This window comes from Amphiura filiformis, chromosome 8, assembly GCF_039555335.1.
Source record: "Amphiura filiformis chromosome 8, Afil_fr2py, whole genome shotgun sequence".
Taxonomy (NCBI): domain Eukaryota; kingdom Metazoa; phylum Echinodermata; class Ophiuroidea; order Amphilepidida; family Amphiuridae; genus Amphiura; species Amphiura filiformis.
Window position 1 is genome coordinate 2,598,425 of NC_092635.1, and position 105,484 is coordinate 2,703,908.

General features: G+C 35.8%; 1 protein-coding gene across 1 annotated transcript; it reads right to left on the minus strand.

Moving 5' to 3' along the window:
• Positions 1–12,676: 12,676 nt before the first annotated feature.
• On the minus strand, positions 12,677–62,354 carry LOC140158419 (substance-K receptor-like). The gene is made up of 7 exons (XM_072181510.1): positions 61,918–62,354; positions 19,559–19,636; positions 18,553–18,689; positions 17,778–17,961; positions 15,468–15,680; positions 14,102–14,254; positions 12,677–12,872 (listed from the first exon to the last, which is right to left on the minus strand). Exons 1-7 carry the CDS (start codon positions 62,314–62,316, stop codon positions 12,768–12,770), a joined length of 1,269 nt encoding a protein of 422 aa, XP_072037611.1. The 5' UTR covers positions 62,317–62,354; the 3' UTR covers positions 12,677–12,767.
• Between the last annotated feature and the right edge of the window lie 43,130 nt (positions 62,355–105,484).

The window sequence follows — 105,484 nt, forward strand, 5'->3', positions numbered from 1 at the left end:
AATTAACAGAAAGCCTTCGCGGCAATATTATTACTTAAAATTAGAATTTGGCGGAAATCGTACATTATAGCTTTAACACAGTTTTAGCGCAAGCAATATTTTAAATTACGGAAAAGAAATTCAAAGAATTCAATTTCACAAAAAGATCCCAAAGTATATTCTGGGCACTTGGATAGGCAAAATATATATACATATATATATAGGCAAAATGAGTATAAAGTAAAGTGAATTGAAAATTATTAAAAGAAAATAGTTTTTTAACTAAACCAAACAGTAGCACATGATAGACAAAAACTACTGCAAACAATATAACCGATAAAAAGCAACAAAAATCATTATGAAAACTGTCTGTCAGTAAAAACAATTTTGAAGCCTGTCTGTTACTTAACAATTTCATCGACTTTGGATTAATTTCCTTTGTACGTCATATTCTGTACTTGCACGCATTTAGCAAAATAATAAGAATGAAAAATCTCGCAGCATTTTCGACTAATGTCAGAGCAGGTAGTATTAAGGTTTTTATTTGAAGCTCAACTTGACGTTATATAAGTGTTGCGATATGCCCTGAAGAAAGAAATTTCAAAAGCTTGACCCAGAACCTGATCATCATCAATGTAATGAACATGTGCAAAATAAAAACCTTGATATCAATATATGTGACGTGTCATGTCAAAAGGAGACACTTTTGGGCAGGATCGTAAATGGAGAAATAGCCAAAAATCTGCCCGGTGGTGATTTTTTTTAAATTTGGGTTTGTTGCGAATTTGTGATGTTGTTAATGTTAAAAGTATTGTCTGATAGTTTCAGACCAGAATATAACTGGCATCTTGTATTTTTTGAGACACTTTTCAAGGTAATTCCTATTCTCAACATTGTCAATAATATTTTTACAGGCCGATATCTCAATTTCTAATTTTATAATACCATAACTTACGAACTAAATATCTTCTCTTAGGAATGTCTGATTTCATTGGGGAAAACGGCGTTCTGGAGCAAAATATCTCTATATTTAAGATATGTAAAAACCTCAAAATTGATAACCTGCCCAAAAGTGTCTCCTTTTGACATGACACGTCACATATTTACTATAATAATAATAGTAATAATAATAAAACTAATACGGCTACAAAGTGCAATGACCGCGAAAATGCCGCGAGGTTGGACCCAAATATTATTATTCAGCATCCTAAAAAGTATAAAGTTCAGTCGATATATCCCATCGATATACTATTCTATGGCTCTAGAATGCCAGTGATGAATGCATTAGTATGAGTTTACGACTTTACGAGTAATAAAATAACAGCAAAGACATATTTCTTTATGAACACATGGTGATTTATTGGTAATAGTATAATTAAATTAATACAACGATCTTAATATTTCGAACCGATTAACTTGGTTACAAAAGTCAAGACGGAAAACAGTCAAAACCTTTCACAAATTGTGCTTGTGAACAAAAGCAATTCACTTAAAAATTTAGCTTTTCGATATATATCCCAAAAGCCTGTGCGCATTTAACCCTAATATTGACCGCTGGGTAAGAGTAATAGTTGTCATGTGTTGCTGCCATGTGCTGATGAGTACAACTTTCTATGCGTAAATTGCCAAATGTTCACAGGGCAGCTATTGCACTTACCCACTTCTGGCATTGAGCAGTCGTATGCGAATATCAATGCGAACACAGTCATGCGTACATTGAGTTGTGCGCGAACCAAAAGTAAAGATGTGCGCAACGGCGTTGCGTGTTTAGGGTCAACTCACACAAGCCTTCGGGAACTTGAAAAATGGTCAAAATTATTGAATCTCGCTGTATGTACTCCTTGCATGACTTAAAATACTCAGCCAAGCTTATAAAGAGCATACAAGTGAATCAATCTAAATTGTTTATATTACTGTTCATAGTTATTAGATGGTAGAGAACAGATCTTTATAATGACTGTAGACATATTGTTGGTAGTACAAACGGTAATTAAAAAAGTCTGAATGGTAGATGAATGTCGAATGGCTAATCATTACAGAATCTACAGGGATCAGCCAGACATTCATTTTGCTATCACCCTTGATAGACGATGATGAGGAACAAGGTTTTCTCCGAAATATTTGATATCGAAACCTTCAATTATGTTGATGACTTGCAATTTATTTTGCAATGCCACTTGCAAGTGCCCAAAATGTACTTAAAAATATAAACAAACCCGCATAAAATTGCCTGAATTATGTGTGTCGTTAGCAACAGGTAGTAATTGTTATGTAAAGTGATCTACAGACCCTGAGACAGGATTATAATTTGTGCGGCTCTTGTCCTCGCATTCAATAGGCCCATGGAAGTAGGCCTATACCATTTTCAGTGGCAATAACGTCCTCAGTGCGCATTTCATTGGGCGCAGCCTTAACTCGCTAGCGCTCGCGAAACTGCTGCTTTAACGCGTTGACGCGACGTCACTGCCACATCAGGGTGAAAAATAGTATAGTCCAAAAATAAGGTTCGCCATTCCGAAAAGGTTCCCTAGTCCAAACCATAACAAGCATTCTCTAGTCCGAAAGGTAGGGCAGGGGTTAGGGTTATAAAAGGTAGGGGTTGTGGCGGGGGTTAGGGTAAGGTTTACCATGTTTACAATGGTTTATGGTTGAGTTAGGTAAGATTTAGGTTTAGGTTGCGATACTAGCAAACCTTTCGACTAGAGAACCTAATGACAAGCGGATGTAGACAGGCTATAGTGATTGATTGATTTTCTAAATTATTGTGGTTTACAACCTGTATATACATACGTTTGGGGGTCAGTTTCACAAAGACTTACACAGTCGATGTTAACTTTCATTTCTTGTCCATAAGTCTTTATAAACAACAAAAAGTGGTTTTAGTCTGAGGCCGATCCCGTGTGCCAACCAATTTCAACAAATGAGGTCTTTAATAAGAGCTAAAGAGTACAGGTATTGGCTGCTTGTTTTAATTGTGACATACTTGTCTTTATTTAGGATATACAGGGGTGAACATAACTGGTACCTTAATTCTTTGGCTTACTGTATGTTAATAATTCCGTAAGAGTACTCCCAAGGCACAAACTTGAAACATTAAAAAAATCTGTATATGATTTGAATGCTAGCAGCTTAATTTATGAATTCATTATAAACCTGGGAAACAATGACGTAGTAATTCACACTTTCATGACACCTTCTTTTTCTACGGACGACCAGTATTCAGTTATATCCAGTTATATTTGCAAGACATAATTGTATTATTTTTAGCGAAAAGTAATACAGAATACCACCATAGCAAATAATGTAACGAACCACGTAGAAGAGCTTTGTTTAAAATAATTATTTAATATTAATCGGGCGGCCTGATCCCATAGCAGAATCTTTATCTAACGTAAAATGATACGACAAATACAAAACAACTTACAAAGACTACTATTGAACTGAATAGTAGCATTTATGTTTTCTTGTCGTTAAAGGATATAGGATTGGCAGCTTATACAGGGTGAGTCAAAAAAGTGCAATAGAGAAAAGAATCCATTTTTATTTAAGAACCGAGTTGAACATTTTACGTTTTAAAACATTTCATATATGGTATATCCATCAGTGACCTTGTGTGAAAAAAGTAAGGATTTAGCATTTACCGTTTTGTTTTTATGACATATTTTAAAGCGCTACCCAATTTTAATGTTTGTCCAAGAGACATCTAAATTTTGAATGTCAGTCCACTCTGTGTTAGGTAGGTTTGGAACAACTGCCATTTTCTTAACCTCATTGGCATCAAAATAAAATGCAGCACCCAAAGTGTTATTGCCCTTGGTCTTGTTTAAGGAAAAAAAACATTATTTGTTGTTATTTTCATTTTACCTTTACTTTAAAGATGTTTATTCTCTATCAAAAAGATACAAATTTGTAGGTGGGTTTTTCAAATGTCAAAATGAAATGCGCGCAAATTGAAGTGGAGTGAATTTCAAAATATCCAAAAAGTAGGACGTATTGGGATTTTAAAAAACTGGTGTTGGAGTCGAGTGAGGTATGAAGGACTTAAAGTAATGTCAGAAAGTTTGTTTGAACAGAAAAAAACAACCTTAAAGTCAGTTTCAGATCTGGTGTCTTTACCGTGCACTGTGTGCTATCATTCAAAATACAACAGTTTTAAATTAAACGGTAATCGCGATTCACATCATATTTTCACAGAAGGTAGCCATTGAGTGTAGCATTTATAGAATTTTTCAATATTGGGAAAGTTCGACTTGGTTCTTACATAAATATTGATTCTTTACTCTATTGCAGTTTTTTTGACTCACCCTGTATCTACAAATTAACTTTCCATTCTATAATAAGCTATTTTGCAACAGTTTGATTTAATCGTTCGTCAAATTGCATAAGCATTTTTCTTCACATTAAATCGATTCATCAAATGTTGCAGCTTTATAAAAAAAAACCGCATTCAACATTGTACATGACGGTACGTGTCCCAGGAAAGACAAAAAACCTTCAAAACATTATAAACGTGTTTGGTTTTAGGCAAAACGTTTTAATAACATTTAAATGTCGAGTTATATAAACACCAATAAAACGATTTAAATTAAAAAGCACCATAGCAACTTTTAAAAATATTGTCAAAAGGTTCTTGTAAAATCTTGGCTGCGATGGTTATTTGTAGGCATTTCTTGTAGTTTTAAAATAGTTTTTGACCATTTTCGTCAACATTTGCGTAGGCAAATTACTTTTTACTTGAGGACAACCTTTACCAGATAGTCCGATAGCCTTAAAAATAGAGCGAAGACACGTGCAAAAATGTAACAATCATCTGTAATGGCCAATATAAGTGAACAAGCATAAATATTTTATTACCATAATGATTAACTAACTAGAGAATAATGGAAAAGGTTTTTTCATATTTCATGATTCTTATTTGAACTAGTTTGTTCCCAATTCAAAATGACAAAGATATTTGTATGTTTTGAGAGAACTTTGTTAGTTCAACGTTTACTTATTTCAAGGAGAAGTACGATAATAAAAAATATTCAGTCAATTTTTAGAACATACTTAAACGAACCTTATCCAAAGGCCTAACAATGCTTTTTATTTTTGATGCATTTAGTTTTACATGTATTCTAATAAAGAAATAATAATGTCACTGCACTGCCATGACATCACTATGATACAGATACATATTCGCCGTAGAAGTAGTGATGTAACATGATTAATAACTACAGCAACAGGTGAAAATAATTGTCGAATGCATTGTCCTGCACTAGACGTACGCTGTTACTCTGCATCGCACCATAGCAGGCCCGTAACCAGGGTGCTGGGCGGACGCCCCTATCCCAAAATGTCCAAAAAATCCCCTTTTTTGACCCAATAAGTCTCATTTGCGAGCGAAGCAAGCAAAAAATAAGGTTTTTATGCCATTTTCGACAAAAAAAGATCCATATTTTGGAAAAAATCTATGTTTTTAAAAATCCCCCTAGTCCAAAAAGGTCCAAATTTTGAAAAAAGGTCCACTTTTTCAAAATCAGCCCCCCCCCAAAAAAAAATATCAATAATCAATTGTTATTACAGTATACCGATTCGCTATGGTAGTTATTCCTGTTACATCACTATTTCTACGGCGACGGCGACCTTTTCATTGTAGATTATAGCAAATGTCCGTGTAACCGACTATACAAGTAAATTTCTACCACGATTCGCACCCGTCTACTCGATTGATTTGAGAGGGAGCATCCTGTTATGGTATTACATTAGCCAGTTAACTTCAGTTATGGGGAAATTATTCTTACATAAAATATATTGGCTAACGAAGACATTTTGAATTTGGTTAGAAATTCATTCTCTAGGTCTTTGGATAAAATTGGATTAAAATTTGTTCTTAAAATGACCCGATCATACTCATACTCAAGTGTGTAAAAATATTGGATCCAACACATAATAATGATAAAATTGGATGCTTTACGCCCAATATTTATTGCCTGGCTATGTTTTAAACTCATAGCTCGATCAATAAATTTGTGCTGAATCTATCCAATTTTATATCAACATTTGGTCATCCCTAAAAGGCGATTCGATTTGTTAGTATAAAAAGTACATTATACAATATTACATTTATAAATAAATCACTTCATTGATAGAGTATTTATAAGATCCCTACCTGTTTACACACCGTACACTGCAAAAAAGTTGGTCAAATCTTTCTACCTATTTGGTTGGGCAAACTCTTTTACTTATTTGTTGGTCACGGCTTGCCCAATAATAGTTAAATCTAAATTCTTATTGGGTAACCTCTTATTTTGACCATTTATTTATCTTTATTTTACTACGAGAGGAGTAAAGTTGGTTAAGTTTTTGGCCACGTAATTTATATAAGACTGTTGTGCAAAATAAATCACATCAGTTGGGCAACTTTGTAGTAAATTATGTGAATTACAAGTTGTTGGGCAAAAAGATGTAAAATGTTGAGCAAAGTTTTCGATCATGCGCACTGTTGTCTTTTCATTGAACAACAGTTGGTCAACATTCGCGCAGTTCGGTTCTGGAAAGCACATTTTCGATCTTATCGTAAAATGGCGGATGACATGGGTGCTGGCAGAGTGGGGGCTGGCACAGCTAATTGACACCTTTAAAGGTGAGTTTTCTCTAAATTAATTATAAATACATATATTATGACACAGTGTTACTTGCCTCATTTCATTCTGACCACTGTGTATGAAAAAATACTGAGAAATTTAGTGAAGTTGTTTTACGACATGTACGAGTCAGACACTCGTGATATGCACGCATAGCCATGCATGCATGATGGCAGTCTGTACTGAGCAGTTAATAAGCTTACGTATCAGTTTTTTATTAATCAATCAAGTATTTGAAAATAACTTCACTAAATTTCTCAGTATTTTTCATACACAGTGGTCAGAATGAAATGAGGCAAGTAACACCGTGTAATATTGTATGTATTTATAATTAATTTAGAGAAAACTCACCTCACAATTGAAAAATGTTTGCCCAACTAATTTGGCAAATATTTTGCTTAATAATTAAGCAAAAATAAACCAACATATGAACCAATAATGTGTAAAATGCCCAACAGTTTAATCAAATTTTGTCCAACAATTGGTACAATCAACTATTTGCCCAACAGTTTTATTAAATATTGCCCAACATTTAGTGAAAAATATTTACCCAACTATGTTGGTCAAATATTTTGCTTAACAGTTATGCAAAAATAAACCAACATATGAACCAATACCGTGTAAAAATGCCCAACAGTTTGTTCAAATTTTGAACAATAATTGGTAAAACAAATTGCCCAACTGTGTTGGGTAAATACTTTGCCCAATATTTGAGCAAGTTTTTGTAAACCAACTGTTGGTCATAATTTTTGAACAACTCTTGTTGGTCAAATTTTGACCAACTGTTTCATGTGTTGTATATAGACCAAACTGTTGGTCATTTTTTTGACCAACATTATTTGCAGTGTATGAAATTTGAAATATATACATTATAGGCAAGTTAGTCATGACAAAATGACATAAGAACAAGTGCACAACATAAAGGTTGTTGTCTTTACACATTAATATACCATTCAACATGTTCAAGGAAATTTAGTGCTCACTTTGTACATGTAGAAATATTGATGGAACAAAATACTGCATTTCTGTAAACAACATAACATAAGTTAGTAACAGCTATAAACAACTCGTCCCCGTCAGAAGCAGTTAATTTGGAGAGGGTGGCGAAAGTGAATTCGGGAGGGGGGGGCAAGTTTGGGTATTTACTGGCACATGGGGAAAGAGTTCTGACGGTGGTGTTAATGTTAATACCATTCTTTCAGGAAAACGTGACTTGAGTTTTATTACCAATCGGTCCTTTGCTTTTAAAGTTGATATGGATTTAAAGAATTGATCTCAAATTTGTAGTTATAAAAAACAGCAAGTGGATTCTATGACGTGGCTTGCATAAATCTCTTCACTCACGATAGTGAAATTTTGGCACGTATCCTAAATAAATTATGGACGTAGTTTGATAGAGCTATTCGCATCATAATACAGGGTTCAAAAGAAATAACTCCCCCCTTAAAATTACAAAACATTTCTTTGCATAACTTGACATTTATTTTGTTGAATTAGAAAATTCAAAAAGCTGTGAATAGAGGAATCGTTTGTCAACCCTCCCAATGTTGTTTCATTTGCAAAAACAATATTTTTGGTCAAAAATAATCACATTTTCCAAAAATGATGCTTTCAGAAAAAGTTGCACTTTACCACATTATGTACAAAACATTCTCGATATTAATGTTAAGATTGATTTAATTCTTGGTTTTGTCCTTCACATTTTTGTCTCCGATCCTTCATGCTCCCATGCAACCATCATTCAATGCAAAACAAAGATTTGTTGAACTTAATTTCGGCGTAAAATGAGATTTTCTTTGAAGTTTTTAATCAGCAGTTGTTCAAAAATGAAAAAATCACTAGGAAGGAGAAATAAGTTCTCCACGCATAAATTTGACCAAAAGGGTCAACATTTAGCTGTATTGGGTCAATTGAAGCATCTTGCATTTTGATTTAAGATGATGGCATTCTTGGATAAAGGTGTAACACTCATGATGTGGCGGCAAGAGATTGGCTGCATGCAGTTAATTGGCTGCAAACCTTATTCTACTCCTATAGTGATTTTACCATTTTTGAAACACCAACTGAAAACCCTATTTATGTCAAAATTCATGTCAATGAATCATTGTCTTATACTGAAAGATGATTGCATGGGTGACTGAGTAATCGGTTACATAAATTGTAAGACAAATTAACTATCAATTTACATTGATCCCGTTGATATCGAGAACGTTTTTGTACATTACATGTATAGGATGTTGAAAAGTGCAACTTTTTCTGAAAGCATCATTTTTGGAAAATGTGATAATTTTTGACCAACAAAAATGATTTTCAAAAAGAAGAAAATTGGGAGGGTAGCAAAAACATTCTTCTATTCACAGGTTTTTAAATTTTTCAAATCAACTAAATGTATGTCAAGTTATGGTAAGAAATGTTTTGTAATTTTAGGGGGGGGGGAGTTATTTCTTTTGAACCCTGTATCACTGAATTTGCAATACGTATACAACTTTTCTCCGCCTACCTACCGAAAAAAAAAAAAAAAGGTTACATGTAGATTTTTGAAAATAATCTAAGTTAATGTTAACAAATATAAATATCCTTTTCATGATATAATTTATGTACCCTCTACTAGTACCCCTGTGAATGTCAAGTTCACAACCTACGTACTTAGTCCGCATTCCACGCATTCCTGAGCAAGCTCTTTACGTGACATAATGCAACACGAGGTTCATTATACCGTCACAGTCACCGTATCTTCCTTTTAACCCGAAAAATTTTGCCCGCTACGCGTGCACTGGCCCTATAGCAAATTTCACCTTCACTTTGGGCTGAAATAGTCTGAAATTGAATTTTTTCGCGCGCTTCGCGTGCAAATGTCCTTACAACATCTAAGCTTGACTCCATTTAAATATTGTAATGCTCCCGCCGGTACTGTCGATGTTATACATAAAGTGAAACTTGCCCTCACGGTGAGTTTGGGGCCTCCAAATTTTGGCCTAGCCCAGGGCCTCCAAAAAGGTAAATCCTGCCCTGAGGTCCGTGCATTTGGCTGGGCACTTGAGTAGGCCCAGCCATAGCATGGCAGATGCATATTCTGACAAACAGAGAATAAAACTTGTTTAAACAAGGCCTAAATGCAAAAAGATTGTTATTCATTTCTCTATGTTGTTGACATGAGATACAGCTTGCAGAACTGCTTTCACCAAAAACGTGTTCTTATCAAATGACAATCTTCCTTTATTTGTTACCACCAAGAGTCAATAAGCTCTAAAACTGATGTATTTTCAGTGTACAATATTTAATTTTTCAATATGTTTCTTTTGTGCAATAAGTTGAGCAATGAAAAATAAGAGAAACATAAAAAGTAATTTAAAAAATCTAAAACAAAGGTGTGCGTGTGTTCAACTTTCGTTGTGCGATATTTTGATGGTTAGTCACTCTTGACACCCCTGTCATCTTGCGCTCATAAGTTAAGTTGCTTTTAGGATACGGAATTGAAACTTAGCAATCAGTTACAAGAAGGATGAATAAATAATATCTGAAAAAATGACATTGTTTTGTTGTACCATCACAAAATGCGGTTCATTTTCTACATGTAACCTTTTTATGGGACACCTTGTATGTTCAACAATGTTGACATAGTATGAATTAAAGCGGCTCTATTTTGATTTGACTCTTAAATTGTTTTAATAGTCCAAGTAGAATATAAGGCATTTGCGCCTTATCCAAAAAAGTAAACGTTCGCCGTTACGGTAATAAAAGATAATCAGTAGAACTAACGTAAATTCTATGCATTCTCTAATATGGGTTCTTAGTAAGTGTGCTTCATCTTCACGGCTAGACGCTTAGATATTTTAAGCATGTAAGTGTAGATGTATATCTAAAGTCAGGAAAGTAATTAAACAAATTCAAAACAAAACAAACAAACGCAAAAAAAATATTTAAAAACCCAGACACAAAACCGTTTTTAGAAGGTCAATTTTGTGTTGTGGTGCTACCATTTCGTACTCATCTAACATGAACGAAATAGTACTGTCAAGTCAGTCTTTACTCTGATAATGATTTTCAAAAGTGGAAAGAGGTCACATCTAGTCAAATGTCAGCTGTCATACGACCAATCAATTGGACCACGTGGATTTTAAAAAAATCGAATGATATCAATTGTGAAGCTGGTACTTTCATGCTTTTGGTATTATCCCAGTCATAATCACAGCCCGGGATATCAGTTCTGGTCATAATATGGAAATATTTTAAATTATATATAAGGTGAAGGGTCAGTACATTAGTGTATATTAAAATGATCAGCCAAGACCAAACTTAGCAATCAATAAGTCGCTTTAAATAATTGAAGTTAACAAAATGCAACAGATATATTAAGATGTCATTATCAAGATTAAATTGGTGATGATTAATGTCCGTAAAACATTTGCCACGATTGATTTGAGGTCATGTGCTTTGTAAATAAAAACTCTTTGAACATAGACTGTGCTTTGAACGAAATCGAAATAAAATCAACGAACACATAAAATAGCGCAAAAATAAATAAAAAAGAACGAATTGATGGTCGATTTTGATATATGTCAAAAGATAATTAATGTTTCAAAAAATAAACATTATTTTTGTTACTTGTTACTCTGTGAGAAAATGCAGAAATAATACTTGAACATGTTGGAGGAAAAAGGGTGTAAAAGGAGGACGTAGCTATTTATAGAAGATAAAGCATATTCTTATTGGCATCAAAGTCTAATTTGAACAAAACATTTTTCTCATCGTACTCATGGCTCTCCCATTTTTAACACTTCACCAAAACAAACAATAGTCACGTTAAACGTACACATTACATTGCAAACAGTTAACATTTGTCCATCATGTCTAGATTTCACTAGAAGCATTCTATCAAGTTAGTGTACGTTAAAGTGGAAAACTGGCCAATGAGCTCAATTGATATTTTCGGTATATCGCATGATTCTTTGCGGTTATACATGAGAGATCGTCATTTGACGTCACACCGATGTGCATACGTCGTTGCTGCGCATTTCAAAGCAATGAAGTGCGCAGTAACAATGAGCGTATCAGGCAGAAAGCCGGATCTTGGATTCTACTCGCTGCGCGAATGGGCTTAACGACATCTCAGGTCTAACCGTAAAGAGTTATGTGATTAGTTAATTGATGTCAGAATGAAGAATATGCCACATTGGACAAAATCCATCGTTCCCTAGGAAGGCTATAAGTCAAGAATAATATATACAAATGCCATGCTGTAGTTACTGCGTACTCCTTCCTTAAGAAACGTTTGCGTGCACTTGTCATTGACTTCGTACTTCTTATGATTTGATTTGGAGCGTTAAAGCTTGTTTCCCTGGTATGAAACGTAAAATTTGCAGCATAAGTTGTAAATCTATGCACAAATATCTACAAAGAGTGTAATCATGTAATACCTCCACAGAAATTAATCCACGTGAAGTGCCTATCTTGGGATATAAAGACTTAGATTCAACATCCACGATTGTCATAATACATAGAGCGTTTGTCGGTGTTCTTAAAAGTTTATCTATATACTGGTTGAATTGTCATTGAGTATTTTGCTTTAAATACTTTTGTCCTATTTCCGATCTAAATAGTTTAGATAGTCCACTATTGTTTTATCTTAGATCAGACCACTACATCATACGGTATGATCAATGATTTTTCTGAATTACCAGTATCGTGGTTAGTTTTGGTCACGCAAATAGAAAAAGTGTCTTTTACTTCCATCAACATTTCTTGTATGGCCCAATAACCCAACTGGCACCGTTAATGGCAGCCATCTTGGGGCAGCGTTCTGATGGCAGTATTGTGTCGGACCACAACTTTTCGAATCCATATTAACACACTTATTCCGCAATAACTAGCAATCAAATATCTCCGGAAACGACTGCTTCGTGGCAATATCAAAGCATTATATCCACACACACACCAAATTCATCAGTAAGACCCATACGGTCAAAAAGAGTACACTCTTTGCTTCTACCATGTCTACTATCCGAAGTTTCTGTTCCATTAGACCAATAATGCAATTGCTTTCGATTGCAAATTGTCAATTCATTGTTCCTCATAGTTTGCTCTATTTTAGTTCTATCATATCAATTAGGGAATGTATCCGTTCTTATCACCACTACACAATATAAGTCAGTGCTTTTGTCTTCAAGTAGTTAATTTGGTCTCATTCCAAGTTTGTTGTGCAATGTAAGACTGGTGATGAACTGTGCTTCCTTTACTATGAATACTTCCCAAAAAGCGAGAATTTTGCTGCAATTGAATTAAAAACAATACAGAATTATAAGTGGGATAGATATTTGCAATACGAAAGTAGTTCAAGTTTATTAAGTCGTTGATTTCCCCCAAGAACATGTTTGACATTCATCTCAGAAATCTGGGTTTTATAAACCATAGAAATAAACAAACTAAATAGTATGGATAACGCAAACAAAACAAACCACTCAATTATCATCAATGTGTTGTTTGAGATGTGATTTGTTTAATAAGCAAGGGTTTACTCCCGGCTATCAGATAAACTATACATTTGCTTATAAATAAGCTGATATACAGGCGGTGCCATGTACCTAAACTACCTATCCGTTTTGTTCCGGAAATTGAGTGTCTGTACGACGTTTTTAAAACGCTTGCTAGGACGTAGTTGTTGAGAGCAAATTGAGAGCAAAGAGCACAGTACGTTATTTTACTAGTAGTCTTTGTTTACAGATATAGATTTAGGGTAAAGCCGAGGAAATTCTCTATCTAGCCACTAAGGCACCAAAACGGGATTCAAAGTTTTGTTTTTAAACTTAAACATAAAAACAGATGGACCTAAAACTGGAACAAAGATAAATAAGTAATATTGATTTACAGAATGAAACGACAGATGTTTTTAACATAAACTGACAACATCAACACAAGCTGGCGACCTGACGTTATGATGTGTTTGTTTGTAGGTGTGGTGGGGTGCTGGTGTAGATGTACGTATTTGTGAGGACATGGGTGATAGGTGTGGGTTGTATTGGGCGTGTATGGGGTGGGTTATTTTTGAAATGGGTATGTAGGGTGTGCATGGTGTGATACTTTTGTGCATTTCTTATTTTTTCAGGCTTTTAAGGTTTTAAGTGCCATTTTGGCCCAAATTTGACCTCACAGATGAACTTATCAAGTCTTTGCCATTCTAAATATGTATACTTTTATATACTTTAGACCAACAATTTAGAAGTTATGAGGCCCGAAAGTTTCCATAATTCCAGGGTTCAGACCAACCTTAATACAAATAATTACTTTTATTTTTTGATGAAATATGTTTATGAAATTTCTTTGTTGCTTGTTTCACCTATTTCACCTGTTTTAATGGCAGTATTAATTACATACCCTTTGCAAATTAAGAAATATGATTTATGATAAATAGCACCACCTATAGTTTGCATTTACTTAATAATGTATTCCCTCTACTATTCTTTGATTTCAAGACAAGGAACACGGATGTCCATTCCTACCAGCGACGATGATCTGGTTGCTTGTATACTAGATCGAGTCCCAAGACTTGATCGACCTTGAAGACTTGATCTTCCCCCATCTACTAAATGACGTCGGCGTATGCTTTCTAACCACATGGGTGCACATCGTTGTAGAAGTCGTCTAACGTCGGCCTATAAAGGGACAAATAATTTCAAAAATGATAGGAAAAAAGATTGATTTCAAGATTCATACATTCATTAAGCATATTACAATTTTCTAATTACATTATATCCTACATTTCTTTGGAAGTCATCATTATCGAAAGATGTAGACATAATGTACAGGCGAGGGGATAGTTGAATAACACGGTGGAACAAATAATAAGCAATAGGTCATAAAACGAAGCTACTGTCGCGAGTCTTGTTCTCTAGATTGAAATTAGATTTGATTTAATACAAACGCTATATCGAAGTGAAAATACTGTAACGCTTATATGTGACACGATCTGGTCCATGGGGGCCAAAGGAGGTATTTTTGAAAATTGAGTTACTGTAATTATCACATTACACATACAATACGCTATCATTTACTGAAAACACCAAAGGTCTAGCATACTTGGTTCAAAAGTTACGAAGTTCATTGATGTCTATTTTCTTATGTATTTTATTGTTTTTTACTCCATATATTTTGCCTTTATCTCAGTTTCAAATTTACCGCCTTGGGCCCCCATGGACCAGATCGTGTCACATATTTACTTAGCATAGTAGTAGAGATTGCAGTATTTTAGGTAACGTGATGGCAAAACAATGATTCTAATCAAAGTGTGATTAAAACAACATGGATTGGGTCATGCTTGGTAAAACCGTGGCCGATGGCTCAATTCTGACTGATTTGACTGATTTGCCAAGGGAACATTACCAGCCACATGATCTGTATATTGGTCATATTGAAAAAAACTGTGAACTCCATAACTTAAGAACCACAGGAATTACAAAATTATATCTGTGATATTTCAATTGTTCTACATACTCGCTATGAAATGATCAATGCAATTTCTTGCTATGAATTACCAACTCGCATCAGTTTAAAATAGTTGCTAACCTTAAGTCAACTCTATCTTCTCTTCTCCAAAGGCATCAAAGTTCGATTTGATTTGATTCTATATTGTCTTAGTGTTTGATTTGTTTATTTTCTTGTCCCCTCTAGCAAACAATCTTATGTAACAAAATATTGGATTGGCGAAAAACAATCTTAGAAAAAAAAGGAAGTGAAAGGACGTGACCAAATAGTAATGCAAGGGTGAGGTTCCAGTGGCCCAAACATGCGAAAATAAAGTTTCTGTTTTCGTTAGCAAGTAACACACATAATCTAACACAAAACAAAACGAAGCAAAAAAGTACTTACCCTAAATCCGTCGTTAAGAAATCCGTATACGATTGGATTAATGAAGCTATTTGACATGGCAAGCCAAAGAGCACAAAAATAAAACGTCAGAAACACTTCTTGGTTATCGATGAATATAACTTCAGGTAGCACCATTCCAAAGACCAAATAGAGATATAAAGGCAGCCAACACAGCGCAAACATGACTACAATGGTCATCAGCATTTTGATTATCTGTAAAATAAAATTTAAATGTAAACAACAAAATTAACATTTTTTAAAAACACTTCAATACAGCATTTGTACTTACAATCTGGGAAATAAGTCTTGAAACGCTTGCGTGTAAGTAACAGAAAATTGTCACCCCCTATGCAATGTTGAGAAATGCCAATGTCTTCAGCGGTTTCCCAATGTGTCCAACATTGATTGATGGTGAGGAGGGGAATCGTAAATCATTGTTGTAGATGTCATGTTTGTTCCCAAGTACAATATACGTAATTTCCATGATCATTAGAAATTCTGCACGGAATTTACGGCAGAGTGTGCCAAGCGTTCCAAGTTTGTACATAGGTTGTCACTTGTCTCATATCCTTGGTCATACATTGTACAAGCGTACAGTAAGAAGCGAGGGTCATGTGCCTTTACCGCGCCCGGATGACCAAAGCATATAAACATTGTCTACGATCATATCAATAAACATTTCCTGAAAATAGATTTATCTCTCTTTCTCTTTCCCCTTTATCCGTCAAATTGCCAAGAAACGAACAATTGAATGAATTCATATTTATATAATTTGACGATTCATTTGAAGAAATATAAACAATAGAAATAAATAAATAAAGAAAAATAGAGAGAAACAAAAAGAAAGAACGAAAAGTGCATCAACTGTTTTGTTTTTTCCAAAAAAAGAAAGAAAGAAAGAAAGAAAGAAAGAAAGAAAGAAAGAAAGAAAGAAAGAAAGAAAGAAAGAAAGAAAGAAAGAAAGAAAGAAAGAAAGAAAGAAAGAAAGAAAGAAAGAAAGAAAGAAAGAAAGAAAGAAAGAAAGTATGTATACCTGCGTTTGTAGATATTTACAGCTAGCCTATAGACCTTTTTCTCAGACGTCAACAATCAATCAATATTGGGTCCATCATACGCGTCATCAGCACCCAAACGCAAATACTGCGGCGGCGCGCGCGATCAACTGTGCCCGACGCTAGGCGTCCTGCGCGAGATTGCCAGCTCGAAGTACGCGTTTAGTTCGTCACGGTGGAAAAATTAAACAAAATTGTGAAACAAAACAAAGATTGATTTTTAAATAGCATCGCGGTTTTCCGTATCTTTTGTATTTTGTAGCATCAAAACAAGCTGAAACAAAGGTAACCAGTATACAGTTCCTGTTTAAATAACATAGTAGAAAATACGCAGTATTTAGTTTTTTCACATCGCGGACACGTGGGGAACGTACGTGTTATTTGCCTATTATCACAATGAATCCGCTCACAAGAATAATGGTAAAACAAACAGTTCGCAGAAACAACTCTCATAAGAGACCACGAACAAGAGGAGTTAGTTAATTTACGACATAATTGTTACGTAGATTTATCACTTTGGCAGATCTGAGATTACCAATGACCTTGAACATTTTCACATAAACAAATTCAGTTGTCGTTTTTTATCGTCTCCACGAGACTTCTCTTTTTCTGTAAGTGAGTCACCAAATTGTCTCCTGTATAATGTCACTCAATAGTCGCAATATCTTCAGTGTGATACATGAAAGTGCTACCTTTCTACGTGTCCTAGTTATAAAAAGGAAGTCGAATCACTGCAGTCAAAATACGAGTCGACAGTTTTAATATTCACGATATTTTTGAAAGGGAGAAAAAAAAACACAATTGCCTGAATGGGTATTTACATATAGTTAAAGTTAAATCCTTCCCAAGCATTTCGGCCCATTGGGCGGCGCCTATCTCCGTTTCATAACCCTAGGCCACATGTCTGCAAGCAGAAAAGCTACAGCAGGGTGTTAGTCCACTGGTAGCCATGTGTTTAACTTTCCCTACTCCATTCTTTCAATGCCGAACGCCTGGCAAGAAGGCACTAGGTACCATTTTTAAAGCCTTTGGTATGGCCCGGCCGGGATTTCGAACCCGCGACCTCCCGATCGTGAGGCGGACGCTCTAACCTGTATTTACATACAGGTTTCTTTATATGTTAACTACGGGGAAAAATTGCATCCCGGGCTTGTTTTGGACTAATGATATAACTGATATAACAATACAAAGGCAGATTCAAAGTGTCAATCCCTTTAAACCTTCTGTGTTATTGACTGTTGTTGATTTTTCATCTTACCTTACGCTTCGCTCTCGCCTGTGACATATCTCTGTGGTGGTCAGCATTTCCGGGTAGACTCCGCCCCCAAAGTTTCCGCGCAACTACTGAGTATGTGAAGCACAATATTGACAGGGGCACAACGTACGTTATCGAGATATTTAGCACTTCGTAAGGCAGCTCCAAGTGATTAGGCCAATCTTCACTGGAATGGAGAATAAATAATAGCATGCATAATACTTTTAATGCTCTGTAATCAGCTGCTTCTGTGTGATTGTTTGCATATTTCGGTTTCGCAAGACTATTGCTCTCATTTGCATTGTCGACATTAATGAACACCCTACCCTATTCGGTAATCGCTCCCAATGTACACTAGTTTTACACATTTCGAACACTTACCCGTAGAGGTAATTTTACCGAAAATAGTTAAATAGAGACCCAAAGCGAAACTGAATTGGTTAAGATAGACCACATTCAGTGGCGGGGGCGGATTCCCCCGCCATGTTTGTCAGTGGCGGGGAATCATTGCCAGGGTGAGTAGATTTTGGGCCAGTTTTTATATACTGGGACAATCGGGCGTGAATGGAGTATACAGTCTGTATGTTCATCTATAATTTCATTAAGATAGCTGAAATATGACATACCCATAAGTGTCTATTTCATAAGACAATTCTGTGAGAATATGTTCACAAAGTACAGTACATTTGTACAATTTTTTGTATCAAAATGCAAAACAAACAAAGAAACCTAGAAAAAGCAAACAACAACAACAAAAACAAAAACAACAACCACTTACGTGCACCAGTAGTAATCTTCGCCACAGTTTTTTGTAGTGGTCACGCGAGCCATCACAAGTTGGACTGTTCCAATTAATATTGCCGCAATCCATATTCCCAGGATTGTTGCTTTCGTTCTCGATCTAGCCATCCGAGCCTTGAAAAGGACAAATACATGTAAGTTTATTAATTGTTACGATGCAGCTGGGATATCTTAATACATGAAATTGATGGATAATAAACATATTGCAATTTTTATGTCAATTTCTACCCAAACGCCGCTTAGCGCAGAAGTCAGTGTTATGGCCGGCAATTTTCAGCTGTCCGCGACCTTATCTGAGTATCAATAAGGCCATGGAATTGGAATTGCAACTGATTTGGCTAGAAAATTCGTTCTTGCAAATGACTCTCTAGTGTTACCTAATATCATTGTAATTGCCATTCATCCATACGCACACTGCACTGTCACCATTGGTCTACGCCATGTTTACCAATGCAAGTCTCTTGAGGGGGAATTTCGCCCCCCATTAACTCACATCCCACCCCAGTTAAATCCAACTAAAATACCAGATGCTCATATTTGCTAGAATATATTTGTAATAAAATCTGGGATGTTTAATCATAGATCGAAATACGCGATGTTCACACCACTTTACGTTCATGGTGTACGGGATATTTATAACACATCAAGACGACAGTCACAACCGCCGAAGTGAAATGCATTGGCGAAATCGGTGATGGAATCAGATTTTCTTCATGGAAATGTTACAATGTTGCTTTAAATACACGCGACATGTTCTGTACTTTCAGGCATTAGAAATGTTTAGATCCAATAAAGCAATCATGCCATATATCAACTTTGGTTCACCCTAAGCTCGGTATATTATACATAATTCGGTTGGTGCAATATCGAATGGCGGTTTTGTCGGCAAGCTAATACGGCGGAACCGCGAAAAAAGCATTGATATCGTTACAGAGCTTGAGGTGAACTTAAGTATTTAATTTCCTTTTTTCCACCAAACTCACCTTAAGAGGTTGTACAACAGCAAAATATCGGTCTACGCCAATTGCTGTTAGCGTAAAAATGCTCACGCATATCACCACCTGCAATAACAAGAAAAGAAAGTCGTTAAATCTTGTGTTTATAACTTACAGTTACACGTAATAACCACACAGTATAAGCCAAAGAACCGGCGTAGCCAAAGAAATTTGTTTCATCGCCATACCACGTTATTATATCTAACAACACGTCAGTATGAAGACATGCCATAATTATGTTCAATTAAAAAAGATTAGCGATGGTAGAATTAACACAACATATTATATATTACTGGATAATTGTTGTAAACTTGGAAAAAGTGATGTCTGCAATTTAACAAAAAATGAGAAAGCACTGATAATTATGTTGGAAGCAGTGGAACGGTTGAACGGTTACACTGAATAATGCCCCATCGGAATAGAAGCGTTCGTAGTAACGAACTTTCGGAGATATAGTCATTCGGAAAAATAGGCATTTTGTGTAAGGGCCGACATTTTCGGACAAATGACCCTTCGGATGCAAATAAACCTTCGGACAATTTATCCTTCAAAGCAAAAACCTTCTGGGTTTATGAATTTCAAAACCAAAACAATTCGAAAAATCGACCTGTTCCCAAAACCTCCAAACAAGTAGCTCAAAGTCGATGTGTACTCATGTTTTCCCGGGTAAATTTTGTATAACTTCTTTATGCTAGCATTTCTTCTTTTATGGAATGGCTATTTGGGGATGAAGACCTCTCATTAAGGTTGTGGATAATTTTAAGTATCTGGGAGCATATTGTAGTGCTGATGAATCTAATGCTAAGGACTTCAATAATAAGATTTGTAAAGAACTTGAGAAGGTGTGGAAGGTCCGGTACATTAATTTAGACACCAAGATGAAATTCTGTAATGCCTGTATTCTTTATATCAAAATACATTTATAATAGTAAATAACTGCACTGCCTACCCCCGCATTACGCGGACATTCTGTTCAATTGTGTGGAAATGCCCTGAATATCTGGCGCTTCAAACACCCAAGAAACACAATTTCCCAAGATTTATTACGATTCCTTTCACTAGCTTGTTTGTTTTTTCAGTCGTCTAGTATAAGTCCGGTACATCAATATATATATACACTAAAATTGAAATAATACCTGTGTTCTTTGTACCTCACTGTATGATTCTAAATGTTGGACTCTCACTGAACGGCCCAGATTAAATACATTTGATATGAGATTCCAAATGAAAATTCTCCATATCAAATGGACACAGCATATCACTAACGACATCATAAGATAAATGACAACGCAACAAAAAAGCTCACTTGGGGAATTGGGTAGATTTGGCTCTAGGTGGTCTGTGGAAGAAGCCAAAGTTGTCACTAAGGACTGGGCAATGGAAGACTCTCCTTCGTCAGGCAACGAAATGCACGATGCTGTCTGGTAGGTAAGTAGGTATTATAATGAAACTTTTAGCGACATTTAAATCATCATTTTGAAATTGTTAAAGTAATATCAACATACATTTATAATAGTAAATGACCGCACTACCTACCCCCGCATTACGCGGACGTTCTGTTCAACTATGCGGCAATGCCCTGAATGTATGACGTTTCAAACACCCCAAGAAACACCATTTCCCAAGCTTTATTACGATTCCTTTTACTAGCTTGTTTGTTTTCTCAGTCGTCTTAAGAATGGTGGCTTGCGGCAAACTTGAGAGGAAGAGGAAGATGTGTCGTTATTCTTATCATATATATTTTTTTGTCATTATTGTTATGTCATGTTTTGGTTGATAAATACCTGTAGGGTAGCGGAAGGCACGAGTCATATTTACACTTATATGTAATAGATATTGCATTGATGCAGATGATCATATTGTCGGGATATAGTATTTTAAAGATATAGCTCGTGAGAAAGAATAATAAAAAACAACGAAACAGCCAAATGGTTCTTACTTCTTTCTCCATGCTTTATATATATAGGTGCATGGAAGTAGTGTTATATAAATTACTGCAAATTCAAATCGAATGACCCGAAGAGATTTTGACTTATTTCAAACAATGATTAAAGGGTCAAATCGGATAGCATTGCCTTTACCATGTTTTCATGGCGTTTTCAAAGGATTAGGATATGATAAAGTGCAGGGCCGTAGCCAGGGGAGTGTGGGGGTGCACCCCCACTAGGGTGATTCACAAAAAATGAAATTGGTATTTTTCAACGGGACACACCCTCATTTTGTTCATTTTGATAATAAAATCATACCTGCAAAATATGAAAAAATAAAAGTTTAGGGGGTGCTACCGGTCAATGAACTTTTGTACACAAAGTCAATGGGATTTATGAGCCATTTTCTTTACAACACAAAAAAGCCATGTTAATTTTCCCTGATTGTGCCAAAATATTTGATCATAGTGTGAGTAATGTCCTTAAAATAAATGCTAAAGAAAATTGTAAAAATGTTAACCCGCTTTCCAGAAAATTTCATTTTTGTGAAAACTGTTACATTTGGCGCAAGGCAGAATATTATGGTACTTGGCTAATATAAATATAAAGGGTCTATTGCCATTTGGTCTAATACAATTTCGTCTAATTCCCGTTTAGTCTATATTCAATTTGTCTATTACCAGAAAGGCTAATTGCCACTTAGTCTAATAATCATATAGTCTAATGTCCATTTAGTCTAACATTGTTTGGTCTAATAACCAGTATGTCTACTAACCATATAGTCTAATAACCATTTGGTCTAATATTTCTTCAATAACCGTTTGGTCTAATAACCGTTTGGTCTAATGACCGTTTGGTCTAATAATTGTATGGTCTAATAACCATTTAGTCTAATACAATTTCGTCTATTTATTAATAAACTAAATGCTTGTAAGACTAAAATGGTTTGTAGACCAAATGGGTATTAGACCAAATGGCTATTGGACCTATTGGGTATAGACCAAATGGGTATTAGACTAAATGGTTGTTAGACTAAATGGTTTTAGACTTAATGGTTATTAGACTAAATGGTTATCGGACCAAATGGTTATCGGACCAAATGGTTATAGGACCAAATGATTATTGGACGTAGTGGATATAGACCTAATGGGTTTAGACGAAATGGATGTAGACGAAATGGATATTAGACCAAATGGTATTAGACCAAATGGCAAATCCCCATATAAAGTTGTGTTTATGTGTAGGAAGTTGTGTATTTGTATGTGTTTTTGATGTGTCACAATGATTGAAATGTATGTAGGTTTGTAACTGTAAATTATGTTATTCAAGTGTTGAATGTGTGTAGATTTGTAATTTTATGTAAGTGTAGTGTAATGTTTAATGTGTAATCCAGTAGTAAATGTGTCTTAGCCACTCTAGCTCTTGTCACAAGTACCTTGCACAAGGTGTAGTTTTGAACTGGCCACTATTCAATGTTGTGACCCCAATTTATATACATTTCTTTTCAACCATGGTGAATCTAATCCTTCCTGTGGTCATTCAATTCAAACAATACAAATCTTCATCAGGTATGGCCATAATGACCACCCCTGATACAGATGTATGGATTTTGATAGTTACTATTACATAAGATTTCAAAAGCTGGTATCACCATTGGGGAAACTAATATGTGAAGAATTTTAATCTTTTTTTTTATCAACAGTTCAGTTCAATAAGGTATAAATTTGGGGTGCCTGGTGGGATTCCAGGGGATATCCCAGGGTATTCTTTTCTTGAGCTAAACTCCCTCTGTCACTTTTGAAACATTTTTTATTATTACAGTCAACTATGAACTTTAATTTGGTAAAAACCCATGTTTTCACACAGTTAAGTATATCATTGAACATTTACTTCAGTTTTGCAAGCCTGGTAGACTTTTTAGGCCCTGAAATAAGCGGTTGAAATTTTTGACAAAAAATCCCATTGACTTTGTGTACAAAAGTTCATTGACCGGTAGCACCCCCCTAAACTTTTTTGAATTTTTTTCATATTTTGCAGGTATAATTTTATTACCAAAATGAACAAAATGAGGGGGTGTCCCGTTGAAAAATACCAATTTCATTTTTTGTGAATCACCCTACGGCCCCCACACACACACACCTTGGTCTAGGGCGGACATTTTATAAATGGATTTAGATAGAAGAGCAGCAACGACTCCACTTGCATTACATTCCAGATGTTAAATCTACATCATATGCAAAAGAAAAATGAATGAGGCGTTTTTATTTTAGGGTCATTTTTCTATAACTGGTCTTTACATGTAGCCCTATGGAGAGAGTGCCCGTTTAGGGCGCTATAACCCCCAATTTAGTAACAAAAATTTGATTTTAAAAAAAATTGACCCGTGCTGATTTTCTAAAAAAGTATGTAGTATGAATATGTAGAAACATGCTCTTCTCGGAAAAAATAAAATGTCCTATACCTCAGTGATAATGAAACCTAGATGCCCCCTACTCCTCCCCCCCCAAGGCAAAGGCCACAAAAGTCCCATTTGTGTGTTTTATGCATTTTTGGTCCAAAAATGTCCAAAACCGCCCCCTAGTTTAAAAAGGTCCAAATTTTAAAACAGGAAATCAGAATCAGCACATACATGTAATATCCTTGCTACGGGCCTGATAAAATGGCGGTTTGGCTTATGTTTTGAAAACCCGTACACTTCGTTTTTAATTAAAGCAATAATAAAGATAATGAGGTAAACATGGTGTACCAAGTGACTTCAATTAGGCATTCTTCTTATTCTGGGGAACGTGTCCTCTCGGTCACTTTTTCGCTACTTTTTGGACACTGGTACACATTTTTTTTCTAACATGAAATGACTTCAGTTGGGCCTTCATTGTAAAATCATTTGTGGGGGTTGAAGAGGGTTGAAGGGGTGTCAGTTGGAGTGTTTTTGTTCCTGTATTCACTGTAATTCACTTCATATTTTACATACTTTTGTTCAGAGGAGATGATGGTTCTTGAAAATGTGACATGTACTGACTAATTTCTTTTTTGAATATTTCATTTATAGCACTATTGTGTAACCACTGGGTACATCCGCATTGTATTCTGTGTACGTGTAGATTGAACTCATGCTAATGACCACAACATGTACGACATAAACATAAACATCTGAATAACGCATCTGCAATGTACTTGAAATTTGCACTTAAAGTAGACCTTGCCTGCTTCAAGCTGTAATCTTTCACCTCCTGCCATGGTCGAATATCGCGATCACATACTAGTAATCGTTTCAACCTTTTCATTAATCTATCAAAAACAGGTTAAGGAAAATAAGGAATGCGAAAACACACGACATCGTGTCATTGAAAGTTAGAATTATATCTTGTTCCACGATCATATATCTTTTCAGCCTTCCCATTAAATCTATTGGAAATAGGTTAAGGGAAAGTAGGTTAATGCGCATTCACATGATTCACTATAATTCACGTTAAAATGACACTCTTTAACGAGGAAAAGTTTTAAATTAATCAATACATGTTTAAAGTCACGTTTTTGGTCTTTAAACCGGGTTGTTTTGCTCTGAAATGGCATGTAAATGCGTTTTTCTTGATCTGCCTACTTTAACATATAAGAGCTCTTTTAAAATTTGGCCTTCATAAATTTTGAAGAACCTTCATTACATTGGTGTGAATAGACAAAATAATGTCTAGTTGTGTTCTGTGTATTTAAAAATTGCATACCAAATATGTTGTGTTGTCATCATTGTGCAAATTATGCTTAATAATTTATACTTGACCATTTGTGTTTAACTGTTGTGAATTTGAAGCTAAAATGTAAAGGAAAAGCGTCAAAAAGCAAATGAAGTAAACAAAGTCTTGCCCAAATCTAGAGGCTTTTCTCGCTCTGTTTCAATTTGAAATGTAACCGACCGGGATTTGGGATAGGCATAAACATTGTAACAGTATAGAGGGATCATCATGCATGTCTTAAGGTGGTGACATCGATGAGGAAATACAATACTCTGCCTCAAAATGCGCAGGGTGGTGTCAATACAATTCAATACTTGTTTTAAAATGATGGCATTAACAGTTTTACGGGTGAAGATTCTAGCCGCTATCAAAAGTATCACTTACTTAACCAAATTGAATAAGTTGCTGAAACCCTAATTGATCGACCTAATAATTGGTAATAATCTGAGAGACGTGTCAGCCATCTCAGTACCTTTATCACTTTACCTAAAACATCTGGACAACATTCTATGCGTACCAGTTCTTTCTTTCTTTCTTTTTTCTTTCTTTCTTTTCGAAAGAATCAAAAACAGTTGATATAACAAGGACGTTCCTCGGAATGCACAAGTTGGTGTGTCTGGTATGCTCTTACAGGTCCCCACAATAAATAAAATGGAGGACCTATGAAAGTGTGGGTATAAAACGCCTTAAAAAGGTCATTTCATGATCCACAGTCCCATCCCCCCTTCTTTTCAAATAAGGTTAAGATTTTTATGCCACTGGAAACCAAAACGAAATCACAACATAGTGGCCTAAGGAGCGGTGTAATACACATAAGAGAGATTACGATTTATAAACGTAGCATCGAACGTACGGGGAATCTATTCAAAATACCGTCACAGGAGAGTGGTTTTGAAGAGATTCCACTTACGTTCGATACGTACGTTTGGAAATCGCAATTTCTCTATTCATGCATTAATTAGTAGACGCAAAAATCGGAATCAACTGAAATTTTGGAAATAAGCCTTTTTCGTAGATATCTACATAAAATGTCATCAAAGGGGATTCTGTGATCACGAAATACTCCTTCAAGAGTTGAAGAAATTTTTAAAAAATGTATGCCAAACAACATTTATAAAAATTTCATTGTAGTGTTTTACATCCGACATTTAGAATGTTTGTGTTTGCGAAATGTATGAATGGGTTGTGATGCCATGATTCTACCGCTACGATTAATAAACATCTCAAAAAAAGGTAACTAACCCCCCTAAAATAATGACCATTATTCAAAAACGGGTGATTGTATCGCAAAGCTTTAAAATGCGTTGGAAGCAGAATTTATTTCTGGACATTTTGACATCTCATTTGTAGCAATTGACTAAATATTAAAGTCACAGCGCACGTTTAAATCAATGTAACCCAAGATTTGATAGTTGCAGTAAATTGTATTGATTTTGTATTCAGTGTAATGGCAGGATATCTGTGTAATGATATCTGAGTGTTTTTGTATTGTAAAAATGTGTATGTAAGTGCAACTTTCAAATCTGGACCCCACTACATTATATTGACCGGTGTTTTATTGTTTTCTAAGCTATCGTATCAAATGAGGTGTCAAAATGCGCAAAAATGAATTCTGCTTCCAACGCATTTTACAAATTGACGATGTAGACTTCCTCTATACCTACTTTTTGCTGTTTTTGCCACACATCAGTATACCAGTTTTTCACAAAAAAAACACCCAAGGAGCACCCAAATTTGGCCTAATTGGACGCTTTTAGGGGCACTTTTGCCCAAATGCGCCCAATTGGGTGCATTAATCTCCACTGAAAACACACCCATTGATATACCAAAATTGTTGAAAAGGTACCCCAAAACCGTGGCACATCCCTGTATACCTTCAACCAGGGAGAACCCCCTCCGGGATTGCTACTATAATTTTATGCAAGACCTTCCAGGATACTTGGTATTATAAAATAGTGAATGACTATTAAATTTCACATGACCCCCCCATCAGGAAAAATAAAATCACATAACATCCCCCCTGTTTGTCAAAGTGAAAATCACATAAACCCCATACATTTCTTCCGCCCCCCCCCTCAATAATGAGCGGTCCCTTACTTCGAAACAACAGTGTTGGTCAATGCAGTATGATAACATGTGTTTTCATATGGTATCGGTATTTACTGTGTATTTGGAGTACTAATGCTGACATAAAACTATTGGCACAATTTTTATTGACACGTCCAGCTTTTTGAATCCATTTTTACGATTTCGGACGTATAATATCTTATACTTGCTGCACCTGGAGTACAAATTTGCACGTAGGCCCACTATATACATTTGGAATTTGACTATTCCAAATTTGTTATTTTTAATAAAATTGGAAAAATTCACAAATATAATATTTGTATTAAAAAAGATAGAATGTTGCTGTGTCAAAATGTTTACAAGAATAAACACATGGTTGGGAATCATTTTGTTTAAACGATTACTCCGTTTCGATACTTGCGTTTCAGTATCTGGTAATTGTATAATATTGCATTTATTGTGGAAAGCGATTAACATATGGTTTTACACTACGATTGGCTATGATTAGTGTATCTGTTGTCTACTAACAAATGACATTGTTCACGATTTGGCTTAGTCATTTCAAAATAATTGAAATACATGTAATGAACTCTTTTCAACGTCACATCTTTCCAATGTTTCTTTCTAATAAAGTATGCAATAAAACTATAAAAGCCATTTTGAAAATATTTCCCCGCACCAACTTTATATATATATATCATTTCAATAATTTAGCGTATTGAATTATTATCTTACATGATTAATTACACGAAAGTGACAGGCGTAATTTGAGGACACAATGTACTGTCCGTTTGGTTGTTTTTTTCAAGACTGAGAAAAATACTACTAAGTTTATTTGATCGCGTTTACGCGATCTGAGTTGGTCCTTTCCTGATAGCCATGTCTCTTACAGACTTACTCCCTATGGAATCCAAACCACGGTCCACCCTCTTTATAGCCCTTAATAGGATTAATTATTTCAAATTAATTGAAATACATATAATGGACTCTTTTGCAATGTCATATGTTTTTCCAATGTGTCTTTCTAATAAAGAATGCAATAAAACTATAAAAAACATTTTGAAAATATTCATCTGTATCGCAAAATTAACTTTCACAGACATCTAATGGTTGGGCATTAATGACGACAAACATAAATTATTTATTTCTACTTTAAACTTGACGCGCCCTAAATTATTTTTCCTAACGCTTGGATTATCAGACATGTGTTTACATGCATCGTCTTTGTAAACATGCATTGATTTCTGACTCGGAAAAGAAAATTCAACATTTGCGTTAACCTTTGCCTCCCATTCTGAAGTGGTGCAGTGTTTGTTTTGTAAAAAGCTATAAAGGGAAGTGAACACACTTTATTTTACAGCCATAGTTATATTTTGATCTCAGCCATTTTGAAAACATAACCTGGGAACATAACAAAATTACTAAAGAAAAACGATATTGTATTACTGAAGTTTAAAATAGTGCTTAACACAAACATAAAGTGAGAATTACACATCATCCTCAACAGAACTCCATATATATTGTGATGGAGTTCACTACACGATTGACCTGAGATGACCTTAGGTTTCCACTTCATTAACTCGACCTAAGGTCATCGCAGGTCAATCGTGAAGTCAACTCTATTACGACATCTGGAGTTCTCCTGATGAAGGTGTGTAACTTTATCTTCGGAATATTGAGGTAATTCCCAATATATGTTTGTGTTGAACGAGTGTTTAAAATTTCATTGCCGCCGTTCACTTGAAAATATTGTGTCTTTAAGGAATTTGTCTACCTTATATAATATATATAAATATATATATATATCAGAGTTGAACGTGACAAACAAAAACATCTTAATGATGTATAATGGCTTCCAGTCAATGTTGTTTGTGCTTGTGTAGGAGTTGAGTGCGAGAATCAGGTTTGTTAGTTTAGAACGAAATATTGCTTTGGTACTCCAGATAGTGGTAACACTATACTACTGTCCAAGTTGCAAATTGCGTAGTGAACCTCGTCCTACTAATGTAAATTATATTTGGTACAATATCGATGCATCAAGTATTCGTTATCCCAGCAAACACAAAACATTTTCGACATCATTCGCAAAAAGGTCATAAAAGGTTGTCAGAAAACGTTTAAATGTCGGGTTATATAAAGGGTATATTAAGGGTATAAAACGTTTCATAACATTAAAAAACATTATTTGATAATAATAATAATAATAATAATAATAATAATAATAATAGCTTTATTTATACACGGTAAAATCATGTTCAATACAGTATTGTTCTTCCACATGTCCGTGTGGATATTAAAGATATTACTAACAAACACAAGTTAATTTAAAATATAATATATTAGTGTACATAGACTAAAAACTAAAATTAATACGATCTTTTACTAAAAGACAAAATATATATAATAAATAAAATAGTAGTAACCCTGCATTCTTCCTCATACAGTCACACTCTCACATGCACTCCTCTCTCACCCTCTCAACACACATCCTCCATACATCTTTCACAATAAAACGTTATAATATGATTTATGTACAAGTTATATTTAAAATATTCAAATACTCTACTGCAAAGCAAAAAAAAGGGTATAAAAACGTTCTAATAACATTCCAACAACATTTTTGAAACTTGATACAAAACATTCTAAACAAAATGTTATTTTGGGGTCAAAAAATATTTAGCCCACAATATATGCAGTAACGTTTTAAAACGTTTTCATGACCTTTATATAACCCGACATTTAAATGTTATTAAAAGGTTCTGAAGAAAACATGTTAAGAACATTTCTGTGTTTGCTGGGTGTAACTATTTTGCTGCTCCCTCTGAAATAATGGCCCCAAAATAGCTGTTCCATTTAATTTACATACTCCCTCTGAAATGGCTGTCAATATTGATATCGATATCAATTAAGCTGTTCCAGTTAAATTACATACCCATTGACCATTGGCTGTTCCATTTAATTTTCATACACCCTCTGAAATAATGGCCCCAAAATAGCTGTTCCATTTAATTTACATACTCCCTCTGAAATGGCTGTTCCATTTAATTTACAACCTCTGGAATATTGCATATTGTGAACTTCAATCTATCTGTTTTTAAAAAAAATTTGGTTACTCATTTAAGATATTTTAATGTTGTAATTACTAGTATTTCCAGATAAAGTATAAGATAAGGTATAAATATTTCAGTTGAAAAAGGTTAAATAATAAATTAAATAAAAAGAAACGAATGCAAACCAGCCATTCAATACAAATTCTGCAATACATGTATTTCCATTAAAATTCTGCTTATTTGTACAGAGAACAGATCAATAGTATCTCTTACATAAATTCTATAGTGAATCTGAGAGAGTACATTTTACGTTTTCCACCAGGGGGGGCCGGCCAAGATTGGCTGAATTTTGACGTCGTCATTGGTTTTACACGTAAACACAAAATGTCTCAAATTATTCCAAAACTGTACGTATGTTATTAAGCACTATTTTATCAGTCTAAATCCGTTGAGGTTCGCCGGTGAACCTCATTGTAAGTACTGTTTTTTGAATGTTTTGTATGAATAACGCACGGTATGTTTATGATATATACCTAAAATTTCCCCCATTGTGTATTACGGTTAGCGTGGTGTAATGGTAACTGTTCTCGCCTGCGGTGCAAAGGGTCCCGAGATCGAGTCCCGCTCACTCCCGGCTATAATTTTTTTTTCTTCACATTCATTTTGAATCCAAAAATATTTATTTTTATGTGAAAATTTATACATTCACTGAGAAATATATTTTGTGCATTTTTTTTCTGTAACGGGGCCAATAGAGCTAAAAACACAACTCGGCACGGGGCGTCCAATGTCCAGGCAGTGTTGCCGTCATATTGTCTGTTTTGTTTACGATATTGGCTGTTGCCACAGTGAATAATGTAGTCCACCATCGTCTGTTTTCCACATTATCTACACCTGTCATTTGACTTTGTGGTTATCGATTCATATTAATAATCTTATCTTCATCTTACATTAATGATTTACCTCACGATACCTGCTCATAGCGAGTCTCCTGATGATTCCATATTTGTATTACGGTAGCCTACATTGAAAGTATGATTGCTTTTTAGTAAGGATTAAGTAGACCCGGTTAAGTGTTAGTAGGAAGCAATGTGCCATAAGTTACTACATTATTACATTATCAATACTTTTAATAGCCTTACTTATATGTGATGCGATCAAGCAAAATCAGTCGGAACTCGGAAATATTGATTTTGAGATATAGCCATACAAAGGAAATATATATTTCATTTTGTTTCCTATTGTTTTGGAAACGATTTAATTGCTCATAGTCATATCTTTGGAACTGGTTGTTCAATTTCAATGGGGTTTTCTGCAAATTCTGCAATTGTTTGTTTGTAAGAAACATAAACGATGCATGGAGATTTGATTATTGTTATCCCCGGTAAGCACAACTCATACCTCTTACCTATAGGCTCCCCTCTCCCCCACCTATATAACCTCCTCTTCCTTAAGTGTCTATCTGTAGTGAAAAGTTCTCTTGCCAGGATTTATGTTCCATTTTGGAATGGCAAGAGAATTGAAAGTTTGGCTTCTAGTACCATGAGTATGAAGAGATTGCATCTAAGTAAATTGAGAAGATAAATATGATGGTGCATTATGGGAAAGCACTTGAACACAATTATCAGAAGTTGTTTTTCCCATCTTGTATGTAATTTATCCCAGTTAAGAGACTCCATCATATCAATAATAGGAGTTCTTATATCTGCTGAGTACGAGCAAGTCTATTATGGTGCACTTGAAGTGAAATTGAAAGGGTGTTTATGCAATATGTCCAAACAGGACTGCAACCAACTGATTTCTTCTTCACACAAGAAACTAAAATGAAAACCAAACCTTGTTGATGTTGATACAAATTTTAAGTTTTTAACAAAAGGTAGAAAGAAAGATATGAATATCTTGTGAGTCAAGAGGTTAGGCAGAATAATAGGAAACCACGTGACCAAAACCAAAACTAAAACTCATATTTGAAATGAGGCAGTGTAATATTCTTCTCATGTGCCTTGCACAAGTGATTTTATCCAATCAATACAGAATTGATTAAATCGATTCTACGGGGGATTCGAACCTCAACCTCAACAAGACACCGATCTATGGTAATGGTCTGTTTTGAACCGTTTATCTTACATATACGGCGAGGTAAAATGGACGAATTTTTGTAATGAGGTATTAATATTCCAAAAGACAAAATGGAAAAGCTGATGCATATCTTGTAAAAGTTTAGGGTTTTTCGGAAAATAAAAACACCCGAGACAGTGTAATATTGTTTGTTCGAGTCTACACCACATTTCGCCATAATACATTCTAGAAACGCTTGCTGTTAGAATAAGAAACATTTTAATGCTAATTTATTGCACATTCTAGGGAAGCGTGGTTACCTTTTAAAATAACCGAGTGAGAGGGTTTTCAAGAAAATATTTTTCCTGTCAAAACTGAAGCATCCTCTGTATAAAAGAAAATATGAATATTAACTGCACATCATATATAACGATTCGTGATACCCAATTGTGGCACATTTGCTGTCGTTTAAGAGGCAGAGAATTTTATTTCAATTTTATATACGCCAAAATATTTTTTTAATTGAGCAAGAATAAGGATAGAAAAAAACGTTGAAAAAATGTATGTGAATATTACATTAGACCCAACCAAAGATTACTGTTTCGTTTTTATGGTAATCTAATCTTTTATTTCCTGAAAAAAACATTTTGGGTCTAATGTCGAATATTCACATACTTGATCAAAACATCGAACGTGTATACAAAAAAAAATGGTAGGTTTTCCCCTAGAGTATTTTACTGACCATGGAAATGTACTGAGACACAAGCACGTGTCAAAATCGATATAATGTATTGTCCATATAGACGCCCAGTTATATGTTTATTGTTGGATTTTTTTGTATAAAACACGCAACAATTGAGCGCTAATAATACACATAAATATTTTTAGGCAAATAAAATTCCAAAATAAGGTACGTTTTCTGCCTTTGCTTGTCACGTGGTTGGCCTATGTTGAAGTTGCGATTATATCTTCAAATAAGTTTCAAATGAATTCCAACAAGACAAGTGGCCGAGTGGTCTAAGGCGCTGGGTTCATAGTGTGTCCAAAGCAGTCCGCCGCCGTGAGTTCGAAATTTCATATTGGGGAAATATGACTGGCAGAATTTATGTATGGCGTGGAGTGGTGTGGTTCGAGTCTACGAGTCTACCAAGTGACAAATGCAAGTGATTTAATCCAATCAATACAAAATTAATTCAATCTATTCTACGGGGGACATAATTATGTAAATAGTTCAAAGGTCGATTTACCACAGTGGATGTGTTTTACCTACACATTTAAAATGGGTACAAAAATTGGTTTCAAATAATAATGAATTTTAAGAAACATACGGGATATAATGAACCATTATGAGTCGTTTATATATACCGTATTGTCACAATACCAATATTTGTGATAACATATAGGCCTAATGAGTAATATTGAGCATCGTAACTGTACAGTCCATACAGTCTCCAGGTTGCGAGCGAAGGACATTTCCTATTGTTTAGGTCGTTTTTATTTTGAATGGCAAACACCAAAAATTACGGTTACGATATGTAAACATGACCAAAATCCTTTCCAACATAATACATCCCCTCATTTCCAGTTCAACAATAACGCTCCCATTAGATAAGTACAAATTTCCTTTGTTTTCATATTGAGAATAGACTTTTTGAACATGGGATGTGCTTTATTCACTGAGCCTGAGGTATATGGTGGTGCCAGGAATGATTCACTATCGACCCATGTCATGTATGTGGTACAACATATAGCTTTGTACAGGAGCCAAGCGTTGTTAATCCGTGATGAATCCACAGTTCAGTAGCGTATATGCGAACGCACGGTTACCCGTACGCGTTACACATGAGCGCGTAAAATTCGTCATGCCTGGAACGTATGCGTAAACATGAACTCTCATATGTTGGCGGTAGCAGCTAAATATTATCGCTTTATTCATTAGTTTTATTGCCGATATCAACAGAGAAATACCACGATCTTCTTGTAAGGTTGAGTGGCAATGACAAATGGACATTCCGAATGAAAGAATCATTGTGAATTAGACATCTTTAGCTTGTTTCGTTGTTGAAAGGGATTCGGCGCGTCTGCGTGGTTTACTTCGCTCGGGCAGCTAAAGTTGCCCTCGCGAAGTAAACCACTCAGACGACGCGGACGCATCGTTGTTAATCGGTGATGAACAACGGTGAAACATGATTGAATCCCTAAATAAATAATAAGCAATCTGCCAAATGTGTTCAACCTTTTAATAGACATGTTACACAGATCTTTAAGTCTCAGATATTAGACTGACGTTACATGGCTAAATATCAAGGACCTTACAAAAGCATTCAAGGCCACAAATACTCACGTTATTTATTAAATTGCTTCATTCATCACGTCTCTCATAGTATTTATAATTCAATACAAGTAATGCTATCAAAACTTCAATATAGAAAGTTTTTCTGCAGTCAAACCTGATAAGTAAAGTAAGTTTGATAGACTCTTCCATTGAAATCAAAGTAATATGGGTTTTGCATTTACTTCGATTTAATTTCTTTTTTCTTTTCAAGTCCAAAATCAAAACCACAAAAATATTAAAGAAATTACTAAATATGTCTCAAGCTGTTAAACATTAAAAACGAATCGTGCTTGATACATTATATCAAACTCATTAATTCCTTGTTTATTCAATTAAAGTAAACAAATACTACTTATATCTTTCAAATCTTTGTATTATTGCTTCAAACATGTGTGTGTACGTTTTCTCTTTTTATTAAGGGATCTGGAATGAACGTTTTGAGCGTTTCGACAGTATTTTTGTGGGACATGAGAGCATATCAGACATATCGAATTGCATTCTGAATACAAAGAATGTCTTTCTGAAAATCACGATATAATACAAATTTTATGACAAATTATAAAAATTTGATATTTTTCAAATTTTGATATATAACAGTCCTCGAAGTAAATTTTATACATCTAATGATATATTCTTAAAGTGTATGTAGCTGGGAGGAAAAGCCGACGATCAATTGAAAATTTTGACCTTTCATATTGAAGTGTGTTTTTTCAAAAAGACCTAATTTTTTTGGTGTTTGGGGAAAATCCATATCTTCAATACGAAAGGTCGAAATTTTTAATTGATCGTCGGTATTTCCTCCCAGCTACATACACTTTCGAATATGTCATTAGATTTATAAAATTTACTTCGAGTACTGTTAAATATCAAAAATATGAATTTTTAATCATTTGCCATAAAATGTGTATTACATTGCGAATTTCAAAATATGAAAATGATTTGATATCAGAAGAACATTCTTCGTATTCAGAATGTAATTCTATATGTCTGATGTGCTCTAATGTCCCACCATAAATACTGTCCAAACGTTCATACCCCACCCCTTAAACCAATCCAGTATTTTTACCTTATCCTTATTATAGGCACAAATAAGTATTTAATTCGAAATCTTTCGAATCATAGAAGTTCCGCTTCCAACAAAACATTAAAAACCCCAAAATTGCTTATTTGCATTTATGTTAAAAAACATAAAAACAACAAGTCCAGCAGGACTGAGGCCGCCGACTTCCATAGTAAGAACTTGCAACTAATGGTGTCCCTATACATAACAGCCCCGAAGGGCATGAAAACAAAATGTAACGCTGTCGCCCTAATGCAATTTCTTGCCGCTAGAGCAACCGCTATATGTTTGAATACCTCAAATAATTCCCACTCATATCGGCAATTAACTTTACTCTGCTCAATCTAGGACAGGCTAAAATCCTATTCTTGTAAGTGTACAAGGAGCAAGACGTGTTTTGCTAGCTGTATACAGACTGTTAAGCAAATACACGTTTTTGCTTACCTTTCGAAAGTCCATTTCTGGCTCCTACATCATTTGCAATGTGAAAGTCTTGATTTTTCAATACTTAGAATTCAACATAAATGTTACAATTTCTGGGCATAATAAAACGCCAAATATAGCAGCACAATCTAAAAGTTTTTGATTTGTCAAAACCAATTTGAAGAAACTTACTTTCTTGCTGACAGTTTCGTTAGTGAACCACTGACTTTTTTGAAGCGTGATGTTGTTGTGATGATCCAACAGCTGATGACTGGCGGGAAGTTATGTCACTTCCGGTAGCGATGTTAGTCTTGCTAGCAGCCTCCAACAGTGGATCAAAAACTTTTAGATTGCGCTGCTATAATTTCCAACCTGATGAACCTGTTAGCAGCACAAATTTCAATTTCAGATCTCTTGTGCGAAAGCTATATTAAGTTTATTTATATACGACTAGTACATTTGATTTGCTTTCATCAAGATCATTCTGCGCTTATTTTTGAGGTGATATACTACCACAAGAGTAAAATATATGGATTCATTTTTGTTTCATTCTTTCTTTCATTCACTTTTATTCGTTATCGACATGATCAAGTGTACATATATATTTTGAATGAATAAGTTTAAAACGGTACCTGTAATAAACATCTCAAAAAAAGTAACTAACTCCCTTAAATAATGACCATTATTCCACCCATAGTGGGTAGGAGAACATGAAAACTAATATGAGATACTGTATTAGGATCAAAAGTATCATGTGAGAGTATACTCTTGTACTCCAGAAGACAGGATCACATATTAAATATTTGACACCATAGAATATAAAAACCAGTAATTTGATAAGTTAAAATAAGATTTTTAACGGAATAAATCTAAATAATCTGATTATGCAGTTTATTCCGTTAAATAATTACTCCCATAATTTCCTCATTCTTCAGGCCCTGCCCTCTATCGGGTGCTAATTTAAAGTTTAAGCTTGATTGCTATTGTTTCTTTGTAAGCCTGCGGCGCAACCTTGCACAATATTGTCTCTTTGTATTTGACACCATAGAATATAAAAACCAGTAATTTGATAAGTTAAAATAAGATTTTTAACGGAATAAATCTAAATAATATGATTATGCAGTTTATTCCGTTAAATAATTACCCCATAATTTCCCTCATTCTTCAGGCCCTGCCCTCTATCGGGTGCTAATTTAAAGTTTAAGCTTGATTGCTATTGTTTCTTTGTAAGCCTGCGGCGCAACCTTGAACAATATTGTCTCTTTGTAAGCCTGCGGCGCAACCTTGAACAATATTGTCCTTGAGATAACGCCCCGTAGCCACCCACAGCCAGCCCCATACCTTATTTCAATTTTTAACATACCCATATCCTGCTTTTTATATTCCATAGTGTCGCACATTTAATAGGTGATCCTGTCTTCTGGAGTACAAGAGTATACTCACATGATACTTAATATGTGATCCTAATACAGTATCTCATATTAGTTTTCATGTTCTCCTACCCACTATCAAAAACGGGTGATTGTATTACAAATCTGTAAAATGCGTTGGAAGCAGAATTTATTTCTGCACATTTTGACACCTCATTTGTAGCAATTGACTAAATATTGACGTCACAGCGTACATTTAAATCAATGTAACCCAAGATTTGAAAGTTGTAGTAAATTGTACTGATTTTGTATTCAGTGTAATGGAAGGAAATATGATATGACTCAGAAATATGATATCTGAGTGTTTTTGTATTGTATGTAAGTGCACCTTTCAAATCTGAACCTCACTACATTAAATTGACCGGTGTTGTATTGTTTTCTGGGCTATCATCGTATCAAATGAGGTGTCAAAATGCGCAGAAATAAATTCCGCTTCCAACGCATTTTACAGATTTGTAATACAATAGCCCCTTTTTGAATAATGACCATTATTTAAGGGGGTTAGTTACTTTTTGTGAGATGTTTAGAATGTTTACTTACAATCAGCACAATGTCAAGGAGGTTTAAAGCAGGGTTTTAATGGCGATTGAGGTGGAACATTTCTAGACATGCTGATGAATCAAACTTTGTTTGTTTCATAACGCCTGAAATTAATACAACCTGATATTTTCCAATCTATAATTACTGGGATATCACAACATTCTAAGATGGCCACTTGTCAGAAAAGTGACATTTAAAGCAATGGTAACATCTGGACCAAATTAATTAGTTTAACTTTGAATGTAGATGATCAAATGAGACGAGGTAAGAATCATTGCGTTCAGAAGTAATCTGAAGTTCCGAAGATATACAAGAAATATGTCCAACTACTTTAAAGTTTTTCTTTCGGTTGTATCAAAATGTTGAGGAACAAACAGTTTAAAGTCCGACATCATTTAAGGCATCACGGTTAGTCACGTATTACAAAACACGATCATGTATTCATTGCAAAACGTGACCAACAGACTACATCTAACCATTCTACAAGCCAAACAGTATCCGCATCAGTTTCTGACTGGATTGCGCATTCATGACAATGTTGAGAATTTAATGCGACAACTTAAGGGATCTAAAATGAGCGTTTATTGCATTTCGACAGTATTTTTTGTGGGACATGAGAGCACCTCAGACCTATCGAATTGCATTCTGAATACGAAGCATGTCTTTCTGATATCAAATATTTTTCATTTTTGAAAATCACAATATAATACAAATTTTATGACAATCATAAAAATTTGATATTTTTCAAATTTTTGATATATAATAGTCCTCGAAGTAAATTATTTAAATCTAATGACATATTCTTAAAGTGTATGTAGCAGGGAGGAAAAGCCGACGGTCAATTGAAAATTTTGACCTTTCATATTGAAGATATGGATTTTTTCCCAAAAAATATAATTTTTTTGGTGTTTTGGGGAAAAATCCATATCTTCAATACGAAAGGTCAAAATTTTCAATTGATCGTCGGCTTTTCATCCCACCTACATACACTTTAAGTATAAATCATCCGATTTGTAAAGTTTACTTCTCTGTGAAATCTCAATCATATAAATATTTAATGATTTGCCATAAAATGTGTATTAAATTGCGAATTTCAAAAAATCAAAATTATTTGATATCAGAATGACATTCTTCGTATTCAGAATGCAATTCGATATGTCTGATGTGCTCTAATGTCCCAAAATAAATACTGTCCAAACGTTCATACCCCAGCCCTTAATACTACCCGAAACTAACATAGAAATAATCTGTAGACAAAAGTAGATATTTTAAGGGTAGACTAGGTATTGTTGATCGAACCAAAAAAAAAATATATTCTCATTATCTAAATCAATATATTATTGAAAAATTGTAATTTTACAAATCATATACTTCGAAAACTTGCTTGATTCATTCAGTCACAGCCACCTGGACAACCGATTCTTTAGAAATGCTTAGTCGCGCTAAAAGTCGATCGATACATGTTAAAATCAGCACAATTCAGAGATACACCTTTTGCTATGAAATTAATTTTCTCGGTCAAATATAAAGCAATGATTTTTTTTCTTCAGTAATGTCAGTTAAAAACTTGGTGCTTGGATATACATTTTTTTTAAAAATCCTGGTGTTAAAATTAAGCATCAAATTGTGTCTTTTAGTGTGATATTTTTGATTTTTATAGGCCTTGAATTCGCCCGCGAGCTTTTTACGGAATTCATGTTTTAGGGTCTCAAACTAATACAGTTTGCTAAAGAAAGATATTTCCCACCCCTGTAAGGCACATCGTGTGGGTCTATATGTTATAGTTTTGTCAGAATTTCCGTTTTTGTTTTACCCTTTTTCCCTTCATGCTCCGAAAATGTCAAAGGCCTATTTTTATCTCGAGAGCAACCAGCAGAAATAGTCGATATTTCCTTTGTTGTTTATCCAGGTCAATTTTCCATTGAAAGCAAATTGCCCGACCAGCGATTTGGTAGCCCAAATCCCCAATTGAGTGTTCTGGTTAAATATGATCAGTAGGAGCGCTATAGGCCTGGGAATTTCTTTGCTATATTGAAGTTCTAGCAACACTGTAGCCATGCCGGTATTCCTATTAAACCCAGGGATATCGATCCACAATGCTAGTATTAGCCTTAGATTTCACGCGTTGATTTTGAAAAATGGTCAGCCGGCAGTAAAAATGGTGAAATGAAAACGGAAATTCTGACAAAACTATGATATATCGCTCACGGTGATGTGCGTTAGAAAGTTGGGAAAAATCCTTCATTAGCGAACTATCTTACTTTGAAAAGCTAAAAGGTTGATCCAAAAAAAAGGCTCGCGGGCAGAGTTTAAGCCTATCAAAATCGAAAATCTTACACTAAACGCCTAAGTTTAACACTACAATTTGAAAAAAAATACAGTATCAAGCACTACAATTTTTCCTGACATTTACTGAAAAAATTAAAATGATTGCTTTTCATTTGGCCGAGAAAATTAATTTTACATCGAAAAGGTGTAACTAAAAATTTAGCTCATTTCAACACCAAATTCGATCGTTTGTATTGCCTCATTAAATGACTGAGTGAGCCTTGCATAACAAAAGAATCGGTTGTCCAGGATGCTAAATGCATTGTTGTTAATGAGTTATGTACGTTTTACAAAGGTGTTGTTGTTTCCGCCTTCTTTACAACATAACTCAAGAACCACAAGATCTACAAAAGTATATCTGTGATATTTGAATTCTTCTACACGCTCGCTATGAGTGACGAATGCAATTTTTGCCAAAGCTCACTACCATTCGCAAGATGATGTGAACTACAAAATCGCAACAGTTTAAAATAGTTGCTAACCTTAAGCAGAAATTCCCTGGAACTAGGTCATGTGACTTTGATTACGCTTATAAGAAGGGGTGAATTAGGAAGGATAGAATTACTAGTATAATGAGGTGTGCGGACATGACGGAGCATAGCCAGAGATTATTAGGAAAGAAGATACTTTGTTATAAGCATGATGTCAACAGTGTTTGTCTCAGGGTGCTGATAGGAGTCACTTTCATTGTCCCACACGGTACACCGGTACAAATACACGTATTACGATAATGTCTACTGAGAGAAAGAAACGATCATCTATAATTTGGTTTGTATAAAAGAGGGTCAATATTATTCATATTATTAATATCGTAATTGAAAGCATGTTTGTATTGCTCTCTTGTTGCCTTCGAGTACTATAGGTTCCACACCTAATATTGTCTCTTTTTACATATTAAACCATTGTGACTGAACGCAATAACGCGGCCAATGACGTGTGACGCTATAATATGGTTCATATGTGTAAAAGAAATAAGGCTATCCATACCTTTTTACATCTTTGCATTTCTTGATTATGTCATATATTTTTAGATTTATTTTTAAAAGTATTTAGGGGGGACTTATAAAGTTGTGGACACTATAAAATGCGATAGGGAAAGAACTTCAATATTTGCTTTTAGTCCAAACGTCTTGAGCTGTTTATTCTGATGCAGCAGCATCAACTTATTAATTGGATGACAGGTTTTAAAAACGACATGTTTAACAAAAAACAAAGTGCTTATAGCGTAAGAGCAACATTGAGTAGGCGGCATTGGAAGCATCACTTCTATACTGACGCCGGACAATGAAAACAGCTTGCATTCTAAAGCATTTATCACAGCTGAGTTGGGAAATTCTGGCCATGTACAAAAATATAGGCACAATTGATTTTCGACTAAATATTCTACGAAGATGCGATTTTCACTCAATTTTCTCCTGAATATAAAAGTAAAATGTAAAAATAAACGGGAAGGGGTGACAACACTAAATATTGTTGATGTCCTGTTTTGGCGTGCCCAATGACTGGGGGAGGGGTTCCGAGATGGGTGCCGGGTTCGCGGGACCCGGTCGGGATGGGTGCTTGCATATACTGCATCCGCTCTTTGTCGATATATTTTTGAATAGTTTTACAAGAGCGAAATGAAAATCACAGATTTTATTGTAGAAACCTATGGTGGTCTACCCAATCCCCACTTTCTATGGTCTCTGTGGTCATTTTTGATGGCCGGTCCTACCACCGGGTAAGATACCGAGGAAATGTTTGGGCGTAAACACGCGCGTTTTGTTTACGAAGGATACAAACTGTTAGGGGTGAATCTAGACCAGTGGCGTAACTAGAGTCGGTAGCGCCCGGGGCAAGAAACAAAATAGGCGCCCCTACCCCCCCAGAATTTCAGTTAATTCTTGAAAGAATTGCTCGCGGAGCGCGCGAAATTTTGGACAAATAAGGCCTACCACTAATTAATTTTGGTTACTAGAAGTTGAATATCGGTCTTAAAATGTTCTTTCAATTGATTTTGTGTTGAAATGCGCGCGAAGCGAGCGAAAATTTTGACTTTCATCACTTGGAGGGGCAAGGAATCGATGCTGGCCCTGGCTGAATTGGTCAATTTGGCGCCCCCCTGCCCCCCCCTAGTTACGCCACTGATCTAGACTAATTCCAATCAGGCGTCTACACTTCGCATGTACAGACGGTTGACGACTGAGGGCAGCAGTCTAGGGGTGAATCCCCTTCGGGGGATGGTTAATCGCTGTCTAATTAAAACATTTGTTTGTTTCATTATTTGGTTCGTATTCTGCATCTCACTAATAATTTCAAGGTTTTTCGTTTAGCAGCTACCATCGACAATATTTATAAATACCTAAAAATTGCAAAATTGTTGCATATGGGGGATTCCGAATCTGTAATATGTTATCAAAAACAACAACAACGTTAATCAAAATCCTTAGATTTAAATCCTTTTATTTACGATATCCATCGAGATCGTGAAGGGCAGAAACAACGTATACATCCTCTAATTTCTATATCCAAATACTAATTACAAAATAATTTTGCCAGAATATTTAAAATATTAAGTGGTTGATTTTCATAAAATGCTATTAAAACTGCTTTATAATCTTAAACGTTCACTGGTGGCAACCGCTTTTAATGAATAAGCTTTCTACAAACAAGATATTATTGTTTCCAAAAGTTTAAACTGACTTTCAGCACAAAAGCACAAAAATTCACTAACCTTGAATTGAACGCCCTCATTCGACCAAAGGTTACCAATGATCAACAAAAGGGCAAGTGCTGAGAGTCAGTTTAAACATTTGGAAACTGTTTATTACTAGCACGTATGAACTTACATTCAAGATATTATTGGTTAAACAATATTTGTAGGTTTTGTATCAATACTTACTGGCCTGCCCCATAAAAGTTGTTGACAGAGAACTATGCCCTTGCCGATAAAATACTTTTCGCACTTATATCCCATTGCAAATGTTGTTTAACTTTCATTTATTATTCCAATGCACGTAACGCGCGTCACTATCATGATTATAAATTTGACAACTCGAGAGATACTCCATTGAGTGTGCCTTTTTTCACGGCAGTGAAATAATGCCACTTTCCCCACATCTCATATGCACAGTATATATCATGTGTCTTAAATTAGTTGAATAGGTATTGTAGCCCACCAACACTGTGGTTAAGAGGCTGGAAAATAATTCCTAATATCTCATACACTAGTTTGTATGCCTTTATCTATTCCTGCCCCACATGACAAGTACTCTTTAGCCCTTAAATCTGGCAGTGAGTCTGTTCAGTGTAGGAAATTTGTAGCCTTTTTTTATAAACTTGTTTGCAATTGGCTTGCAGCCATCACATGCTGACAATACACATAACTGATTGGTTAATCAAAGCTACGTAGGCAGGTCATGGTCAGTATACTGAATGTTTACTTTGTGATTAGGCCTATCTGTATAGAAAACTATGCAGCAAGCTACAATGGGCGATTTACTTCAGAAAAAGTTCAATATACCTACATTGCACAAAACTAAGTCCATTATCTATAGTTAATTGAATGTTTATTGACTCTTGTAATAACCCAGCAATATGTGTATAAACCTGTATAATATATTTACTCAGAGGATGGTTTAAGAAAGCCCCATCATGCACTGTAAAAGTGTTATCACTAGAGTTTCAACTGCCACTTTACTTTTCAAATCCCATTGAACTCTGTGCAAAAGATGTTGTTTTAGAATTGCCCGTGTGTCATTATTACTTGGTCGATTTCTAAAGTGATGTATGCATGAAGGATAATTCACACCTTCTGTAGATAACATAAAATGTGAAATCGACCAACTTTTTGAAGGTGTTTTTATTGTAAATATATCTGTCCAAATTCAAATTTAACCATGCACGTGTGTATGTAGTGGGCGGGCAGTGGTGTCATGTTCACTCACACAGCTGTGCTAACCGCAAGACTTGCTGGGAAGTGCTTAAATCATCCTCTGATATTTGCTGTTACAAAATAAGAATTGGTGTTCATAAAAGCAGGGCTATGAGACAAATATCCCTGACAAAAGCCAGCAAGACCAAAGCCGTGCAATAACAGTGGACATTCTGATACAATTTTTTTCGTAGTTATAGGAAACTTTGTTTCCTGTAGGTGGCTTAAAAACCTAAATGCACAGTCAAGACACGGGTATCATTATTAAGCCTCATATCACTTATTTATGTAAGTGCAGAGTAGGTTAGATACGAGATATGAATATTAGATGTTAGACCAAAGTAGCTCAGTCAAAGTACTATACACCTGATCCGTGAACTTGTCTTTTTAAAGACAATTTCTTGTTCTTTACTACTTTCCATCGGTTACTAAGGGGCTGTGCAATAATTATTTCCCCCAAACGGCTCGCCAAAAAACGCTTGCCCCCCCTCTCGGCCCGCCAAAAATCGCTTGCCCCCCCCCTCTCGGCCCGCCAAAAAATCTTTGCCCCCCCTTTGACACATGCCAAATTTTTTGGATCCCAATTTGCAAACCTTAAATGGTCTAGATGTAGGCCCTATGTTGCGAGCGCAGCGAGCAGGAAAATTTGCATATTTAAGCGTTTCCGTACTGTTTTCCTAAGCCTTTTTAGAGCGTATTATTAAAAGACGCCCCAATGTGTGCCAAAATCGCTTGCCCCCCCCCTCTCGCCTTGCCAAAATTGCTTGCCCCCCCTTTCTCGCCTTAAAAATTTCTTGCCCCCCCAATTTTACCCTCCCCAGGGCTCATAATTATTGCACAGCCCCTAAGTAGCTTCGGAAAGTGTTTAAACGGGAAGGGGGTGACAACACTAAATATTGTTGATGTCCTGTTTTGGCGTGCCCAATGACTGGGGGAGGGGTTCCGAGATGGGTGCCGGGATCGCGGGACCCGGTCGGGATGGGTGCTTGCATATACTGCATCCGCTCTTTATATATTTGTAATGTTCATAAGGAAAAGAACACCTTCTTTTAACGTTAAATAGATGACTACTCCAATTGTTAATCTGTTGCACGCGGGTAAAGGGTGGTCATATACCCGTTTACAAATTATACAAATTTCCCCATTATTAAATTCAGACCATATTTTCGAAATTTGTACAATATAAAAAATTGGTCGACCAATATTATACTTGACCTGTCTAAAGGATCTCTGAATGCCAAGGGGAATTAAAAGTAATGATTTTCAAGAATATGGGATGCAATAATGCATGGGTAACATCTTGACATCTAAAGGCTCCAAGGTGTCGTCATTTCATATCAAAGTGATCGTGACCAGTTAGCAACTAAACGGCGAAATTAGAAAAACATCCAGGTCATTAATCGAAGGCCGGTCCAATTTATCTGTAATTTTTTAAAGCCCAAATATCATCGAATTCGCACACAAAAACAACCATAAAAACTTATTCCCACCTAACTATAATTATACAATAAAGCATTATTGTAATACATAGTTAGTTGTGTTTTAGTGGGGAAAGTTTTTGTTTGGTGACCACTAAATGAGCCAAAATGCTTTTGTTCATGTACTAGTAGTTCAGAATCTATAAAGATAGCAAACGATTTTATTACAATAACAACACCTTGCCCTCATTTTTGTCCCCACTGGAGCAAACCACGCAATAAGACCAGGTATAACACATCCGTGTGGCTGCAGGCAAGTGCTGATCTAAGCTGTCTTTCCATTATCTGGGTAATAAATCTTATCAAGAAATCAGGCCAACCGACGTGTGATTCAAAATATTATTAATATTTAAAAGTGCTTGTCTTTCATTGCCATTTAGATATGACATACATGACATACATGGAGTTATTGAAGGGCAGGAACATACAACCATTTTACTTCTTAATATAAAATACAAAACAATATTTTGTAGGTTTTGGTATCAAATACTTCTATTTAGAATCAGTGTGCACAATATGCGCATAAGTGACCATATTTACTGGCCTATCCCATAAAAGGTGTTGACAGAGAACTATGTCCATGCTGATAAAACACTTTTCCCCCGGGACTTATGGCCCCATGCAAAATTTTGTTTATATCTTAATCCATTGCACTTAATGCAGGTCACTATCATGATGATAAATTTTACATCTTATCACATAGCGCCAACCTTAGGGGCACCGAATTGGTCAAAATTTTCGCGAGATCCACACGCGTCAGCATAAAATCATTTGAAAGATTAATTTAAAACCGATATGTGATGCGATCAAGCAAAATCAGTCGGAACTCGGAAATGTTGATTTTGAGATATAGCCAAGCAAAGGAAAATATTTCCTTTCCTTTATTCTTGTTTTGGAAACTCTTTAATTGCTCATATCTTTGGAACCGGTTTTTCAATTTCAATGGGACTTTCTGCAAAATGCAGCTTTGTAAATTCTTTTTACTATCCTATAAGAAACTGAAAATTTAATATTTCCGAGTTCCGACTGATTTTGCTTGATCGCATCACATATTCAACGTCATGGTAACCAAAGTTAATGACTGATTGGCCCTATTTATGCAAATTTTAGCCAAATTTCACAAATTGAGAAGAGAGGGCGCCATTATATGGTCGAATCCAACGAAAAGTGTACACGGCATGTTCAGGGCCATAACTTAAAAGTATTAATCAATTGGCATTCGTTTTTATTTATTTATTTATTTATTAACCATATTTAAGCAGGGTAACCTGATATATTACAATGTTGATTTTCAGTGGGGCCCTGAGACTAAAAGCATTAAATACACGTAGATTATACATTATTAAAAACCATAAAAATTGAGCTTACATAAATATTACTCAGCATTAAAATACCTTATATAAATATTATACAGCATGATTTGTATTGTGTTTATTCGCCTTGATCATACGCTTCGCGCCATATATAATAAGACCCCTTCTGTGAAAAACTTAGACACAGAGACCCCAAAACATGCTATTTTTACCCATTTTTTCAAAATATTTCTTAAAGTGTTTTTAAAAACATCTAAATCAGTTATGAAAAGAAGTCATTTGATTGAATCTAAATTGATTTCCTGAAAGGTGTGTATTCAAAGATTGTCTGTTCACATTTTTTCACATATTTGTACATAATTATGAATTTTTTGTGATAATTTTTTGAGTGGTACTTTTACAATTTTTCATAGCACTAGATATATCTTTACAAAATGGCAATCACTAATAAATGCGCAATTGAAACAAGCTTTGATATGTCCAATACTGAAATGCATTGCATTCGGACATCTTTATTATTATGTTTAGCTGCCAGAAATTCTAAATGGCGCAAAGGTAGGTTGGTAAAAAATATGCAATACCTCCGAATACATGTTAAAAGCTGTGTCATTTCCACAAACTGAGAGAATAGTAAACAATAGTAAAGCAATAGGTGCAGGGTAACTCTTTATTTCTACCAAATTTCAATAGCCTGCGTTTAAATATTTCTGAGATAAACAATAAAAGCAAGTATTCGTAGGTAAATTTTGGTAACCGAATGTTACCTACGAATACAATTTGACATCATGACAGCATTGTGAAACACCGCCATTCATGCCAATGTCCATATTGGTACATAACGAAGGCCTGTATGTTTGCTATCAAATCATATGTCAATGAAAGAGACAGCACAGTGTCCTCAGTCAAGCTGTATTTAACGCAGTAAGTTTTTGTTTCAGTTTTTTATGCTCTGTACTTTCACAACATTTATTTCAATTTTCGGTTCTTTTGTTTCAGTTTTTTTCCCTTTTGTTTTTAATTTAAATTTAAAAAGGCGCGCCTAAATGAGCCGCTCACCACTTTCAAAACCAGAAGTCTAGTCCGTGAATTTTTGTATAGGCAAGTTTGTCAATTTTAAAACGGGACCCTCATGTATTCAAATTCTTGTAACTTTACCTGAGGTCACATTGGATTCAATGTTATTATGTGCAAGATTAGATATTGCATCTATTAAAAAAATAATGTTCCCAAATATGGTTTAGTTTTAAAATGAGGATTTGTTCCCAAGTGTAAGGATATTTTTTGGCGCAGTATAATTTAACTATAATTCAAAGTGAACTTAAAGGTACCATATATAAAATGGCATCCTTCTTTCCAACACATAGCATGTTTGAAAATAGTGTTGTCTTTAATACTCTGGGTTCCCAAGTATTAATATCAATAGCAATAATACACCATGGACTGTACACACAGTAGTCAATATAGGATGCCTCAAACTAGTGCTACGACTTAAAGGGATATTAAAGCAATATTATAACATTTTCAAACAAAATAGATTAGCATTTCTTTGCCATAAAATGTTAGCTTTTACTGTCAGATATATCCCTTTTATTTTTGAGCCGAACAACTACGGCAAAGCAAAGAAAATTGGAATTTACTACCAGCGCACATGTCCCCAATACGTACCACTCCTTCGGTCATGTTGTGGTACGACGCTTTGTTGTGTATATCACCGTCCCGTACGCCGTGTACGTACTGTGTGTTATGAACGTCGTGTATGCATTCGACTAATAATTCCATCGTAATAATAAAGCGCTGAATCAGCCTTTAATTCAAAATCACGGATTTTGACAAAACTACAGCACTAAGAGTCTTGATTTTTGCAGGGTATATTGTTTTAATAAAGTACAATTTAATCGTGTAAAAAAGGAATTTTAAAAATTCAGTGAGGGCGTCTTCCTCAGCAAATGTTATAATATGGCTTTAACTCAATATTTAATGGAGACGAATTTCCAGCGCTACAACACTGAAATTAAAAGCTGCATACAGGTACAGCTTTATTTATTCCTGTCCCATATTCTTTCCAATTATTGTACATCGCGACGTGGATGATATTCAAACTGATAATATAGACTCCAAAAGGATCAAATAAATCTGGAAACTCTATTCCATTCAGGCCTCGAGTGGCTTCACAATCTCATTATTTCATTAATGCTGCAACGCCTGTATTTTAATCCTTGATTTGTGAAAATGAAAATCAGCACTCATATCAGTAGCATTATACCTGGATCATCTAGCATCTGTTTTTTGAATTAGCTATCATTGTTTGGAACTACATACATTTCTATTATAACTTCACCCTATCCACATGCCATAGCAACAAACAAGCAACCGATTGATTTTCAATCAATTTAAAAAGAAATCTTGTACCGGATTCAAATATTTGTTAAGAAACTTAAAAAAAATAAGTGGTTATGACGTTACCATTTCTCCTTGATAAATTCGATGTGCTTCATGAAAATAGCAAACACCACGGCGGTATGCTTAAAGGGGACAATCTTATTGGTTTAGGATATGGAATGTCTTCAAACTTACACACGTCTAATATCGTCTTTCTTAGCTCATACTACGATCAAATCTATAATAGCCTACCACGCCTTGTAGATTTTAAGCTCAACTTGCTTTTGGCTTTATGTATCAATGTAAAAATAGTTTGATCGGGATGAAGACGACAAGACGTTGCGTGAAATAATTATGATATTTTTCTTGTTTCTGCTGCTTTTACATAACAAAACTATTCTTGTTGCAAAAAGCATGTTGAGAAAAGTCACTTTGCTCAATAAAACTCGCCTAAACATTTCTTTTAATAGCATAAAACATTTATAATTGATTTCAAGGCCATCGTCAACGAAGAGCGACTGGAGGCAAATGGGAGACTGAATGAGCACGATAAGGTTCATCGTGAGACATATTAAGTTGTAGCGACTAGCGATTCATTGTATGCGACTCGAACTATTATGAACTTTAAAGAAGTGTAAATAGTGTTGTTTTTTTAATACCCTGGGCTCCAAAGTATTATCATGGCAATAATACATACAGTAGCCAAATTCGGATGCCTCAAACTGGTTCTACGACTTTATTTGTTAGGGTAATGCAATATTACACAACAGGATGACAGGATGATAATTAAGTTAAACCTCGTACTGTATGAATCGGCATCCCTAAGTACAATAATTCATACAGACTTCCAGCAGTATAACACTGAAATTAAAAGCTGCCTGGGTACAGCTATACAAAAATGGGGGAGATGCTGTACATAATAGTATAACCGCAGTTTGCTTTATCCATTCTTGTCGTATATTCTTTCCAATTACTAGTATTGTAAATAGATACGTGGATACGGTATGATATTCAAGGTTCAAATAAATCTGAAACTCTATAAACTATTAAGACCTCGTGTTGCTTCATAATCTCATTATTTTGTAAATGCTGCAAAGCCTGTATTTTAATCCTTGATTTGGGGAAAATGAAAAGTAACACTCATATCATTAAACATGGAGCATGATACCTGGATCATCCAGCATGTGTTTTTAACTATCATTGTTTGGAACTACATACTCCTACTATAACTTTATTTTATTAATGCTGCAAAGAATGTATTTTAATCCTTGAACTGGGAAAATGAAAATTAACACACATATCAGTAACCATGATACCTGGATCATCCAGCATGTGTTTTTAACTATCATTGTTTGAAACTAAATACTCCTACTAATAACTTTATTTTATTAATGCCGCAAAGAATGTATTTTAATCCTTGAACTGGGAAAATGAAAATTAGCACACATATCAGTAACCATTGAACATTATACCTGTTTGTGTTTTTAACAATCATTTTTAGAACTACATACTCCTACTATAACTTTATTTTGTAAATTTTGCAAAGCCTGTATGTTACTCCTTGATTTGGGAAAATGAAAATTAGCATTCATTATGACATAACCCCGGGGACGTTATCCTTTCTGTTTGTTCAATTCGAAGATGTGCTTCAAAGAAAATACCAAACACTGTGTCGGTATGCTTAAGGCCAATGAGCACTTTAAAAGAATCAACGTATGAAGTGCTAAGAAATGTAAAACTTTGCGGTCAAACCGAAATGTAGTTTATGTACTTACTCACGGCAATTTACTGCCATTAACGTGATTGTTATTTATATACACAAGAAGCTGTTATTTTTCATAATCGAGGGAACATGTGTGATATTTTGATTTTGAATTAAGTATCGTGACGATGTGCTCCAATTTTGTTAACAAGTGTTTATTTAACTGACAATAATATTCTATAAGCTTGTATAATGAAACTGTTATGAACCTTCGAAGTGCTAATGCCTAGATTTAAAGGTAAACGCTGACCCAGCCTCTAGCACTTTCTGGAAAACACGTCTTAGATGTGCATAGTTCCACAGTTTTAATATGATATTGTCAGCACCAATGTATATACAAGGACTATTGGCGTCGTGAAGGGACGCCTGATTTGTGTAAGCTACTTGCAACAGTTTCTTCGTTCTTCGCTCGATTTTCTACCATTAGAAAATAATTATAAGAGCTCTTGATATATTCTCGCTAATTTGAAAAGCGCTGCGTTTAAGGTAGCTGACTCAGACACTACAGGAATACTTGAATAATTGCAGGAAAATAGCTCCTGTGTCAAATCAGGTTTATTCATTTAAATATTTAATCATAACAAAGAAAGTATTTTCCCCAAGAATTATACATACATACATACATACATAAAGGTATTTATATAGCGCCTTTAAAATTTATCAAGGCGCTGAACAAGGAGAGAAAGGATGGGGAAAAAAAGAAAAACAGTGGAACAAGAAAGAAGGTGAGTTTTCAGTTTCTTCCTGAAAACTTACTATATAAAAATTACTATGTTTCTCCAAGAGTAACAGAAGTCACTTTCTAAGTGGCTAAACCTAAAAACACAGCAAAACAGAGATCACACCGAAGGGGACAGGATTCATCCCCATGAACTGGAGTCGGGTAAATAAATAGATAAAAACATATTACATAAGAAACACTCTATCAAGAATTCGCTCCTCTTTCTGATTATTAGTCCAAAGAGCCCCATAATACCTCAAAAACTTTCTGAATTTTACCGGAACTCAGTAGGGTTGCACAAATGGCGCATTGATTTAGTGGTGTGCTCGCTTCAAGGTTACTCAGACTTTCTTGCCCTGCGGGGCCCTAATATTGGGATCCCACTGGGAAAATTTGGCCCTGCCATACCCACTTACCTTAAGACGCCAAAATTTACCACCAAACGACTTGGGCTAATTGTGGACCATTATTTTACTGTCCACTAGGATCAAACGTTCTCATTATTTTACCGTCCACTAGGATCAAACGTTCTGTCCACTAGGATCAAACGTTATCTGCAAGAACTGGAAATTTAAAATGCAGAGCCAGGATGCGGTAATTCGTTAACTTGGCGAAAATCACAATTGACTTGTCGAAGATTTTCATTCTTTATTAATTCATAAAGTAAGATCAGATACAAGTAGAATAAAGTTCTAACTAATATTATTTGTAAATCGGCAATTGAAATATAAAAAAACGCCTGACAGCAAACGATTTTGTATTATAAATTTCAACGAAAATGTAGTCCGTAAAAATGTTAAAATTTTTGCTCGAAACTTTGGCCTACATATTCCCGCGCTCGGTAAATTGCACTTAGATTAAGGACCACTACTCGTATCATGACTTTTGTTTTTCAAAATTAGACTTTTTTGTGGAGAAAATTAGTCGCGTTGCATGACCGCGAGACCGCCGTACAAAACTGGTCATTTCAACGTCCACGGTGCGTCACTTTGTGCGATACATTAGTTTCAGCGACAGGTCAATATGAGTTCTGATTTCTTAAAGTGTTATTGTTATTCATGATTTCGATTTTTTTCCTCTAAGCAGCGGTTGCATAACCCCGATTTACGCATGGATGTATTTAACCTTTTTACTATATCCCAGTTTGTTCCTTCTTTCTTTAATTTTCATACAAACTCATATCTACCTGTCGCCACAGGAGAAAGGTGTAATTTCCAGTTTAATGTTCAGAGACATTATAAAACCTTCACACACGATTTTGTTATACGTTATTGGTAATACATTAAGCTTAGCTTACTACAATCCTAATCCAGGATTAGAGGCAAGAAATAATCAGTTGGCTAATGCTCGCCCTTACGTAGGACGTAAAACCCATGGTACCAACAGCCCATATGTGTTGAAACCAATGTATTTTCGCTCTACCTAGGTATTGAGCACTTTTTCCACTGTGCATTTAGCTACTATTGGATTATATCTACGGAGCTCCTATCCTTTTCTGTACAGCGGACAATGCATGAGGATTTGGTCACGATTCTTGGTCTTGGTCTTGGTCCATGGGTCACGTGCGTATTCATAAAAACGTATTTATAAATATAGTCGAAGCATAATGAAGAAGTCAAATTGTTATACCTCACTGTTGCTGTATTATAATGATTTCTTACAAACAAAATGACGTGCAAAATCGCCAATACTAGCTAAATAGTCTACCTCGAGGCACAAGAGAGTGATTTTGAAACGATAGACGGGCGTACGATCACGGCGTTGGAAATTGCAACCGCTCTACCGCGTGCTATGTGATGCTATGTGATATGTGTAAAAGCAGCAATTCCATTTTGAGTCTAGTATAGTCTCACCTCCCATTAATAGTCCTGCGTCTTGTAATGCATAATGCAACACTTGATAGCTGAGCTACCAAATCATTTCCTCGGGTAGTCATGTAACGTGCTACATTACGGCTATATTACAGCTCTTTGAAATACGCCAAGGGGATGAGGCTATCACAGTTTTATCCAAACCATCAAAAGAAATATCAGACTTTCTCCAGATACCAAAATCTCAGTTTGACCATCTCTCTACTGTCTATGGTTTGACGGACCGGGTTGATGGGATAAAGTGGAGGATAGAGCTGTTAATCGGGTCAGCCACCTTTAATTACCTACACCACTAATCACTTTGACGCTGGGTTTGTACATGGCAAGATTAGAAATAACAACAATTATACGATATTGATCAAATTTCATAATACTGTAAAATACACGTCGCACGATGATTTTAATTGCGGGGTCGTAAAAAATAGTGATTACGTTTATGAAGCTAATAAAACTTGCCGTGCTTCGTGTCAATATTCATTGTTCCATTATACACTTGCGCATGTATTACCAGCAACGTATATATAACAAAATCAGAGACATTTAAAACCTGCACACACGATTTTATTACTATAGCCTATCTTCGTCCAATCATCGCGCGGAGAATCCGACACTAAAATACATACAGATGGCGCTCTTGTGTATGCGAGCATAGATATTGGAAGAGTTTCTCCAATACCTATGATGCGAGTAAAAATTAATTGTGTCAAATTCGTCACTTACTTTCCGTGATATTTAAATATCACAAACAAACGCTGTGATTGGTGATGGCAGATCCTATCGCGGAGAAGTGGTTAGGGGCGCACCATTAGATTTCCAGGGGGGGGGGGGCATGGGAGGTTTTTGAAGAAAAAAAAACTTTAGTGAGGAAAAAAAAAACTTTGCCCACTAGTGAGACAAAAAAAAATTTTGCCTCACTGATGAGTAAAAAAAATTTCCCCCACCCAACTTTGTATACAAATTTACATTAAAATTGAAAAAAAATAACTTCGCCGCCGAAGGCGGCTAAAAAAAAAAATTTGGTGCTCTTGGAGGCGAAAAAAAAAAAATTCCGCCGCCTTCGGCGGCGAAAAAAAAATTCTGCCTGACCCAAACTCCCATGCCCCCCCTGAGAATCTAATGGTGCGTCCCTTAAGACCCTAGAATGTGGTCTTAACCAACGCTCTGCAGGGTCTATTGTTCGATTGTTTCCGATTAGAGCGCTGACATATTGGAAAATGTTGCCAATCAATATTCATGAGAGTGTACATTCAACGTCCAGTTTGCGAAATTGGGTGAGTTGTGTTTGGTAGGTGTGAAATACATCTGACTGGGCGTTTTAATTACGTAACGAATAAAGGCATTCACATCGTCGAATGGCTGCCCAGTGCTGTTATGTGTTTAGTTATTATATAGGCCTAATAATTATTATTAAATGTATTCATCATTCCTTTCTTTTACCTTCTCTGTACTTATTCTTTCCTAGGCCTAAACTTTATCACTCCCTTGCTCTCATTGTCCCCTCTCACCCTCCCTCTCTCATTCCCATCATTTTGCTTATATTTCTATTTATCTACTTGTCTTTATTATATCTTTTTATTTCTCCCATCCTCCAGCCCTCTCTCATTCTCCATATCCCCTCCTCCCCTCTTCCTCCCTCCTCCCCTCCCAAGACTTCTCACAGAGGTGAATCTGCCCCTCCCCAACCCCCTCCACTCTTTGTGTACGCCACTATTTCTATACCAATCTCCTTCTTAAAATAAAATTAAATGGAAATTTCTTAAAAACAACCTTTATAGGCCTATACTTAAACTTACATGTATACGTATAGCGATTACCATTATAGTGTAATATAGATATGGACTGGATATGGCAGCCTTCATACATTCTAATGTGTAATCGATCACCAAGAGCATTCAATTTATTTAAATGAAACGCCTATCGTCAGGTGGGTGGTAAAGATGATTGCGTCGACACCTAAAGCCTCCTTATAGTCTTCAGACCCACACAAGCACACATTTGAGATACATGAGTACAATGGTACCACTTTACACATGACTGCCCTTACACATGACTGTAGTGTGGTCACTTATTGATACTCGCCTGTTGTGTAAAGCGTTAATATGATGCCGGATCAGTGACCAATTTAATGGCGGAACCCTTTATTCGAAACAATGGTACCACTTTTATGAATAGCCTGTCGCAACTTCTAATCGGCATCAAACGAACAAAAGATTATATAATCTATTGCGACTCTATTTCTATTAAAAGCTCTTTGGTCTTAACCACAATCGAACCACAGTCGTTGCCTTTTCTATGTACTACATTGTAGTTACTTGTAAGTAACTGAATTAAGGGATCTAAAATGCGCGTTTATTGCGTTTCGACAGTATTTTTTGTGTGACATGAGAGTACCTCAGACCTATCGAATTGCATTCTGAATACGAAGCATGTCTTTCTGATATCAAATAATTTTCATTTTTGAAAATCACAATATAATACAAATTTTATGACAAATTATAAAAATTTGATATTTTCAAATTTTTGATATATAACAGTCCTCGAAGTAAATTATATAAATCTAATGATATATTCTTAAAGTGTATGTAGCAGGGAGGAAAAGCCGACGGTCAATTGAAAATTTTGACCTTTCATATTGAAGATATGGATTTTTTCCCAAAACGACCTAATTTTTTGGGTGTTTTGGGAAAAAATCCATATCTTCAATACGAAAGGTCAAAATTTTCAATTGATCGTCGGCTTTTCATCCCACTACATACACTTTAAATAGAAATCATCAGATTTATCAAGTTTACTTCAAGTACTGTTAAATATTAAAAATATCAATTTTTAATGATTTGCCATAAAATGTGTATTAAATTGCGAATTTCAAAAAATCAAAATTATTTGATATCAGAATGGCATTCTTCGTATTCAGAATGCAATTCGATATGTCTGATGTGCTCTAATGTCCCAAAATAAATACTGTCCAAACGTTCATACCCCAGCCCTTAAAGTACAATGTTAAATCTGTTTTGACGCTCAAAACATGTAAAACTAATAGCTCAGCACCAGTCTTGAACAACACGCTCATTATTTCTAGTAATGGACTGTATCTCACCCGTTATCTAATATATTGCGTATTATTTGTAAATATTAAATTACCCGTAGACTGTTTGTAATTCAAAGCTTATCTATTTAGTAAATAATAAGATATATTACAGCTAACATGTAATGCATTTCCGAACACATTCGTGTATATTGATGCGATAATACAGAGTATGTATCTAATATTACATAAGCTTCATTTTCAGTTTAATGTTCAGAGACAAAACCTACACGCACGATTTTGTTATACGTTGCTGGTAATACATTAAGCTTAGCTTACTACAATCCTAATCCAGGATTAGAGGCAAATTTTCCCTCCAGGACGGCAAAAATAAAATAAAATAAAATAAAATAAAATATATAATATATATAATAAATATAAAAATATATATATAAAATAAATAAATTTCGGATTTCCAGCTAGATCTTGAAGGATTCAAAGCGCTGTAATAAAATAAAATAAAATAAAATAAAATAAAATAAAATAAAATAAAATAAAATAAAATAAAATAAAATAAAATAAAATAAAATAATGTAAATATCTTATAACAACTGCACCATATTATACAAATGTCATTCATATCACTAAAGAACAAAAGGAAGATTGATTTTCCCGGGATATTTAGTGGTTTCATATTGCTCGTAAACGAAATTATGACTAAAAAGGGTTTTTTTTAAATAATTGTCGCCATTTTTTGGCTTAAAAGTGCATTTTTCTGGACGCAACGTTCCCGGAACCATCGCTAGGTGGCAGCACACGGCGAAAGCTTTGATGGAACACCTTAATTACTTTCATATGGAAAAAAACCAGGTAATGCTCAGAGATGCCCGATATATCTATGATGTAGCCACAATTTTGACATTGAATGGTTTCAAAAGGGTTGGAAACGCTGATAAATATACGAAACAGCATAGATCTGGGCCAAAAAAGTGCATTTAATCGACATATCTAATAGACCCGTGATGTCTGCTGTGTCTGCGTGACGTCACGGGTCTATACATGTACAGGTAGCCGGGTAATAGCCCCCTTCATCTGGCCAGACGGCATCTATCTCTAGCTCCGAAAAACTCTGGATTTCTCATAATGAATGCTCCCAAAAGCGAAATGCGCGCGGCCTTCAGGAGACAAATTTGTTTATTAGAATATACAGTGCATATGTCAGTACTTCGATTGTGAATATCCAAACAGCACCGTGACAGACAAGGGTAACACCCTAGTCTTTTCGAACTTGACTGCAAGCCTACATGACTGTACAGGTATAGCTAGCTCTCTAAACACGCAACCGACGACTAAACGACATCCCCGAAGGACGGAATACTCTTATGATTTTACCCAATTCTATTTACGACAGCAAGGAGTAAAAGTTTGAATTTAATGACGTTCCGATTTAAACCTGGCTCTTATAAACCAGAATCGAGTATAATAATACCCTTGACATTGAGGATTTGTATGAGGCATGATAGAAATCAATCAAGCGTGATACACCCATAATATTCCTCCTGTAAAACAATGGCGTCATTACAACCAAACTACATGTGCGAAATATCCCAATTAAATGAAACACACCCTATGCAGAGGCCGGATATTTCATTTTGTATTAAATATCTAAGCAGAGCTTTAAAGCACTTACGGGGAAACAGGATGTTTGGAAAGAACATACGCCCACATAAGACCAGGCCAGATATTGTTTTATTGTTGCTTGATTTCATTGCACTTTGCTTGAGCTCTTCTTGTCTCATGACTGCTTTTAAACAGATTTGTGCACAGTAGAAATGCAGAAATGATTATTATTAATATTATTTTATTATCAATTATCATGAAATCGGGCAAGGATTGTTTTTGTAACAAAGGTAGGATGTAATTAAATAATAACAAAAAACAATCAGGCATTAGATGAATAACTTACGCCCACAAGGCGAGGATTGTTTTGTAACAAAGTATTGGCACCACGTAATTTAGTATTGGCGCCACGTATATAGTCATAACCTTATTCAAGTGTTTTAACAGACGCGTTAAAATTCCACATTCCCCGGGAGATGACCGTGTGCTCCCCGGAAAGACCCCCCTTTTTGGATTTTGCATCTCCGAAAGGCCATTGATTTTGATTATTTCAGATCCCTAAATTGCTCATTCCTCGCATTTCTGTTTTTAGGCCATTTTCAACCAGAGAGCCAAAATGATCCTTGATTTTGACTGTCCGCATCTTCAAAAGACCACCATTTACTTGTTTGCATCTCTAAAAGATCCCATTTTACCTGTACGCCGTCAGCTCCCAAAGTTGATATCCACGAAAAAACTTATTCCCAAAATGTCAGTTGATCCCGATTTTGCATTTGCAAGTAATGCATGATTAAGGGAGGTGTAAAGAGCGAACCGTGGTTTGGATTCCAAAGGGAAGGCGTCTGTAAGAGGCACAGCCATCAGAAAATGAATAACTGAGATCGCGCGCTAAATAAACTTACTGCAGTAATTTTCCTGCACTAAAATCTGTGATATTAATTCTTGATAATGCTTAAACGGAATAAATCAATACTAATGTACGATGTCATTAAAATAGAATACAACTAAATCGATAAATCTGCTCACTCAATCATCAAATAATCAATCGAAAAGCAAATGAATAAATAAATGAATAAATAAATAAGGACTACGATACTTATTCAGAGCCAATCTACATTCTGTTATTTGCAAAAGCCGACGATCAGAGAAAAATTATAGAAGGAGCAGGACCATACATCAGCGTTAATTCCACGTAAGCTTTAAAATACATCGAAAACGCCGAAATGCAGTCACAAAATTGATAATATTACTAAATCACCAAAACGTATTATTGTAACGTAGGTATGCAGAAAAGAGTTGTATTAGCAATAACAAAGTATGTGCCAAAGGATTTGTCTTTGGCATGTCGCTTTCTTGAAATATCACCAAAATATCAAATTTCGGAAACAAACATGAACCTTCCAAAATAAATGTACATTTGCACTCGGTGACCAGGTCATTACCTGGCGCTGTGATTTGGGATTCCTCGTCGCTTTCTCTTTCCAGTTACCAGTACTTTTAGTTTGCCCTTACCCCAGCCCTTAAGCGTATTTGTAATTTCGTTCTGGTAACAGAACATAAATCAGGGGCGGATTTAAGGGGGCACCCAGCGCGCGCCCCCCTATTTTGTGCAGAGCGGCGCCTGACTTTGTGTATTTTGCAGAGCGGCGCCTGACTCTGTGTAGGCGTCTTTCGAGGTTTCTTTTGGCTCTCACCTAAAGAAAAAAAAAAAAAAAAAAGGCATATTCTCACCAAATGCCCCATGATTTAGATCCAAATGGTCCGTCTCTCACCCAATGACCCCATATTTTGTACATTTTGCTCAAAACATGTTCATACATTATGAATCTGCAAGAATTTGTTCAAGGGTCCTATATACTAAACACTTTTCAAATTACAGGTTATTAAATTTTCAAATTGTGGACAAGATCAGATGTAATAAAGAGTGTTTGGAAAATTGTGAAAAAAAAAAAGAAAAACACGAGGGATATTTTAAAAACCATACATAACACCAGGAAAAGTAAGGCTCGCTTGGCATTTGTAAAATTGGCGCACACATATTTTGCTGAGTTCTCTTTGTCTGTGCGAAATATCCCAATTAAATGAAACACATCATATACAGAGGCCGGATCTTACATTTTGTATTAAATATCTAAGCAGAGCTTAACAGCACTTACTGGCAAACAGGATGTCTGGAAAGAACACACGCCCACAGGTGACAGTTAGTACGACCAGAACAGATATTGTTTTGTTTTGTTTTTGTTTTTGGGGTTTTTTTTGGTGTTTTGTTGTTGTTGTTGTTGTTGTTGTTGTTGTTGCTTGATTTCATTGCTCTTTGCTTGAGCTCTTCTTGTCTCACGACTGCTTTTAAACAGGGTTGTGCACAGTAGAAATGCGGAAATGATTATTATTAGTATTATTTTATTATCAATTATCATGAAATCGGGCATTGCAAGGATTTTTTTTTGTAACAAAAGTACAATGTAATTAAATAAATAACAATAACAAAACGCAATCAGGCATTAGATGAATAAGTTTAATTTGGTATTGGCGTCACGTATATAGCCATAACCTTATTCAACTAAACTAACAGACGCGTTAAAATTCCACATTCCCCGCGAGATGACCGTATACTCCACGGAATGACCTTTTTGGATTTCGCATCTCCGAAATACACCTAAATTTGACTAAAATAGAGCTCCGAAAGACCGTTGATTTTGATTATTTCAGCTCTAAATAGCTACGCTATTATTTCAGATCCCTAAATTGCTCATTCCTCACATCTCTGTTTTAGGCCATTCAACCAGAGAGCCAAAAAGATCCTTAATTTTGACTGTTCGCATCTTCAAAAGACCACCATTTACTTGTTTGCATCTCTAAAAGATCCCATTTTACCTGTACGCTGTCAGCTCCCGAAGTAGATATCCACGAAAAAACTTGTCAGTTGATCCCGATTTTGCGTTTTCGAGTAACGGATGATTAAGCGTATTTGTAATTTTGTTCAGGTAACATAACATAAATGCATATTAATACATATGAATCTGAAAGAATTTGTTCAAGGGTCCTATATACTAAACACTTTTAAAGTATACCTAGGTTATTAAATTATTAAATTATGGACAAAATCAGATGTAATAAAGAGTGTTTGAACAATATTGTGAAAAAAAGAAGAACACGAGGAAAATTTTAAAAAACTATACATATTACCAGGAAAAGTTGCCTGAGTTCTCTTTGTTTATAAGCTTGTGTAAAAGGAGAGCCGTAGACTTTCACTTTTACCTCCTTTTTGGCCGAAATGCCACCCCAACGAAATTGCCATTATGTCACGTGACTTACCTGTTGCGTAAAGAGTATCAACGGGCAAGATAAATGTCCAAATGTCCAACGTTCCTTCATTACAGAAATAAATGTAAACGGCATACAAAAAATTGCAGATAATAAATCCGCAACAGCAAGGTTTATCAAAAAATTGTTCAAGTCAGTTTTGGCTCTCCCGCCAAAACCTAAGACGCAGATAACCAATGCATTGCCTACAACAGACAGTATAATGGTAGTAGAGTAAACAAGTTTGATAAGAAATTGTGCATGTGGCGATGTTACTCCATAAATAAAACAAGGCTCCTCCGTAGTTCCATTGCCATAGTCATCCAATTCAGTAGTTGCTGGGTATTCCGTTGTTGACGAGATTTCAGTGGAAACCATAGTAATGGGATGATTCGCTAGTGAAGATAACATTTTGCCAACTGCTTGCCGCGTAGCGGTGTGTTCCAGACGAAAGCTAACAAGTGAATAGTTATTACAGAGAGTGACTGTACCACATCTGCATCACTCCCTCACTCACGTATGAGCTGTACGGCCAATCAGGAACAAGTAAAGATACTCAACTCCATCACGATTGCTGAGAGGATTCTGTTTTCAGATATATTGATATAACGATGTTCAAAGCGCAAATTCGGACTTAGAATAAGCAGATAAATCATCTATTTTAACGTCACAGCCCGATGCTGTCATAATACTCGCGTCGTGTGTATGTCCTGTGCAAACCACCGCTTCAGTAAGTACAATTTGAACGAATTTGCAAAAGGATATTTTAACATGATATTAAAAACATTTTTATTCAAACTTGCTTCTTATTGATCAATAATTAATATACGCGGTCTCGGATTGGCTTACTGTTTATTAGAAATCCGATGAATATGATACAGAGAAAAAGAAAATAAAAATATATCATATTTATGTTTGGCAAAGCATATTGGTGAATGGGTTTAGTTTTCTTTAAATTAATCCACATTTATAAATATTCTCTTCACGATAATGATATCATCTGATCGTTGCCGTCAAACGATATTATAGTATATGGTGCGACCTTCCTTTGGTTTTTCTATTGTAATCCAATTGTGTTCAAATTGGAAAAAGTAGATATTTATTTTCGTTTGGATAATCAAAAGTTTTTCAACTTCAAAATCTTTCATTCTGAGTTTTTCAAATTTCATAATCTTGGAAAAACAATCTTGAGAGAGGGGGATTACGCTTTCAGCTCTCTCACGTGTGAGGCCGGGCACTGAAAGGAATTGACCGCTGTGTCTCACACTTGACTATCGAACTGAATCAGTCATCTCATGATGTTTGATCGTATCGGACGAAATAAAACGTAAGTTTTAGTACTAAGTATTTGATTTCATTTTGTACTGATGCTGTAAAGTTCCTAGTAGAACTGCTCAACTCTATCAATTATATTGCTATCAGTTATGATTTACCATCTTTTCCTTGGAAGTCTTTGTTTGGCTGTTTTGTAGCGTCGGTTGTTTTCCTAGATTTGCTGCATCTTCTTGTGTTCTCTACGTTTATATTTCATTCGAAATCTGATTATTTTACACAATTCCATTTTACGCATACTCAATTTTCTGTGTAGCAGTTGTCTGTTTCATGCAACGCTCTGCAGGGTCTATTGTTCTATTGTTTCCGATTAGAGCGCTGACATATTGGAAAATGTTGCCAATCAATATTCATGAGAGTGTACATTCAACGTCCAGTTTGCGAAAGTGGGTGAGTTGTGTTTGGTAGGTGTGAAATACATCTGACTGGGCGTTTTAATTACGTAACGAATAAAGGCATTGACATCATCGAATGGCTGCCCAGTGCTGTTATGTGTTTAGTTATTATATAGGCCTAATAATTATTATTAAATGTATTCATCATTCCTTTCTTTTCCCTTCTCTGTACTTATTCTTTCCTAGGCCTACACTTTGTCACTCCCTCGCTCTCATTGTCCCCTCTCACCCTCCCTCTCTCATTCCCATCATTTTCTTTATATTTCTATTTATCTACTTGTCTTTATTATTTTTTTATTATTTTTTCCCTTCCTCCAGCCCTCTCTCATTCTCCATATCCCTCCTCCCTCTTCCTCCCTCCTCCCTCCCAAGACTTCTAACAGAGGTGAATCTGCCCCTCCCCAACCCCCTCCCCTCTTTGGGCATGCCACTATTTCTATACCAATCTCCTTCTTAAAATAAAATTGAATGAAAATTTCTTAAAAACAACCTTTATAGGCCTATACTTACATGTATACGTATAGCGATTAGTGTAATAGATATGTGGACTGGACATGGCAGCCTTCATACATTCGAATGTGTAATCGATCAGCAAGAGCATTCAATTTATTTAAATGAAACGCCTAACGTCAGGTGGGTGGTAAAGATGATTGCATCGACAAATAAAGCCTCCTTATAGACGAATCCAAGTAGCCAAGTCATGGTCCGGATTTGGTCGGACATCTTTGGGTAGCCGCTAGCACCAACCTGGTGTTTTGAGCGTCCAATTGTGCAAATAAAAGCCGCCTAACACCTAGAGAAGATGCAAGGATGAGGAGGGTTAATAGAATAATAGCTAATAATATATATATAATGGAGATAATTCTGCAGGTAATCCCGTCGCATCTATAGTCCTTTTGCGCAAGTACATCAATGCATAGATACCGCGTGTAGTTAATCCGATTATTATGTTACTTCAACAGCGAATAGATCATGGTGTATGTTTTGTCGAAGGGAACTGTATTCTGTTATTCTTTTGTCTGCCTGTGTTTTCGCGGAAGGTGTAAAACTGGTGATGGAATGCAGTTTAAAATTTCCGCCAAGGCCGAATCATTTCACATTTTGAGTGCATTGTAGCCGACGGCTACCCAACTAAAGGCTGCTAGTCAGGTGTAGGAATGCGTGTATTTGGATTCGTCTATAGATTTCAGACCCACACAAGCACACATTTGGGATACGTGAGTACAATGGTACCACTTTACACATGACTGCCCTTACACACGACTGTAGTGTGGTCACTTATTGATACTCGCCTGTTGTGTAGAGCGTTAATATGATGCCGGATCAGTGACCAATTTAATGGCGGAACCCCTTTATTCGAAACAATGGTACCACTTTTATGAATAGCCTGTCGCAACTTATAATCGGCATCAAACGAACAAAAGATTATATAATCTATTGCGACTCTATTTCTATTTAAAAGCTCTTTGGTTTCATGTCTCTCCTCTGATTCTTTCCATTGATTAACAACAATGGACATAAATGGAGTCAACTGAATCACTTGAGATTTGCTGACGATATGATAATATCCTAAGAAAACCATGGAGATATGGCATCCATGTTTACCTGTCTTTAATAATGGAAACAGTGAGGTTAAAGTTTAATAATTTATGCCACCAAGTTTCAATCTACAACCAATGAAAACACTGCAAGATGAAGAAGAATATATCGTGTCAAGTAGTTAACTTGTGAAATAGCTTTAAATGTTAACATTTACCTATATTTTCATAATCGACTTCTCCCAAAAGGTTACGTTCTTACACTAATACCGTATGACGATATGCCATTTTGTTTCAAAAGGATCGTTTGCAACCAGTGTGTCTTGCAATCTATGACCTGAGCCAACTTATTGATATTCCCACCCGTGATACATGTAGTGCCACACTTGATTTTTAAATCCTAACAAACCATGTACTTAAGGGCTCTGGTATGAGCGTTTGGGCAGTATTTTTGTGGCACATGAGAACTCATCAGACATATCGAATTCTGAATACGAAGAATGTCCTTCTGATATCAAATCATTTTGATTTTTTGAAAATTCGTGACATAATACACATTTTATGGCAAATGATTCAAAATTGATATCTTTGATATTTAACAGTCCTTGAAGTAAACTTTATAAATCTAATGATGTGTACTTAAAGTGTATGTAGCTGGGATGAAAAGCCGACCATCAATTGAAACTTTGACCTTTCATATTGAAGATAATACTTTTTTTTGGTGTTTTGGGGATAAAAATCAATATCTTCAATACCGTCTATTTGTAGCTGAGGATTTTAAGCTACATATTGGGTCTTGTGGCCATCCAACTTCTGTTCTGCGTTTGGAATTACTTTATTCATCGCATGAGATCTGGATTTGGATGGTTTTGCCTTCATAGTTCTTGTCCAGCTGAGGAAGTTGCTGACAATTTTAATAAGTTCCTGGCAACTTTCTGGGCTTCTTGCTACAAGGGTCATCTGCATATGCCTTAGCTGACGATGTAAAATCTGAGCTACTCGTGCGGTATCCTGTGATTTTTTGTTAATCTTTAAATTTGACCCTATGTAAAGTTTGATGACCGCCAAAAGCTACTCCGGTTCAATTGCTATCAGGCATTTTTGTGCAGCCCATGATGTCAACTATCTCTGGTAGCAGTGCAGCGTTGCCCACAACCAACTGTTACCAAACACCCCATCTGAGGAGGCAGGCTCATTCACTATAAATGATGACAATCCCGATCTCTAAGGGGCGCACTATTTGATTTCCAAGGGAGGCATGGAAATTTAAAAAAATTTAAACCCAAAAAACAATTCCCACACTGATGAGAAAAAAAAATCCCCTAATCAATTCTGCTTAAAGGTATACATTAAAATTTAAAATAAAAAAATCAGCCCAACCAAAATCCCATGGCCCCTGATAATCAAATAGATAACGTATCTAATGACTCATTGTTTATCACTGGTAGTCCTGATACTTCATAAACGTTGTTACACGTGCCTAATGGTGTATAATTAATAGTGTGGGTGGGTATGCCCTTTTTTACCTTTCCTGTTAATTTTTACAACAGAATTTAATATGTGAATTTAATATCTCTAATGCCCCATTGTTTATCGTTGAAATATCCTGGAAATAGTAAAAATACAGAATTAGTGATCATTTTAGGTGTTTTTTTTTTATTGACACAGGTGTTTCTGATTACTCCCCCATTCCAAATACAGCACTATTTTTTTTGGATTAAAAAAATATTTTCAACTTCTGCCAAATGAAACATAGCTCAATCCTAATCTTTCATTTAGTCCTAACTGGCGATAAAAGTTAAAATTCACTATTTGGACAAATTTACGAATTAAGGGCCAAACAATTTTTAGTGTGTTTTTCACCTGCTGTGACAATCAAGTCTAAAGACTTGTCTCTCTCTCTATGTGCCGTATCCAGTCTCTCCTTCCATTAATCTTCCCCGTAAGAAACAAACACTCCAGATCTTCTTTCCTCATACACTACAGTGGCCTAGGAAATCAAGTTGCAGTTTCCGGATCTTCTTCAGGAGCATCCGTTGACTGCCAGCTCTATGCAATACTCTTTCATTTGTGGTGTGACTAGTCCAGGGGATCCTCAACATTCGTCTGACGAACCACATTTCCGTTGCTTGCAATCGATCTTCCATTGCTTTTGAGACTAATCAGCTCTCGCAACCATATTTCAGAATTGGTAGTACATAGCAATCTAAGAAGCTCTAAGACCCTGAGTCTTACAAAGGAGGGTGCTCATCCTTGTGAAAATCTCTTTTGTCACTTGTACCAAGACTAATTTAAATTTATGCATTCTAATTTTTGGAAAAGAGATGTTTCATTCTTAAAACCAATCATTTAATTAAGGTAACACAGTTTTGAATGCTTGGACTTGTTCCAAGTCCTTGATTTTTGTGGCTTGATTGTCAGAAATCATGCCAAATATGCATGTTTTTGGCTCATTTTTCAAGAAATTAGTAAAATAGCGAACTTTTTTAAATCTCCAGTTTGGACTAAATGAATGATTAGGATTGAGCTATGTTTCACTTTGCAGAACTTGCTAATATTTTTTAATCCCAAAAAATTAGTGCTGTATTTTTCTGGAATGGGGAGTAGTTACAATATGCCATAATCGTTTGCTGGTTTTTAAATTAATTAATTATTCGAAACATCTGTAAAATCATCCACAGGTGTCCTCAAAAATACTGTACCCGTAAACGTTAAAGTTTGGGTATTTTTCGACTTTAACCAAACATGACGAATTTTGGCAAGTGACCACTTGTTTTTGAATATAACATTCTTAAAATCACACCTCATTAAGTCTATCATATTAAACTATTTAAGCAATCATTTACAAAACAGACGACTCATGCTCAGTGCTTTCCTACTCCAGGTTCAGATCAATGATTTGTATTTGAATCTGTGGAACGGATTGAAAATCAGGTGTTTTCATAATTATAAGAAGCCTAGAACGGTTAAAAATTATATTAAAGCTGTTTTACCTTGCAAATGGAAGAAGTATTCGGTGCAATTCTTTGGGAACATTCTATTTGAAAAGTAAATATTCAAATGAATACAAACGTACATGCATATCAAGGGTTGTATATCTTCAGAAAAATGGGCACAAGTTTTAGAAACATTATTTGATTCAATCCGGTCCGCAGCCACTGGATTCACCATGCTTCGACGTATCCAGCTGAAATTTTGGTGATTCTTACGATTTTCTGAATGAGCAATAGCGCAGCGATACGGGCTCTTCCTCGCAATCGGAGGATTGCGAGTACGAGCTTCGGCGCACAGTGGGCCAGGCCAAAGTCAAAGTGTGCCAAAACCCTACTTTAGTGACTTTCAATGTTCGAATTTTTTTTATGCCATTTGGAAAGATAATGAACCTAAGAATATTTTCTGAAAATATTTCCCCACTGGTTTGTTCTTAAAGGTGGTATTTTTTATAATAAACACGCGAAATTGACACAATCTACTTCTTATGAGAAAAATCATGATTTGGGGGTAAAATTCTACCATTTTGTTTTGACATTTCTGATTCATCTGTGTTTTCACAGCTATTTGAGAAACTATTTGTAGAATATAACAATATGATATGAAGAATGTGAAAACCTTCAGGGAATTAAATATTTTGGCTTAAACGTCCTCGAAACTAAGGAAAAATTACATTTTAACAAATTTGATCTTGAAAGATTAGATTCCCGTTGATTCCCGCCTTAAAACTTATACAGGCACAATCAGAAAAGGTTAATCTTTGTGATGGTACCAAATTCAGCTGCAGCTTTCTGCAGTCTTCTGCAGTGGAGTCAGTTTTATGAGGCCCTGTGCCAGTAAAAGTGGCAACAAAATCGTAAATTCAGGTGAAATCGTAAATTGAGATGTACCGCGCTGCAGCGTGTACAAACATCTGCACCGAGTTCTATTAATAGCTTGATGGGAGAACACCGTACAACCGCCATATAGATGGATAAAGTTTAGAATTTAATAGAAGAAGCCAAGAATTTAATATTTAATTCGCGAATTTAACATTGAATTCGCATATTTAATATTTAATTCACCGATTTGATATTTAATTCACCGATTTAATATTAAATCTGCGAATTAAATATCAAATCTGCGAATTTTAATTTATAATTAATTAATTCACAGATTTAATATCAAATTGGCAGATTTAAAATTTATTTTGCGAATGTTGTATTTAATTCGAAATTTTTTAAATACACTAGTAGGCCTAGATTTTAACATTTAATTCGCGAATTTAACATTGAATTTGGCGTAGGCCTATATTTTAATGTTATATATTAGCATTTGAATTCGCAGATTTAATATTTAATTCGCAAATTGAATAATTAATTCGCAAATATTAAATGTGCAGATATAATATATAATCTGCGAATTAAATATAAAATCCGAGAATTTAAAATAAATTTCGCGAATTAAATTTCAAATCTGTGAATTCAATATTATACCGGTATCTGTGAATTTAATATTGAATAAATTAAATATTAAATCTACGAATTTAATATTAAATCTGCGAATTTTATATTATATTAGATTCGTTAATTGAATATTAAATTTGTGAATTAAATGAATAAGTTGTATCATCCGGGTGGGGGTCTCCCTCCCATTGATATGGTATGCGTATATGACTTGCCTTTTGGGGTGCTTTTCGCCAATTTTTGTATAGCGATGGGTGGGTTTTCACCACAGACGAAAGCACCCAGTACCGGTATGTCATTGTGTATTTTGAGACACATGTTGGTAAATTTGGGCAAAATTTGTTTTTTTTTTCAAGGAAATTGGTATACAGTGATGGGTTGAAAATTAGGGCCAAAATTACGTTTAAGATAATGGCGACGTTTTGGAGTCGGACAGGAAGAATCACTTGTGATTTTGTGAGAGAAACCACCCACAACATCTAGTCTGGCTGGTTGTTTGTTTGCTTGCTTATAATATTAAACAATTAAAATGTCAGCATTTTATTGATGTCATACGTATTAGAGAATGCCGTCAGTTAATTTTGCAGTCCATATAACCTTGAATATGCTATTTGCTAATAGTTTTCCAACCGTACATTTGAATTACTGTTGTAAGAGTTATTAGCCAATCACGGTTCGGTATTTTAATGACGTCATATGCTTTGGAAAATGGCTCTATTGGATTCCGCAGTGCTTAAAACCCCCGATTTGAAAGATTTTATAATAATTCTTACATAGGTATTTGAATAACTGTGAGAGGAATAATTGACCAATCACATATCAGCATATTAATGACGTCATACGCTTTCGAAAATGTATTCACTGAATTTCGCACCCTTGAACCCCTATTTTGCTTTTTTCAATTAAAATATTAACATATGTCATTTGAAATACTGTTGTAAAAATAATCGACCAATCACCGTTCAGCCTCAAAAACCCCTGATACAGTCATTTTACCGTTTTTTTATGCGTTTGATTGTCCGTTTATAATTTTGGCACACTTTGAGGCGATTCTGGCCCACTGTGCGGCGGTGCCATCGTGTTGTGCACTTGGACAAGCCTCTTGACCTCACTTTACCTCTGGCAGCTGACATGTTGTAACGACAGCTGAATAAAGAAGAAAATAAAATGATGAAAAGGATCGGGAATAAAGAAGCAGATCTGCAGATGACAAATCTACTTTGAGTGAAGCTTTGAGAAAATTTATATAAATATCGGCCACCAGTAACACGGAGCAATGAAGCTGTCTACACCCCTGAAAAGAAACGATTGTCAACTCCCTCTAGCGCTGGAAAATGATACTTTGAACAGAATAATTTTCTAGCGAGTGATTTACTTTAAACCAATTAATGCAGTTGACGTTGGTAACCATAATTCACTGGACCCTCTAACCTACTTCAATTTAAATGATGTTGGAAAAAAAAATGCAGAACTTTTCTGCCACATTCGAGAAACCCGTTCAAATAATGCTCAAACGATGATTAATAGGCACACATAAGTCCGTTTATTCAAGTTATTTTTGTATAAAGTGTATAAAATATAAACATCTCAAACAAAGTAACTAACCCCCTTAAATAATGGCCATTATTCAACAGGGGGCTATTGTATTACTATTCTGTAAAAATGCGTTAGAAGCGGAATTTATTTCTGCGCATTTTGACACCTAATTTGATATGATAGCCCGGAAAACAATAAAACACCGTTCAATTTAATGTAGTGAGGTCCCGATTTGAAAGTTGCACTTACATACACATTTTTACAATACATTTTTCCATTACACCGAATGCAAAATCAATAGAAATTTCAACTTTCGAATCTTGGGCTACAGTGATTCAAATGTACGCTGTGACGTCAATATTTAGTGAATTACTACAATCACCCGTTTTTTAATAATGGTCATTATTTAAGGGGGATTAGTTACTTTTTTTGAGATGTTTATGTACTAATTAGTGTCACAATTCATGATATTCCTGTAGCCATTCCCTTTGGAAAACTACCCGGGCATCTATAGAATAGAAATATGCAGCAAAATACTTCGTTAATGAACTTGAAATTTGTCCTATACGAAGTTACCAAACTGTTGAAAATAGAATCAGGAATACAGTAAGCCAAATAATTAAGGTACCAGTTATGTTCACCGCTGTATATCCTAGACAAAGACAGATACCGTAAACGTTCGCCTAATGGCGCTATGGAGTTCATGGAAATGAGAGAGCGCCATCCCTGTAAAAGCCGACTGTTATCACTGATCATTAAGGGTACGTGTAGTTAAAGGGTGAAACCTATCAACACATACAATTATGAACAAGATCGAACAAACTTGTTCATGATATTGCGGTAATCATTCACCTGATACGTTGTGGCCCAGTGAGCAGAGCATTAGACTATAGTGCGAGGATAAAGAGAACTTGTGGAGAAGATTGATGGTTCGAATCTCATGCAGTCATTTCTGACAGATTATGATGTCTGTCAATGGTTTTTTTTTTCTGATTTGAGGAAATTTTATTCTCTATTTTCTTGATTTTATCTTTAACATTGTTTATATAATTTCATTATTTTATCTTGTATGTGTCTTTTTTCATGATTTTTTGTTTTTATCGTTTCATTTTAGAGTAACTCAATCCATTCAATCAAATGTTGTAATGAACCTATTTGATTGTATAGGCATTTGTTATGTGTGTGAGACGAACTGTCGCGTGCGACAAGTCTTTCAATTCGCGCGAGTGTCCTTGCCTATGCATAAGTGGTCATAAGAGGTATATCATTTTATTCGAAAGGGGGATGTCCCAAATATACGGGGGTCATAAAGTCTTGGAAAGAATAATAGGAGGGGGTCACAAAATGTTTTATGACCAAAATGTAAGGAGTCACACGATGACAACAGAAAGTGTGTTATTTTATTCAAAAAGACTGATTTCAATACAATGTTGGGGTTTGGGATCATAAAATTTTTGTTGGCGAAATAGGGGGTGCGCAATTTTATTGACGCAGACTTTTTGTAAATTTGGAACCCCCCTTCCGAAAAAAATGATAGCCATCTAAGAGGATTCAAAAGATAACCTCTGCCCTAATAATCCCTAGCTATATTTGTTTGAAACTGTTCCACGGAGGATGTATAATAATAGGCTCAGTCTTCAAATGATATAAATAAAATTTGAATGAGTGAACGAACAAAATCATACAACGACCAACTGAATAGAGGCTGTGCATATGACGTATCATCCGGTAAATATGGCGGACTACTCAAATGCATTCAACAAAAGCATGATTGCATCTACCGCGACAGTTCGTCTCTCACACATAACAAAATGCACTACAATCAAATAGGTTGATGACAACATTTGATTGAATGGACTGCACTGCGCCAAGATTACGGGGAAGAAACCGGTTCAAATCCTTTGTTTGGAGCCAATCGATAAACGCAAGGCCTCTATAGCTATCATTGAATACTGGCTAGGATTCCACAACACAATGAGAACATGTTATAAGGCGCTTTGGAAGGCACACAATACCCCCAATGGCTTTTCATATTATGTGCACTCAACAACTATTCAGTATCGAAGCCCGGTATCGAAGTTACGTAATGTTACTATGTCAACGGGATCACGCGCTTAAGTAATGAACCACGATCGAAACAATCAGTACACAAAAAAGGCATACCAAAATAGCGTGATCGTAATGATCGCCATACAAACAGTGCTTGGTTCCGATACCATCACGGAGTTACGTAACTACTTCGTGGTCTGATAGTTATGGTTATATGATCAATGGTCTGATCTACTTGGGTTCGATCCTTGTAAGAAAAGAAAAAATAGCTGATCATTTATAATGCATAAATGAATAAAGTAATGTGGTTACACAATTTGAAACATTGAGGCCGTTCTATTTTTCAAAGGTCATTTAACTGTTAACTGTAGTGGAATATATCACGCATTGATAGGTAGCAGGTGGAGCAAATTTTGTCAGCGGTTTTTGTTGCCGTTTGTTCGCAGTGCCTATTTATCTAAAAAAAATAAGAAAATTAAAATTAAATTTAAAAAATTCACAATATTCGTTCGTAAAATGGGGACAAAATCCAAAAACATTTCTTGACCCTTCTTCACATAAAAGTGGGGGAAGAAATCAAGATTCGAACAAGTACCATTCACCATTCAAGGCGCACCCTCTACCGACTGAGCTAACGGGTCAGACAATAGAAGGGTGTAATTTTGAACTGAAGAATATTAAAAAAATATGAAGAAATTACAATGTTATAAAAAGATTTACCAAAATGAGTTATAACTTATGAATCGATTTACAAATTAAGTCCAATGGCACTTTGAGAAAGAATACCTGAAGAAACCCCAAAACATTTGCTGCTCTAGCAACTAACCTAGTGACCTAAAGTATTGGGTCATGTCACGATATTTTTCTGAGGCATTATGTCCAGGTTGCTCAATTTAACATACACGTATCCTTAATGCTGTTGAGATTTTACAAGGATGGCGCTCTCACATTTCTAAGAATCCAAAAGCGCCATTAGGCGAACGTTTACGGTATATCATAATTGGAACCACCAGTCAATAGCTGCATCTGTTAGCTCGAATTGGTTGAAATTGTTCAAGAAATAAAGACACGACGATCTAAAAACCCAAAGGAAGATTACAATTTAAAAGTTGCAGTTTGCTCCATTGCATGCCCTCTTGATTTGTACACAAAGCGTTCGCGAACAAGAGAACTAGCGCCGGGCTTCTATTGATTAGCACGTTAAAACTAGCGTCGTGCTTTCATTGATTAGAACACAAAAGTGCAACTTTTGATTTATTTTTTCATCAGGTTTTAGATCACCGTTTCTTTAATTCTCAACCAATATCAACAAATAAGGTCTTAAATCAGAGCTAATGGCTGCTTGTTTTAAATTTGACATGTCTGTCTTTGTTTAGGATATACAGGGGTGAACACAACTGGTACCTTAATTCTTTTGCTTACTGTAGAATTGATTTGACATTTTAAACGTGTTAAAACAGATACACACGGGAACAAATTCAATTAATCCAGCTAAGACCAAGCGTCTTTGGGACTTCAGGAAAAATTAGTTTCGTATAAATTTGTGACGTAAAATCTTGGTCACACTTGTCGATTCGTTACTATTTATTATAGCGTCAGGCTTTTAAAAGCTATAGTATTAGTTGTTGCTATGCCGTCCACAAAATCAAGTTCGTATTCGCTATCAAATTTAATTTCATATACTAGTATACATGAAGACACATTCGTCTTTGATATAAAAGCAGTTTATATCATATACAGAGTATTAATAAAAAAAAATATCCGCATTCTCATTGTATTCGGTTTACTGGTTTTGATGACAAAGCCCATGATGTAACACTAGTGTCAGCGGTGGCGGAACAATTTTGAAAGTAGGGGGGTCATTCATTGTCGTGAAACGGTATTGATGGTTTCAGCAAACACGTAATATTGGTTTTAGATAATATCCCTTTAACATTCTTGATTAAGTTCATCAGGACTGTAATTGAAACACTGTATGGGACGTTTCAAGAGCTACGGTCTGTTCTTTTCATCAGCCAGATGATGCACTGATCTGCTTGGGTTGTCAGTTCTAAAGTCACATTTGTTTCCATAGATTATGTAGCCTTTATATCACAGGTAGTTCTCATTTATTTTTCTTCATGTTCTTCTTTTGCTTTGTTTTTAAGCGCTATATAAATATTTAAAAAATGTAGGATGAAGGAACGTATTCTTTGAGTCATGTATACGATCAGCTACTGCAAACAACAACACATCCTGGGGATGAGAGTAGGATGACCACAGGTAGTGCAGCAGCTGTATCGGCGCATAGCTGATGAAACCTTCTGCATGGAAGATGAAACGTAAAACGTGAGTAAAATACTGGACTTGTTCAACAAAGTGTGATATTAAATAAAAAGAGTCGTATGTCTTTTCAAATGAAATATCAGTATTTGGTGATAAAACAAACCGCGACCCCTTATTTACTTTCAAAATAGTGTATTCGTTGCCTATGACATCTATATTGTGTAATGCATTTGGTGTGTACTTTTACATGATTTGAACATACAGAGACGCCGTGTGGCCGCTTGCCGATTTTAGAGTTTGACGGTACTCCGAGTGAAAGCCGAGCGATAGCACGCTATGTTGCAAAGGAAACAAGTAAGCTGTGTGTTATTGCTTTTACTGCATATCACAACAATACATTAATATTTAATACATACAACGGTGTGGCATCTTGTATGACGAAGAACATCGAATAGCTTTTTGGTTCTGACATGAAGTCATTTTTTGACAACTGTTTTTGAAAGCAATGAGTTTGTGAAATTAATGTTTTGCATTTCTTAAGAAAAGATAGATACATTAGATAACATTTTATTTTAGAAAACGCCTATAAAGAACAACAGCAATATTCATTACTATAAGTTTTAGTGTAATGTTTATCTTTGAGGCTTTGAGGTAATACCGATATGGGTATAATTCGTGTTATATGACAGACCAATAATTTTATTTTTCATTACAATATGGAAAAGACAACATAGAACATAGAACATAAATTTTTAGGATATGATTACTGATGAAGCAGATGATTTAATGATAGTCATTAAATAATACTCACAGAAAGATCAAAGTGATCGGGTAATGAGCCTTGCATTGTCTATCTTCAATGTTTTCTCAATGATCTGAATCGTGTTGTTGGAACATTCACAATTTCAGAATAGACATGACTTGCCACCTTGTGGAGCTACAATTCTGGTATCCATCACAAACAGCAGGTTTTTGAGATTAATACAACATGAATGGTGCTTTTCAAATCGAGAGGAGACGACGTTTTCACCACATTCAATATGTTCTCCTTCTCAAACTTTTTTGTTTTTGTTTTTCATTCAGAGGTATATTTCTATATTTATTGTAACTTAATAAAAGTATGAATAAGAATGGGTAATGTTAAACAATGTAGATTTATAAACATTCATTTCAGGACGAAATGATAAAAACTCATTTCCCAGCAAGAGAGCATGGAAACGTTGGCGCTTCTTGGAACGTTCTTAGTTTTAAAAAAAACAATGAAGTTGACGGTTTCTTTGTTGGTGACAAGGTAGTACTTTCCTTTGAACAAATAACATAAAATATTGGGTTCTTCTATCAGTCGATAGCCACCTTTCACTAGATTATGAGCAGAAAGTGTAAAGTTTTCTCTCTGTTATTTTTTTAAATTAGAATTTCGAAGTGGGGTCGATACTTGACTCGACCAATAGTCGAATTTGCGAACGTTACTCTTTGTTTGGTCAAGGTCATCTTAGTGCTTCGTTCAAATGTTTTCTTTGTTCTGGTCACTCACGTAAAAATACGATATAAGTTTAAATGAAAATGCATTGAAACTTGAACAGAAATGTACCAGAACTTGGATTGGAGAAGTTGATAAAGCTGCAGTTCATTTATTAAAACGAAGTTAGGTTATTCTTGACATACTTGAAATAATCAGAACTGATGGAAATGTACGTATTTTTCTTGCAGTTAACTATGGCTGACATTCATTTCTTCGTCGTTACAGAACCTTTCTTGACAAAGAACCCGTCTTGTTTCAAGGATACTCCCAAATGTACCTCAAATAGCTGAGGTACTGATTTAAACTTTATCGTATTTATATAAATTCAAAACATTTCCAGAAGTGTTATGTATCTTTAATGTTTAGATGCGATTATAATTTTTAAGCTTTCTGGAACGACCAGAAAGGTTCTTGTTCTTGCATGGTAAGCCAATATCCTATATGATTTGTTTTATAATATTAATTTCATGATTCATGATTGAACTAAACGAATAACAAGTAGGAAAATAACAAAAAACACCGATTTGCTGTTGGTGTTCAAAATGGGACCAAGTTTCAAAAAGTGAGCCGAGGTGGGTTTTTTAAATTGCTGTTTTTACGTTGTCAACGTTTTTTTTGTGTTTTTTTTTTTTTTTTTTGGTAGATTTCCTCTCTTTTTATGAATGTAGCTTGGAGGGTCATCGGGTTAAGAAGTGCTCCATAAAAACGGAAAAATATATGTTTGAAGTTATGCTATTCTTGATTTATGACAATAAATGATTGAACTACAACTACCGCGTAACTGTAATAGGCGTAAATATGGTCAATATGCGGCACCCATCAGTTAGTGTGTATCAGAATAATTGGCACCCATCAGTTAGTGTCTAATGAAACGCCTGCTTATTCCTTATTCAAGATTAGATCAGCTTGAAATGACTACAAAATGACTACTCATTGGATATTGATGGGTGCCAATCATTTTGATACACCCTGTATACATACTTTAATTATTAAAAGCACTTGAGTACCTGAGGGACAACATTCACTCACAAATAAACAATCACTCATACAACACTAGATTTGTTGCAAATAAAAATGTTTTCCATTCTTCTGTTCATACTGAAACTGGTAAACGTTCCTTCAGGTACTCTGGAACAACAGCATGGAATAACCTCCCTGACAATTTAAAACAAATAAGCAATATTATTAACTTTAAAAAGTCGCTCAAGGAGCACATTTTACAAACCTAACTAGTCTATCCTGTTCATAGTCTCATGTGTTTTAATCTTTTAAATATTTTATGGTATTACTCTGTATACATTATGTAGTTTGTAATTTTATAATATTTATTTGTTTTATATCTTGTATTTACAATTGGTGCAATGACTTTCTAAGTGTATTTTACATTTATTTCTTTGTAAATCATTTGTTTATGTTTTATTGTATCGAGGGCCCCTGTGGAAAGCAGTGCTTGCACCGATCAGGGTTTACCCTCGCGTTAAGGGGGTACTACACCCATTGCTTTTTTTTTGTTGCATTTTTTTGCATTTTGTGAAGAAAAAAAAAAAAAAAATTGGACAAAGTGGTATGCAAAATGAAGGGGCAAATCTTCTCGTTTTATTGGTGGCATCGGTATCAACGTAGCTTACATGCTTTTAAAAGTAGAAGCCAAAAGGTGGTACATCACTGATGATTTAAATTCACTTCATTTTGGAAAGCTTACTATCAACGGATTTCATGAACTTGGTGCTCCACAACTATCAAAAAAGGAACTGGTTAAAATGCGTCTATTTTCAATGTTAAGCTATATTTTGTATTTTTAACTTGCGACATTATTTCACAGAAACTTAATTAAGCCATAGGTAGCAGGTTACCACAACCATACTACAGCAATGTTGAAAACAATTGTATTTCTTGTCACCTATACCACCATATTGGGTAGTTTTCCGTAAGCTTAACTTTTGTGATTTTGGTAACTATTTTATATTTATTTGTGAAATCCATCTCAACTAGGCATTCTAAATTGAACTCACCATTTACATCCCAAGGTATATTAGTATATCCACCTTGCACTTCTCGATATACATCCAGTTAAAGACAGAATATCAAAATTATGCCTCATTATGATATCACAGACTCTCACATGTGTATTCAAAATTGATGCTTAAATTTGACCTGAACCAATTGACCTATAACCTGACATACGGTGACCTAATAGTCTTTTCTTCTCCTAACAACACATATAGTATTAAATTGACTAATGACTATGCATCCATTGTGTAAGTGTTTATTTAATTAATTCAGTGTTATATTTTGCATGCACCACTAGATTTTCTATAGAGAGTATAACAAAGGATTTAATGTATTCTATTCATGTACCCTACTTGAATATGTTGAATAGAATAAATTATGGTTTGTTATGAAACACACATTGGAGTTACTAGGATACAGTAATCAAAAAATATATAGGGCTAAAATGACTTACTAAAATGGTTTAAAAGCACTTTGTATGTAGATATATTTTATAAGTTCAGGACATGAGGTGATGAACATATTTATGTACTTCATAAATTTGCAAGAAAAAAAAGAAGAGGGGTACTGATGAAAATCAGGGTATTATTCCCCCTTAAAGATGTCATTCCGAAAGAGTCAGTCCGATTTACTTCAAGTTGGAACTGGTAAATGCGCGTGTATGTAAGCCTATACTACGGAAACGTCTAAATGCCCCGACTTGGCAAGATAATTATGTTTTAATGTTTGTGGTTCTTTGTAGCTCTGCGGGGCAATAAAGTTGGATATCCAAATGTCGCGGTTTGTGGTTCTTTTTAACCCTGCGGGGCAATCTAGATGGATATCCCTATTAACTTAAGTGGCGATTGTCGGCGATCTTTCGCGGTTTGTGGTTTTCATTTCCCTCATCAAACCCTGCCCTCTATCGGGAGCTAATTTATAGTTTAAGCTTGTTCCATAGTTCGTGGTTTGTTGATCTTTGTAGCCCTGTGGGGCAACTTAGATGGATATCCAAATTTTGCGGTTTGTGATTCTTTAAAGCACGCGGGGTAGTCTAGTTGGATATCAATATTGAGCGGCAGTTGTTGGCGATCTTTTGCGGTTTGTGGTTTTAATTTGTTGGATATCCATATTTCGCGGTCTGTGGTTGTTTCGCCCAGTATAGGATCGAGTATATAATGCAATACAGGGTGTAACAATAAAATTTGTACAATTTTGAAAATAGAATGACACAAGTATGCCGCTTATTTTTTTGGTTTGATATTTATATATCTATCACGATAATTTCTTTAGCCATCAGATAAGCTTTGTTCCAATAAAATCGATGGTATACAAATGAAGATATGGTCAATTATGTAACCATGTCTTAAAACCGCTTGGGCCACTTTTGTCTAAGTGTTACAAAAGTGACTGAATAGAATTGAACCATGGACCAGTTGGACGGTGCTCTTATGATAGGTAGTTTTAAACAATGGGGTATTCGATTACATAATAGAATATCTCCTTGAGTTTTTGAAAGTCACAACTAAGCACTGACACCTCATTTACTACTACTAGAAATCGTGGCTGCAGCTCAACAACTTCAACCCCAATTCACGTTGGAAAAGCGTGTTTTTATGGTTGTGACATTCATTCATATTCATTCATTCATTCATATTTTATTTCCATAAAAATCAAAGACATTACAAAAAAATATATAAAACACGGTACATATGGAGGAAAAGGCTGGAAGACCAAAAAGGTCTGAAAGTTAGCCTTTCCCTGAAATCAAATGAATTAACAAAATAAAAAATTCGGTAGCACATGGAGTCAAACAGAAACCATACGATTGTTTATAACTCATTTTCCAAACTCACGTCTTCCATCAAGGCCGATTACATATAACTATGAGAAGTATGTAGAATTTGTTAACAGAAATGCTGGCAATAGTGGTCGCCCTTTTGTATTTATGGTTCTCAGTTTTACCAACGATATCTCAGGGATATGAGAAATTGCTTTATTTATAAGATTATTTGAAAGAAATTTCATGACTTCATTTACAGATTTATTATTATTAAGTTTATGTTAAATATAAGAAGAAACACCACTTATAATTCTTTTGTGTCAGTTCTTTGATGTTTAATGCACGATAAACATATCTACGCGGTTCAAACTTGATATGCGCAAACATGGCAAAAGTGGCCCAACACGTTTTCTGGACGATTTAATTAATCGGACATAACTTTTCAACCCAAGCTAGTAAAGAAACCAACTAAACGTCTTCTTTTAGCCAAGATATTACTGATTGTATTGCATATAACATTTGTGCCATAACTCTTTTAGTTTTTTCCTGAGAAGTCAAAATGCATAAATTTTATTGTTACACCCTGTACTTCATAATAGTAGAGGCAGGACTTGAACCTGTAACAAGAAATACCTTAATAGGACGATGGTCAAAGCCTGCTGTTCCCGGTAAGAAGGGCTGTGACTCGACAATGATCTGGTGCACTGGTGTTCAAAACACACGGCAAAACAAAAGCCAATGTGGCTACTTTTTTTTATCCATAACATAAGCCATATGCCATTCGATGTTCTTGGGTTTGAAATCTACGGACCCTTCTACGTGTCCGAACTCAAATTGATGGTATTAAATGCAACAAAGTAATCAAGAAGTATTACAACAACAGCCTCCCGTCGTTTATCCACTGCCAACAATAAGGCCTAAACAATTGTTTGATTGGCGTAACATAAAACATTAGGTAGGTTTTTTTGTTTTTTTAGTATATTCAAGGACATTCTCTGTGATAAAAAATTACCAATGCAATTTTTAAAGCTGTAAATTGCGTTTGAAAAAGGCCTTGGATCTTTTTTCTTCTGCTTTTAAAACTATTTTTTTTTTTTTCCTTTTTTTTTTATAGTCAAATATGACCGTAATGTGATCATATCTATTCATTTGACCATGGGACTGTATTCCATTTCTTGGTGATCAAAATCGTTAAGTAGGCGCTGTCGTATTTTTATGTAATACGAAAAACCTTTTAAACCCCAATGCATACACATGCCCAAGCCATAACATGGCATTATATTTACTACTCGGAAGTAAACATGCTCAAACGAAACACACTAAACACATATAGTTATTTTATCGTCCAATTATCCCCTTACTCAAAACCAAACTTGAACACAGCTTTAGCGCTAGCAATATTTTAAATTACGGAAACGAAGTTCAAAGAATTCAATTTCACAAAAAGATCCCAAGGTATATTCTGGGAACTTGGATAGGCTTTGATATTTTCAAAATCAGTATAAAATCGGTAAATTGAAATTGAAATCTTTAAATTATTAAAAACAAATAATAGTTTTTCAACTAAACCAAACAGTGACATATGATAGACAACTTCCGCTGCAAACGATATAACAGATAAAGCAACAAAATCATATGAAAACTGTCTGTTACTTAACAATTTCATCGACGTTGGATTTGTTTCTTTTGTACGTCACATTCTGTACTTGTTTTGATCATTCTTTGTCGAAAGCGAAATAATAAGAATGAAAAACCTTTTTCGACTAATGTCAGAGCAGGTACTATTAAGGTTTTTATTTGAAGCTCAATTGATGCGATATGCGATATGCCCTGAAGAAATGATTTTCGAAAGCTTGACCCAGAACCTGATCATCATCGCCATGAGATGCTTCATCAGTAGATTCATTGTGACAATGTTGTTCTTGTCAGCAATCATTACCATCATATATTTTACGACATAATTATACGGAGATATATTTCTGCGCCATAAAAATATATTTTTAATACCATCGAGTTTTAAGGTATCATCTGGTGGTTCTTGGTTTGGATATCACATAACCACATATACTCAAAACCCTTGGACACGGCATATTCGATTTAATCGAATCAACGTACCATGAATACAATCATGTCATCACTTTTGTTGTTAATATTTGTATTCTGGGTATGATGGGTGAGATCATTGCGCAGAGATCTATTGCGTGACACCTATTATTTTGATAGTGCGGCGAACATGAAGTGAATTGTAAGTAGGTACGACTGCAATGTAATGAACATGTTGAGAATAAAAACATTAATATCAATATATTTACTATAATAATAATAATAATAATAATAATAATAATAATAATAATAATAATAATAATAATAATAATAATAATAATAATAATAAAACTAATATAGCTACTAAACAATCACGACAGTGGCTTACGCTGCTTGTTTAAAGCTGGGGTACGGGTCTCGATTCTCCCGACAGTTTGTTCGGCTTATAATAGTAGTCATTGTGACGTCAACGCCGCCATCTTGTGGGTATATAGTCATGTTGACGCTTGACTAAACAGGTACGTCACGCGCTTCGACTTCCGCGAAAACGCATGCAGAACAGCAGTACCCAAGCTATGTAACAGCGCGCGTGATTGGTCAAGAGCCGTGAATAAACAATGTTCAAGCCCGGTGTCCTGGATGTGCGATCACCAGGTAGGGAAAATGCAAGGAAAATCACGTTTTTAATAATATTAGACAATAGAATCACAAAATGTTCTGGTATGTATGAACGTACATAATATGTATGCAATTGGGCATAAACAACTGTTTAGTCATGAAAATATATGAATGTACCCTTTCGCCATTTTTAAGCCACGCAAACTTTAAATAGGGTACAACATTTGTTACCTAACTGCTTGAATCAGTAAAGATAAATTGCTTAATTCCTTAAACAGTGGTCTCGTTTAAAGCTTTTATATTTGTGTTAGAAGAGAGTGTATATAAAGCAACGCAGTGTTAAGAAAGTTTGAATTCTTTGCAGATACTTTAATCGGCGAAATAGATTGCGATGGTGTTACCCAAAGATTGTGTGATCCAAGCATGTTTTGCTGTGAGATACTTCACACCACATTCTAAAGGCACTAGCTTAGACATGATGTGAAGAAGCAAGCTGCAAGATCAAGCTATTTATCTTCACTGTAGAGTCTGAATTAACAAACTGTGGAAAAACGTGGAAAATAACATCCAAATTTAGGAGAGCTTTAGATAGTTGCTACACCCGGAAAGTACTAGATCTTCGATGACACACTTATGAGTACACCATGAAAGGACCTGTATGGAATTCTCTAAGGAGCTAAGCATCAGAAGGCATACAGAGCGAAGAAGAAGCTACACAAAGGATGAAGAAGCCCAAACTCGGGGAAAGGCGTGAAAGGTCCCCTAAGAAAGATTGCAACAATACTGGACTAACTGGAACTGATATTAAGAATCGTATGTTGGATAGAATAGAGTAGTTTAGAGAGGCATTGTGGGAGTCCGAATACAAAAGAAATCGTAAGCAAGTGACAAAGCTCTGATGGAATGTTTTGCCAATTGAATGTTATCCCTACAACCAACCATCAAACAAACCATGTTGAGTAAGTTGTTATTAGCCTGATATCATTATATACCAATTGTACCAACTAGCTAAGTTCGGGTCTTTTCGTGTAGGCTAATGTAGAATTTATTGCGTAAAAAAGGCCATTGCATTAACAATACACAATTTAAAGATTATTGGGCAGACGAATTTCCTTAATGCTTCCAAATACCCAATGTTCGCCTGTCTAATGAACATTAAAACAAGAGGGCGATGTTTGTGAGCAGACCTCTAACCATCTCTTTCATTTAGAGGTTTACTAAGTCTACACAGGTATTGGATATCTATTTGCTTTATATTGTTAATGTCGATTGTTTAAAACTTTTAACAGAAGAAGGAAGTCAAGTGTTCCAGAATTCGTTTAACACCATACACTTATTTGAAGTCAATAAAAGTAAACACCATCTTTCTACGGAGATACAAATCAACTTCGGATGTCGTCCATTTAAGCGAACAACAATAGCTGTAATGCAAATGAATTCATGTTTGAACACATTTTAAAATACAAACTGTGTCTAAAAATAATTTTTGCTTGGCTTTATCCGAACATAAATCACCTAAATCACCGTCGGTATCCCAGATGACTTACCTATATGAGATAAAGCACCTATAGTATTATACTAGCTAGAATATGTTTAAAATGATGAATTTTTATTTTTAACTCGTGCATGAAAGTTTAATCTGTTTATAACAGAAAATGGTAATTTATATTGTATCGCATCAAGAGCAAGAGATTGAGCACACTCCCTGTATCTGATCATTTTATATATGTGTTTATTCAAATCCACTCATACGCTTTAGTTCTTTTCAAAATAGCAACCACTTCTTCAATTGTATTTGGTTCTAAATTATAACGCTAGCTATAAGCTGGTTGTGAAATTGTCCAATGTGTGGGCAACGGATGCAGCAAAGATGTTGTCAGCAATATCATGTTGAAACTTGCATCAAACTAAAGTCACCAGTTCACAAATCCCTTCCATTTGCGCAACCCAGTTACCAGTTCTACTAACTATGCTATTTCCTGCATTTTAATGTCTCGAGTATACATTTTGCAATAACGTTAAGGAGTTCAAAGCCTCTTCTAAACCTCTCTCGGGTATGAAATTATTAGGACATGATATCTATACTGATCATTTTTGTGTCGAACTGCAAACATCACAACTTCTAAGTTCCCGGATTGTAATAATCTTTTCATAATTTACCATTTAAGTTTTGTAACAAGGTATTGACATTTACATGAAAAAATAGATTTTTATTGTCATTTTGATTCACAAATGTCAAAAACATGTAAATAGAAGGTCATTATTTTTAAAAAAAAGTTGTCGGAATCCGGAAATGTGTGTAGAATAGTACTAGAAACAGTGGTGTACCGTGGCCGCTCCTACCCCGGGGGCTGAAAAATTCAATTTTGCCGCCCATTTTGCCACCCCTTCTTCAACAGCCCGAAAAGGTTGACCCAATTTTTTTTCGGTGGTTTGCTTCTTTTGCCACCCCTTCTTCTACCGCTGCCCCCTGCTTTTACCCCGGGTGGCTCGCGCCCCCAAAGCCCCCCCCCCCCCTCAAATACGCGAATGAGACAGCACTAAGCGAACGAGTTTGAATCCGTTATGTAAAATATTGGTGTCATGCACGAATGCCGATTGGTTGCAGATGTATCAGCTCTTGACGTACCGTAATCACATTCGCACAGTGTCATCGCCCCGATATCTTCATGGCAGAAATCGCCATGGTAGGTTGAATCCACCGCCACACATAGCCATTTTATATCGACCTGTTTAATAGTTTTGTGTCGCATCATGGGCCGAAGGACATCTGACTGAGGCAACTGACAATAGCGCCGATTAGCCCGGTTACTGTCCTCGCTGTGTGTTAGTCGAGCATGGTACACCATAGGTCATATGGTTTTAGACTACCTTCACGATTGGCAAGGAAGTGCAAGGAACCACATCTGGTTTCTTTATACGAAATCATTTACGGGAGATATTCATCATTTTCAAACCCGGTATCCAAAGATTTATCGTCTGAATATCAATCGTGCATAGCACATCCACGTGTATCGATCCCGTGTATTCATTTCAGTGTCTCTTGCTGTATAGTGTAATTATTAACCGGGCGATGTCGGTGTGATTCGTTCATGTGGAGCTGTCTAATATTTTGCACTTCCTACGCCTATAGAAGTACTTGTAATTAAAACCATGCTACCAATATGAAATGGAGTAAATGATTTTTGGTCATCCTGTCGAAATCCCGCTGTAAGTCAATTGGAATTTATTAGAGAGATTGCGAAATTTACGTGAAACGTGACACGGGAACGCGAACGGCAAGATACATTAGTCGAGAATCGGTTATTATGCCCTCTAGAGGGTGAAATCTATTGTGAATTGTTCAATCGTGGAATTACCGTAAGGCGATTACGTTGCGGTTGGTAGCAAAAAATGACGTTCCAAAATGACAAAAAAACGCATTATAAAATGCAGAAAAATGTTATGTTTATCATGTTATGAAACGAATCAAAGTATCCTAATAGAACAAGTAGAGTCCGACATGTAATACAATCCATTTTGGAGGTTAAAATTTGATCTCGTATAGACAAGAAGAAGATTTTTTTCGACGCGAATTCGAACGGGCAGATTGCCTATTCATTTGTGTGTGGAAAATGCCGTTCAAAAAATCAGCTTGCGAAGAGGCGTTTTAGGCAAGATTGTGTCGTGTTACGGCATAAATGCGGTATAATTGTCTGTTTGGGACGGGGAACAAAAGTTCGTGCAACGCTATTTTTCGCCTTGCTTTTTCGTTGTGCATTAAACAGCTGTCAAAGTGTTTTGCTTATGGATACTATTCAGCAAAATCCAGAATGTTTTTAAAACATGATAATGCATGTGTTTTTGGTTTTAGTTAAAACGTTTTGATAACATATCGATGAATGTTTATATAAAAATCATGAAAACTCGTGTCATACTGAAAAAATAATACAACAACATTTTAAGCCAAAATTCGAAATGCTATAGTAAAATATCATTTGGCAAACATATTTAATTGTCTATTGTGTTAGAACGTTTATCAGCAATTAAAACTTTTAATGCCCTTGACCCTCACATAACCTTTAACCCGACATTTAACGTTTTCTGTAATATATTTGTGTTTGCTGGGTAGTAATCGAACTAGGCATATTAGATTATCTATTTTCATTTTGCTTTAGAAAGTAAACAGGGTATTATTTATATGATAATGGAGTTTGTTTCTTGTTATTCGAATAATATACACCAAGACTTCCTAGGCATCCAACACCAAACTCTGTTTAGATTATTTAGACAAATAGCATACACGTGTGAACATAGGCCTATACTCATTTCCCAATAGCCCGCAAAACTCAAATATCGCTAATCTGGACTGAATGCTTAGAGCTTTATAGATACAACCAGTCGTATTTGCATATCAATACCGAGGAAAGTAGTTCGATGAAAGAAGATAATCTTCTCTGGTTCGATGCTCCAAAGGTGAATCAATGGGTGCTTCCTATTACCTTTAGATTATTTGTCTCAGCATAGCGCCATCATGATTGCAATTGCGTTTACACGTAGTCTTGTTTCAGACTCTATGCGGCTATCACGAACATACTAGGAACGACGAGCGTTAGGACCGACACAAACTGGCTGTGTAGGAGGCTAGTTTGGATGTGAACGGGACTATGACGTTCTACCGCAAAATGCAGAAATCTGTAACCCGTATGGCGTTTGCAGTGAACGCCTCTCCGCAATCTCTCTAGTAAAGGGTGCATTGGGTGCAGGTGGGGTGTTGCGATTTAAACTAGAGTGTATCTGTTGGAGTGAGTTTAAGGGTAGTGTTGGGGTTTAAGGATATATGTTGGGGTTTCAAGGTAGGTCTAAATGTTGGGCTTCATCAAATGGGATTTAAAGGAACTTTATTTGGGTTGGCATTTAAAAGGTTTAAGAGTATTGTTGGGATTGCAGGGCACAAGTTGGGGTTTAAGGGTACATGTAAACTTCAACACTACTTGTTTGTTTCGCTTACCGGGAGCGCTTTTGAGGAACTTCATCGCCGACGTTGATAGCTCTGATGTTTTTCTTGGAAACGGCTAGCGACCAACCTGCTCGGGTAACATCACACTCGATGACGTCACAGAAGTAGGACAAGTCCTGCCCCTGGTGCGGCTGTGTTTGATCCACTGGCGTAGATTTCTTTTTGACATTGGTGGAGATGGGGTTCGAAAAATTATACCATATTGAAGTTAAACTGAAAAAAAAGCTGGTACAAAGGTGGACTAAATTCGCGAGAAGCGCGCAACAATTTGGTCAGAAACCCACATACAGGCGTCAACTTTGGAGGATGATTGTATGGACCATCCCCTGGCCAAATATTGGGGATCTACGCCTATGGTTTGATCAGTTGATCAGGTTGTCCCACACAGGATGGATCTAGTTCCAATCCTATGTCTCGGTTCAGTGAAGGTTCTTAATTCTTGATCGGGATGGCTTCCAGGACCCTCCTGGGAAAGCCTCTTTGTTTCTTTCTCCAGTACTTTTTTAATGTTCTACGGCCGATTTGGAGCCAGTAGCTTTGTGCTTGTTTTCCGCAAGTCTCTTTTCAAGCTTCTTGCTTGACTCTCCGATGTACATGTGGCGTGACACTCAGAAATGCAATTTTGTAGACTGTTCCCGATTGTTTCAGCTTATCGACCTTGTCTTTCGGTGTGATGTCACCTGCTGCCTTGTGTGATGTTACCCGAGCAGGTTGGTCTCTAGCCGTTTCCAAGAAAAACATCAGAGCTAACAACATCGGCCAATGACGAGGAAGTTCCTCAAAAGTGCTCCATGTAAGTGAAATAAACAAGTAGTGTTGAAGTTTAATTTAAATTACTTTAATTTATTACCACTACGTATGAATCTGCAATTCTTTATGTAACAATTAATTCTATTCAAGTAGAACGAAAGAATAATTTGGATTTTTATTAAGCATATACGACGTACCGCTGTCTCATTCCCACATCTTTGCAGTTGTTCCCTGTCGCATTTGACATCTTAATATCTTCTAATAAATCTCCTTTTCTTCTTATCAACGCTGAGTGAGTGGGGAGTACCTTTAATTTGTATAGTTTAAGCAACAAAATGGCTTTGGCATGATAAATAACAAAATTTAATTGAATACTCAGTTTGTTTGGGTGTAAAGTACATGCCCTGATTTTGCTCTATTGCGTTTTAAAATAATGATTGCTAATCTCAGATCTGTCAAAGAGACAAATCTACGTTACAGTTGTTTCATGAATTAACTGACTCATCTTGTGCACGGTCTTTGTGAGAGTTGTATCTGCGAATTATACCATTATTCTTGTGAGCGGTTTCTTGATGACTTGAAACTTCCTGCATGAAAGTTGTGTCTAGTCATTAATACTGTCTGGTTATTTTGTTACGGTTGCCATATTGAATGTCTACTTGATGCAGAAAATGTAACCCTAAGAAAGAAGTAACAGGATTTTGAAATGACTTCCCGGTAACAAAATCTCTTTTTTGAAAGTTTACCAATTTGTTGCGCACCGCACTGATTCAAGTGAAATGTTTTGAGTTTAATAAAGAACTGTCAGGTATGGCACGTAGGCCAAAAAATTCAGCAGGTAATACGTGCCGAGCTGAGACCATAGCAGTCAGGTTTTCTTTAACAAACACATTAAAGACCTGGTCTACTGTATTGTTTGAGAGTTGATCAGGGGCGGACTGGCCACTGTGGCGTTGTGGCGATCGCCACATGGGCCGCTTGGTTCTGGGCCGCTTGCTCAAAAAGAAGAGAAAAAGAAAGAAAAAGGAAAAGAAAGGAGAAGGGGAGAAAAAAGAGAAAGAGAGAAAAGGAAAAAGAGGAGAAAGAAAAGGGAAAATAGAAGAAAAGGGGAGAGAATGGGGAAGGAGTATCTTAAGACATAGGCCCTAGGGCCTGAGGCATAGGTCCGAGAGCCGAAGGCGTAAGGCCCAAGACATAGGCCCTAGGGCTTAAGGTATAGGCCTTAACACTAAGCTATTATAGGCCGGCCACTAGTACACCGTCGCGGCATCACCTACAAATGGCCTTTGGAATCAATTCTCTAGACCGTAAACACAGCAAAAGGCCAATACTCTAGATGCGATACAGTAAAATTTTTAAATTTTAAGCCAACAGCAAAATATTTGGCTGGCTGTCAATGGAATATTGGTATTTCATTGCGGCTGCGGAATGAGGCTAGGGCCGGTATGGGCATTTGGTATTAGGCAGACATAGGAGAAAGAAAGGAAAAGAGAAGAAAGGAGGGGGATGAGTAATATAAGGGCCTACACAGTGTGCCCGCTGTTTGTCTGAATAGTGATAGGGCCTTTAAAGGCCTGTAGAAATAGGGGCTGATAGGCCTACAGGCACTCGACTTTCGAAGTGACGGGGATGTGCGGACATGGGACACCAGTTTGAAACTATACATGCTATAGGGGTCTTTTGGTGAGAGCTTCGACGCCATATAACCAAGGGGGTCATTCAGTAAGGAGGCCTCAAAAGGGGTTCTTTCAGTGAGACTGGGACAAAACTTGGGTCAAAATATAAAGTTGACAAATTTTTGATAATTGTTTTTCAAAAGTCATCAAAATGGGATTTTTTTTTAGAAACAACGGTGAAAGACCAGAAATGTGTCAAAAAATTCTTTACAAAGGGAGTTCTTATTGTGATAGGAAAAGAAAAAATAGGGGTCATTGAGTGAGGAGTTCAGTAATTCAGTAAAATACAAAATTAAAAAGTGGTCATTGAGTGAGAGGGAGTTGAAAAATGGGGGTTAATGTGGGTTGTCGGCGCACTGCACGCACATCGCTTCACTCATTTTAGTGAGTGCCCCCCTCCCGGCCTTTGGCCCTTTGGACCACCATCAGCTGTCAAAACTAGCACGGCTAGACCATCATTCGAAAACCTCTGGGCTGGGGTGCTCCTTGTAATGCAGGGATTACATTACATAATACTTACAGCCACATTACTCAGTTCAATACTCAAACCAATTTCTTTCCCTTTTGATGTTTCAACTCATAGGCGTAGATCCCGGGGGATGGGGGATAAATCCCCCCCCCCAATATTTTAAAAGGGATGGTCCATACAAGCCCCCCATGATGACACCTGTAGGCCTATGTGAGTTTCTGACCAAATCAATCTCATATTTGGCCATTTTAGCCTAAAAGTGTTAATTTTTTCGCGCTTCACGCGAATTTATTCCACTGCATCATCACCAGTTTAGCTTCAATATGCCAAAAATGTCTGTGCGCTTCGCGCGCATTTATACAATAAACTTATGTCGCCAAAAGGTGCTATTTCAAGAATATTTTTCCAACCCCAATGTCAAAAACAAATCTACGCCACTGTGGAGTTTTATCACGCTCGCTATGAAATGATCAATTTTTGCCAAAGCTCACTACCATTCGCTAGATGCTGTGAACTACCAAATCGCAATAGTTTAAAAAAGTTGCTATTAACCTTTACCCAGTAGGCCTAAACAATTTTTAGCATTTGTCTTTTAATGATTGAACATATACTCATGATATGATAACACAGTTCTGCAAAGATGTAGGCCTAATTCTATATGTATGCAAATGAGTCAAAACATAAAACATGCACTACTTATAAATTGAATAACTGTTGGTTTGATCTTGATTATTGCAAGTGAGTGACAATGGATAAAGAATATTTCAAGTCTGTACAAATGGAATTTGGCTTCAGAAATCGTTGTCAAATCCGGGCTTCCTGACCCCCTAGAATAGCTAAAACCCTTAGTTGTCCGGGGGCTTCGCCCTGGACCCCCACCAGGGCTTTGCCCCTGGACCCTACCAGGGGCCCTTGCGCGGGCCCCTGGACCCCATGCGCTAGTCGCTACGCTCGCTTCGCTCGCTGCGCTCTATTTGAGTAATAGGGCCGGTCTTAATAAATTTGCCACAGCCGCCTAAAACCACCAGTCCGCCCCTGGAGTTGATTCCTATGGACTGAGGTGCAGCTTTTAACAATTTAAAACGGTCTGTTTTTAACATAATCAGTCCCAGAACAACGCCAAATATGGATTAAAAGACCTTTGACCTTGGATGTACAACAGCATGTTATGAGCTAATGGGAAACTGTGCACATCAACAAACACCATTTCTATCAAAAAGGCAACGTCTGATATAATTTGAAACCACATAAATTACTAGAGTTGGTTCTTCTCTTGGATTTGGACCAAGTTTTAGAATATCGAATGTTGCGTTTTGAAATAAAACAAACCAGAAATTTATCACCCATTGTAAAAGATATGTCACATGTACCGAATACATGTACATACATTGGCTGACCTTGTGGATTTCCTGGCCCAGCCATGCTAACCACATAAGGAGATTATACGATTAACCTAGTGCAGCTATTGTCATAGCAGGGTATTATTATGTAATACTCCTGATCCATATTTGGCGTTCTCTTGGACTGATAATGAAGCATTGTGGCTGAACGCAATGATGTGTGACGCTATAATTTGGTCCATATATGTAAAACAAATACGGCTACCCAAACCATTTTACACGTTTGCATTTCGTCAAATATTTTTCGATTTTTTTAACGTATTTAGGAGGGAAGTTATAAGTTGTGGACCCTGTAGCTTTATTAATCCAATTCGCTGTAGAAATATTGATGTAACAGGGTTAATTACCATAATAATAGGTGAAAACAATTTATGAATGTATTGCCCTCCACTAAACGCACGTTGTTACTCTGCATCGCACAATTGTTTATAAAAGAATATGCATAAAGACCTGCGTTTCACTGGCACCTGTACGATTAGTGTCTTCGAAAAGAGCGGTATTGTGTTCAATACACAGACATGGCAGGTGGTGACTGATCAGCGCAGCCTACTTATAGCGCAGGGAAATACATTCAAAAATTGTTTTCACCTATCGTTATGTTAGTTAATCTCGTTACATCACTACTTTTATGGCAAATCGTATAGACGAATCCAATTTCACGTATTCCTACACCTCAATGGCAGCCATAGCCGGGTCCCAGTCGGCTCCATCTCACCTAAAATGTAAAATGATGCGGCCTTGGGGTATTTTAAACTGCATTCTATCACCCGTGTTTACACGTAGAACACAAAAGAATCTAACATCGAATTTTAAGCGGCTTTAAACCACCCAATTGGGCAGTCACAACACCAGTTTAGTGCTGCGGGGAGCCAGTAATGGCCGACCAAATCCCGGGACCAAATCCTGACCATGACTTGGCTCGTTGGATTTGTCTATACGATTTCTTAACAAGTGTTGAAATTGGGAAAGGACTTGTTTAACCAGTCTATGGTTTAACTATGTAAGTTACTGCTAACAAAAAGGGCAAGTTTACATCAGGCCACTTGAGCCGTACCCTTATATAAAAACTATAAACCTAATACCTTCCTTATCTTTTGCCTTCGAGCCCTTTAAGATTGATTTTCGACCTTCAAAAGTTATTATTATTTTCTTCACAAGATTGTTTGCTAGAGGGGAAAGAATCAAATGAACTCAAATACTAAGAAAATATAGCGTTAAATCAAATCGAACTTTCATTTCCTTGGAGAAGATACCGTTGACTTAAGTTGACAATACTAACTCAGTTGCATAATATTTGACATTTATATTTTTATACAACCACTACATGTATATAAATGTAATTAAATTATTTTCATATATTGCCGTTGTTTCGCAATCATTTTTTTATCTGGCTGGAAAGGTTTCCTAGGCATTGCAGTATAAATAACAGAATCAGACAGAATTGAGCCATCGGCCACAGTTTGGCCTGGCATGACCCGATCCCTGTGTCACCATCACTAAATTCAAATATTCTTTTAATCGTCATCACAAAAACATTCAGCCAAATTTTAAGCAACGAAATACGATACATAACGTGTCCTGTAACCAACTCGTATGAAAGCTAATCTACCATACGTACTGCAGTTACTGTTCATTTTCCTAAACACATTACACACTGCTCTCACCATTGACGTGCGACCTCTACAAACAGTGTATGCTAGAGGTATAGGGCATTGCCTAGTTAACGTAACAAAAAAAAAAATAACCGGCCTATATTTTTGTACTATTTGAAATTCTAGAAAATATAGTTTTGTAACATGTCCTAAATTTTTAGCTAATTTAGCTGTTTGGAAATATTTGCACTTTTGGTCTTCAAAATTCCCTGTGTAAATCGAATGCAACTTTTAGTGACTAGCAGTCGCTTGTGGACCGCTCTCTTCCGAAGGGCATTCAAGCTAAACCACTTGACGGATATTTTTTGTACCTGTTGTTAATCAAGAACAATGTATACATTACATGTAGGCTAAAACTGAGCAGGTGGGGCATCTGTAAATGTTCGTACTTCCCTGATATGTAAATGACAGATAACAGCAAAAACAACTCTCATATATGTCCATAACTTTGGTCAGTGGAGCGAGTCAAGGGATTTCAAGTGGGTGATTATTGATTGGCAAGTGCTTGTGTTTAAAAAAACCTTTCTCAGATGGCAAGTGCCATGTTTGGGCATAAGTGCAGTCCATCATTCAATGTGGAGGATGGACTAGACTTTATCGATTGATTTTGCTGGAGTAATTTCATGTTCACCATGTTTAAGGGGACTAGATCTTTTGTGCGTAATTATAGAGGGCCAGGGGATTCACTCTATCATTAAAAAAATTATTTGAAGAAGTCAAAGAGCCCTAAGAATAAAAACTGCAGTGTAATTCACGCCAGACACAATTTCTTTATATGATAAAATTAATTTTTGTAATCGATCAAAAACAAACGTTTTATATCAATTTTAAATTTAGCCTGAATCGGTAAATATGGTACCTCTCGCCCTTTTTTAGGTCAAGGCTGTTTTTACCATTATGCAGGGAACCATTGTTGAAGCTATTTCACATACATGTACAAAACATTCTAGAGAAAGAATGAGGCCATATACTGTTGAAATATCTTTTGTTGATTTCGAATGATAATGTCATGAAGTCGTAAATTTTAAGGTCAAATTCCTAAAACCAAAACCAAACATTGCAACGCAGATATTTCCCGACTTACGCAATTTCATCATCACATCAGTATCTTTATTATTTGTTTGAAACCTTTCCCAAACGTTCGTGCTCTTTATGCATAAAACGGCTAATCTATCTTTACAAAACGCGTCTTTTTTTATTAAACAAAAGGCTAAAGATGGCATTATGAGATTTATCATTTATCATTACACTCCTCCACTCAACTGCCACCGTGGCCGAGTGGTAAAGCGCTAGACGCGTAATCAAAGGAAGTTTCGAATCGCTGGTTCGAATCCAAACGAAGCCTGTGGAAACTTTTTTTTCTTCAAAATTCATGATCGCATTCCGAAATGAGTCACTTGTCGGTAAATCATGTATCGTATCCTTAAGTACTGCAAAGGTCGAATAATATTTGCTGTGCAAAATAACTGCACAATGCAGTACAAGAAACCCCGCAGCAGTAGCTTCGTTTTATGGCCTATTGCACATTATTTTATTTACACTCTGGAATTCCGTGGTGTTACCCAGCCATCCTCTTACATATCCTCTTCACATTCTTTACACACATAAACATTCTTTACACACATAAACCCCCACCACACAGTGTCATCCCCCCCCCCCGATATTTTCCTGGCAGAAATTACCATGATGGTACTGAATACACTAGTTCTTCAACAGCCACGCAAGGCCATTTTGTTCCGACCTGTCTAATAGTTTTGAGACTGTGGGCCGAGGGACCTCAGACTAAGGCTATTGACGATTGACTTCTGTAAAGGTTAGCGAGCCTGGTGAGTCATCAGCTTTAGACTGCCTCCAACAGTGGTCTACGCTGCGCCAGTACTATGTTATGTTCCCTAAACCGAGTGTTTACGAATGTTGGCAGCTGTAATTTTTTTGTTCTGCACGTATAAAATCTGAATTTTTGTCAGTTTCTGATTTCAAAACGCACGGTTGAAATTCAATACGCGCGCTCACTTAAGATTATCATCGGCTTTCATATAGCAGATACACGTGTATTGATTTATATGTACAATATAATTATTTACCAGGCGTAGTCGATGTGCACCACACACCACCTATATAAACTGCTCAAATAAAGAAAGTCCGCAGTCATGTAACCTGTCCTACACCAAAACCTGATCTTGTTATGACAATTTAATTGATACGGTCGTATGCAGAATCTTGTTAGCTCCAATTTGATACCAAATTTGCTCCCAAACACTCAAAAGTGACAAAGATTGATACCAGTTTATGGCATTTGGTGCATTTTTAAAAGTTGCAAATCAACAATATGCACGCGGTCGAAATTGCTTAGCATGGTAATTTGGACAAGCTTGCTTGCCCACGATGGGCCCCTGTCAACTATCCCAAGTGCGCGCTTTATTCAATTGTTAATTTAAAACGCATGGATTGCTACGGTGCTTTACTGATGAATACTAGGGCACGATGCGATCATATTTTTTTTTTTTCATATTTTTCATATTTTATTTCCATAAAAATCAAAGACATTACAAAAAAATATATAAAAACACGGTACATATGGAGGAAAAGGCTGGAAGACCAAAAAGGTCTGAAAGTTAGCCTTTCCCTGAAATCAAATGAAATTAACAAAATAAATCAACATTACATAACATAACCAAAAGACAAGGGAAGGGGAGAGGGGGGTGCTCACGAAAAAGATTAATTATATTTAGAGATCAGTTTTGTTTTGAATTGATTACGGAAATGTTTAACAGATTTTGAAGCTTTCAGATTTTTATCTAAAGAATTCCAAAGAATGGGACCTCTTGTACGTATAGCATGATCAGAAAAGACTTTCTTATTTTTGGTTAGATTTAGGTCATTTACATATCGTGTCTTGTAGTTATGTATGTCAGAACGTTTGGTAAAATAATTATCAAATGAACAGGGCAGCTCATTTATAGAGTGCCTGTACATGAATGTACCTAATTCCAGTGTGTACATATCTTCAACTTTTAATATGTTATAATTAGCAAACAATGGCACTGTGTGGTCTCTATAGTGAACGTTTGCCACAGTTCTAATAGCCCATTTTTGTATTTCCCCATAAAAGTACTCCATAATTCAAATAAGGCAATATTAACGTACAATAAAGTGTAAATAAAATACGACTTGGAACAAAATGTTTAAATTTATTCATGACACCGACATTTCTTGAAATTGTTCTAGATACGCAATCTATGTGACATTTCCAAGTGAGACATTCGTCTATTAGTACACCAAGGAATTTAGTTTGATGCACTCTTTCTAAAGCCGTGTGATCTAGTGTGATTTGTTTTGGTAGCATTAATTGACAATTTATTAGCTTTAAACCAATTGCTTACTTCCTTTAACTCTTCATTAACAAGGTTTGTCTGGCGTTCTACGTTTTTATGGGAGTATAAAATGGTGGTATCGTCTGCAAAAAGGACGAATTCGAGTACTTTAGATGCATTAGTTATATCATTAACATAGAGTATAAATAGAAGTGGCCCCAGGATTAATCCTTGTGGAACACCACATATAATATCGTGTGATTCTAATTCATAAGAATTATAATAAACATATTGTTTTCTGTTACTTAGATAATTTCTGAACCATTCTAACACAATACCACGAAAGCCATAGTGTTCTAATTTATGTAAGAGTATGTTATGATCGATTGTATCAAAGGCTTTTGATAAGTCCAGAAATATTCCAATAGTTGTTTCGTTTCTTTCAACTGCTGCAGTAACTTTGTCTACCATTTGCTCTATAGCCATAAAGGTGGAATGTTTTGACCGAAAGCCAAATTGTTTGGGGTTAAGGATTTGCTTATTGTCAATGTAATCCGTACATCTGTTAAAAACCAACCTTTCAAGAATTTTTGAAAAACACGGTAGGAGAGAAACTGGACGATAGTTTGAGAATGCCTCGGCATCATCTTTTTTGTATAATGGTATGACTTTTGCTATTTTTAATTTATCAGGAACAATCCCAGTAGATATAGACAAATTAAATATCATATTAAGAGGTTTGGCAATTTCATTACACACTTTTTTAATGATTAGATTGCCAATATTGTCATGGCTTCCACCTTTGTTTATGTCGAATCTATCAATTATTTTTACAATATCGGATTCAACAATAGGCTTCATATACATATTACTGGTCTTGTTTTCATTGAGATAAGCGAAATATTGCTTTCCTGTGTTTTGGATATTTGATGCAAGCTTAGGGCCTACGTTTACGAAAAAGTCATTGAACTGATTTGATATTTCTTTAGGATTGGTAATAGAACTGCCATCTTCAGCTTTAAATTTGCTCTGTGCAGATTGTTTCTTTCCTCGTCCAATAATATTATTAATTGTTTTCCATGTTTGCTTCATATTATTTTTAGCATGCTCAAACTTGGTAAAGAAGTATTTGCGTTTTGATTTTCGAATAAGCATTTGCAACTTATTTTTATATGTTTTGATCGATATGACCAAGCGGTTGTTTCGGGCTATGTCAATGGTCGCACTCTGCTATTCACCTCTACAGGTCCGCGTGGTCCGTTTTTAATTTGCAACTTTTGAAAATGCACCAAATTTCATATACTGGTACCAATCTCTCTGAATTTAGAGTGTTTGGTAGCAAATTTGGTATAAAATTACCGGGGGGCACGGGTCATCGGTTACATTGGAGCTAACAAGATTCTGCACACGACCTTATCAATTAAATTGTCATAACAAGATCAGGTTTTGGTGTAGGACAGGTTACATGACTGCGGACTTTCTTCATTTGAGCAGTTTATAAAGACAACATCACATCAGACCGTTAGGTTGTATTAAATATTGTCACTTACAATATTTTTAACTTCGGTTGTTTGTATTTTGTAGTCTAAATCAGTTTTACTTATTTACCTTTATTCATAGTATTTTATTTTCGTATGTTTTCTTGTTTAAAAACGAATCTTGTTTGTGCTTTGGCGGCTAGATTTGTGAATTTCCCCGCTTTACTATGAAAGACTAAATCCTATCGGTAAACAAAAACCACTACGTACTATGATCTTTGCTCTCAATATGCTCTCAATCACTATAGGTTCTAAGACTTTTAAAACCCTCGTATCTGTTTGTTCCATAGCGACGGCTAAGTGGCAAAACAAGTTACATCTCAAAGCAAAATATGCCAGTATTGATGATAATTGAGTGGTTTTTATTGTTATGGCATAAAAAGCATTATCTAAACTATTTTTGATAGATTGTAAGACCCAGAAATTTCATAAATGAATTTCAAGTCCTGTGAACACCTGCGTCAAAGTCGATAGGAGTCGTTCAAGTTCGTCGGAAAACATTATTTAATCCAACGACTTAACAGCTTGAACTACTTTTCGTTTATCCGGGGGGCACGGGTCATCGGTTACAAAAATTTCGAAAAACATGGAGAAATTGTTTCCACTTTTCCTATTTTAATCATACAGATTTGTTGCAATTTATACTACTTTGATATTGCCACAAAGCAATCGTTTCAGGCCCCACATGATTGCGAGTTATTGCGGAATAAGTGTGTTTTAATTGATACGAAAGTTCGTTTCTCCCTATCTGTTTATAGATCCGACGCAATACTAGAGTATTGTCATCCTTGATTATATTCCAGAGCACTAGCTTTGTATTTCTTTGTTTGGTGTTGATTGAGCGCCCTCTCATGGTATAACTACAAAATGTGATGAAATTATGTGATGTTTTAAAAATTCCCTCTGTAGACATAACTACGAAATGTGATGAGATTGTGTGATGTTTAGAAACATCACATTTTTAACGTGTACTATTTTTGTTTTTCCTTGGTTGGTGTTGTTTGAGCGCCCTCTCTTAGCATAACTACGAAATTTGATGAGATTATGTGATATTTTGAAACATCACATTTTTTTCAAACTGTATTTGATTGTTTTTCTTTATGTTTTTCTTTGTTGGTTGTTGATTGAGCACCCTCTGTAGGCATAACTATGAAGTGTAAATACGGGGTGGATTATGTGATGTTTTGAAAAATCACATTTTTTCAACCTGTATTTGACAGTAGGCATAACTACGAAATGTGGTGTTTTGAAACATCACATTTTTGTAACATGTATTATTGTTGTTTTTCTTTGTTTGGTGTTGATTGAGCGCCCTCTGTAGGCATAACTACGAAATGTGATGAAATTATGTGATGTTTTGAAACATCACATTTTTTAACGTGTATTATTTTTGTTTTTCTTTGTTTGGTGTTGATGAAGCGCGCTCTCTTTGCATAACTATGAATGAAATGTGACAAGATTATGTGATGTTTTGAAGCATCACGTTTTTGCAAACTGTAATCTGTCTGTCTTTCTTTGCTTTATGATAATAGAGTGCCCTCTGTAGAGTTGTTTGAATTAAGGAGAAACAATGAAATGTGATGATGTTACGTAATCCTTAAAACAAATCGCTCCAGTTTTTCTTGCACCTAAATCGTGCCATATGGTCGGAAAGTGATTGCTGCTATGGTTGGCAACAACACCTTGAAACCCTGTTATTATTGACGGTACCTTGAATGGGAAGTCATTAGCCAACATGTTGCGCCGGCGTTGCAATGCAGCATTGGTCTTCAAATTAATGGAGCAATCCAGCGCGCTTGGTATTGCCAGGATGGTGCAACACCTTATTGCACCGTCCGAGTCAAAGATCAGCTCCATGAACTGTTCCCAAACAGAGTGGCTGGGCGGCTGAACTGCTTGAATTCAATTACACTACCACACTTTTACTATCCATGATGCAGTCATGTCTACAGTAGAATTCATCACGACCTTTGCAGAACTTAAACCCCATTAAAAGCTATTAAACCAAGATAACACTAATTGAAAACAGCTCAACTATGTTAAATCTGATCTTCTCTGGTTAAATCCACATTACACATGTTTCTGTTTTACCTGTGCAATGAGCAATGAGCTGTGTGGGCCTTTGTTTATGTAATGAGACAATAGTCTGCATATTGTTAACCAGCATTCTTGAAAATGAGAAACATAATGGTTGCAGACTTAACACGGTTTGGAAATAATTTCTTCATATTTTTTGGTGTTATCTGTCGTTTACATATCCTTCCTAAAACACCAAAGTGCGAATATTTCCAAATACCTAAATTAGCTAAAAATTTAGTACATGTTACAAAACTATATTTTCTAGAATTTCAGAGAGTACTTTAAATATTGGCCGGTTATTTTTCACACAGTGACGTTAACTAGGCAATGCCCATATACCTATAACATGCACTGTTTGTAGAGGTCACGGGTCAATGGTGAGAGTACTGTGTATTTATGTATAGGAAAATGGACAGTAACTGCAGTATGCATATTTTTGGACAAACAATAACAGAAGCGTCATTGGCATTAATAAAATTGAAAGGTATCGAAAGAAAAACATACACTTATTCTGATGATTTATAGCCTGTCGAGTTCAACAAAATACTTCATTGCAGCTCATGACCATAAAGTATTACTTAACTTGAATCCTAGTTTACGAAATTCGTTACGAAAGAGCTATTATGAAAATACTGGCATTACAGCCTTTGGGTTCATTTCTCTCAAAACTGTTGTCGAGTGATATTTCAGGTGGGAAACAGTCCAGGGGCTATGATTATAATTGTATAAACGGTTTTACGTGGAAATATAACTTCGGTCATTTGCCGTAGTAAGCAATTGATAAACGATCGATGACCTTGGTTGTAGCTTGTTGCGCAACATAGTACAATGCCGCAAGCAAGTACAGGGTGTCCCAAAAAAAAGAGGCCCCTCATTGCGCCCTCTTTTTCGCCTATTTCTGAAAAGTTGATCAAAGATGTTTAGGTATGTAAAGAAACCTTTAATTGTTAGCTTTAATAAACCAAAACAATTATTTCCATCGGCTCACAACCTTTGAAGATATGCCCTTTTAAAGATAAGTACCCGTTTTTCACTCTGTCCACGGATAGCAAACAGAGTGGTTGGGATGGGTCATGCTGTGAAGTGGCCTGCAAGATCACCAGACCTCCCACCACTTGATTTCTTTATTTGTGGCAAAATCCAAGATCTTTGCAAACGTATTTCTGCTATATTTGCAAGTATCCGCAAGGTTGGTACGCAACGCAATTGATGCAATGAAGACTAGGGCTGAAACCTGTATTCGTCAAGGAGGCAACCAGGTAGAGGCAAGAGCAGCACAGTAAACTCGCTTCAAAAGAACCAAAAACAAACTAAACATCCCTTTTCATGGCTACCTTTTATTCCAAAAAGAGAATTAGAAATGACTTATGTTGTCAATAAAAAGAAAGCAAGAAACGGTAAAGTAAGAAAGTAAGAAACATAATAAAACAAAAAGGCATAAAATAATCGAGAAAAACACAAGTAATTGCAAGTGTAGCAAAAGAAGTCCCATCCCACTTCAATTTCGCCCAAATTAATAACAATTAACAAAATCCATAACCCATAAGCCCACCGGTAAAGCCCATTCCCTAAAATAAAGTTGTTATTTTATAAGGTTATCATCGAGGAATGTTTTATATTCATGCATGGTATATGCACTTTTTAATCTTTGAAGTAGCCAAACCTCCTCCGTGGACAGAGTGAAAAATGGATACATTTCTTTAAAAGGGCATATCTTCAAAAGTTATGAGCCAATTGAAATAATTGTTTCGGTTTATAAAAGCTAACGAGTAAAGGCTTCTTTACATACCAACATATACTTGATCAACTTTTCTGAAATAGGAGAAAAAGAGGGCGCAATGAGGGGCCTCTTTTTTTTGGGACACCCTGTAGGAATAGGTAATAGTCAAAGGGTTAGCAGCCCATCTGGATTTATTCATAAAGTGTTACACAAGCTCAGCATTTTATGGCATAACATAATCCATGATAATGAAAGTATCCAACTCGCCAAGGTCCTGGCCATCTAAAAGAACATGGTGATATGTAAGGACAAGGTTACCTGCCCAAATCCTAGTTTAAACATTTAGTAATTGTTGATATTTAGTTCCTGCACAAACCTGCCAGTTGACCAGGCCAACGCTTTTGGACCTTTCAGCAAGAAAAATCCCGTGAGTGTTTATTAAATGATGAAGGCCCAGAATCAGCTTTATATCATTAACTGACCTTTGAGAATAGGGCACACTTTGGTGACTAAAATGCATCTTGCTTAGAGACGAGTTAACGGTCATACATGGGTCAAAAAAAAAAAATTGATCAGTTCTACTTCAAACACACAACAAAGTATTTGTCTGATCATAACGATTCAAAAAAATTTGTTTTGCATGCTATACTAAGTATTTAGATCATGGCAGTCTCAGAGACATTGAGGACCTAGAAATTTTTGCATTTTAAAAACTTGTATTTGAATAGCTCTGATAGAAGTATAACACCTGAAAATTTAATTTCAATCCCCTCCTCAGTTGACACGATAAGTCACTAAAACACCTCCGTTTCGGACTTAATTCACAAAGTTTACTTTTGAGTTTATTTTGTTTCAGTCACAATAATTGCTCTGAAGTGCACAGATCTTTTACGGGACCAAGCTGAAAAAACAGGAAAAGAAAAGATAAGAACCTTCATCTTCTGGCTAACATTTTCTCAATGTTCACCGTTGCGGATCCCGGTTGGGAAAGTACAAATTCTTTGTTGCGGATTTTCTTCATACTGAACAGGGGTGCAAAATCAAGACATCTCATGCTGAGAAAACTAGTTATCAACTTTCAAAATACGCCAACTGTATTTGTTTAAAACAAAAAGAAGACCTTTAAAAGCATGGTAGTTAAAGGTGGCAGTTTTGCGAGTGAACGTCCGTAGCAAAGGAAAATCTTCAAATTGTACAGGTTTAAATACACTTGCTCTGAAATTGGCAGCAAACTGTTCTTCTACGCACGGGGATTCGGGAAAAGAATAGCTTGCACTATCAATGATAAATTACCGAGATAAAAGATAAAACGATTGTCAAATTTGGATCATTTGGTTGACATAATCACCGAACTGCCAATCAAACATTAGACCTGCGGGGCAATCTAGGTGAATAACCAAATTTCGCTTTTTGTTGTTCATTGTAGCCCTGCTGGCCAATCTTGTTGGCTATCCCTATTGAGCGGTGGTTGTTTATGGTCTTCCGCGGTTTTTGGTTTTAAGTTCCCTCATTCTTGAAGCCTTGTCCTCTATAAGGGGCTCATGTATAGTTAAAACTGGTTGCATATTCCTATCTCGCGGTTTGTGGTTCTAAGTAGACCTCCGGGACAATTTAGTTGAATATCCAAATTTCACTTTTTGTGGTTCTTTGTAGCCCTGCTGGCCAATCTAGTTGGTTATCCCTGTTGAGTTTCCTGGTAACAAGTTTCCTGGTAACAGGCGTGTTTATGGACATCTGCCATTCTGTTCGTAGCCGAGATGCAGGCTTCTTGCAGCCATTGCGACAATGTCCCAGGAGAAATCGGTCTTCCCTGGCGGTTGTCATTCGGGCCGACCTAACCTTGGTCTACGTGTAGTAGTTCCGGTCTCTCGACGTTTTTAGAAACTGCACCTTGTGTAATTCCTAAAGAGGCACCAATATCCTTATGTTTGTAGTCGCGGTTACGTAAGTCAATGACGCGGGCATATAAATCTGTGCTCAATCCGCACCTATTGATCAGAAATATCGTATACAACAGACATATGCAACAAAGTAAAACTGGTTTCTTCACACGGTAATGCAAAAGCCAATGTAACCTTATGAATCATATCGCTGAAATAACTGCAAAAAGGATGGTTTTAGGCATATGGTTCATTGGTCAGGCATAAGAAGCCACTGTGCTACATTACGTAATAATGATATAGAATGGTACCTAAGACCTTGTCAGACACCCATGATCCATTTTGCATGGCTGACGGGTCATTGCTGGTAAGAAATCTGCACTTAAAAACAGGGCTATGCAAAAAAATAAAAATATTCCAAACTTTTGTCCATGACTGTAAAAAGAAAAAGTAAGTAGCAAGCAGCAAATTTAAAAAGCCCCCACCTTGGCTCACTTTTTGAAACTTGGTCCCATTTTGAACATCAACAGCATATCGGTTTTTTTATTTTTTTCAACAAAATACAGCGTTTCAAACAAGTTTTAAGAATAGCATCA

What these genes read in the sequence shown, in the direction of transcription:
- LOC140158419 (XM_072181510.1), bottom strand. Translation starts at nt 62,316, where the DNA reads ATGTTATCTTCACTAGCGAATCATCCCATTACTATGGTTTCCACTGAA. An exon ending in CTGTTGTACAACCTCTTAAG is followed by an intron (nt 18,690 to 19,558) that starts GTGAGTTTGGTG and finishes GTCCTTTTCAAG; the next exon opens with GCTCGGATGGCTAGATCGAG. An exon ending in CAACCAGATCATCGTCGCTG is followed by an intron (nt 12,873 to 14,101) that starts GTAGGAATGGAC and finishes ATTCAATTGCAG; the next exon opens with CAAAATTCTCGCTTTTTGGG.